Source organism: Pelobates fuscus, chromosome 10 (assembly GCF_036172605.1).
Source record: "Pelobates fuscus isolate aPelFus1 chromosome 10, aPelFus1.pri, whole genome shotgun sequence".
NCBI classification, from domain to species: Eukaryota; Metazoa; Chordata; class Amphibia; order Anura; family Pelobatidae; genus Pelobates; species Pelobates fuscus.
This window is the reverse complement of record NC_086326.1, coordinates 143,278,955-143,423,133: the sequence shown is the minus strand read 5'-3', so window position 1 is coordinate 143,423,133 and position 144,179 is coordinate 143,278,955. Positions and strand designations below refer to the sequence as shown.

Sequence of the window (144,179 nt, the reverse complement as noted above, 5' to 3'; positions counted from 1 at the left end):
TACTCCCCCCTTCCTACCTTGCCGTACGCACGCTGTTCACCCCACCCACCTCTCCCTCTTATACAATCCATTCGGGGGGCCCTCTTTTACAGGCCTACCCCCTACGTCGGTTCTGGCACATCACACCGACTTAATTCCAATCACAAGGTATTTCACAATACGATATTAACCGACCACAAATATATTTTCTAAATGGCTATCATTTAAATACCATTTGTTGAAACTGCATAAGCCCCAGATGTTCAGAAGAAAATCTAGTACTGTAACCAATGTAATTTATTTGGTGTTATTGTAGACGGATTATTAATTAGTAGGGGCATTGCTAGGTTCAAAAAACACCAGGATGTAAGCCCAAAAATAATTTATTGATCTCTTCCCCAAAGACCCACTCTTGGCCCCTCCTCAATTCCTACCCCATAACCCTTGCCAGATACACCTCTTGACACACTCACAGAGATACACACACACACACACACACACACACACACGCAAGATGGCCGCATTCAGGCAGGCACACACTGACACAACCAGGGAGTCATACAGACACAGAGATGTAGAAAGACATAAACACACAGTCATGAACAGGTACACAGACCGGTACACACAGGCATACATACACACCATTAAAAAGAATACTGGTACCCTTCCCAGTTGTCTTCATGAGTACCATTATATTGGGTAATAGTAACAAACCCTGGATTTTGGGCTAAGGTAACGTCCCCAGGACGTACTTGAAAACCAGAGTAATCTGAATGTACCTTTCCTTGCTAAATACTTTGTTATTATTATTAAGGGAGTGGCTGGTGCCCAGTTAACAATTGAAGGGCTGCCAACCGCAGGCCTCTCCATGTATAGCATGCAGAGCTGGCCCTGCTACCTCCCTGAACCTTGGGCTGACTGCTCTGTGCTCTCCCTGTCCATTCTCTTCAGTAATTCTCAGGAAGGAGCACACGCAGTGCAGTGATAGATGACCTGAGTACCTATAGCCACAGAATTCCCCCCATCCCTCCCTCAAAACTAAGAAAAAAATATCTTGTTACAAATTGTTGTATATACATTCATATAGAGTGAGAGTGTTTATGTGGCTGCAGTTCACCTCCTTGGACATATTAAATATTGTCCCGTTTTAAATAAATCTTTTCAAGCTGGATAAAGCAATCGCTACAAGCCAATTAGGACTGAGCTTCCAGTCTTTAATTGCCTTTTCTCTCCCCAAGAACACTGTTGATTTTGTTGCACTGCCGGTTACGGCTAATAGTTTCTCTATTTACGATCATTGACATTTTTGTTTATTTTGATCTCTATACATTCCTCTTTTTTCTCTTGCTCCCTCTATTTCTATATGTTGAAGAAGATAGGATATATCTTACAAACCCCAAGAGGCTGTCTACTTTTTTATGCATGCCCCATCCATCCTACCTTAGGAGTGTCAAGGTTGGAGAAGATCTTCAGCATGATATAGGTCTGTATCCCAACAAAGTGTACAGGAGGAATTATAGACATATTACTGGACCTTACCGTGACCAGGCTTAAAGGGTACCACTAGGACAATTTCAGTAACTAGAAGTAGTAATAGTGGTAGGAGTATGTATGTGCAATATTTTAGCTTGAAACAATCCACACAGTAATTTGCACTTGTGTGCCAGGGACTAGATGCACACTGGCAACAAAGATAGTGAGCTTCCCCTTGCTGCAGTGTCTACAAGAGGAGGTGAAACCCCCCCCCCAAAAAATTCCCATCTCCCTTCCTCCCCATTCCCCTTTCCGACTCAGATTGCCTGCATGCGCTCTGAGATGGCTAGGCGGTCCAATCACAGGCCCTGGCTGAAGTCAGCACCGGGAGCTTCGCCGGACTCTGGATTCCAAGTAAGCTAAAACCTTTTTTTTTTTAATTTTAGAAAAGTTTACTGAATTAATAGTTCCCAGTCGGGCATTTTTCAGAGAAAAGGTCCCTCCCAAAAAGGGTTGAAGTAACCCTTTAATGATCCAAAAGAATAAGGGAAAAGAATAGCAGTTTGCCCACTAAAATTCCGCTCCAGACTAACTAGCCAGGTCACAGAGCCAGAAAACACAGTAGTCAGGAACTAGCCAGATCAAGATACTGGAATGCAGTCGTTAGTAGCCACGGTCAAAATGCGAGGAAAAACAATGAGAATAAATCCAAGGTGCCTAATGGTCAAGGACCATAAAACAACAATGATCCTGTGCAATACAAGGCTTTAATAGCATCAGAACCCTGCATCATCTAGCTGTGCTAAATCGCTGTCATGCACATATGAGACATGGACATGATAGATGTGAATACTAGCATCAAAATAAAAAACATGGCTAGGAAGAGGCTGGTGTTGACTGTAATTGCGGGAAATATTACACTGTGAACACAAAACAAATAAAGTGTGTAGATACAGGCACTTAAAGGGACACTCCAGGCACCCAGACCACTTCTGCCCATTGGAGTGGTCTGGGTGCCAACTCTCACTACCCTTAACCCTGCAACTGTAATGATTGCAGTTTTTTTATAAACTGCAATAATTACCTTGCAGGGTTAACTCCTCCTCTAGTGGCTGTCTACCAGACAGCCACTAGAGGGCACTTCTGGGTTTATAGCACAGACTTTCTGTGCTATAGCGTCGCTGGACGTCCTCACACTATGTTAGGACGTCCAGCGTCGCTGAAATTCCCATAGGAAAGCATTGAAAGCATATGGGCCACGCATGTGCAATTGGTCTCCCCTGCTGTATGACGTCGGCGGGTGAGGAGTGTGGGCGGACCCTGAACCAGCATCGAGGGACATCGGCGCTGGATGCAGGTAAGTCACTGAAGGGGTTTTAACCCCTTCAGCAACCTGGGATCAGGGGACCTGCAGTGCCAGGGAAACTGTTTGTTTTCCTGGCACTGGAGTGTCCCTTTAAATATAAAACCAGTATGGTGTACAAATATAGTTGACTGCAGCTGTGAAAACACTCAGTGGATATCCCAATTTCCACTATAAATAGGGTAAAACAAACAAGCTAATTGTTTAGTTGATATACCCCACCACCTAAACACAAAAGTGAAAGTGCAGTGCTATATAATATCTTACTTACCCCCTCAATTTTATGTGGGGTAATTCACATGAAAAGGAGAAGAAAGATATTCAAATACTGTAGTACAATATTGTTTTATAGAATATAAAGTATAAGGTGAGTAGATCTCTATATGGTCACACTCACATTTATTATTGTCGATATAGGCTCTAAACACTGTGGACCTTAGGGCCTTTTTAGGTGGCTCCTAGACCTTCTTCTATGTTGGTTTTCTTATATTCCTCCACATATGGATATGAAAACAGGAACACACAATGATATAGGTGCAGATGGTTTAAACAAAATATGTGAGTATTTGCAAATAATAAGATAAATGCTCAACTTTTCAGGAGCCTGTTGTAATAACTGGCTCCCAAATATGCACACCGTGTCAAATTGTAGTGTGGGATTTCGATGTAATGAATAATAATAGAGAAATGGACTTAATAAAAGGAATTTATTCCAAAATACAAAGGGGTTTAAAACAGAGCATAAAAACACTCAAAGTAAAAACAAATATAAAAGAGTCCTTTCCTTCGGAGGATGTTTAAGACGTATTTCGCCGTTAGGGCTTTGTCAGTTGGTATGGATTCCAACGTTCCCGGTTCCATTTTAAATGTTCAGTAGCTCCTTCGTTTTCTGTCCTGCCTTTGGGTGAGGAGTACATCACCTGTAGTGAGTCGCTTGGGCGTCTGTATGCTTTACATCCAAACCGTAAGTGACGTTTGGTCGTATTGCTCCCAGCGACACATCCCGATATGTCACATCCGGTTTCTTGGATATTCCGAGGCGAAGGCTTTCAGTTCACATAATTAACTCTGAGATGTGTGTATACATTTATATGTATCGACATAAAAGAAAAAACATAAAAGCAATCAATTAGGAATATGTCTAAAGAGTGGGGACAGTTTTATTTATTATTATTTTCACAATGAAAACACTGTTAAATCTAAAAATATATACAATATTAACTAACTAGATATACAATGCTTATAAAACATATTCTTAAAACTTATTTTTTAAAACTAGTGCCTTTAATATATATACTCCATAAATACATAAACATAAATACCTTCTTTATGAAAAATGATACAATTCAAGATCTTCATTCAAGTCAAATGGACTTAAAGTGTTGAGATTGAAAATCCATTTCATCTCACACTTTCCCAATTGTTTTATATTGTTATCTCCTCGCCAGTTGTATTTCACTTTTTTTAATAGCCTTAAACTTAAAAAATTGGGGATCATTATTGTGTATTTCTTTAAAATATTTTGAAACACTACGCATAGTGTTTCACCTCCTTTTATGACGCGGCTAATGAGCGCCGACATCATGATGCTAAGAACGCCATTGCCCGCCAAGGTGTTCGAACGGGAAAATTTTGGGGGCGTGGTTACCTACCTAATTGAACACGGTATTTAAACAGAAACCAGGGAGAGATTCGCTGCCCTGTTGTGGTTCTTGATAGACCCAAGACCACGTATCTCATATTGGTATTCTTGTATTCTGACTTTGTTTGACTATCCCTCCTTCTGTGTTCCTTTGACCTCTATTGCATTTTCATTGATCCCGATTTTTGGTACCCCTGACCTCGGCTCGCTTTTGACTATTCTTTGTGTATGTAGTGTTAGTCTGGCCATCCTAAAGTCCGGTATACATTACTGGTATTTGCATTTTGTGTGTGTAGGATTCTCGATCGTTCCTGACAATAGGTGACATGTGCACGTTAAAAGGTATTTAACACTTTTTGAGAAAGAAGTGGTCATATCGTGAATTTTATAAATCTTCTTATTGTGTGGATTTTCGAATGTTGTTATGTGTCTCTTTTTACTTTTTGTATTCCTACACGCTAAACAGAGTCCACATCCAAAGAAACCTTTTTGGTGAAAAAAAATATTTGGTGGGTTGACTTTTATGTGTTTTTTTTTTTTTTTTACCAAACTATGTTTTAGGCTTTTTGCTCCTCTTAAAACAAGTTTAGGTTTCTCTTGAAGCATGGGATCCCTTAAAATTGACCAAAATTTGGCTATTATTTTCCTAATTTGCTTATCATTCCTTTCAAAGTTGCATATAAAGGGAACCTCCGACTTTGTCCTATTTTGTATCTTTGGTTTATAGCTTAGAAGGGATGTTCGATCCTTTTCCTTTATTTCTTGTATTGAATTCTCTAGTTGAACGGGATTGTATCCCTTTTATATAAACTGGTCCCTTATTTTGTTTGCTTGTATGACCTAATTGTTCGTACTTCAACTGTTTCTCTTTATTCTAAGGAACTGTGACTTTGGCACATTTTTCAACCAAGGTGAAAAGTGGCAACTTTTGAACTGAATATAGTTTTCATGTCAACTTTAAAAAACATCTTGGTATTGATTTGATAATTTTCTATAAAAATTGAGATTTCTAAAAAACTAACTTCTAAATCACTAAAAACACTTGTTGACACTATACCCAAATCAGTTTAGTCCTTTACCAAATAAAAAGATATCAGATTTGCACCCCAGCTATTGTTATGGTAAATAAAGAATGTTCCCAAAATGCCATAAAAACATTTGCATAGCTGGGTACAAATCTGATGTCACTAAAAGATAATCTGGTTTCCATTACATTTTTTTCTAAGATTTCTAAAATGTTGATTGTATCTTTTAAATGGCTTGTAGTTGTTTGTACAATGGGTTGGAGACACTTGTCAATGTATTCCGATAGTCTGCTGGATATTCCAGAGTCTATTCCAGAGACTATCGGTCTACCAGGTGAATTTTTTCCGTCTTTATGTAGCTTTGGCAAATTATAAAAAAAAATGGTATCTTAGGGGTTTGAATGTTTAAATAGTTATATTCGTGATTATTTAGGATCCATTTTTCTTTTCCAGTTTCAAAAACATCTTTGAATTTTTTGACCATCTCTTTGGTGGGGTCTCCTGGTAATTTGATATAGGTTTTTATATCATTGACCAATTTTTGACCTTCTGCAATATATTTTTGGAGTAGACGTACTACTATTCCTCCTCCCTTGTCTACTGGTTTTATTGTTCTTTCTTGATCTTCCTGTAATTTTGTAAGAGCTAGCCATTTTTCCTTGCTCAAATTCATTTGTTTCCGATTGTCTGGATTTTATTTATTTCCTGCATTACTGATTTTTCAAACGCAATCATTTCATCAGAGATAAGATTGTTAGGGTAAAAACAATTTATTTTTAAGATCTGTATGTATGTATTCTGGTAACGGTAGCCGATGGTCAAAAATATGTCTATCATTTTTATGGAAAAAAAAATGTAAGACATATATGTCACTTAAACTTGTTTATATCTATAAAAAAGTTACATTTGTTTATTGATCTGGTTGGTACAAATTCTAGAATTTTTGTTCTATGTTGGGTTGATCTGTAAGGTTAAAAATAATTGATGTTTCTAAAGTCTGTCCCTTTTTTCCCTTCAGAACCCTGAGGCCACCCATGTTTCCTCTTCTTTTAGACTCCTTCATCTTTTTCCTGGTGACCTTCTGTCTTGTAATACCTTTGGTAGGTGAGATACTTCTTTGTGCTTCTCCCTTTTCGATGTTTCCCGAAAAAAAACTCTCTTTTGGGCGTTCTGAGTGGACTTCAAACTAGGGATCGACCGATTATGGGTTTTACCGATAATATCGGCCGATATTCGGTATTTTCGGAAATATCGGTATCGGCCAATATAGATACCGATATCGCCGATAATACATCCTAGGAACGCGGGGCTCATTACAAGCCCGGCGTTCCTGGAGGGCCCGCAGCAAGATGTTACTTACCTTCTAGCAGCTCCCCAGTGTAAATTTCGTGAGTCCCGCGGCCGCAGAGCATTGCCACGGGTTACCATGGCAACACTCCACGCAGCACGCAGGCCGCGAGATTTACACTGGGGAGCTGCTAGAAGGTAAGTAACATCTTGCTGCGGGCCCTCCAGGAACGCCGGGCTTGTAATGAGCCCCGCGTTCCTAGGATGTATTATCGGCGATATCGGTATCTATATTGGCCGATACCGATATTTCCGAAAATACCGAATATCGCCCGATATTATCGGTAAAACCCATAATCGGTCGATCCCTAGTTTGAAGTCCACTCAGAACGCCCAAAAGAGAGTTTTTTTTCGGTTCACTGCTCATAAAATGCCACTGGACCACCATAGCCCCCCTTCCTGGCCAGGCAACAAGCAGGGAGTGGGGACTAAAAATAAATAAAACAAATAATTAAAAATAAAATTAAAAATGTCCCCCTCCCCATTTTACACAAATTACATCCCTTCAGAATCACACACTCTGCATTATATACACACTACACAAACACACACACACTCTGCATTATATACACACACACTACGCAAACACACACACTCTCCATTACATACACACACTACACAAACACACACACTCTCCATTATATACACACACTACACAAACACACTCTGCATTATATACACATACTACACACACACTGCATTATATACACACACTACACAAACACTGCATTCACTACACACAAACTGCATTCACTAAATATACACACACTACACAAACACTCACTGCATTCACTAAATATACACACACTACACAAACACTCACTGCATTCACTATACACACACTACACAAACACACCCTGCAATCATTATATACACACTACACAAATACACACTGCATCCACTACACAAACATACAGCTCCCCTGTCTAAACACACTGCATCCACTCTACAAACAAACACAGCTCCCCTGTCTAAACACACTTCATCCACTACATGTGGCATGTATATTTTGTGCATTTACCGTTAGAAATAGTTTATTTTTTCAAAATGATAAATGTACAGAATATCGGTCAGTTATCGGCTATCGGCCTGAAAGTTCACAGATTATCGGTATCGGCTCTAAAAAATCAATATCGTCGATCCCTACTTCAAACCTATTTTTATGAATATAGTGTTCCTCTGTTCTTGAGAAATTCTTTCTACTCCAGGGAGCATATCTTTCTTCTCATTATGGAAATTTTGTGGGATTCGTTTAGGGGTTAAAGGGTATTTATGGGGGGGGAGGGGGTCCCTTTTTTTCTTTGTACATGTCATTTCTGTATGATTTTCTCTAGGATAAATCTTATTTACCTGTTTCTCTGTTATATGTCTTGATCTATGGGGAGTCTTTGGTTGTTGGATTCTATCTGGGTGTGAATAATTGGTTTTATTTATATGGTATGATCTGATTTGATTGTTATCATAATCATATCTTTCCCTTTTGTCATTTTTCTTTTTAATCTCTATAGTGCCCTTTTCAATTGTATCAAATTGTATTCGGATATAATTTTTTATTTTTTTTTTTAAATTCTTTATTTTTGCATGTGCATATAGAGTACAGGCAAGCGTGCAGGGCCACGACAGCTACTGCAGGCATAATCATGGTAGTTCTATGAGTGGCATTCTGTTACAGCACATATTTTTCTTTTTGTCAAACATGAAACAGCAAATTAAGTTACATTTTAAACATGCATACACTTAAGTTAACACTTTCAGGTTTAAGGAAGGGTAACATGGTAGGTATGTCGGCGGGTCGTCAATATCGATTGTGGAAGATCATAATGTAAGTCAACAATAAGTGTAGGACAGCAGCGTGTATGCTGACATTCTAATGGAGCATTGGTATAAAAACAGTATTCATTAGCATGTCACAGAAATATAAACAGGTTGAAACTTTCCGATATGCAACATAAGTAAGAAAACAAGTGCTTTTCCATCTAAAACAGAGTGTGAGCTGAGGTTGGTCTCATGCGGGGTTAAGCATACTATTTAACAAGGTGTACGAATGTTAATATTAGGTTCCCTACATGTCTAAGTGTAGGCTCATGTTAGAAGCGTGGGTGCAAGGAGGATTAGTGGTTGTGGTATGTTACGTGTGGGATGTTATATTTTAATCGGGTAGTGAGACCTATTTTGTGTGAGGCGGTTTTGATGGTATATTACCCCTGACCAAGGGGGCGGCGGGGGGGGGGGGGGGGGGGGAGCATCAGTGTGTTGGTACCTCTCGCAGGCCCAGATCCTTGTCTCAGCTTGTACTTATCAGGGCTGGAGTTACATATATAAACTTTAAACCTAGGATTAAAGGAAAGAAAAAGCAGAAAAGAAATATAAAACGTTTAGTCCCATAGTCCATCGGCCATGTTACTGGTTAGAGCAGTGTGTGGGAGGGTTGAGAAGTACCCTGTTCCCGGCCAAGTCTGCCTAGTAGTGTAGGCCCTTGTGTTTGCTCCAGCTGTTGTTGTCAAGTGTGGGGACTCGGTGGTGTCCTGTCTCTCGGGGTGAACGGCATGCTGGTGGCCGGGTCTCCCATCTCGTGCTGTGACACTTGTGGTAAGACGGCAGGTAGGTCTGGTAGTCCAAGTTTCTTCAGGAGTGCTGGTGCCTCTTCGCTCGATGTTACCGTGTGAGTGAGTTCGTTGTGGGGGATTATCAGGGATCTTCGTGGTCCCCATCGGTATGGTACTCCTAGGGTGCGCAAATGAGTTGTAAAATGTGATAGTGTCCTGCGCCATTGTAACGTGGCCCTGGTGAGATCTTGGTAAAACGACAGCTGGGTCGTTTCAAAGGTAAGAGGGGTTTTACCTCTGGTTGCTGCCTGGAGCTGTGCTTTGTCGTGGGTGGAGGCGCATCGCAATATGACATCTCTGGTGGGCATGTTAGGCGTCCTGGAGGAAGCTGGGAGTCTGTATACGCCGTCCAGCCCGAATTCTCGATTAGCTGCCGGCGGTAAGATGGTGGCTAAGAGTCTTCGGATGTATTGTGGCAGTTCGGTGGCCTGGATCTCTGCAGGTATCCCCCTTATTTTTACATGATTTCGCCTGGCTCGGTCCTCCAGCGCGGACATTTGCAGCATTAAGTTATGCTGTGTGGCTTGCAGTTGGTGTACTGCGTCTTGCATGTTAGCCATGCCGGTTTGGAGGTGCGCAATGTCTTGTTCGGAGGTTTGGACTCGCACTGTGACATTGTGCATGTCGTTTTTCAGGCGTCCCACATCAACAGCCAACGTCTTCTGTATATCTTTGACCCAGTTTTGTAGGTCCTGTTTAGTGGCAAAATTAGAGTCTCCCATTGCAGTGTTCGTTGCCGGCATTGTGAGTGCTGCGTCTGTTTGGGTTGATGATGAGTGGGCCGGTGAGTGGGATTGAGTTTGGGCCATGGTGGTAGTTTTGGGCTGTGCTGGGCGCTGGAGCAGAGTTCCAATGTCCTGTGCTGTAGAGGAGCCCATGTGAGCCTTCTGTGTGCGTTTTCCCATGGGTGTGTGAGTCTCCGGCCCGTACGGGTCAAAGTCGTCTTCCGGATCGGAATCACCCTGTAGGTAGGTCCCGCTGAGTAGCTGCTCGAGTCCGTGTAAGCTCGGAGCGTGGTAGGCCTTAGGCCTGCGTTTTGCACTCTCTGACTTTGGAGTGTACCGGAAAGGCATCTGCCGGTTCGGTGTGTTGTCCTGGACCCTGTTCTGGTGTGCTCCGGGTTGGATGGTGGGTATTTTCCGAGATTTTGGCGGATTTTGATTTGCAAGGTGGGAGCTCGCTATAATGGCGTCCGCTCCACTTCAGGTCCCGGCCCCGCCCCCCGTATTCGGATATAATTTGTCATGAGTTAATATTCTTCCGATTTAGTATTTATTCAGTAGAAAATTCTGTTTATTGATCTCTATATGTAATTTTTCTAAAATCATTTTTCTCCTTTTAATAATCTTGTTCATAGTAGTGAAAGCAAAGGATTTTAACATATCTGACCACTCTTCCATGAATTCGCTATCCTCCTGCTCAAAAGATGGGAATTTGTTATATTGTAAGCCTCTAGGGGTGATTTTTTTCTCATAAATATTTTTATAGAGTCGCCACCTCCCACATAATCCGTATCCATTTTGTCAATGCTTTTTTACATTCAACTTTATAAGAATTAATATCTAGACCAGAGGGGATCGAGTACCTGGAAGCTGTGGACTCGATCCCCTCGGTTTTAAACCTCTTTTTATTTTGGAATAATTCCTTTTATTAAGTCCCTTTCTCTATTATCATTCATTACACCGAAATCCCAGGTTCCTACAAGGATGTGTCACCCTACAATTTGAAACTGTGCATATATTTGGGAGCCAGTTACTACAACAGGCTCCTGAAAAGGTGAGCATTTCTCTTATTATTTGCAAATACTTACATAGTTTGTCAATACCATCTGCAACCAGATCGTTGTGTGTTCCTGTTTTTATATCCATATGTGGAGGAATATAAGAAAACCAACATAGAAGAAGGTTTAGGAGCCACCTAAAAAGGCCCTAAGGTCTATAGTGTTTAGAGCCTATATCGACAAAAGGCTCTAATAAATGTGAGTGTGACCATATATACATCTACTTACCCTATACTTTATATTCTAGAAAACAATATTGTACTATTTGTATATTTTTCCTCTCCTTTTCATGTGAATTACCCCACACTAAATTAAGGGGGTAAGTAAAATATTACATTGTGCCTCTGAAACATCTCCTGCTGGGCGCTACGGAATAGTCTCAGGTAACCCTACATGGAGGACTGAAGGTGGAGTTTTCACTACGCCTATATGTCCAAGTCAGGAGACTTTCTTACTTCCTGACTCTTGTTTGTCTCTGTTTAGTTTTCTCGCATTTATTTTAGCTTATAATTGATCACCTACTAGCGCTGACATGTACAATACTATCGCAACCAAGCCTTGGTTCTTCATAGTACAATTCTTTTTCAAGCCCCAGTACTCTCAATCTTGGATGCCTAGTAAACATTCCCCACATGGTCTATGTTTAAAAAACAAACAAAACAAAAAAACGCAAGTGCTTGTTTGCCGGAAGCATTAGGGATGCTTAGACTACTGCTGTCACTCTTATCTTTGTAATTATCACATTTCTGCTGTACACAATGAATAAAAATTTTCCCTCTGGTCCATCTCTACTACTAAGTTGCTCAGTCCAACTCAGTCAACATATCTGCTTACCGGACCTCAGTCCTTCTCACTTTCTTTTTTCTTATAATTCTTTATTTTTACTCAATAGATATATCAAGTGCACATCAACTTTGGGGCTTACGCAGAAGCCAACTTGAGTATCAGTTTGGAATACATTATACAGTTCAACAAGAAAACAATATGTGCCCCATCCTTATCAGAGACCATTGGCACTTGCCATCTATCGAGGTGTTTTTTTAATTTTTGGATACCCCTTTCTAGTATATTCTTCGTTTTTCAATATACGCAACAAGTATGCAGTCTCTGTCGGGCATATAAAGAGGCCAATTAAATTACATAGCTTTGTAAGAGAACAAAAGTCAGCGTAAACATTGCAAGCCTAGATCGTATCTTAACCTTGGCACTCGCCGTTTGTTGAGGTGGCTTATGGTAGATAAAAATACAGGCTAATAAGCAAAAATAAGTAGCCATTATATGTATTAAACATCCTCCTAACTGTGCTACCTTGTTCCTCTGAACGCTCGATCTAGCCTGAGAAAATGGTACAAAACAAAGAAAGAGGGAAAAGGAGAGAAGGTAAGAAACAAAGAAATAAAGTAAGAAGAGCTTAATCAAGGCAGAAAGGGTAAAGGAGGGGTCGGGCGGGGGTTCCGCCATCACTACGTTGACAGCGAAGTCCCTTCTAGCGGTGGTGTAAATCATTTTGGTCCTTACTCGCAGGGGGTATGCCTTCAGTCGCCCTTCAAGTCAACTGCCCGATTGTCCCATGGATCCCAGGTTTTTTGGAATGTCGCGGTGGTCCCCCTCACCCTTGCCATTAGGTCATCCATAATTCTACATTCTTTGATTCTGGAGATAACCCCTGTGATTACTGGGCCCTCTGGAGAGAGCCATGCTGCCGCTATTGCTCTGCGCGCACACAGAGTAATCTTGTGTACTAATTTCTGTTCCCGTGTTGTCCACCCGTCCACCGATATGTTCAATAAGTATACCCATGGGTCCAGTCTCAATGGTCTACCAAATATCTGTTTCACCAGAGTCTCCACGGACCTCCAGAATCCGCGTAACTTCGAGCACTCCCACCACATGTGTATATACGTCCCTTGGGCTCCGCAATCTCTCCAGCAATCGTCAGTCTCTCGTTTGTGCATCCTATGCAATTTAACTGGGGTAGTATACCAACGGAACATAGTTTTCTAAGCCTGCTCCTGTAGGGTGACACACATTGAGACTTTAGCATTCGCCTCCCATATCTCCCGCCACTCGACCCCCTCAAGTGTCTCTCCGAGATCCTTCTCCCATTGATCAGGGTACGTTAATCTTCCCCAGTCTCCAGTTTCTTCGCTAAGATGAGCGTATAACATCGTGATCAGCCCTTTGGGGGGTACCCCTTCTGAACACATCCTCTCGTAGAAGGTGCGTGTCCCTAAGGCTGCCGTTTTAATGTGTTTTTTTGGGCGAAATCTCGTATTTGAACGTATCGGAAGAAATCCGCCGGGGTTAGATGGTTATCCGATTGAATATCTGCAAATTGGATGATCTCTCCGTTACGATATAGCTGATTCAACCGTTGTAGTCCAGCTCGTTCGATGTTGCGGAAATCTCTGGGGGTCATACCTGGTGGGAAGTCCCTGTTTCTAAGAAGCGGGGTCAGAGGGGAAGGGGATGATGCCAGCCTATATTTGGTGTTACACATGTCCCATATTCGGATCGAATTAAGTATCGCTTCAAGCCGCACGCGGCTCATCCGACGGCTGGAACTGGAGGGCGGGCAGTGACCGCGAGAAGCGGTCACGTGTCCCGCCTGACTCTAAGAGCGCACCGCGAGTCTCGGGCGCGCTCTTAAAGGGACAGTGGGAGCCTAAATTAGAAAAGGTCTCCCATTGGTCCCTGTCATGCCACACTCCCCATAAATTACCTTTTGGGGGTGTGGATATGACAGGGACCAATCAAAATAGATGTTTAGCTATTTATACTTACCTTTTTCCCTTAGTTCCTTGCCCTATCGTGGTTTCTGCTACAGTTCCCTTTAGCGCTTGTGGTGTTCAGTTGTGTTTCTTCGTTTTGACCTTGGCTTTGTATTCTGACTTCGTTTACTCTTTATCCTTATCTGTTCTGTTTGCCGGCTTGCTGTTTACTGTGTACCAGACCCCGGCTAGTCCTAGTTTACGCTGTCTCTTAGTGCCCTTGACCTCGGATCGTTCCTGACTCTGTACTTCTCCTATATACGTCGAGTCCGTCCACTCTAAGGACCGGTAGACGTATCTTCCCTCTGTGTTGTCTTCTGTTTAGCTGGATCCTGCGTGTTGGGGTATAATCTCGCTACAGTTATGTAATCTTTCATAGTAATCCTCAAAGATCTTCGCTATCTCCGCTGGTCTCGTTCTTGTCGTGCCATCAGGATGTTTGATTGCTGTTATGTGAGTCCTTTCTTGCCGTGGCCTAAGCGTCCTTGCTAATAGGGTGTCCATTTTGTTGGCCTTTTCAAAAAATGTCCGTTTCGACCAGGTCATGGATCTAGCCGTGTCATCTAGTAGTAAAGTGCGGCTGTCCCTCCTTACTGCTTCCAAGTGTGTGAAGGTGTCCGCCGATGGCTCAGTTTGGTGTTTATGTTCAAGGGTTCTCAGTTGTCCCAGCAAAGTTCCTTCTCACTTTCTAGTCAGTGTATCTATCACCCTAACCTTTTCTTTTCTGAGCAGTACCTTCACCCTTTCCACCAATTCTAAGAATTCACATGCCAGTAGAATATTCTGCCTTCTATGCCCTACCAAAAGGTTTTTAACATATTGTTATTCCAGCTCAGTTTGTTGTAAACATTTTCTTAAAGGAACACTCCAAGCACAATGACCACTAGTTAATTCTAATGCAAGGAGTGCCCTGCACTCCCTACCCCCCTTGAAAGGAGTCAGTTTTTGACTTCCTACCCAGGTTTGACTTGTGCTGCTTTCAGCCTCCGCTACCATCACAGAGCCAGAAGTTTCTAAGCAGGAACTTCCATTAGCTCTCCTGAGCTAAACCTTGCAGTGCTTAGCTCACTTGCTGAGAATGTCAACTGATCGTTCTCTGCCAATGAGCTAAGCCAATATCTCCCCACAGGTACGAATCTAGTCTTTTAACTTGGATTAAGAATTCTATTCACTAGATCTGTGGTCGGACTCCATACTTTACTCCAGTTTTTGAAGGAAAGATTTCCTACAAGTGTTGGGACAGGTTTCCTTTTTCTACAGGTCTGTTTCTTTCTTATTATTTTTGCTGTTCTGGACTATGCTAAGCTAAGCTCCCCTGCTTTTAGGTGGGAAAAACTTAGGGAGACATATTTACCTTAGCCTGGTTATCCTTGTGCTCCTACACTTATTTTGGCTCCTAATGACATCATCTGCCATGAGCTGTTGTCACTACTCTCACGTACAAAACACGCAGAAGAAAGGGTCTATGAGGGATCCTGTGGGATCTTTATAATTTTGCACATGCACTATAAGGTTCACTTGTGTTTTTTTTTTTTTTAATTCTTTATTTTTGTAGTGCGTAGGCAAATTACAATTGCTTGTGAGGTACCCCAAAGGCAGTCCTCTAGCACAATACGAACAGTTGAACATAGGGGTATAAGGTGGAACAGGCACATTTTTTATATATAACGAGAGAAACGGTATAGCTTTACTTTGGTTAGGCATTTGCGTAACATAACATAGAGTGATATCGCTTAACTTTCTAGGCATGTGATTATTTTGCAGTGGCAAGAGCTAGTGAAGCTGTGAGTAGGTTACCACATGCGTTAGAGTAAGGGTGAGTGATTCAGGCTTAGGTTTCACGCTTAGATGGGTGGGCAAATATGCTTAGACATTTGACTAGAGGATCAATAGCTGCGCACACTTAGAGAATATGTGAGTCGAAACACAGTTTTATATCTTAAAATAACATGCAAAGCTTCTGGCTTAATTAACTGGCTTTGTGCAGGCTATGTGGAGTGTGTGGCAAAATTAGACTGCAGGCTAGCTGTGATGCAATTGAGTAAGCTGCCAAAACTTGCCGGGCGCTTAACATAGCAATTAAATGATCAGTTATGTCTAGCTAAACATGATGGTCGTTGAGGTGAAGGTGCTGAGCTACCTGTGCTCACAGATATGAAAGCTATGCGTAGGGTTGAAGGAGCACGGTGTAGCACCTGTGAGACAAATCAAACATTTTATAAAGTTTAACAAGCTGGAACATATGAAGAGTAGTGTGGGAGCTGTCAGTGTGTGCCTTGGGTTTTGGTACGTGAGATAGCAAATTGACAGTGTCAATAGATAAATGAAACATTGTAAATCAAAACCACAGTGTCTCCTGGGGTCCCCCAGGCTTAAGTTCCGCTCCTGCCAAGTCGGCAGTTATGAGATGTGCCCCCAAGGTCGTGAGTCCCTGCTATTGCGTTGGGCGCTGTGTGGGGTCTCACGGCCAAGGAAGCTAGTGTCCCGATTCACCCTGGGTGGTTTACCCGATGCCTCGTTGGGGCTGCTGTTGCCCATGGTGTTGTGTTGCGGTGTAGCTATCGGTCGGGTCTGTGTGTGGTCGACTGGCTGGGCCGTGCCACTGGGGTAGGGTCATTCCTGCTGCTTTGGGTACTTGAGGTGGTCCTGAGCTTGGCTTCAACGGTCCCCCCTGCTTTGCTGTCTGGCGTTGGAGAGGTGAGTGCTTGACATTCCGCCATCTTCTGGTTTCTGCCTTCATGGGCCTTGCATCTCTTTTCTGCTCCTGCCACTTTGGGTGAGCTTCACCCGTTTGATGCAGCCGTCTCGTTGACACCCCCGGGGTCCTGGGGATCAGACGCCTCACACCACCTTTCGCCTTTAGTTCTCCGTTGCTTGGTCTCGAGTGGGACTGCAATGAAAGCTGGCTTCTCGTGGTGGTGCGGTGGGGGTGCATTACTGCTTGTCTCCATCTGGCCTCCCGCTGGGTACACTGTGGTGACGGCTGAGCCGGCTCCTCAGGCGCCGGGGGTCTCATGTGTGCTTCCAGCTTTGCCCAGAAAGCAGAGAAGATGCTGTTCAGCCGCATCTCCGTTTCTTGCCATGCGTTGGGTGAGTCAGCGGTATGGCAGGTTACCACCATTTGAGCGCCCGCAGAGCCAGTTGGCTTTGGGCTCCCCGGGTCCGGTGCTGGCCCGTTGCTTTGCCGGGGGGTCGGTTGTGGGTAGACCGGGATGACCCCCACCGGTCCAGAGGGGGGGGAACGGTGGCCCACTGCCAGGTGTCCAGCATGGTGTTGCGGTAGGGGAGCGGTCGTCTCCCCTGCACCTGCCATGCTTGTAGGCCTCACCGTGAGTTTTGCTCGTTCCTTCGCTTGAGAGGTATCGTTTTTCTCCCCTCGTTGCCCACTCTCGTGTGGTGCTCTTATAATCGCAATTGGGTGCCGGTGTGGCAGTGAAATTTTGCTTGAAATGTCGAGTTTTGCAGGAGCTGCTGAGAAAAGCATCTGCACAGCTCTGCTGTCAGGCCCCGCCCCCGTTCACTTGTGTTTTAGCTTAGCTATTTACTATTTAATTTTCTAAAATTTGAAATTTATTTTTAACCCTTCAAGTCAAAACATTGGGTTAATACACGCCTCTAGTGAATGTCACTACAGCCACTAGAATGGCTTCCTATGCAGCAAATGAGTATAACTCACCCACCAATTGCAGCGCACAGAAGAGCATTGAATCCGGTGCTTTCCTATGAGAAGTATTTAATTGGATGCATGCACAGCGCTCACTGAGTATGTGCATCACGTCCCCCATGGGTAGCATTGGACTGGGCAAACACCGGGGATACGACACCTCCACAATGATGTCGTAGGAGGCAGAGAGGCCAGCAGCACCGAGGTATTCTCGGCACGGGAAGAAAGGTAAATACAACCTTTTTACAAATATATTTTTACTAGTGGAGGGCAAACTAATCCAAACAGAGGCAGGGGCACTATAAGTTTGTATTGCTAAAGCTATAGTATTCCTATAAATAAATAAAAAATCCAATTTGATAAATCTCCCCCAATATATTTCTTTCTCTATAATGATTCTATGTATTCCAAATCTCATCTTCAACAGACCGGCCTCAGATGCAACTGTAGCCCATGCAGTGACATACTAGGCTGAATGGGCCCTGATAGTGCAAAGAGGCAGGCATAGGAAGCCAATAAGATGTGGATATGGGGTTAATAGGGGTGGGCTTAAGGGGTTAAGCCCACCCCATTTTAGGTAGTGGCCATTTTAATCTGCCTACTCTTACCTGTAGTTGTCCCTCCCTCCCTTTTTGGTTCTGTTGGCATTTTTCTCACTTAGTCACAGCAGCGGGATTAGGCATTGGCGGGGTAAAGTGAGTCTATTATGTGCAGGGTTAAGTTGAGTGGAAAATACTTACGGGGGTTACAGTGGTTTCGTAGGTTCGTGTTTGTCGGTGGCTCAGAACCTGGGGTTGTAGGGGTCTCACGGTATACCCCTACAGTTTGTTATATATTGGCAAGCATACCACTTGGTTGGTGTGTTATGTGATTATTATTCTTGTTATATTATGGTTTATACTCATGTTTGTGGGTCATTGCTAGGGTTATATTACCCTTGGGTGGGAGAGGGGTATTTTAGTATGTGTGTTAAGTGTTGGCAATGACCTTATATTATACGATGTGTTAATAAAGCCGTGGACAACATTTTTCCAATGTTAAAATGGTGGTCTGTATTTTATTGGGAATGGGTATTAAGGTTAAGCTGGATATCTTGAAAAGGCGACTATGCGCATATCATGTAATAACAAACCTTTAGTCAAATTTCAACAAGCTAACCATTCTCATTAAATAACACATAATCCTGTCAACTGGTAATGGGAAGTATCAGGAGGCCAGTGCCCTGATTAAAAAAATACAATATAAAAGAGAGAATATATTTCAATTACTATTTATTTTACGAATTTAGAAACAGACAGACAATATATAATTGAAACATAGGTACAGAAACATTACAGGGTTACTCCAACCTCCATATCCACTTCTGCATTTAGAAGTTGTCCGGGAGCAAGCAATCTGTATGTGCAGCATTTCTGCTTCAAGCGCTGCCTATACAGAGATATTTGTACATTTGTTCTGGGGTCCTGTTACACCTCTGGTCAGTCAATCAGAACTCTAGTTCATACGGACTAATGTGAGTTCTGGGCAAATACTGCGTCCGACGTCAGCATGCTTTGCACTTCCACTGGACCTAACTAGTTTCTGGAACTGTGCCCTCCTTCCCTACCTCCTTCCATTGCAAAGCCCACACTTTCTCTCCATGTCATCACCTTACATTTTAAGCCAAGACCTCCCCTTGTTCACCCTCCACCCTCTGTGCAGTTCCCCCTTTTCCCCCTCCTTCGTGAATAGGCTTGGGCAAGATTAGCCGTCACTAAGCTCAGCTGCCACTCTGTGACAATTGATTTTATTTATACAGAATCTCACAAAAGTGAGTACACCCCCTCACATTTTTGTAAATATTTTATTATATCTTTTCATGTGACAAAACTGAAGAAATGACACTCTGCTACAATGTAAAGTAGTAAGTGTACAGTCTGTACAACAGTGTAAATTTGCTGTCCCCTTAAAATAACTCCACACTCCGCTATTAATGTCTAAACCGTTGTCAACAAAAGTGAGTACACCTCTAAGTGTAAATGCCCAATCAGCCATTTTCCCTCCCTGGTGTCATGTGACTCGTTAGTGTTACAAGGTCTCAGGTGTGAATGGGGAGCAGGCGTGTTCAATTTGTTGTTGTTGCTCTCACACTCTCTCATACTGGTCACTGGAAGTTCAACATGGCACCTCATGGCAAAGAACTCTCTGAGGATCTGAAAAAAGAATTGTTGCTCTACATAAAGATGACTTTGGCTATAAAAAAGATTGCCAAGACAATGAAACTGAGCTGCAGCACGGTGGGCAAGACCATACAGCGGTTTCACTGGATAGGTTCCACTCAGGACAGGCCTCACTATGGTCGACCAAAGAAGTTGAGTGCACGTGCTCAGTGTCATATGCAGAGGTTGTATTTGGGAAATAGACATATGAGTGCTGCAGAGTTTGACGGGGGGTCAGCCTGTGAATGCTCAGACCATACGCTGCACACTGCATCAAATTGGTCTGCAAGACAAGCAGACTAAGGACATGGATTACTGGTCCGATAAACTTATTTGGTTCAGATGGTGTTAAGCGTGTGTGTGGCGGCAACCAGATGAGGAGTACAAAGACAAGTGTGTTTTGCCTACAGTCAAGCATTGTGGTGGGAGTGTCCTGGTCTAGGCCTGCATGAGTGCTGCCGGCACTGGGGAGCTACAGTTCATTGAAGGAACCATGAATGCCAACATGTACGGTGACATGCTGAAGCAGAGCATGAACCCCCTTCCCTTCAGAGACTGGGCCGCAGGGCAGTATTCCAAATTGATAACGACCCCAAACACACCTCCAAGACGACCACTGCCTTGCTAAAGAAGCTGAAGGTAAAGGTGATGGACTGGCCAAGGATGTCTCCAGATCTACACCCTATTGAGCATCTGTGGGACATCCTCAAACAGAAGGTAGGGGATCACAAGGTCTCTAACATCCACCAGGTTTGTGATGTCGTCATGGAGGAGTGGAAGAGGAATCCAGTAGCAACCTGTGAAGCTCTGGTGAACTCAATGCCCATGAGGGTTAAGGCAGTGCTGGAAAAAAATGGTGGGCACACAAAATATTGACACTTTGGGCCCAATTTGGACATTTCCATTTACGGGTGTACTCACTTTTGTGAGATACTGTATATAAATGCTGTGACGAGACCAATCTCGCCACATTGCATTGGAGGAGCCTGGTTGCCCGCCTGCTGCCTTTGGATTATGGACTGGCAGCTAAAGGGTTAATTTTACTGTGCAGAAAGATTTATTTTTCCCTTTCTGCACAGCCGTTCGGTAGATGCTATCTACCGAACAAACAGCCGTTTTTCAGACTCCCCAGAGCCGTGGGAAGCCGGCCGGCGCTGTTAATTGGCCTCCCAGAAGCTGGAGTGTGCCCTCCATTTACCTCCCTGAAGCTGCGGTTAACCGCAGCTTAATTGATTGTTACTGGGTGGCCACGGTTACACTTAGCGGCCACTAGATGGCGGTGTTCTGGAGCTCCCCGGGCAGCCAGCGCTTTTCTGCCCGGCTTTCATGCACCAAACCCGGACACTTTTACGTGCAGGCACCGCTGAACCTCCAGCCCCTGGTTCTAATTCGTATATATTTAACCAAATGCATGTAAATTCGGTAGTTTATTTTATGTGAATGTTAACCCAGATAGCTATGCCATGGAGCCAATTCGTGTAATTAAAGACTCTGGCTCCATGGCAATTAAACTGTATTCGTGTGGTCTGAGTGCCATTCACCTAATAATGTGCACTCAGACCTGAGCTATCTGTGGATATATTACATGTCTGTGTTTTATGTATAAAATGTGTCTTTATGTATTTTAACCCCTTAAGGACACATGACATGTCTGACATGTCACGATTCCCTTTTATTCCAGAAGTTTGGTCCTTAAGGGGTTAAAGTGGTAGTCTGTCTTTGTGTCCCCACATGTGTAATGGAGTTTTGCCTTTTGTCCTGGGAGATAATTGAATTACTTCTCCAGGGCAGAGAGGAGGAAGCCAGGATGCATTGTGGGGATGTTTTACTGCTGTATGTCTGTAATTGGTACTTGTCTGTCCGTTGTTACAGTCTTCCATCTGGTCCCCTAGGGGAGTGTCCACCAGGTGGGAGGCCTGCATAAATACAGGGGCAGGTAGCCCTCAATAAACAGACCACTGCTTGACCCTCAACACGGAGCCTTGTCTTGTTATTGGCAGTGGTGTATCCTGGTTTTGTGCTGCCCTAGGCAGGACAAAACTCAGGCGCCCCCCTCCCGTCCGCGCCACCCCCACCCAACCCTTCCCCCGACCTTCTAAATACACACACACATTCGCTGACAGATACGCATACACTAGCTAACAGACATACATACACACACACACACACACTAACAGACATACATACACACACACACACACACACACTAACAGACATACATACACACACACACACACACTAACAGACATACATACACACACACACACTAACAGACATACATACACACACACACACACTAACAGACATACATACACACACACACACACACACACACACTAACAGACATACATACACACACACACTAACAGACATACATACACACACTAACAGACATACATACACACACTGACATACATACACACTAGCAGACACACACACACACACTAACAGACACACACACTAACAGACACACACACTAACAGACATACACTCACATTTAAAAATTTTTTTTTAAATGTAACCCCCTAGCCTCCTTACCTTTGGAAATGATGGGGGGGGGGGGGGTCTCTTCCTCCCTGGTGGTCCAGTGGCTTCTGGGCGGGCAGCATTGGCGGGCGGCAGGCTGGCGGGGGAGCACTTCCCCTGAGCTGTCTGCTCAGCTCCCTCGCGCGCCGCAGAGTGAGGCTGGGAGGCGGAGCCGGAATATGACGTCATATTCCGGCTCCCAGCCTCACTCTGCAGCGCGCAGAGGGAGCTGAGCAGACAGCTCAGAGGAAGTGCTCCCTCGCCAGCCGCCCACCAGCGCCGCCCGCCCAGCCCAGCAGCCCGCCAGCATGTCTGTTAGCCGCAAGGCTAACAAGACATTTGCCTTGGGCATTTGGGGGCGGCTTTTTTTGCCGCCCCCTGGAAAATGCCGCCCAAGGCAAATGCCTTGTTTGCCTCGCGGCTAATACGCCCCTGGTTATTGGGGGGGATTCACTGTATGCTGTTGTAGACTGATTGCCAGGAGTGTAAGCTGATGTATGCTTTTCCTGTTCGTCTGCTAGCAGCTATTCGTGAGGTTCCAGTTTGGAGTGCTATTTTGTATCCAGTTCGGGAGTTTGGTGTTCTGCAGTAGCTGTACCTGTCTCTCAGAAAGGGGCATATTGCCTAAACGGATTTTAACCCCTTGTCTGCTGAAATGGTCCGTAACAAATGCCAATAATAACATTAACGCTCATGAATGCTCACACCGCATCGTTCACTGCTTCTGATAGAGAAACATTGGAATTAATGCCTCTCTAGCAGAAGAAGCTGATTGAAGCATGGGCCCAAAGTCCAACAATGCTCCTGTATGAGAAACATTTGATTGGATCGTGAACAATAAGAGGATGACAGCGTTACGACGGGCGTGCCGTAGAAAAGATGCTATGAAAATATTGTTTTTTATGTCCGTATGATTGGGTACAGTAAGAAAGGCAATATTCACAAAATTCCAAGGTAAATTGCTAGCTGAAAATTTGACATAAATAGCAGAAGAGTTATAACTCCCCCAAAACCCAATAACAACAGGACTTTTATAAATATAAAAAAGCCATTCAAACACAAGCTCAGATCCAGAAATTGTAAAAAGAAAAAATAGGGGTGGGGGGGGGGGGGTAGTACTGACGCTCATGTAATTCAGAATATTTCACGCAAACTAAAATGAAGCCATGAACCAATGTCACAAACAAAAAATGAGCGAATAAGAAAAAACAATTAAAATATATTCAATGGGGCGTGGCCGGACCGTGCATGGAGACTGACGGGTAAAACCTGATCTCCTCGCCCTGGGCCACTAGCGGCAATAATCCGCCGTCTCCTTTGCAGATCATGTTCAGGAATAAGAGACCCCAGCTTCTGGGCACGCCGCAGCAGCGCTCACCGCGCAGACCCACGGGCACCATGGACGATTTTGTGTCCACTCCGGCGGAGCTGCGAGATGTCGGGCTGGTGGACAAAATGGCGCCGACCTCCCCCAGCGCGGGAAGCGCGGGAGGGTCCCTGTAGGGAAGTGAGGGAGAAGATGCGCGGGCACTAATTAGGCAGGAGCTGGCTCAGATCTCTGCCCATATGCTCACTAAGGCAGACACCGGCAACCTGCTGCAGGAGTTCCGGACGGCAGTGAGGGAAGAAATCTCCACCCTGCGCACAGACCTGGCAGAAGTGGAGGTGAGGGTGGACGCGCTGGAGACTGAAGCACAGGCGAGCCGTAACCAGCATCGTGCTGCCGAACTCGCGACCACCCGCCAAGGTAACCTTCTCCTGACCCTACGCCGCCAGGTTGAAGATTTGGAAAACCGCAGCCACCGCCAAAATATACGGATCCGCGACCTACCGGAACCAGACAGTGCACCACTGCAGGAGACAGTGAGAGCTCTCTTCCGGCAGATTCTAGGTGAGAGCTACCCCACGGATCTCTAATTTGACAGGGTGCACAGAGCCCTGGGACCCCAGAGACAGGATGGGAAACAGAGGGACGTTCTCTGCTGCCTCCACGCCTATAGCCTTAAAGACCAGCTGATGACCGCTACCAGAGAAGTGGACGCAATCACGTTCCAGGGTGTGGAGGTAGCCCTATTTCAGGACCTGTCCAGCCTCTTCTTGGATGCAAGACGGCTCTCAGACCCATAACAGCGGTCCTCAGGGACAGGAACATTGCTTACAGGTGGGGATTCCCCTTTAGCCTCCAGGTGAGACATGGCGGCTCCTGGCTGCAGATCCGGTGGCCAGATGATGTACCACCACTGCTGAGAACCCTCCGTATCCCCCCTGTACGCGTCCGCAACTGGCTCTTGGAGACCCCGCTGGCACCAAGGGGAAGACCGGCTGATCGAGAGACCCAACCGACACCTCCTCAGGCACGAGAGCCCCCCGCGCAGATGTGGGGAGGACCTGCCGAGGCGGAAGAATAGCACGCCCAAATGCAGCAGCGATTGGTCGAGGCGCAAAGTACTGTGGGTTCCGCCTGGGCTGTGGGAGCACGCTAGCCATAGGGGTTTAGTTTTTGAGGTTGGGTGGGTGGCGGTGCATGGACTGGGGTCCCCCCTCCTCCACTCCCCCCGAGCCGATGGACGAAGCACAGATGCCCTGGGACTTGGCAACGTGGAGCGGGCTCGGCTCCTTCTTCTCCTCCTCCCCCGCCGCTTGCTGGCGTTGGCCCTCCCCCCCTCCTCTTGGGGCCCCATCTGCGGACCTGATAGGTGGGAGCTCGGGCGGGGAGACCCTTGGTGGCCTAGCCCAATGGCCAGGGAGCTGGGGGTGGTTGACTTGTAAATAGTTTATCCTGAACCTGGTTACTGCACGGACACAACAGGCATGGACATCGGGTTGCCCGGGGCGGGCGCTGGGTGACACAGAGACACGACACCTCGAACTCAATACACACGACGGGACTGACCGGTTCCCTGTGCGGATTCTGTGCACGACCCCTAGGACAGACTGTGGGAGGCAGTGAGGAGGGACCCTACACAAACCTACAACGGACACGGACGTAATTCCGATCTTGACCACAGACGACCTTTCCACCTGACCACCTCGACTTGACCCCCTCTTCCCCTCTACCCTCTCCACCAAGATGGGGCGGCCGGTGGTCACCCCGGGGGCTGGGGGTTTCCGCCCCGCGCCTCTGCATCTGTGGACTAACAACGTTAGAAGGCTTAATGCTCCTGAGAGGCGGTCGCACCTGCTGCGGTCCCTGTGGGTCAATAGGGCCTCAATTGCGTTTCTCCAGGAGACCGATTTTAGAGACTCGGACCACCCCTCACTGAGCGACTCCAGATTTCCGACTGGCTACTTTGCCAACCACCCAAGCATAAAAAAAGCAGGTGTGGCGATCTTATTCGCCAGACACATCCCGTTCCGCTGCTTGGAAACGAAGGTGGACCCAAATGGCCGCTATCTGTTCATCAAAGGCACGATTGCAGACAGGAGATATACGCTCACCTCCATCTACACTCGGACGTGTGTCGCTGGGTTACCCACGGCGCAAAGCACGCCGCCGGACTGGCAGACGCGTGGAGAGTCCTCCATCCGGAGGATAAAGACTTCACCCACTATTCACCAGTGGCACAGTCGCTTAGACTACATTTTGGTGGCCCAAGAATACCTGCATTTGCTCCAGACCTGCAATATTCGAACAGCGGTGTGGTCTAACCACTCCCCGGTACTCGCAACAATGAGCTCCCCCCTATTTAAACCAAGTAGTCGGCAATGGAGGCTCAATGAGCAGATACTGGGAGACGCGCTGGTTCTCACGGAAGCAGCGGAGGTACTGAAACGTTATTTTGAAACCAACAACACCCCCGAAGTGGCACCGCTGACGAGATGGGAAGCGCATAAATGCGTTATCCGTGGTCATTTAATTAAGACCTGTACCAAATGTAAAAAGAAACTCCATGGGCGCCTCGCGGACCTGTACACGCGGACGGCTCAACTCGAGCTTGACCATAAAACCACCCAGTCAGAGGACACCTACCGGACGCTCCTAGAGACTCGTCGAGACTTGAAGCGCCTATTATCCCAACAATTGACCCACACACTCCGCAAATCGTGCAGGTGTCTCTATGAACATTCTAACATATGCGGCAGAATGCTTGCGAGAATGCTGCAGAAAAAGAGTAGACTGGCCCAGATAACGACGCTACAGACGGCAGGATCAACACCCACGAGGAGACCGGACAAAATCGTGGCTGAATTCCACGACTTCTATACTAAACTATATAACCTGCCGACAAGTGAGAAACACAGGACAGCTCAGGAGAAGAGGGTCAAAACGCGGGAGTACCTGGAGACGCATGTACATCGGAAGTTGACTCAGGACCAAGCCGAGGACCTGGAGGCACCCATAACGCTGGAGGAACTCAGGGGCGTGCTCGAGCTACAGACCTATCTCTCTGCTCAACGCGGACCTCAAGTTGTTCACCAAGGTCCTAGCCCTCCGAATAGCACGGATCGCCACTGACCTAGTCCACCTGGATCAGACGGGGTTTATCCCTGGCCGCGAAGCCAAAGATAACACGGTGCGGGCGCTTAACATCATCCATGCCACACAGAAATCCGCATGGGGAGGCCTGCTTCTCTCCACAGATGCCGAGAAGGCCTTTGGCCGGGTGGACTGGCAGTTTATGAAGGAGACCCTGGGAGAGATGGGCTTCGGACCCCACTTCCAATCCATGGATTGCAGCAATATATGCGACCCTGAAGGCCCGCCTGCGGATTAATGGCGCCCTTTCCCCCCACCTCTCGATCAAAAAGGGGACTCGGCAGGGCTGCCCCCTTTCCCCCCTTCTGTTTGCCCTCACGCTAGAGCCTTTTCTGGCGGCGGTCAGACGGGACGGGGGCATAACGGGAATTAAAGTGCAAGGCACGACCCACAAAGTCGCCGCGTATGCAGATGATATGTTGTTTTTTATTGAAAATCCGGTGATCGCAATTCCGAACTTGCTGCGGGCATTTGAGGAATATGGATCTCTATCAAATCTTAACTTCATCTACGCTCAGACACGCTTGAACGGCTTAAGGCAAACTTCCCCTTCAAATGGTGTACGCACCGCATTAGATACCTTGGGATCTGGCTACCAAGTGACCTGAGCAGATTATACCAGGATAACTACTTACCCCTACTGGGTACCCTCCGCGCAGATATGCAGAGGTGGGGGGCTTCGTGTGTCTCATGGTTTGGCAGAATAAATGCCGTTAAAATGAATCTCCTCCCACGGCTTCTGTACCTTTTCCAGACGATACCCACATACGTACCACTGGCGTACTTTACAACCTTAAACACGACGAGCCAGCAGATCGTCTGGACCGCAGGTACAGCCAGACTTAAACACACGCAGCTCATTCTCCGTAAATGCCGCGGGGGAACAGGTCTACCCGCCCTACAATCCTACTACCATGCAACGCACCTCCTCCAGATTGTGGACTGGCACGTGCCGACGACCGACAAACACTGGGTCCATCTTGAACGAGCACAGGCACGGGGACGGATCCCATCGGTTGTCTGGCTCCTAAACCCCCTACAGATCGGGGACATTCGAGATCACCCACTCATCGGGGCAACAATGCGAATTTGGTCCACACTAGGGTATAAACTTGAACTCTCAACTAACCCGAATCCAATGATGCCGGTGATCTACAACCTGGAGATAGCGGGAGGCTTGGCGCCGCGGGATGTCACGGGTATGGGACATACCGGCAGACTTCGTCTGGGGGAGTGGTGCTCTGCTGGACAGCTGAAATCCCTTGAGGACCTGCTGACTCAGGAGTGGGCGACTGTGATGATACGTTTCCGATACCACCAAATACGACAATCGTACCTCACAATAACGGTAAAAACACCTCATACAAAGGAACTTAACCCAATTCGAAGCACTATGCACCGCAGAGACACACCTACCAAGGGGAATCTCGATGATTTACGCTATGATGCTCGCAGCCACGAAGACCCAACCGGCACCCTACCAGGCGAAATGGGAGCAGGCCACGGGGCAGGTACTGTCCGAGGCTGAATGGGAGAAGATCCACATACTGACACATCAAGGGACATTCAGCGCCAAGCTCCAGGAGCTTAATTACAAACTTATGACTTGCTGGTACAGGACGCCGGTACGTCTTTTCCGCATGGTGTTGCTCCGCGGAAGGCACGGATCTACACATATGGTGGTGACGGCAGACCTGCATGACGTAGTTAAATGCACTAGACTATGGGCCCCGTGGATAGACTATATGGCCCGTAGACCTCGCGACCCCGGAGACCGAGTAGAGGAGGCCGGCTCGTAGATGCATATTGCGGGACGAGGGCCTGAGGGGCGGGTCCCCCCCCCCTGCCTGGGGGCCCTCGGCTTTGCCCTCCCATCCCCCCCTTTTTTTTTCTCCTACCCCGGATGCTGACCTACTGGACTGATACTCTAGGACGGGACCCTGCCCGATTGGACGACAAGGCATATAGTTAGGTGTTAGGCCCCAGGGAGACGTAGCCTAGACTACTCCGCCTACACTTCACCGGCGACCGACACGTTAGTCAGGGCACTTAGGGGCCTATTCCGGTTACACGAGTTTTCATAGTTCACCTAGTTTCCCCACCACTGACACAGAGGACGCGTTGCCAGGGTGGCAAGGGTTATAGCGCATACAAAGCCAGAGTGCAATACAGGGGCGCATACACAACTCTACACCAAGCAGGCACCCTACAGGACATAGACATTTGAGTCCTGTTATGCCGACAATCGTAGAAGGGACCTCAATCCCAGCTCTCGGGACCTGTAGTACCAGGAGTAAAATACTGGGTACCCACATTGCATTCAGGGCCGGTGCAAGGATTTTTGCCGCCCTAGGCAAAAAAAATGTTGCCGCCCCCCCATATGTCCAGCCCACCATGTGACATCACAATGCCCGCCCATATGCTCTGCCATATGGGCCAACGCCAGTCTTCACAAACTGTCTTATCTGAAAAGACAGTGTGTTTACATTAAAAAGCCTACAGGCACAGGCTATAGACACCAGAACCACTACATTATGCCGTAGTGCTTCTGGTGACTATAGTATCCATTTAATGTGAGGTAAATTAGAGATTAGTGCCACTAATAATATATTGGATTGCCTACTTACCACCAGATGAGGACAAGAGGCTGATGATGGGCTCAGTCTGGCTCCACAGGTCTGGTGTAGAAGAGGCTCTCTGGAGACTGTTTTTAACAGTGCTCACAACAATTAACGAACAGGAAGCAGCTCCATTTTTTAGGGCCCCTTACACAGCTCAAGGTCTGGGCCCCCAGGGGGCATACGCCTACAATGCCCACCCATAAATCCACCTACATGGCCCATCCATGAGTTGGGGATGTTTTATGTGTGCAATTTGTGTAAGGGATGTAGTGTGTTTATAGGGGATGTAGTGTGTGTTTGCGTGTAAGGAATGCATTGTATGTTTCTGTGTGTGTGTGTGTGTGTGTGTGTGTGTAAGGGGTGCAAGGTTTGTTTCTGTGTCTGTAATTGAATGCAGTGTGTGTCTGTAAGGGGTGCATTAATTATGTAAGAACGTAAGGGATGAATTGTGTGTTTCGGGTGTGTGTGTGTGAGTAGGAATGCATTGTATGTTGTGTGTGTGTGTGGGGGGATGCATTGTGTATGTGTGTAGTGTAAAAGAGAGGGTTTGTGGGGTAGGATAGGGACTGAGATGGGAACAGCTTTCTTTTTTAAAAAAAAATCATAGTGCTCTCCCCTCAATTATTGATTTCCCCTTCCCTTCTGTCCCTCCGTGTTCTCCCCTTCTGTCACTTAGTGCTCTCCCTTGGCCCCCTGTACCTCTGCAGTCCCCCTTGGTGGTCTTCTCACTCCCCCCTTAGTGGTCCTCCCTCTCCCAAACCCCTTAGTGGTCCTCCCTCTCCCAAACACCTTAGTAGACCTTCCCCTACTCCCCCCACCCCCTTAGTGGTAATCACCCTCCTCCCCTCTCCTTAGTAGTCCTCACTCCTTACCCCCCTTAGGTGGTCCTTCCCCCCCTTAGTGGTCCTTATCCCCCCCAACCTCCCATAGTGGTCCTTACCCCCCCTCCCTCCCCTAGTGGTCCTTATCCCCCCTCCCTCCCATAGTGGTCCTTATCCCCCCTCCCTCCCATAGTGGTCCTTATCCCCCCTCCCTCCCATAGTGGTCCTTATCCCCCCTCCCTCCCATAGTGGTCCTTACCCCCCCTACCTCCCATAGTGGTCCTTATCCCCCCTCCCTCCCATAGTGGTCCTTATCCCCCCTCCCTCCCATAGTGGTCCTTATCCCCCCCTCCCTCCCATAGTGCTCCTTATCCCCCCCTCCCATAGTGCTCCTTATCCCCTCCATCCCTCCCATAGTGCTCCTTATCCCCCCTCCCATAGTGCTCCTTATCCCCCCCTCCCATAGTGCTCCTTATCCCCCCTCCCATAGTGCTCCTTATCCCCCCTCCCATAGTGCTCCTTATCCCCCCCTCCCATAGTGCTCCTTATCCCCCCTCCCCTAGTGGTCCTTATACCCCCCCCTCCCCTAGTGGTCCTTATACCCCCCTAGTGGTCCTTATACCCCCCCCAGTGGTCCTTATACCCCCCCCCTTAGTGGTCCTTATACCCCCCTCCCTTAGTGGTCCTTATACCCCCCTCCCTTAGTGGTCCTTATACCCCCTCCCTCCCTTAGTGGTCCTTATACCACCCCCCCCCTTTAGTGGTCCTTATACCCCCCCCTTAGTGGTCCTTAAACCCCCCCCCCATAGTGGTCCTTAAACCCCCCCCCCATAGTGGTCCTTAAACCCCCCCCCCCATAGTGGTCCTTAAACCCCCCCCCCATAGTGGTCCTTAAACCCCCCCCCCATAGTGGTCCTTAAACCCCCCCCCCATAGTGGTCCTTAAACCCCCCCCCCATAGTGGTCCTTAAACCCCCCCCCCATAGTGGTCCTTAAACCCCCCCCCCATAGTGGTCCTTAAACCCCCCCCCCATAGTGGTCCTTAACCCCCCCTCCCCTTAGTGGTCCTTAACCCCCCCCCCCTTAGTGGTCCTTACCCTCCCCTCCTGCCCATGTAGCGTGTTCGGGCGGCGCGGAACGCGGGACAGGAACCTTTGTTTCCTGTACCCGGCCGCCGGCGGAATGACAGGAAATGCTCACTGAGTGGGCATTTCCTGTCATTCCGCCGGCGGCCGGGTACAGGAAACAAAGGTTCCTGTCCCGCGTTCCGCGCCGCCCGGCCACGCTACATGGAGAGACCGGCAGGAGGGAGCGCTCTGCGCTTCCCTCCTGCCGGTCATAAACCCGGCCGCCCTCCATGCAGCAGTGCTGCGCCGCCTGGGGCTTGCTAAAGCGCTCAGGCGGCGCAGCATGAGGAGGCGCAGCGGGGACAGGGATCCGGCGCCCCCTGGTAAGTTGCGCCCTAGGCGGCTGCCTAGGTCGCCTTACAGGTGGCGCCGGCCCTGATTGCATTCTTGCTGGTGACAACTTCAGACGCAGCGGTGCCATGACTTAGGGACACTAGCAGGGAGCTCAAGGGATCACCAGGGGGTAAAGCAGTGAAGGAAGGGGTATCCGTACCTCGGGCACGAGCTAGGCGGCATTACAAAGGGTATCCACTAGGTTAATAGGCCCGGAGGGGCAACTCTGACTCCTAATGCTACCCACGCCAAACGTAGTTCAGCCATGAAAGCTGGGAGGGTGCAACCTAAAACGCTATACTCTGTTCCTCGACCTGACAAAATGTTTCTATACTGTTTGAAAAATCTTAAAATAAAGATTGTCAAAAAAAATAAATATATATATTCAACGTTTCATGAGTGTAAGGATGCTCCTAGCGTTTCCTGAGGACTCCAAGCACTCTGGCAGACACCACAATCACCGAATCTGAGAAGCATATAAATCCTCTCAAGCCTCTGAATGCTGTAGACAGTTGAATAGGAACCATACGAATAGGTTTGCACTCCTAGCAGTCAAACTGAAACAGCATGCAATAAATCCTCCCCCAAGAATGAGACGACACTTCACTTTGAGGGTTAAAACAGGAACTCCGGTGCTGGGACACCCAGCCTGGTTTTTATTACAGTTGTTGCAAATACAGGACCGATCACAGGGAGGGATAAAACAACCAATCATATCACAGTTACATCCCACATATCCCCTCCCCTTATCCTGAGAGGAAACTCAATTACACATACAGTTAAAACATACTTTCTACCCAACTTTCATAATTCTAAAACCATACATCCAATCTTCATAAAAATATTCAGACTCAGCATACTTTAAACATAAACATTCTCAAAAATCATACAAATCCCTCCAGTATATCAAAAGTTAGACGGAAGTTCTTTTATGACCAACCGCAAGCACATTTTCTTGCCCAAAACAGTTCCATGGATTTGGGCTGTGCGGTCGGTCAGTTTCCTGCATAAAAACGGCTAAGTCCCGTTCGAAGTGTTGCCTGTACTTCGACTTTATTCGAAGTGTCGAAGTGGAGGCGATGGTAAGGGTCGGCGGTGTTCGATGTTAAAATGGCCGCCGCCACGTGGTCCTTTGGACGATGCCGGTCACTTCGACAACTTCGGTAACTTCGGCAGCTTCGACTGTGTCCGAAGTGCCATATAAAAAGTACCAATCTTTCCCTAAAGTATTTAAAGGGCTAGGAACAGTATTATACAATCCATTATGCCCAACTACAGTTCTTAAAGGGTCAGCACAGTATAATAGCAGTCCATAAGCCCCAACTCAGTCCCTTAAAGGGCAATATCTCCCAGGGGCCATAATCACTGGGCAGGAGGCGAACAAGCAGTCCCCTCCAGGAAACTGGGGCAGACTCTGGTGCAGGGTCCAGTCCGCTACAATGAGTAAAGTCACATATAATAACAGATACTGTATCATGGTGAAACCTGCAAGTAGAACACAAAGATCTTACGGAAGGTAAACGAGAATAACCAAATCACAGAGGGTATATAAACCCCCTCTGCATGGAGTGATTACAGTCAGGACTGGACAGTTTCAATATGCATAATGGTGTTTAGGGATCATAAAATGTGTTTTTACCAATACCAGTGAATTAATGTGTAGAGTAGGTTTTAATGGAATTTTTATATATTTTTTCTATTTATATTTTCTATCAAATTTCAAAACATATACAAAGACATATATAAACATACAAAGTTTATACCAATGAATACTTATCTCAAACTATATCATAATATTCAGTAATAAATACTAGTGCAAAGGGCGTATATCCCCAGAGAAGTATTTAACACAGTAAGCAATAAATCAAGAATAAACTACAAAAATCACATCTAATCATTTAACTTAAGGATATGATAGCATTTAAGTTGAAAGCACATCTAGGAATGTATCAGGACAAAACGTATAACTGCTAGCTGCTATTGGTGGACTGATGGGCGAGGGGTAGAGTTCATAATGTGGGGTTCCTACACAAACTCAAAGGGTAGAATTAGATTACGGTACTGTTTCCAAGGGTCCTAAATATTATTATAAAGCTGTATTGACTTTATATCTCTTTAAAAAAAAAAAAAATTCTGTGTCACATTGCAAATTTATTTTAATTTGTATTTCTGCCCATGTTGGATTAGCTGTATTTCTCCAATAAGCTTATTTATAGATTTTTAAACAATAAAAGTGAAGAAGGGGTGAGAATCAAGTGGTAAATGTAAATAGGACATAATAAACCCAAAAGAAAAAAAAATTGAGAAGATGTTGGCGTAACCCTTGAAATGTTTGACAAGTGTCAGCCTTATTTGTTATATAAAGCACTTTACAGGTATTCTCTGAGAATGCATTATATGGATGTGTATCTTTTACTGGAGTCACAATGCCCGTTTATCTATCTTGTCCAAGCTCCAGCAAGAGGAATTAGTTGGTCACCTGACAAATCTGACCTTGACCTTGACCTCAGGTAGCTCTTTCAGAAAATGCAGAACAAGTTACGTCAATGTGCCTACACTGAATACCTAAACAAAGCAGCCGATACATATATAAGCACTTGGACAGTGCCAGAGATTTTGTCATTTTGACTCTATGCTCCAGCACATGGGATGTAAAATAAAACAATGACAATGGATAAAGTGCAGACTATCACTCTTTTTCTTTAAATCCATAAACAGAGAACTTCTATTGTCTCCCCATGCAGCAACAATCATTAGCTCCCACTTCTTCCTGGGGAATATTCCACGTAGTCTTTTCATTGGAATTAAGCACACTCTCATTTAGAGTTTGGTTAGAAGGCTGGCATTACGCAGTCAAGGACACATTTGTTAGAATATTTCAGCACCATACAGTCCTAGTAGCATACAACTTAATATATAAAGAATTTGGGTTTTTTTTGCACTCTTTCAGCTGCATGTTTGGAAGAATTGTCTTGTTGCAAGGTGACACGACTGGGATCTGAGCAGATAGTATGTTTCTGTACACTTATACGCCTTCCATCTGACAGTGCAGCTCTTGCTTAGGGACCATGCAAACTATTAAGCAGCAGATTACTTCTGGTCCTTTAAAACTGAACTTGTATGATATAAAGGTTTCAAACCCTTAAAGGAACAGGTCAAGGCCCATAACAACTAGAGCACACTATAGTTGTTCTGGTGCCAGGAGTGCCTTTAAGCACGTCATGGTTAATTGCTGTAAATAGCATCGTATTTAGCACTCTACCCCTTCTCTAAATTAAAACCCAAAATTAAAAACCTTCTCCAAAACCTTATTAATTGCATTGTATGACTAACAAAACACTGTGCCCTACACATTGTACATGCAAATGGATTTTACTCTGTTAGTACCGCAGTGTCTAATATTAGACTAGGTACCTGCAAAGCTTTCTCCATGTTCAGAAGAACGGCTCTAATAATCTGTGAATTCTTTAATGTCTAATCACAGATGTGGGCTGGGTAAAACATTTCCCACATTTAGAGTATTTAGATGGCCTCTATCTTGTATGAATCTTTTTATGTAACTTATGACTTGATAAGCGGGAAAAACCTTTCCCGCATTCAAGGCACCTATAGGGTTTCTCTCCTGTGTGAACCCTGTGATGTCTATTAAGATCGTGCTTTGAGTAAAACCGTTTCCTACATTCGGAGCATGAAAATGGTTTTTCTCCTGTGTGAATCAGTTTATGTGATGCAAGATTTGTGGCCCGGGTAAAACCTTTTCCACATTCAGAGCATTTAAATGGCCTTTCTCCTGTATGAGTCCTTTTATGTGAAACAAGACTTGTTAATCGGGTAAAACTTTCCCCACATTCAAGGCACCTGTAAGGTTTCTCTCCTGTGTGAACTCTTTGGTGCATTTTAAGAACATGCTTTAAGTTAAACCGTTGTCCACATTCAGAGCATGAAAATGGTTTTTCTCCAGTGTGAATTAATTTGTGTGTTGCAAGACTTGTGGCCCGGGAAAAACTTTTCCTGCATTCAGTGCAATTAAAAGACTTTTCTTTACTGTGAACCATTTGATGACTAATAAGATGATGCTTTAGGGTAAAACACTTGCCACATTCATTACACTTAAATCGTCTCTCGCCTGAATGAATCCACTTATGTGAAATCAGCTGTGAATTCAAAGTAAAACATTTCCCACATTCAGTGCATTTAAATGGCTTTTCTCCTGTGTGAATCTTCTGATGTCGAACAAGATATTTCTTTTTGTTAAAACTCTTCGAACATTCAGTACATTTGTAAAGTTTTTCCTTATTATGAACCATTTTATGTGATGCGAGATGTGCAGCCTGGGTAAAACTTTTCCCACATTCAGAGCATGAAAATGGTTTTTCTCCAGTGTGAATTAATTTGTGTGATGCAAGACTTGTGGCCCGAGTATAACCTTTCCCACATTCAGTGCATTTAAAAGGTTTTTCTCCACTGTGAACCATTTGATGACTAATAAGATGATGCTTTAGGATAAAACACTTGCCACATTCATAACACTTAAATCGTCTCTCGCCTGAATGAATCCATTTATGTGAAATCAGCTGCGAATTCGAAGTAAAACATTTCCCACACTCAGTGCATTTAAATGGTTTTTCTCCTGTGTGAATTTTACGATGATTAACAAGATGATGCTTTCTTTTAAAATTCTTCGAACATTCAGTACATTTGTATGGTCTTTCCTTACTATGAACCATTTTATGTGACGCAAGCTGTGCAGCCTGGGTAAAATATTTCCCACATTCAGAGCATATATATGGTTTATGTTCAGTCCAATCCATTTCCTGCTTGACAAGATTTGACATCTGAATAAAATCTGGCCTAGATTCAGGAGATGAAATCTGATTTTCTCCTTTAGGATTCATCTCATGTATAACAGGGTCTGGCGTGGATAATACGTATTTACCTGTATGAGTTGGCTGATGCTTAACATCCTGCGTGTCACTATTGACATCTTGTGGACAGTGAGAAAACAGGAATATTTCCTCTATGTTGTCTCTTCTAGGAACATTACCATTAATATAATATGTATTTAATTCAATACAAGGCTTGATAGAATTTATATTTGAACAAGTTCTATTATCTTCATTATCTGCAAGAGTAGAATTGTGACTGGATTTATAAATGTCGACTCCTGGGCGATTCCCTTCTTCATCCGAGGCAGATTCCTCCTTAATAAGAATAGATGAATATTCTGTCTGTGTATTATCTGTGCATGCATGGATGTCAAACCCTGTGAGATTTCCTTCTTCGTGTAATGCCAATTCCTTCTTAATATCAGTAGATGGATATTCTGTCTGTTTGTAAATGTCCATGTCTCTGTGATTTTCCTCTATACACAGTGGAGACTCTTCCCATATTTTTCTTATTTTGCTAGTTCGCAGATAGTGTGGTCCATCTTTAGGTTTAGCTACACTTTCCTCATTGTTTCCAAACTCAGGCACACAATCTGGAGTATGATATTCACCTGATAAAGGTTTATCTAAAGGAGAAAATGTTTTATTTATTATTAGTAGCCAAATTATTGCAAGAAAAGGTAAATCAAATATGAAGTTTAGCATCCTCTTACCTGGTGAGATTAGGGTCTGGTGATTCTCCATGATTACATCCTTGTAGAGATCCTTGTGTCTTTCTAGATACTCCCACTCATCCATGGAGAAATAAACTGTGAAATCCTCAAACCGTAGAGGAACCTGACACACACAATGATACAGTCATCATCCAGACACATTGTATAATATAGACACTGTATAATGTCCCATTCCCAGCAGCCTCACCTCTCCAGTCAGCAGGTGGACAATCTTATTGGTCAGTTCCAGGATCTTTTTGTCATTCTCTCTCGCATGTATCAGCGAGGAACGTGGAGTCACCGCACTGAGGCTCTCTGTTTTATAGGATCCTTCTGTTACATGGTGAGGGCGGTTGTGATCACACTCACAACATTTTTTCGCAACCACCTGGTCCTAAATAATAAGCATATGTTAAATACAGAGGTTTCAATCCCGGGACACAAGTATTTAAACTGTGTGGGTTCCATCCTATTCTCCTGGTTTCCTACAAGGCTGTTCTCGTCTCTTCTGTGGAATCCTATAATATAATTTACACATTTTTTTCCACTGTTGATTAAGCAAATCTACTTCTGACCTCCCATTGCCAAATGTCTCCACAGGGGTGTGAAAATGTAAAAAATATATGCTTATTCAAGGGATTCTAAGGCAGTAGCCCAATCTACTCAACCCAACACAAAATAATTTCAATTAGAAACACTGGATCCTTAGAGTGCTGCTTATTGACAGGATTATTCAATTAATTTTTCCAAATTAAATCCAAAGTATAAAATTGCTGCTAAAATAGATGGCCTGCAAAGATTTTCTCATTTAAATTGCAAAAATTATGAGCTAAGTAAATAACCCTACATGTCTCAAACTCTCCACCTCCCTTCTTCCCCCTCCCACCAATAGTGTTTGTGTGTATGATTTGTGTTGGTTGGATGAGGGTTAAACTTCCTGGTGGCCTAGCAGGAGTGCTCGATCCCTTGAAGTCCATCAGGGATTAATCTCCCTGGTAGTTCAGTGGGGGAGCAGGTGTAATGACCGCACCTTCTGATCTGCGCTCTGAATTATTAGTGAGTATAGGGACTGCAATGAAGGGATTATTGTGGTATTCACACATCAGAGGTGTAGACCATACACTTCCAGCCCTGGTCCTGACTCCTCACCCGGGTTCCTTTGTAGAAGCTCTGCCACTAGCCTAAAAATAAAAAAGAATGCCCAGGAGGTACATGTCCCAGGTGTCGTGAGATAGGAATTTTACATCTCTGCTCCCATATTAATCGTCATCAGGTTCCTGTGACACCAGGACTTGAACAAAACTAAATAAATGTTCTATTTTGATATATAATATAATTAAATTGCAATTGTTATTGAGCAGCTGTCACTTCCTCAATATTAGCAAAACCTAATAGCTAACTAAAAGTCAGAGATAGATCGTACTGATTGTTGTTTAATCTAATCTCATTTGGTGGACATATCCAGTAAAGTATGCAGCTGAGTTAACTTGTTACTAAGGTAAATGCATGGAGGGTATTTAATGGCTTGCAGTGGCAATAGCATGTAAGGCCTGGCTAGTAGAATAGGAGTCGGAAATGTAAGATGTTTATAAATACACCGGAGTACTAGAAGAGTGGTTAAAGAGGTATCTGGAGCTGAAGAGCAAACATGCAGCCAGCTACATTCTGGTCATTGAAGTTGGTTTGAGCTAGGAATCCTAGAACTCAGAATACACTTCTCCATTCTAGGTACACAAAATGTGCCGGGTTCCGTTTCTGGGTTATCTTGAATAACCTGTTGCCATGGATATGATAATGTTTGTTTTAAAATATATCTTGTTAGTGTGAAGTTCTACAATCTCTCACCTCTCCAGTAAGCAAACAGACGATCTCTATGGTGAGATCCAAGATCTTCTCACCAATCTGAATCCAGTCCATATTCATCAGCACAGGGTAACTAAAATGTTCTGATAAAGGGTTCCGGTCCTTGTGGAAGAGATGGGCGTTAATGACTGGCACATATATTCTGCTATGCTAAAACTGTGTGTGAAGATTAAAGTACATATATAAATATTATACATTTGTGAAGATTCCACAGTTAAATTAAAGGTGTAGTCTAGGCACCATAAGACTACTGAGCAGTATAGAGGTTATGGTGCGATGAGTACCCTGGGGCCATCCCACTTTAAATAGTCAAACTGGTTTTGAATAGACTGATAATTACCTGGGTTCCATGGTCTCAGTCTTATTATAAATTGGTGCCAGCGGTCTCATGGCACTAAACCACCACAATGGTAATTAGACTGTCCCTTTTATCCATAATGTGGTCATCGTAAACTGGAAAAGGGTTCTATATTCAAACCATATGTATTTAAATATGTCCTTTTAATAAACTATGACAGCACTGCTGGGCATTTTGAATCTAGTCAGGCTTTAACCTAAATCATATTCATATTGCATGCCATCTTAAATGTTTTATACAATATATACTGTTATATCAGACAAGTTTGATGAAACAATTTTTAATGTTTTATGCAGTTAATAGAACACATGATGTTCCAATGGCTTGGCTTATACTTTGCTTTTGGAGACCTAAGTAAGTAAAGAGCACTAAATAAGAAGAAATGTTAAAGGAGATATGCTCAATTAAAGGAACAAACATGTATTCCTTACCCTATAGTGTTAAAAATACCATCTAGCGGGGGCGGGGCCTGACTGCTGAGGGGAGCAGACGCATGTCGCTGCTGCTCCCGCTAACCAACTCGCCTAAAGCCGATTATCGATCACCGGAGGCAGTAAACTGGAGTCCCGGTGCTCCCAAACGATAGGGGACATCGAGACCGACATGATGACACCACGCAAGTGGTTCTGTGTTCCGGACCCGACCCGCGCAAGTTTGCGGCCTACAAGCATGGTAGCGGTGGGAGAGACGGCCGCTCCCCCACGGCAGACACACACGGCGAGGCAAAACTGGAAACCCCGTTCCCCCCCCTATGGACCGGCGGGGGTTATCCCGGTCCCCACCGAAGCGACACACAGGGCTATGCGGAAGGCACCTGCCCACTCGGGCCTGGGCTCCGGACGCACCGGGCCTAGCAACTCTGCCGAAGTCCCTAGCCTGATAATTCCTGAAACCGCACAAGCCACAAGCCTGGATTTAATATTCCAACAATTCATGGAAAAGCTGGACAGAATCTTTGCAGCACCCCAAGTACACAACGTAGGTACAGAATGTGGGTCGGGGAAACAGAGACGGAAAGGGCCTCCTACGGGCACCATATACCCTTCAGCGCCAATATCTAGTACCGACCGCCCTCCCGGGCCGGGGGTCATCAGGAGGCTACCTCCACGGCATCAACCACATCGCCGGAAGCCTAACCGCCGCTGGCGGCGACGAACCACCGGGGCTATCCGAAGCGCCCTCACAGGGAAGAACTCGGCCTCTTGTGGCACCCGAGTTCGTGGAACCAGGATGCAGACCCCACACGGAGCCTGGGGCCAAGGGGAGACCCGACCGCCCCCACACCCCCCCGCACTCAACGCACACAGCCCCTCACAGGCAGCGGACAGGGATGGCGGTTCTCGTCAGGAATTGCCGGAGAGGGCGACTCACTAAGGCATCATCCCGACCACGATACATGGCCCGTCCAGCCAGCACTCAGAGCCGGCATAGGCTGAGCATACCGAACTGTATGTACGATACTCCTGCTGACCTCACAGTGGAGGCAAGACTGGACTCTGTCGGACAATATATCATTTAACGACTTATTAGCAGTATAGTGCTTAAGCATGCAGTGTTTACCTTCTTTTGAATATTACTAACAGATACTCACTGCTCACAATACTAATGAGTCTTAAGCTCCCGTTTACCAGTATATAATACCTAGACTAGACCTCCAGCTAAGACTAACTAAATTTGTATACCGATAATACCTTTAGTATATAGCCTGTTCCATTTGTTAAACGATGCATGCAACCAAAACAGTTTTAGGTCACCTTTTCTATTTGTTCATCTTGATTGTCTAGGCCTCTCCTTCTACGCTGTTGATGTACATAAACTTGTGTAGCAATGTTCCATGCCTGATCAGCCTGACACCAGTTCAGAATACCTGTTTAGCCAGGACGTGGGCCCCATAGCCTGTTTACCTCTGTTGTTTCCTTGCCATACTACGCATAGATTGTATACCGTATGTTACTCATCAGTTATACGCTTGTTCCCTTTACTTTATCGTTGACGGTATCACCGTAAAGCCCTAAGCTACCTTTCTCATTACTATTTTACGCCGGATCTTAACTATTTGGAAAGCGTACTTAATAAAAAATAATGAGGCTCCCAAGCGTAGGAGATGTATTACTGTGCTACAATGATCCCACTATGTACTTTTGCTATGCATCCCCTCCTCTTCATTCTGTACCCCATTTAACCCTTGCCTCAATAAAAGAAAGATTGACAAAAAAAAAAAAAAAATACCATCTAGCCCCCGTTAATATAGTAAAATCTTTTTATTCCAGTCTGCTGCTGGGTCTGCCTGCTTGGCTGACATCATCAGGAGTGTTATTCAAAGCCAATCACAAAGTTATCCCATATGAAAGCATTGGATTGGCTGAGTCTGCTAAGTAGGCAGATCAGGGGCAGAGCCAGCACAAGCCAAACATAGCCCTGGCCAATCAGCATCTCCTAATAGAGATGCATTGAATCAATGCATCTCTATGAGGAAAGTTCAGTATCTCCATGCAGAGGATGGAGACACTGAATATCAGTCACACTGTGCAACACTGCCCCAGGAAGCACCTCTAGCAGCCATATGAGGAGTGGCCAGTGGAGGTATCCCTAGGCTGTAATGTAAACACTGCCTTTTTTCTATAAAGAAAGTATTTACTGCAAAAAGCCTTAAGGGAATTATTATACTCACCAGAACAAATACAATAAGCTGTAATTGCTCTGGTTACTATAGCGTCCCTTTAACCCCCTTAAGGACTGCGGGCGTGCTATGCCATCCTTGGGGACCAGCGCTAAACGCCGACGGGCGGCATAGCACGTTTCCGCCGTTCTATGTACTTACCCGCTCGCCGGCGATTTCACGCCGGCAATCGCTGTGGGGGAACTTACCTGGACCTCACGATCACATGGACGGAATAGTCGCCCACAGCAGGGGGAGTGCCTGGAATAACAGGCAGTCCCCCTGCTGCCTGTAAAAAGTAAAATAAAAAGGTAAAAACGGTTTAAAATAAATATATACTTAGATCATATATATATTATATATATATATATATGATCTAAGTAAGTATATATATATATATATATATATATATATACACACACACACATACATACACACACACACTTACATATACATACACTGTCTAAGTGTATTTTAATATGAATATATATATATTAATTTCAAAATACACATAGAATGATATTGATTATATATATATATATATATATATTATAGATAATATAAAATAAATATGTAAATACTATAAAAAAAAACCTACAGCTAATTACTTTTGTATGAACATTCTCAGCTTCATAATGAGCCCAATTACTAGTTTACCTATGTGTTCATCTCAATGTTTTATCGCTAGCAATGTGTTACTTAATTTTAATTTAACTCTTTGGATCCAGAGCTTGGACCCATAGATTAGCCTATACTGGAAACGTAAGAGCTTATTCCTAGTCAATGTCAGTACCTTACACAAATGATCGAGCTTGTTTATTATAGGCTAGTACTTCCAGTGTTTTCTCCGGTCCTATATCTGAGCCTGTTTAATTAAACCATAAAAATGTGCATCTCTTAACTAGCCAAGACACTGTAATCAACTGTGAACCTGAAATATACTTGTCACTCATACTGGTCAAAAATAGCGCATGATAACCAGATAAACCAGTGTCTAGTCGGAATGCACTATAAAAGCATATAACGCATTGCACCGCTAAGGTCTCGTTGGACCTGCGCAGCTAAACCAGGACCTCATGTTACATGTTACACGTATACTCAGCATAGAGCTTAAACGTGGACAATCTTGATATAAATAATAAATGTGCACAGATATATGAATAACCCCACTGTTAAAATGTTGATATTCAGCGTGAGGAATGCTATTGGGGCACCGCACGCCTACTGTTATAATTTTTGTTGCACTACAAAAATAAAGAATTAAAAAAAAAAAAAAAAATGGTGCCCGTGGCCCGGACTGAAGAGGAGGACTCAGAAGCATCCCAGGAGGAGAGAGACATATCCACCTCACCTGAACCGGGAGAAGACTACCCAGAAACGGACTCCGACGAGGACTCCTCCCCAGTGACTAAAGAAGACATTAAAAACCTCCTGCAAGACATAAGGCAAGTCTGGAAATCGGACTTGAAAGAGGCCCAAGCAGACATAGGAGACCTTCGCAAGAGGATCTCCGAAATAGAAAATAAAGAGCAGTCTCGGGAACACCAGATGCAGGACACCCACGACCAAATAGAGGACCTGGCCACAAAGGTGCAGAAACTCACCCGGTCGGTGACCACACTGGAATCCCGCCACAGGCGCAAGAATGTCCGCATGCGGGGAATCCCGGAAACTGTGAGTGAAGAAGCCCTTCTACCCTTCACCCAGAGACTAGTGGCCTCGATGGGTCTAAAGAGTAAAGATACCAAGGGGATGGTGGTCTTGGCGTTCAGAGTACGGAAAGAAGCAGCGGACAGTCAAGGGGCACCGAGAGACACAATAGTCATCACCAGAGATATTGCGGTGAGAACCGCTATCCTCAACAAATCCAGAGAGATCAAGATGTTCCGGCTCAAGGGCTGCTGAGTGACGATCTATGGGGATCTTCCCTTCGAGGCGCTAGTGGCGAGGAGACAACTGGCACCAGTAGCCAAGAAACTGAGAGAGGCAGAGGTCCGGTACCGCTGGGGAGAAGATGTAACGCTGAACATTCAAAGGGGATACGAAACACTTACCCTATCGGCTGGGGAAGACCCAACGGCATTCTGGAAGACCATGAATTTACCGGGCAAGGAACCAAAAAATACTGGGGCCTGCCAATAAAGGTCGACGGAGAGCCTGCGGGCAGAGCAGCCCTATAACAAGGACTGATCCACTACTTGCCTAACCCCATGCCATGCTACATGCCTTAAAGACCACACAAGACTCACATAGCCAGCGAGAGAGACAGCCCCACACTAGGACGAACTGGAAGGCAATCCATGACACTCAGTCCCTCAGACATATTACAAGACACACTACAAGACGCAGAACCACATAGCCCTGACGCCCATCACGACAACACAGACACAATAGCACCCACAGAGAATGTACCCCACGAGACTACACAAAATAGACAACACATAACTCACAGGAGACGAGAACACACACCAGACTATAACAAGACCCAATTGAAGGCAACCTGTGTGACGTGTATGTAAGAACAGCAGAACTCTAAAATATATGACTTATAGAAGAGGCAAAAGAATAATGCTTGCCTCCATGACATACTCTGTATCAGTTGTATTCTTTGATGCAAAATACTCAATAAAATACAAATTATAAAAAATAAAAATATATACATGTGTAATTTAGTTCTAACTGTATTATGATATTAATATACTGTATATACTCGAGTATAAGCCGACCCGAATATAAGCCGAGGCCCCTAATTTTACCCCAAAAAATTGGGAAAACTTATTGACTCGAGTATAAGACTAGGGTGGGAAATGCAGCAGCTACTGGTAAATTTCTAAATAAAATTAGATCCTAAAAAAATATATTAATTGAATATTTATTTACAGTGTGTGTATAATGAATGCAGTGTGTGTATAATGAATGCAGTGTGTGTATAATGAATGCAGTGTGTGTATAATGAATGCAGTGTGTGTATGAATGCAGTGTGTGTATGAGTGCAGCGTGTGTGTATGAATGCAGCGTGTGTGTGTAGGAGTGCAGCGTGTGTGTGTAGGAGTGCAGCGTGTGTGTGTAGGAGTGCAGCGTGTGTGTGTAGGAGTGCAGCGTGTGTGTGTAGGAGTGCAGCGTGTGTGTGTAGGAGTGCAGTGTGTGTGTACGAGTGCAGTGTGTGTGTGTACGAGTGCAGTGTGTGTGTGTGTGTACGAGTGCAGTGTGTGTGTGTACGAGTGCAGTGTGTGTGTGTACGAGTGCAGTGTGTGTGTGTGTGTGTGTACGAGTGCAGTGTGTGTGTGTATGAATGCAGTGTGTGTGTGTATGAATGCAGTGTGTGTGTGTATGAATGCAGTGTGTGTGTGTATGAATGCAGTGTGTGTATGAATGCAGTGTGTGTATGAATGCAGTGTGTGTATGAATGCAGTGTGTGTATGAATGCAGTGTGTGTATGAATGCAGTGTGTGTGTGTGTGTTGCAGAGCCTTGGTGGGAGGTGGGCATTTTTTTTTTATTATATATATTTTTTTAATTATTAATTATTATTTGTATTTAATTTCATTATTATTATTTTTTATTATTATTTAATTTCATTATTATTATTATTATTAACATATATTTTTCTTTTGTCCCCCCTCCCTGCTTGATAGATGGCAGGGAGGGGGGCTCTCCTTCCCTGGTGGTCCAGCATTGGCAGTTCAGTGGGGGCTGTGAGAGATCGTTACTTACCTCTCCTGCAGCTCCTGTCAGCTCCCTCTTCCTCCGTGCCGTCCGGTCAGCTCTTCTGTCAGCTCACACTGTAAGTCTTGCGAGGCCGCGGCTCTCGCGAGACTTACACTGGGAGCTGACCGAGGTGCTGAACGGATGGCGCGGAGGAGGAGGGAGCTGACAGGAGCTGCAGGAGAGGTAAGTAACGATCTCTCACAGCCCCCACAGCCCCTGTCTGTATTATGGCAATGCAAATTGCCATAATACAGACTATTGACTCGAGTATAAGCCGAGTTGGGGTTTTTCAGCACAAAAAATGTGCTGAAAAACTCGGCTTATACTCGAGTATATACGGTATATATATATTGATAACAAAATACATGTAGAACAAAATAATATATATAAGTATACACGTATTTATCACTATATATATACCTATATATAAATAAAAATAGTAAAATATATATATATATATATATATATATATATATAAAATTCTATGTATATATTTATGTAATATTTTTACATAATTACGGTAGGTCATTTTATTAATTACAATTAGCGGGACCTGCCTGACAATCCAAGCCTAAAGTCCAGGGAATTTAATTTGCTAGCACTATGTTTAACCCTGTAACTTTCCAAGACACCATAAAACCTGTACTTGGGGAGGGGGTGGAGGGGGGCGTTCAAATTAGTTTTTTTGCCCTTTTCACACACAAACAAATATTAACACTAACTTTGGCCAGTGTTTGTAACCAAGTGGGTACTAAAAAGACTGGACATACTCAATTTGCAATACCTTGGGTTGTCTACGTTTGCAAATGGTATTCCATCATGGGGGTAATTCTCATTCCTGGGCTACCATACGGTCTCAAAGGCAATGTAACCAAACTGCCAAATTTCAATGTGAAAAAAACTGAAAAATGTAACATGCTATATCTGACCCTGTAACTTTCCAAAACACCATAAAACCTTTACACAGGGGGTACTGTTTTACACGTGAGACATCGCTGAATACAAATATGTGTATTTTATATCAGTAAAAGCAAACAGTATTATGACATTCACAGTTAGAATGTCACGTAGAACTAAAAAAAAGTTTTTAATTCTTATTTTCTCCCATTTTTTTTATATTTTATTCATATTAAATTATGTTTCATACCTAAATATGTGATGTTAAATGAAAGCCCTGTTTCCCCTGAATACAATTGTATATAATAAGTGTGGGTGCACATAATATGAAAGAGGCAAATTACGCCTAAACAGACATATAGCGCAAATTCAAGTTTTTGTTTACGTTTTGTTTTGATCACAACGTGTACATTTGGATCAATCCTTAACCCCTTCAAGACGGGTGACGGACAAGGTCCATCATCCAGGGGAGATCCTTAACGACGGGTGACGGACCTTGTCCGTCACGCGCTAAAATGAAACCCAGATCGCCACGATGACTACAGTGATAAATTGGCAGGGTATACATTTAACTGTGATCTGCGTTTTTTTTTTTTAACCCCGGAGGGTCAACTTTTATATTTTTTGTAACCCTCAGGGGTTAATTATATTTTATGAATTAATTTAAATATATTAAAATAATATATTTAGCTAGCTGGGGTGGGTGGAAGTTAGTGGGGAATTTGGAATTAGGCTAGCTAGGGGTTAACATTAAAAAAAGTTTGATAAGTTTAAAAAAATGTTTTAATAATTTTTTTTTTTTAAAAGTACAAAAAAATCCCACCCTCCTTTACCCAGTCCTAATAAAAATTAACCCCTTCCCTGTCAGTTGATCACTACCTACAGTGATCAAAATACAGATCACAGTATTATACTGTGATCCGATTTTTTTTAACCCCTTAGGGGTTCAATTTATTTAATTAACTAATTTAAATATTTTAAAATTATATATTTTGCTAGCTGGGGTGGGAGTTATGGGAAATTGGGGAATTGGGGAATGCTTACTGCTAGTTAGGGGTTAAAGGTAAAAAAAAAAAAAAAAGCTTATAAAAATGTTAAATCTGTAAAAAAAAAAAAAAAAAGGTTTCAGAAAGTTTAACAAAATTAATAAGCAAAAAAAAAGTTTCAAAACTAGTTTGAAAAAGTTTTAAAAAAGTAAAAAAATACATTTAAAAATGTTCATTATGACTACACCTGGAACAAACTAGCGGAAAAATGATCCCACGCCAAGGTTCAAAATATGCCTTTTGAAATACCCTGGGATGTCTTCTTTAAGAAATGGTATGCCTTTATGGTGTAATTGGATTATATAGTCTGGTAAAATACTCTAAAATCGGACATGGGCATAGCGTAAAAATGTAAAGTTTGAAAAAAACTGGAATGGCTGTGTCCCAAATGTGCTCCTCTGATGTCCACATATACCTGGCAAAGGTACATACGGGAGTATTGCTGTACTCAGCCGACATAGTTAAGCAACATATGAAGTATTATACACTGGTAGCACACATTTGATTTGCAAAATATACTGTGCAAACTCACTTTGTGTGTCAAAAAGGCAAAAGATTATTACCACTGCACTTGGTACAAGATAGCAGAAAAATGATCCCACGCTAAGGTTCAAAATATGCCTTTTGAAATACCCTGGGATGTGTTCTTTAAGGTATGGTATGCCTTCATGGTGTAGTTGTGATATGTAGCCTGCTCAAGTGCTCCAAAGTGGGACACGGACGCATCAAAACCCTCCATGAAAATTCACACTTAAAAACCTGAATTTGTCACGTCTCTTTTACAGCACTGTAACTTCACAAAATAGTGTCTAGGTCATACATTGGGTATATTGTTTTACTCAGAAGACTTAGCTGAGCATAATTTGGGGGGTTTCAACTTAGTGGCACATATGAAATATACAAAATGCCCAGCAAAAATTTAATCTGTATGTAAAAAAAAAATGCCCCAAATTATTTTTTAACAGATACTTTGGCATATATTGGTGAAAAAATGGGGGGCATGTAAAGGCACAATATGCACCATACAAGATACCCTGGAGTGTCTACTTTTACAAATGGTAGGCAATTTGTGTTTTTTTTTTGAACGGTCAAACTGCTATTATACCCCAAATTGAAGCATAGGCCCATTAATTCCACCTCTCAAAATTCTACTGTAAATACTGAAAAGGACAGATCTCCTATATTATTATTATGATATTTATAGAGCACCGTCAAATTCTGCAGAGCTTTACAATGGGTGGACGAACAGACGTGTAGTTGTAACCAGACAAGTTGGACACACAGGAACAGAGGGGTTGAGGGCCTTGCTCAATGAGCTTACATGCTAGAGGGAGTGGGGTAAAATGACACAAAAGGTAAGAATAGTATTAGACTAGTGACAGTTGCAGAAGAGAAATCAGTTGGGAGCTATTAACAGTTTAATTGATACGCTTTTATGAAGAAGTGGGTTTTTAACGAGTGGAGACTGGGTGAGCATCTAACGGAGGAGGGAAGCGAGTTCCACAGGATCGGTGCAGCCCTCGAGAAGTCTTGAAGGCGAGCATCAGAGGTGGGAGTACGGACAGAAGATAGACGTAAGTCTTCAGCAGATCGTAAGGGCCTAGATGGGACATACTTGTGTATAAGGGAGGATAGATAGGTGGGAGCAGCATTATGTAGAGATTTGAAAGCAAGAACCAGAATTTTAAATTGAGCTCTATATTTTATAGGAAGCCAATGTAGGGACTGACAGAAGGGTGAGGCATGGGAGGTGCAGGCAGACAGGAAGATGAGCCTCGCCACCGCATTCATTATGGACTGTAATGTCGCAAGTTGGGAGCACGTAAGACCACTGAGAAGCGGATTACAGTAGTCAAGGCGAGAAAGGACACCTTAGTCGCATCTGGTGTTAAGTAGGGGCGGATGCGCGCAATGTTTTTGAGATGGAAATTACAGGATTTGGCGATAGATTGAACATGAGGCTTGAAGGAGAGGTCGGAGTCAAAGAGAACACCTAGGCAGCGAGCCTGCGTGGTGGAGCTGATGGTAGCACCGTTGACTTGGAGAGAGACAGACACAGGAGTAACAACACTTGAGGGAGGAAAGACCAGAATTTCAGTTTTGGTCAAGTTTAGATTAAGGAAGTGGGCAGCCATCCAGTTAGAAACAGCAGAGAGGCAGTCAGAGACACTAGTCAAGAGGGACGGGGAGAGATCAGGAGAGGACAGGTAGATTTGCGTGTCATCTGCATAGAAATGATATTGGAAGCCAAAGGAGCTAATGAGTTTACCAAGGGAGGCAGTATAGATGGAGAACAGTAGGGGACCAAGGACTGAACCTTGGGGGACACCAACAGAGAGTAGTTGGGGAGAAGAAGCAAATCCAGAGAAAGAAACACTGAAAGAGAGCTGGGAGAGGTAGGAGGAGCACCAGGAGAGAGCAATATCTTGTAGACCTATATGGCACTGTAGCTTCACGAAATAGTGCCAAAGACATACAATGGGGGTATCGTTGTACTCAGCAGATGTAGCTGAACACAAAATAAATAAATAAATAAATAAATTTTGTGCAGGAATAGCACACACCAACTTTACAAAACACACATGAGAAGTTCTTTGTTAAAAATGTGTGTGCCAAAAAAAAAAAAAATTTTACTCCAATATTTAGCAAAGATTGGCGGTGAAATGGCTACGTAGAAAGTGTCAAAACAACCTTAGGACAATAGCCTGTGATGTCTACTTTATATAAATATATACTTTTGTGTGGCAATTTCGTTTTCTTTTATGGCTATTAAAGGGACACTCCAGGCACCCAGACCACTTCTGCCCATTGGAGTGGTCTGGGTGCCAACTCCCACAACCCTTAACCCTGCATGTGTAATTATTGCAGTTTTTATAAACTGCAATAATTACCTTGCAGGGTTAACTCCTCCTCTAGTGGCTGTCTATTAGACAGCCACTAGAGGGCACTTCAGGATTATAGCACAGATCTGTGCTATAGCGTCGCTGGACGTCCTCACACAATGTGAGGACCTCCAGCGTCGCTAAAATCCCCACAGGAAAGCATTGAAAAGCATTTTCAATGTTTTCTAATGGGAGGTCTAATGCGCGTGCTGCGCATGCGCATTAGGTCTCCCTTGCCGGCGGGCTTGATCATTCTCCCCCGCAGGCTGACGTGATGAAGGGGAGGAGCGGCGGCGAACCAAGAAGCAGCGACGTGGGACATCGTCGCTGCCTCTGGTAAGTCACTGAAGGGGTTTTGAGCCCTTCACCAACCTGGGATGGGGGGTGAGAGGGAGAGGGGACTTGCAGTGCCAAGAAAACGGATTGTTTTCCTGGCACTGGAGAGTCCCTTTAAGCTTATAAGACAAACATACCAAATTCTAAAATCGCTTCACATTAAAAGTTTATTTTACTCCTTGTGCTTTGTGACCTGTAACTACCAAAAAAAAAACTTAAAATCCCAGACACATTATATATTCTGTAAATCAGAACAACTAAATGAATTTATTTGTAATTACTTTCTTTAACCTGCACTAACTAGGCACACATTATTATTGCAAAAACTGTAAAAAAACACAAAATGTTTCATTTTTTTGCATTTTTCTGTATTTCTTTTATAATAAATAAGCATTTATATATATATATATAAATGTTACATCAAATTAAAGCCCTTTCTGACCTTTAAAAACAGTATATAATATATGTCGGTGCAATAAACGAGAGAGATGCAAATTGCAGTTGAACGCATACAGCAAGAAATTGCAAAAATTGCTTGTGTCATTAAGCGTAAGACAAGCTTCTGAAGCTCTGTCCTTAAGGGATTAATTTACAATAAGAAGATGTTTACAATAAAGCTATTTATAATTAGGTAATATTTACAATAAGGAGATATTTACAATAAGGAGATATTTACAATAAGGAGATATTTACAATAAGGAGATATTTACAATAAGGAGATATTTACAATAAGGAGATATTTACAATAAGGAGCTATTTGCAATAAGGAGAAATTTACAATAAGGAGATATTTACAATAAGGAGATAATTACAATAAGGAGATATTTACAATAAGGAGATATTTACAATAAGGAGATATTTACAATAAGGAGAAATTTATAATTAAGAGATATTTACGATAAGGAGATATTTACAATAAAGAGATAGAGATATTTACAATAAGGAGATATTTACAATAAGGAGATATTTACAATAAGGAGATATTTACAATAAGGAGATATTTATCTCCTATCTGTTCCCACTGATTGACTGGCAGTGAGTAAATCATGGCAGACTGAGATCTTATGACCCAATAAAGCACAGAGCTGGATATATTCCATCCAGACACAGTGACGTCATGCAGTGATGACGTCAGAGCCATGTTATATTATTGTGTATTATACAAACACTGAGCTCTGACATCAAACACAAACTGACCTGGAACCAGACCGGAAGTGAAAACTAGCGTGGACCGAGTTTGCGTTCCAAAAGAATCACCACCAGCCGACAGCTTCCTGTTTACGTCACACGGAGGTGCAAAGCCTGTCGGGAGTTGTAGTTTCCGTTTGTTCTAGACCGGAAACGGAAGCAGCGTGTTGCTGGGAGATGGAGTGTGACTGTCAATAAAGCTGGTTACAGCTCATATCATGTATGGAGGGCAATGCTCTCTGTCAGTAGCAGGAAAATCCCATTTATAGCCTGAAACATAATGTGTCTCCAAACCAGGAGCCTGGGGCAGACATTTTATTTTATCAATAAACTTTATTATATTACCCAGCATTCCACTGGGTTTATTATTTGTTACTTCTCCTCCTGTGTTTTATATTTAGAACTTCAATCTCTTCCCAATAGAAATAGCTTTTTACAAAGTGGATATTGTTAATTATTAATACTGTGACACATTTTACCATTTTTCTCACTATTGTTAATCTATGTTTTGCATGTTATTCCTTATTTACTAATAAACATTTAATTAATGGAACATTTGGTGAACGTCGCCCTCATACACGCTTTATTAATAGCATATATTCCACTGGCCGGCCTGTGACATGATACGGACATTTTGTGCCAAGTTAAAGGAATACTCCATGCACACTGTAGTGGTTATGGTGTCAGGAGCACCCTAGTCTTTTAGAACAGTTTGACTACTTACTTCAGGTCTCCACCTCCACTACCTCAGACAGAGTTTCCGGCTCTCTGAGCTAAGCATGGTATTGCTGGACTTAGTTCCAGAGCGCTACCAGAAGCACCTGCTTAGAAGGCTCCAACTATCCGTCTGAAATAGTGGAGATGGGGAGCAGCGCTGGCAGACTCTATGGATAAAGTCACACCATTCAAATGTGTTGCCTACTTACAATGGGGGGAAGGAAGTCAGGGCAATTCTGGCACCATAACCACTCTAGCATGATGTATTGGATATGTTGCTTGGAGTGTTTCTCTAACTTCTGTTGGATAACATAATTATTTACATATGCCCTTACTTCAAACTAATGGGTGTGTTACCTAGATAAACTCTTAAATCAACAGTGTTTTTTGCATATTTGCATATTGCGGTAGATTTATTAAAGAACAATATAGCATTAGGAATACACACATTTATTGCTAACATTATAGAGTTACCATAACTATATGGATTTTTGGGCCTGTCAGAACAAAAAATAAAATGTATTCAGCTTTGCTCCACAGCATTCTTACCTTGCCACGGCCTCCCCAACTCCCCAGCAGATATGATCAATTGTAATGCTATCAGCCAATCCAATAGGCTAGTGCGCATGTGCAGCAATTTGCCGTGGTGTGCCAATCAGCATCTTCTCACAGAGATGCATTGAGTCTCCATGGAGAGCATCAAGATGCTGTACATTGGTTCTGCAATCTAAGAATGACCAAACCCAAGAGCCCCCTCTAATCGTTGTCAGAGTAACAGTCTCTAGAAGTTGCATTAAGCAAATTTCTCAAAAGGCAGTGTAAACAATGTTGATATGGCAGTGACAGTCTCTACTGTTGCGGCAATTAGGCTGCCCTCAGGGAGATCCCCAGGGTCTGAGAAAACAGTGACATTGTCTCCCTGCATGCCCCCTGTTGATAGTGATCAGTTCTGGGCTTTGCCAGCTGCCTAGCACGGATCACAGAGGCAGCATGCTAAAGCTTCAGCATTTCAGGTAGATCTCCCTGTCATGCTGAATATACTCAGTAGATCGTAGTCACATACCGATCTCTACTGTTTTAGCTAGGGAGTCCATCATCTGTTGATATTAGCAGAGGGGAACCAATAGGGTTAGGGTAAGATAAGGGTTAATGCTGGGTTAGGGCAAATGCAGTTTTAGGGTTAGGGACAGTGAAGGGCAAGGGTAGGCAATGTTCGCCACTCCAGATGATGTGAACTACATCTCCCAAAATGCTCTTACAGCTCTGATGCTGCCACAGCATCAAGGGAGATGTAGTCCGCAACATCTGGAGAACCAAAGGTAGCCTACCATGATGTATGGGGTGCAATTAGGCTAAGTGTACGGTTAGAATTAGAATAAGCATAGGGGTAGTGTTGGTATAAAGTTAGCTTTAACTACCAAAAAATAATTTAGATCCTAGACATATGAAGCATTAAAAAACCAGGACTGATAAATTAATCTATGTTGAGGTTGTCACGCCAAGGCTGCATAATTCTAATCGTGCACTATAGAATATTACTATTTAAGTTAATTTGTGTAGTGCATACATGAATTGGCCACTTGGTAGAGGTGGTAGGACCAATGTGATTATAGAGGAACATTAAGAAAGGGTTCATTTAAGTATATAGGAATGTGATCTGTCAGAGGGTTTACAACTCCTTTGGAGTTGTGACTCCAGAGCCCCTCTGCAAGGTGTGAAATGTTAAACATGGGTTGCCTCAGTCTCCTTCAATATAAACTAACTCTCTAATATACCATATGCCTCTATATCCTCTCTTAGATTGTGGGTTCTTTTGATAAGCGAATGGCAATTAGCATTCAAGAGAACCCTTCTGTCCTAGTATCTTATCCAAAAGAAACATTAATAATAACCCACAGATTAATAATCATGCCTCATTTTGTGCATATTTAGAATGGGACAAGCGCACTCTTTTAACCCCTTAAGGACCAAACTTCTGGAATAAAAGGGAATTGTGACGTGTCAGATATGTCATGTGTCCTTAAGGGGTTAAACAAGTATAGAAATTATTAGCGCAACATAAGCCGTTTGGAAGGAATTGTGATATCCATTATATTAGGTCTGAGTAGGGTGTGTGACATATCTATGAAATGGAAATATTGCAACAAATCAAACACTATATATACTACAAGAGTGCTATTGGAACTGCAGGTGGCTGCACGGATGAGCAGAAATAAAAGTATTTACTCTGGCCCTTAAAGGGACATTATAGAATCATTACCTTCAGACTTTTTGCTGTAAACACTGTCTTTTCAGAGAAAATGCAGTGTTTACATTACAGCCTAGTGATAACTTCACTGGCCCTAAATTGTAATAAGGAGGGGGACCTAGTGTCCTCCCCCCTGGCCCCCACCCCTCAGCGGCGGGTGGGGGCCCTAAAAACTAATAAGAGGGGGACCTAATGTCCTCCCCCCTGGCCCCCACCCCTGAGCGGTACGTGGAGGCCCTAAATACTAATAAGTGGGGGGACCTAATGTCCTCCCCCCTGGGTGGCGGGTGGGGCCCTAAATTGTAATAAGGGGGGACCTAGTGTCCTCCCCCTGGCCCCCACCCCTAAAATTTAATTAGGTCCCCCGGCTTATTCTAGTTTAGGGCCCACACCCGCCGCTCAGGGGTGGGGGCCAGGGGGGAGGACATTAGGTCCACCTGCTTATTAGTATTTAGGGCCCCCACCAGCCGCTGAGGGGTGGGGGCCAGGGGGGAGGACATAAAGTCACCCCTCATTCTAGTTTAGGGCCCCCACCCACCGCTCAGGGGGAGGACATTAGGTCCCTCCCCTTATTCTTGTTTAGGGCCCCCCACCCACCGCTCAGGGGTGGGGGCCAGGGGGGAGGACATTAGGTCCCCCCCCTTATTAGTATTTAGGGCCCCCACCCGCCGCTCAGGGGTGGGGGCCGGGGGGACCTTTTTGTTTTTTTTTTACAGTGAGCAGCCACACGTGGAATAGCGAGTAGGGGCATAATTTACTAATACTAAGTAATCTTTACTTGGTATTAGTAAATTTGTCTGAAAGACCAATTTAGGTCTTTCAGCCTTTTAGTAGATAGCTCCCAAATACCGTGGGAATTAGGGAGTTATCTACTTATTCATTCCTGTCATTACATGACTGGCTAAGTAACTTACATTTTATATGAATGTATGTTACTTGATTGTTGTAAGTGTTGCAAATGCTTACAGCTGAATCCTGGCTATGTTTGTATACTTTTTATTTAAAATTGATTACAATGTAACATTCTTCTTCTTTCACTGGGTAAGTATATTAGTACTTAGGCAATACTGTGCTTCGGCTACTTCGGCAACTTTGACCACTTCGGCAATTCGGAAGTACCCGAATGTCCGAATTGTCCGAAATTCGTCCGAATTCATATTCGGACCGAAATGAATTGCACATGTCTAAAAATTAAAGGGAAAAAACTTTTTTTTAAATCATTTGGGGAAAAAAGTCATTTTCGGTTACGGTTTTCGGCCAAGGGCATCCTGAATTTTGGGTTTCGAAACAGGATTTTCATTTCGGCACATCCCTATTAGGTAGACTTTTGGAAAGTGGTTGAACACTCCTTTCTTCGTGTCTATATCTAGTACATCATACTCTTTTATACAATCCTATGGGGAAGCACAGCAAGGGGCTGCTGAAAGTCTCAGACTTGGTTGCTCTGTGGAGGGAATTATTCCTTGTTGTGATAATTTCCTGTCCTAATGTGTTTTACACCCCACCTCCTATAGAATGTAAGCTCGTTTGAGCAGGGTCCTCTTCAACCTATTGTTCCTGTAAGTTTATTTGTAATTGTCCTATTTATAGTTAAATCCCCCTCTCATAATATTGTAAAGCGCTACGGAATCTGATGAAGCTATATAAATGGCAATAATAAATAAATAAATAAAATAATAATCAAGCTCTGGATGGGGGTTGACATTGTCAACAGTACAAATGTTCATGTGATGTGACAATAAACCATTCATCCAGGCACACCCAATAACAGACTGTAATATTGGCCACAGACACAAGTAATGTATGCGTTCAGGGATGGCAGACGGGTTGGAAATGGCACTCACTCAAGTAACTCACCCAGATTCAGTGTTGCATCATATATTCAGCTGGTGGCACTCACCTCACTGACTGCATCCAACCTTTTCCATTTAGGCAGCAGTGGGGTATAACGTCTGTGTTCTGCCTCCCCCCAACCCCACCCACTACCTGAAGATGTCACTTGTTAGAGCGTGGGACCAATGAGGCTGAAAGAAAATGGAGCAGAGCAACACAGGACCTGGTAGACAGTAAGACCAACTGAGGCAGAAGTGGGAGTTCTATATAGGGCCCCAACCAACCGAGAACTGACAGAAAAGAAGCCCTGGTAAATGGCAACCAGAAGTAAGACGATGCCTTTTACAGTTCACCATCAAGGTACTCATAAGTGTAAAATTGCCAGCATGCAGTGAGTGACGGTGAATGTGTTTGTGCCACTGAACTTGTCTGTAGTGGCACCTAGCCATAAGCACTAAACCACAGCTTACACTTTACTCCAGGAATAGATCTAGCCAATAAAATTCTATAGAGCACCCAGGTCTTTCACAGGTCTGTTATTGCTTATACGTTGGATTAGGGCTCTGTTTCAACATTTTATAAACTATACCACCATCCATTCCCTGAAGGCCACCAAAATAATTTGTGGATCCATGATGTACCTACATGGGAACTGTGGAAAGCACTCCCATGCCAAGACTCCAGGAGAAGCGAGAAGTCTAGCCTCCTACCTAAAGACTATTGACCTAACCTCAGAGATCCTTTCCTGCCTGAACTACACTAGTTTTCCCACCCAATCCCCTTGTCTGACTGTACCTGGCTCCACAACCCTCCACCTGCTCTGGCAAGAGCTGTATTCACTGATCTACCACCTTTTAGCGATGCCTCCTGTGACAAACGCTCTTTACCATGGACGTTTGCCAGGAACTCCTGGAGGAGTGTGGAAGATGACCTCCTGCCCACGACTTTGATCCAGGCAGGAGAACCCATATGGGAGTTATCCTCCCCATCCACCATTCGCAGCTTTCCTTGGGTGACAGTGGTTCGGCACTTTTCCTTCTCTGGCATTGAACCGAATGCTATCTTCCTTGCGGTTGTTCGTATGAAGAAACCCACAAATGGTCCTCAGCGGTATTTAGCCACAACCGCTATGGAACTAATTTCGTCATGAGGACTTCGTGGTTCCCGGTTATCTCAGCAGTACTTAGCCGTGAATGTTCTGGAACGGTTTCCAGCATGAGGTAACCTTGCGGTTCCCGGACAACTTGGTCCGGGGTTTTGAGCCACTTTGCGACCCACCAGGAGAGCGCTGGAGGGAAGGTGCCTAAGGCTAAGGGGAACAAACACTACCTGAGAGCCAGATGGAGCACCTTGAATTCTGGCCGCAGGAGCTCCCAAAAGTTAACCGGCAAAAGCACCAAGCGCTCTGGAACTATTATTGGGCTAGGACTACGTGTGCGGTCGGTCAGAGCTTTGACACAGTGGAGTTTCACCTACACTGCATGGATCTGAGCTTTGTTTGGAAAACTTGGGTGCTCAGATTAGGGCTGCTATGATGTATGACATGGGACCTGGGAGAATCATCGGAGGTACCACTCAGGGTACAGGCGGTCCGTTACACCTCTATTTCAGCACCCTGCCTTGCTGCCTCAGCACAGCAACCTCCAAACGCCCTGGGACCGCTCTCGGACCCAGTACCACCTGCAGGGTGCATTTTTGGAGTTGAGATACGTGAGGTGATGAGGCATCCAAAGATGCCCTGGACTTCGGGGAACTGGAAGAATTCAAGGAAAGCACTCCAGGTTTTCCACTTTGCAAGGGTACAAGGAGCTCCGTCACAGGAACCAACAATGTGGACCTGTAAAATTCCTTCTTAAACACCCAAGTTATTTTTTCTTATGGATCACCCTGGTCTAGGTCTTCATTTTTCATTTTCATCTTGGCCCGTACAGTATTCCTACACATATTGCTTTCTTCCATCATACAAGTCACACAGACAATTCTCCAAAATAGGAAAATATGTCCAAACCAAGAAGTCTTCACAAAAATCAGCCTAATCCTCTTCAACATCGCATTCCACTGCGGTAGATTCAGATGGCTCTTTATCACCGAAGAGTGACCCTGTAAATCCACCAGTTTTTCCCTCTCAGTAGCCCCTATCTAAGCACACATTTCGCCAATTGTGTCAGAAATTCTCACCTCACCATGGCACATGTTGGATCCAAACTTTCTGATATTAAGCAATCTAATCAGACTGTTGGACAATCTTGAACAATGACACAGTGACCAGAAGGATACGTTTGTTCAATTTCAAACACAAGTGTTGTCTCAACAGCTTCAAACTGACTCATTTACGTCTAGATTGGATTGCAGAAGAGTATTTGCAGGAATAACCTACACATCACTGGCATACCAGGCATACCTGTGATTCCAAATGCTCTACTTTCAGTTCTGCAAGAATGGTCCCCTAAAGCTTTACATCTACCACATGACTGTCACAAGCCCTTACTTATTGAGAGAGCTCATTGTATATAGCATCTCTCAATATAGACCCAGAGCAGTCATTATTTGCTTGTTTAACTTCGCTGATAAGTTAACTATCCTACAAACTTATTGTAAAATGGGCAACCTGCTCTATCAAGACCATAAAGTACTTCTGTTCAAGGATTATTTAGCCAAAGTACAACAAATAATTTGTTCCCATATTATTTTATTATTTATATAGCGCCAGCAAAATTCCGTAGCGCTGTACAATGGGTGGAGTAACAGGCACGTAATTGTAACCAGACAAATGAACACACAGGAACAGAGGGGTTGAGGGCCCTGCTCAATGAGCTTACATGCTAAAGGGAGTGGGGTATAGTGACACAAAAGGTAAGGTAAATATAGGGATGAAAGCTTATGGTGGAGAAACTAAATTTCAATATTCAGCCAAAATTTGCTTCACTCACCAGATTTAGACTTTCTGAGTCTACTCCCCTACAGCTGCTAAATCTAAACGTTGTTGGTTTTAATATAGTTCGTTTTTATTATTCTATGCTTAGCCTCTATAACCCTGGATGCTAATTCCTCTCATGGCTCACTCCATCCATTATTGGGTTTGTTACCCCCATATCTCCTAATCTGCTTGGACATGGGGAGATTGTTTTTGGCTATCAATCTGATTACAAATCACTTCATCTATTATATACAATATTAAGCTCTGCGCTCACCTCCCACTACTCCTGAACATCAAGCAATGACTATAGTACACATCAGCCCCAATACATACCATTAAAAAAAAAAAGTTACTTGGCCATTAAAGGGTAAACTCACTTGCCACGTCAAGACAAAACCTCTTAGGTGAGTCCTACACTAACAATTCACCTTGCTTCTTTAAAGCGGCACTGTCATGCCGAATTCCGTTTTTTTTTTAACCCCCCTCCCGCCTCAACTACATCCAATCGACCCCCTAGTCATCCCCAAATGCCCCTATGCCCCCCACATTACCTATTTTTTATTCTTTATCTTCTGCCCCGATCTTTATTCAGGGCGCCGCCATCTTTGTGTGGGTAGGTGAAGTCCCTGTGGGACACGTCATCTACCCACACTACACAGACTGTGAGATTCCCGCACATGCCCAGTGAAACACCTGGACATGCGAACGGGAATTTCACCTATTCATTCATTCATCAGACAGACGAATGAATGAATAGAAAAAATCAGACGAACAAACTAACACTTCAGTGTTAGTTTGTTCGTTCGGTTTATTACAAGGAGGGAGCTACCGGCGTGCAGCTCCCTCCTTGCATTATGTAAAGACAGAAGCGGCAGGGAGCAGTGCTCCCCACCACTTCATTAGCCCCCCAGGTCCTCCCCTCACTCTATGGGGGTCAATATGACCCCCATAATAGCACAAGGGAGATTCAAATCTCCCCAATGCCCCTACTCGCTATATCGCGAGTAGGGGCATGTCCACTAAACAGTGAGCAGCCTGTGGCTGCTCACTGTAAAAAAAAAAAAAAAAAAAAAAAAAAGGGTAATAAGGGGGGGACGGGGGACCTACTGTCCTCCCCCGCCGGCCCCCACCCCTGGACGGCGGGTGGGGGCCATAATGGGAATGAGGGGGGACCTACTGTCCTCCCCTCAGGCCCCCACCCCTGGGCGGCGGGTGGGGGCCATAATAGTAATAAGGGGGGGGGGGACCTACTGTCCTCCACCCCCCGGCCCCCACCCCTGGGCGGCGGGTGGGGGCCATAATAGTAATAAGGGGGGGGGGACCTACTGTCCTCCACCCCCCGGCCCCCACCCCTGGGCGGCGGGTGGGGGCCATAATAGTAATAAGGGGGGGGGACGGGACCTACTGTCCTCCCCCCCCCGGCCCCCACCCCTGGGCGGCGGGTGGGGGCCATAACAGTAACAAGGGGGGGGGGACCTACTGTCCTCCCCCCCGGCCCCCACCCCTGGCCGGCGGGTGGGGGCCATAATAGTAATAAGGGGGGGGGGGGGATCTACTGTCCACCCCCCCCCCCGGCCCCCACCCCTGGGCGGCGGGTGGGGGCCATAACGATAATGGGGGGGGACCTACTGTCCTCCCCCCGCCCCCACCCCTGGGCGGCGGGTGGGGGCACTAAGTAAATTCCCCCCCCCCCCCCCCCATCAAGGTGACTAGGGGTGCCCAAGCCCCTAGTCACCCACCCCCCACCCAAATAAAAAATGCCCCTACCTACCCCCCTCACCCTAAAAAATAGTGAGGGGGGAATAAAATTGCTAACCTGTAAAGTAAAATTAAACTTACCATTCGACGTCTTCTTTTTTCTAAAATCTTCATTTTTCAGCCCCAAAAAAGGCCAAATAAAAAACCATCATAGCCGTCGAACTAAAAATAAAATAAAAAACCCGAGCGCAAAAAAAAAAACCCGACGAAAAAGAAAAAACCCGAGCGCACAAAAAAATAATCCATCTTCACCCATGGAGGGCTCCGCGCAGACTGAGCTCCGCAGGGCGGGGCAAGGCTTATAAAGCCTTGCCCCGCCCTGCAATTAGCCTAAGAACACTCTGATTGGTGGGTTTAAGCCAATCAGAGTGCTCTTTGTCATTTTACAAGCGAGGGAAAGTTCTTTGGAATTTTCCCACGCTTGTAAAATGACACAGAGCACTGTGATTGGATGGCTTGAAATCCATCCAATCACAGTGCTCTGTGTCATTTTACAAGCGTGGGAAAGTTCTTTGGAACTTTCCCACGCTTGTAAAATGACACAGAGCACTGTGATTGGATGGATTTCAAGCCATCCAATCACAGTGCTCTGTGTCATTTTACAAGCGTGGGAAAATTCTTTGGAACTTTCCCACGCTTGTAAAATGACACAGAGCACTGTGATTGGATGGATTTCAAGCCATCCAATCACAGTGCTCTGTGTCATTTTACAAGCGTGGGAAAATTCTTTGGAACTTTCCCACGCTTGTAAAATGACACAGAGCACTGTGATTGGATGGATTTCAAGCCATCCAATCACAGTGCTCTGTGTCATTTTACAAGCGTGGGAAAATTCCAAAGAACTTTCCCACGCTTGTAAAATGACACAGAGCACTGTGATTGGATGGATTTCAAGCCATCCAATCACAGTGCTCTGTGTCATTTTACAAGCGTGGGAAAATTCCAAAGAACTTTCCCACGCTTGTAAAATGACACAGAGCACTGTGATTGGATGGATTTCAAGCCATCCAATCACAGTGCTCTGTGTCATTTTACAAGCGTGGGAAAATTCCAAAGAACTTTCCCACGCTTGTAAAATGACAAAGAGCACTCTGATTGGCTTAAACCCACCAATCAGAGTGTTCTTAGGCTAATTGCAGGGCGGGGCAAGGCTTTATAAGCCTTGCCCCGCCCTGCGGAGCTCAGTCTGCGCGGAGCCCTCCATGGGTGAAGATGGATTATTTTTTTGTGCGCTCGGGTTTTTTCTTTTTCGTCGGGTTTTTTTTTTTGCGCTCGGGTTTTTTATTTTATTTTTAGTTCGACGGCTATGATGGTTTTTTCTTTGGCCTTTTTTGGGGCTGAAAAATGAAGATTTTAGAAAAAAGAAGACGTCGAATGGTAAGTTTAATTTTACTTTACAGGTTAGCAATTTTATTCCCCCCTCACTATTTTTTAGGGTGAGGGGGGTAGGTAGGGGCATTTTTTATTTGGGTGGGGGGTGGGTGACTAGGGGCTTGGGCACCCCTAGTCACCTTGATGGGGGGGGGGGATTTACTTAGTGCCCCCACCCGCCGCCCAGGGGTGGGGGCCGGGGGGGGGCAGTAGGTCCCCCCCCCCCCTTATTACTATGATGGCCCCCACCCGCCGCCCAGGGGTGGGGGCCGGGGGGGGGAGGACAGTAGGTCCCCCCCCCCTATTACTATTATGGCCCCCACCCGCCGGCCAGGGGTGGGAGGACAGTAGGTCCCCCCCCCTTGTTACTGTTATGGCCCCCACCCGCCGCCCAGGGGTGGGGGCCTGGGGGGGGGGAGGACAGTAGGTCCCCCCCCCCTATTACTATTATGGCCCCCACCCGCCGGCCAGGGGTGGGGGCCGGGGGGGAGGACAGTAGGTCCCCCCCCCTACTACTATTATGGCCCCCACCCGCCGCCCAGGGGTGGGGGCCGGGGGGTGGAGGACAGTAGGTCCCCCCCCCTCTTATTACCATTATGGCCCCCACCCGCCGGCCAGGGGTGGGGGCCGGGGGGGAGGACAGTAGGTCCCCCCCCCCTACTACTATTATGGCCCCCACCCGCCGCCCAGGGGTGGGGGCCGGGGGGGAGGACAGTAGGTCCCCCCCCCCCCTTTATTAACATTATGGCCCCCACCCGCCGCCCAGGGGTGGGGGCCGGGGGGGGAGGACAGTAGGTCCCCCCACCCTCATTATCTTTATGGCCCCCACCCACCGCTCAGGGGTGGGGGCCGGGGGGGGGGACAATAGGTCTCCCTCCCTTATTTTACTTAACGGCCCCCACCCGTCATTTAGGGGTGGGGGGCAATATTTATTTATTTTTTTTTCTACAGTGAGCAGCCACAGGCTGCTCACTGCTTACTAGACATGCCCCTACTCGCGGTATAGCGAGTAGGGGCATATTATTTACTAATACCAAGTCATTTTTACTTGGTGTTAGTAAATTTGGCTGAAAGACCAGTTTAGGTCTTTCAGCCTTTTAGTAGATAGCTCCCTGATACCGTGGGAATTAGGGAGTTATCTACTAAGCGGCTGCAAGATGCAGCCACAGCAATGAATAGGATCGGAGTTTCATTCATTTGAATGAAATTCCGATCCGAACAAAGTACCGAATTGCATCCTAACACCAATGGAGAAACAGTGCTCATTCTGTTAGGATGCAATTCGGCAGTTTTGCCGGCGTTCTGTCTAAGTGACAGGACTTTCGGCAATACTGACAGGAAGCATTGTGGGAACTGGGAGGAAAGCTAGGGATCATGGGAAAATTGCTCTGACCAGCGGAAATGAAGCACACTTTGCTCCTCCGCTGGTCAGAGCTGGTCAAGCGGAGGAATCCCATAAGACAAAGAGTCCCTACTTTGTCTTATGGTTTTAAAGAAAACTAAAGAAGAATGGAAGAAATGAATAACAGATCCCGAGAGAGGGTGAGAAGAGGAAGAGATTGAGGAAAGGTAAGTTCGGCATGACAGTGCCGCTTTAAGATAAAAGGAAAAATCTCGAATGAGTCCGAGATGGGTAGTTTTCTAAATCCCTACACACTTATTAGCCCTCAATAGGGAAAACATGGGGTGGGTGGCAGCACTGTAACATGGTTGTGTAACAAAAGCAAATACAAACATACAAAATTAAGCCCTGCACTCAAACTCCCACTACTCCTGGTTGGCAGCAATGACTATAGTACACATCAACCCCAATACAAACTTACACAATTGTATTGCAGGGGTCACATCATTTCCTATTTAGCAAAACACTAACAGGAATGGTTGAAAGAAAAAATCCCAGTCTTAAACGATTCCGTTTGCCAGACCATTATTCCCATTTAACATCCCAAACTGACTCAAGCCAGAGGGCCAATTTGGATGCCAAACACCTAGACACCTTTTTAATGGCCATGGCTCTAAGTAACAAAAACTACAGAAAGTGCAAACTCAACATGTGGTAAACACACCAAACCTCAATTCAGGAGGGCAAAATCACCCAGAATCCTACAGAAATCAACTCATTATTTGCAGACTATTTTAGCACACTTTGACTTGCCTGATGATCCCGATCATGGCTGCCATCAGGAATTTTGACAAAGCGCAAGGTTCCCCCCCCCTCCTCCGCCCACCCACAGGACTCCTACCTAGTCCGCTGTCAATGATGCACGACTGAATGTGGTGTGTATAGTGGAAGTATATTAGAATGTGTGTAATGGATGTAGTCAGGGGCGGACTGAGAACCCTCAGGGCCCCCGGGCAAAATAAATCAAGGGCCCCCTTACAGGTCCCACCCATACTCCGCAGCAAGCGCCACCCATGTCCCGCCTCCATGCACCGCCTCCAGCCACACCCTACACAATCTTTAGACACAAGGAACAAAAGTGCAATAATCCCTTCAAGGCCCCAGTAGAGACTACAATTGAGGGCTAATGGGCCATGGAGGGGGGTCTTTCTATCAGAGGCTATCTCAGTGTCCTTTAGAGAGTGTGTTAGAAAGAATCCCCTCCAGGCCCTATTAGAGACTACAATGGAGTCTAACCGGCTTGGAAGGGGGTCTTTCTAACAGAGGCCATCTCAGTGTCCCTGCTGGAAACAGTCGCCTCCAGGCCCCAGTAGAGACTACAATTGAGGGCTAATGGGCCATGGAGGGGGGGAGCATTCTAGCAGAGGCTATCTCAGTGTCCTTTAGAGAGTGTGTTAGAAAGAATTTCCTCCAGGTCCCATTAGAGACTACAATGGAGTCTAATGGGGCCTGGAGGGGGGTCTCTCCAACACTCTGGTTCCTTTTCACAATATAGCAACACAACATAGCTGATACCTAGGCCAAGTTGGCTCCTCTTACCTTAATTACTGTTGCTGGCTGGCAGTCTGTGGGCTTACTGGCTGCGGCTGGCAGGCTGTGGGCTTGCTGGCTACTGCCGGCAGGCTGTGGGCTTGCTGGCTACTGCCGGCAGGCTGTGGGCTTGCTGGCTGCGGCCGGCAGGCTGTGGGCTTGCTGGAAGGCTGTGGGCTTGCTGGCTGCGGCTGGCAGGCTGTGGGCTTGCTGGAAGGCTGTGGGCTTGCTGGCTGCGGCTGGCAGGCTGTGGGCTTGCTGGCTGCGGCTGGCAGGCTGTGGGCTTGCTGGCTGCGGCTGGCAGGCTGTGGGCTTGCTGGCTGCGGCTGGCAGGCTGTGGGCTTGCTGGCTGCGGCTGGCAGGCTGTGGGCTTGCTGGCTGCGGCTGGCAGGCTGTGGGCTTGCTGGCTGCGGCTGGCAGGCTGTGGGCTTGCTGGCTGCGGCTGGCAGGCTGTGGGCTTGCTGGCTGCGGCTGGCAGGCTGTGGGCTTGCTGGCTGCGGCTGGCAGGCTGTGGGCTTGCTGGCTGCGGCTGGCAGGCTGTGGGCTTGCTGGCTGCGGCTGGCAGGCTGTGGGCTTGCTGGCTGCGGCTGGCAGGCTGTGGGCTTGCTGGCTGCGGCTGGCAGGCTGTGGGCTTGCTGGCTGCGGCTGGCAGGCTGTGGGCTTGCTGGCTGCGGCTGGCAGGCTGTGGCTTGCTGGCTGGCAGGCTGTGGCTTGCTGGCTGCGGTTGGCAGGCTGTGGGTTTGCTGGCTTTAAGCCTAACTGGTGGCCTGTAGGCTGGCTGGCTGTCTACTGGCCAGCCTGTGGGCTCGCTGGCCTGTGGGTTGGCTGGCTTGCTGGCTACTGGGGCACTCGTAGATTATTTAACCCCTTAAGGACCAAACTTCTGGAATAAAAGGGAATCATGACATGTCACACATGTCATGTGTCCTTAAGGGGTTAAAGAAATAATCCATGCACAATAACCACTACTACTCTGTGTAGTCGTTATGGTGCCAGGAGGGCCGGGCCCCCCTCCCAGAGTAAATAGTCAAACCGTTTAAGAACAGTTTGACAACTTACCTGGGGTCTGCTGGGATATGAGGCTGTAGTAGGGTATAGGAGCAGTGGTGCAATGTGTAAGGGGTGCAGTGTGTGTGAAAGGTTCAGTGTGTGTGAGGGGGTGTAGTGTGTGAATGTGTAGGGTGTGTGGGGCAATGTGTGTACGAGGGGGCTGTGTATGTGTGTGGCAATGTTAGTATGGGGGCTGTGTGTGTATGGGTGGGCAGTGTATGTGTGTGTGTGTGAGGCAATGTGTGTAAATGTGTATGGTGTGTGTGTGTATGGGGGGCAGTGTGTGAATGTGGTGTGTTTATGGGGCTAGAGTTCACTCTCACCACTGCGACCACCAGGAATCCCTGGTGGTCGCAGTGTTGAGAGTGAACTCTAGCCCATAGCTCCAGGGCTAGAGTTTACTCTTGCAAGAGCCGTAACGTTGCCGTGGTAACCGCGGCAACGATCTGTGCTCGCGCAAGAAGGACCCAGAGGAGCTGCAGGCTGAGCTCCCGGGTCCTCTCTTCCTCCCTCCCCTGCCGGCTGCCCGCACGGTGCCTGCGGACAGGGGAGGGGGCAATTGCCCTCCTCTTACTCCCCCCTCCCCCTCTTCTTACCCCCCCTCCCCTCTTCTTACTCCCTTCTTACTCCCACTCTCTTCTTGCCCCCTTCTTACTCCCCCCTCCCCCTCTTCTTACTCCCCCCTTCCCCTCTTCTTACTCCCACCTCTTCTTACTCCTCCCTCTTCTTACCCCCTCCGCCCTCTTCTTACCCCCTCCCCGCTCTTGTTACCCCCCTCCCCCCTCTTCTTACCCCCCCTTCCTCTTTTTACTCCCCCCTCCCCTCTTCTTACCCCCTTTACTCCCCCCCTCTTCTTACTCCCACCTCTTCTTACTCCTCCCTCTTCTTACCCCCTCCGCCCTCTTCTTACCCCCTCCCCGCTCTTGTTACCCCCCTCCCCCCTCTTCTTACCCCCCTCCCCCCTCTTCTTACCCCCCCTTCCTCTTTTTACTCCCCCCTCCCCTCTTCTTACCCCCTTTACTCCCCCCCTCTTCTTACTCTCCCCTCTTCTTACCCCCTCCACCCTCTTCTTATTCCCCCCTTCCTCTTTTACTCCCCCTCCCCCTCTTCTTACCCCTTCTTACTCCCCCTCCCTTCTTACCCCCCTCCCTCTTCTTACCCCCTCCCTCTCTCTTTTTACCCCCTACTCCCCTCTCTCTTTTTACCCCCCCTACTCCCCTCTCTCTTTTAACCCCCCTCCCTCTCTCTTTTAACCCCCCTCCCTCTCTCTTTTAACCCCCCTCCCTCTCTCTTTTAACCTCCCCTCCCTCTCTCTTTTAACAACCCCCCTCTTTCTTTTAACAACCCCCCCTCCCTCTTTTAAACCCCCTCCCTCTTTTAAACCCCCCTCCCTCTTTTAAACCCCCCTCCCTCTCTCTTTTAACCCATCTCTTTTAACAACCCCCCCTCTCTCTTTTAACCCCCCCTCTCTCTTTTAATCCCCCCCCTCCCTCTCTCTTTTACCTCCTCCCTCTCTCTTTTAACTCCCCCCCTCCCCTCCCTCTCTCTTTTACCTCCTCCCTCTCTCTTTTAACTCCCCCCCTCCCCTCCCTCTCTCTTTTTACCCCCTCCCCGTAGCGTGGCCGAGCTGCTCTGCGTCCGCGGTGCCGGCCGGAGTGATAGGAAGGTGCACACACACTGAGTGTGCACCTTCCTGTCAGTCCGGCCGGGTACAGGAAACAGAAACTCCGCGCGGAACAGGAACAGGAGTTTCTGTTTCCTGTACCCGGCCGGACTGACAGGAAGGTGCACACTCAGTGTGTGTGCACCTTCCTATCACTCCGGCCGGCACCGCGGACGCAGAGCAGCTCGGCCACGCTACGGGGAGGGGAGGTGAGAAGCCGCAGCCGCCTGAGCGCTCTTAAGAGAGCGCTAAGGCGGCTGCAGCATTTAAAGGGGCGCATTTAAAGGGGCGGCCGGGCCCCCTGATGGCGGGCCCCCCTCCCGGCCGGGCCCTCGGACCATGTCCAAAGTGCACGACCGGTCAGTCCGCCCCTGGATGTAGTGTTTGTGTGTATTAGATACTGTTTGTGCAGTGAATGCATAGTGTGTGTTTGTGTAACGGATGCAGTGTGTATAGTGAACGCAGAGTGTGTTTGAGTAGTGGATGTAGTGTGTGTGTGTGTGTAGTGGATGTAGTGTTTGTGTATACTAGATGTAATGTGTATAGTGGATGCAGTGTCTGTAGTAGTGTGTGTATTAGACGCAGTGTCTCTGTATAGTGAATGCAGAGTGTTTGAATGTGTGGTGGTTGTAGTGTGTGTACTGTGAATACAGGATGTTTGTGTAGTGGATGCAGTGTGTGTCAGTGTAGTGAATGCAGAGTGTGTGTCAGTGTAGTGAATGTAGAGTGTGTGTCAGTGTAGTGAATGCAGAGTGTGTGTTAGTGTAGTGAATGCAGAGTGTGTGTTAGTGTAATGAATGCAGAGTGTGTGTTAGTGTAATGAATGCAGAGTGTGTTTACTAGTGTATGCATGTTGTGTAAACTGAACATTCCCCCCCATGCCCCCCCCTCCCCCCCCCAAAATGTAATAAAAGCTATTCCCCCCTCCCTGCTTCTTACCTGGTTCAGGGAGGGGGGAGATTCAATTCCCAGGTGGTCTGGTGGCATTGTGGGGCTCCCTGTATTTGCAAGGGGGGCCCAGCAGACTGCAGCAGAACTTTACAGCTCTTCCCTCTCTCAAACTCCCCGCGAGCACGATGTGTGTGCCACGCGGAGCGTTGCCATGGTAACCCATGGCAATGGTCTGACGGCCGCGGATCTCGTGGGAGTTAGAGAGAGGGAAGAGCTGTAAAGTTCTGCTGCAGACTGCTGGGCCCCCTGCAAATACAGGTAGCCGGGGGCCCGCAGCTGCAGATATATATAGCGATCATCGCTATATATATATATATATATATATATATATATATATATATATATATATATATATATATATATGTGCAGAGAGGGAATGTGGGGCCCGGGACTGCCAAAGTAGTTCGGGCCCCCCAGGACCGCAAGGCCCGTGACAACCGTCATGGTTGTCACCCCCTGATGGCAGCCCTGATCCCGATGTCTGTAAGCCCCCAGAGAGTCAGGGCTTTCTGGCTCTCTAATGTACGATGGGTCATTCTAAATGCTCCAATTTGTGAACTAGGTCCAGATGGTTTTAGCTATGAATATTAAACATCGTAAAAATACCACATTAACCCCACCTTTGACTGCCACATTCAATAAAATTTATATTGACAGTATTCCCTTCCACTCTATGACACAAGCTTGGGCAGTTCTTTTCCCAAACCAGATAGAGATGCAACACTGGTACAGTCATATTGGCCCATTACGGTTTTAAACCAGGATCTGAATAATCTGACTGAGATTGTAGCCAACCGCCTTCAAACTTTCTTCCCAGACATTGTGCAGCACCTACGTTCAGCATCTTCACACTTTGCATGGAGGCACTGAACGTTCTCCATAGAGATGCAGTCTTTCAATGCATCTCTAGGAGGAGATGCTGATTGGCACAGCGTGGAATTTTGCCATGCATGTGCAATAGCCTCTTAATTAGCCATGAAACTAGCCCTGGCGAGACAGGCACGGCGTGGGAAAAAAGGTAAGTAAAAACCTCATACCAATGTGATTGGCGGGCGTTGGCGGTCAACTAAACAGATACACTCACTGACAGACAGACAGACATTTTGTTATACACTCACAAACTATATTTTCATTTAGGTCCACCCAGCCTCCCTTTGAGATAGCTGGTGTGGATCCTTTTCCCTGGGGTTCAGTGCAGCTGTGTGATCCTGTCATCTTCAAGCTCTGCTCACTCACGTGCTGTATTGTGATGCAGGGCTAGAATTATGTCCTATTCCTGCCATCACTGGAGGGCGCATGAGGGAGCACAGCAGTAAATAGGAAATGACTGCACCCTTGCGCGCCCGTCTCCATTCTCCTTGGACCAGCTGTCCGGCATCCTGCCTGCTTCATGGGCCGACCACATTGAGTGAACGGGTTGACAAATCCATGAAAATTTGTCGAGCCCTGATTTAGATAAAAGATTCTCTCAACTCTTTTCTTTCTCTCCGTGGAACAGAAAGCGTCCCTGTTTGCATAGAAGAAACTGGTAAAACCCAAATCTAACATGGCTCTCAGCCTTCCTGACCTCCTGGACTACAGCCTGCAGGCTCAATAATGCCATGATGTGAATGGATTTCATGGAGCAAGCAATACACTCTACACAATATGGAGTAACAATGTTTACCAGATATTAATCTCTCCAAGTTTTATATATACACACATTCTCTTGTGTCAAAACCAACCCTTTTTTATGCACTACAATCAAAGCATGGAACAAGATTTTACAAAATCAGTTCTCTTGTTTATGCCTTTTGTGTCCAACCCTCTAATCCAGAAGAGACTAGCAGGTAACTCTTACATACAATGGGTGGGAGGGGAATACAGTATATCAATGACTGTCTCAACTGTTCTAATAATTCATTACTCTCTTGTACATACCCTTATTAAGTCATTCCTTTCTTCAAATCCAGTTTTTTCACTCAGTAAGGTCACAATTTTCTGATTTAGACAGGACAGCTCTCTGGATGAGTGCACACTTCTCTCTTCAATTATACAGTACTTGTTGAGTTCCTTCTACAAATGTCTCAAAGAACACCTGGAATTGAACCCACAAACCTCCGATCCTGGTAGATGGATTCCTCAATTTACTGATCTTGACCTAGACACCTCACAAGCAGCCTGGTACTCTATTTTAAAACGGTTACCAGATTCGACATACCAAGAGATTATTTTTAGCATTTATATAGCGCCAACATATTCCACAGCGGTTTATAGTTATAGAATAGGTGCTTCTGAAAATGAGTTAAAGAAAACGCAGAGTGCCTATGGGCAGGAGCGTCGCTGACTCTACAGCGGTCAGCTGATGCTCTAAGCCAATCAGAAACTCCCCATTCATATTTTTTTTACCTCATATACAGGGAGTGCAGAATTATTAGGCAAGTTGTATTTTTGAGGATTAATTTTATTATTGAACAACAACCATGTTCTCAATGAACCCAAAAAACTCATTAATATCAAAGCTGAATATATTTGGAAGTAGTTTTTAGTTTGTTTTCAGCTATAGCTATTTTAGGGGGATATCTGTGTGTGCAGGTGAATATTACTGTGCATAATTATTAGGCAACTTAACAAAAAACAAATATATACCCATTAAAATTATTTATTTTTACCAGTGAAACCAATATAACATCTCAACATTCACAAATATACATTTCTGACATTCAAAAACATAACAAAAACAAATCAGTGACCAATATAGCCACCTTTCTTTGCAAGGACACTCAAAAGCCTGCCATCCATGGATTCTGTCAGTGTTTTGATCTGTTCACCATCAACATTGCGTGCAGCAGCAACCACAGCCTCCCAGACACTGTTCAGAGAGGTGTACTGTTTTCCCTCCTTGTAAATCTCACATTTGATGATGGACCACAGGTTCTCAATGGGGTTCAGATCAGGTGAACAAGGAGGCCATGTCATTAGATTTTCTTCTTTTATACCCTTTCTTGCCAGCCACGCTGTGGAGTACTTGGACGCGTGTGATGGAGCATTGTCCTGCATGAAAATCATGTTTTTCTTGAAGGATGCAGACTTCTTCCTGTACCACTGCTTGAAGAAGGTGTCTTCCAGAAACTGGCAGTAGGACTGGGAGTTGAGCTTGACTCCATCCTCAACCCGAAAAGGCCCATCTTTGATGATACCAGCCCAAACCAGTACTCCACCTCCACCTTGCTGGCATCTGAGTCGGACTGGAGCTCTCTGCCCTTTACCAATCCATCCATCTGGCCCATCAAGACTCACTCTCATTTCATCAGTCCATAAAACCTTAGAAAAATCAGTCTTGAGATATTTCTTGGCCCAGTCTTGACGTTTCAGCTTGTGTGTCTTGTTCAGTGGTGGTCGTCTTTCAGCCTTTCTTACATTGGCCATGTCTCTGAGTATTGCACACCTTGTGCTTTTGGGCACTCCAGTGATGTTGCAGCTCTAAAATATGGCCAAACTGGTGGCAAGTGGCATCTTGGCAGCTGCACGCTTGACTTTTCTCAGTTCATGGGCAGTTATTTTGCGCCTTGGTTTCTCTCAACGCTTCTTGCGACCCTGTTGACTATTTTGAATGAAACGCTTGATTGTTCGATGATCACGCTTCAGAAGCTTTGCAATTTTAAGAGTGCTGCATCCCTCTGCAAGATATCTCACTATTTTTGACTTTTCTGAGCCTGTCAAGTCCTTCTTTTGACCCATTTTGCCAAAGGAAAGGAGGTTGCCTAATAATTATGCACACCTGATATAGGGTGTTGATGTCATTAGACCACACCCCTTCTCATTACAGAGATGCACATCACCTGATATGCTTAATTGGTAGTAGGCTTTCGAGCCTATACAGCTTGGAGTAAGACAACATGCATAAAGAGGATGATGTGGTCAAAATACTCATTTGCCTAATAATTCTGCACGCAGTGTATATCACGTTATCCCACTCAATTTAAACCCAAAAAGCAGATGCACAGGGACAAAAAAAAAAATTCAAATCTTCTTCATTGCATTGTATGTGTAATAAAACACTGGTAACAAATAATGTGCCCTACACATTGTACATGCAAATAGCTTTAATCTATATTACCGAAGTGTCTAATATTAGAAAAGTGACCTGCAAAGCCTTCTCCACATTAAGAACAGAAGAATGGCTCTAATCATCTGTGAATTCTTTCATGTCTGATGACAGATGTGCGCCGGGTAAAACATTTCCCACATTCAGTGCATTTAAATGGTTTTTCTCCTGTGTGAATTTTCCAATGATTAACAAGATCATGCTTTCTTTTAAAACTCTTTAAACATTCAGTACATTTGTATGGTCTTTCCTTATTATGAACCATTTTATGTGACGCGAGCTGTGCAGCGTGGGTAAAACATTTTCCACATTCAGAGCATTTAAATGGTTTTTCTCCTGTGTGAATTTTCCGATGATTAACAAGATGATACTTATTTTTAAAACTCTTCAAACACTCAGTACATTTGTAAGGTCTTTCCTTAGTATGAAACATTTTATGTGACATGAGCTGTGCAGCCTGGGTAAAATATTTCCCACATTCAGAGCACATATATGGTGTCTGTTCATTCCAATCCATTTCGTGCTTGACAAGATTGGACACCTGAATAAAATCTGACCCAGATTCAGAAGATGATATCTGATTTTCTCCTGTGTGATTCATCTCATGTATAACAAAGTCTGGTGTGGATAATAAGTATTTACCTGTATGAGTTGGCTGATGTTTAACATCCTGCGTGTCACTACTGAAGCCTTGTGGACAATCAGAAATCGGGAATATTTCCTCTATGTTGTCTTTGCTCAGAGTAGCATTACCATCAATATGATATGGTGTATTTAATTCAATACAAGGCTTGATAGAATGTATGTTTGAACAAGTTCTATTATCTTCACTATCTGCAAGAGTAGAATTGTGACTGGATTTATAAATGTCGACTCCTGGGCGATTCCCTTCTTCATCCGAGGCTGATTCCTCCTTAATAAGAATAGATGAATATTCTGTCTGTGTATTATCTGTGCATGCATGGATGTCAAGCCCTGTGAGATTCCCTTCTTCATGTAATGTAGATTCCTTCTTAATATCAGTAGATGGATATTCTGTCTCTTTGTAAATGTCCATGTCTCTGTGATTTTCATCTGTACACGGTGGAGACTCTTCCCACATGTACGGTGTATTATTTTTCAGTCTTTTTCTTACTTTGCTAGTTTGCAGATAGTGCGGTCCATCTTTAGGTTTAGCTACACTTTCCTCATTGTTTCCAAACTCAGGAACACAATCTGGAGTATGATATTCACCTGATAAAGGTTTATCTAAAGGAGAAAATGTTTTATTTATTATTAGTAGACAGATTATTGCAAGAAAAGGTAAATCAAACATTATGGTTTATGTACATTTTTGGAAATCATCTGTGATATGCACAAAGATTATAGAAGTTTAGCATCCTCTTACCCAGTGAGCTGAGGATCTGGTGATTCTCCTTTATCAGGTCCTTGTAGAGATCCTTGTGTCCTTCTAGATACTCCCACTCCTCCATGGAGAAATAGACAGTGACATCCTCACACCTTATAGGAACCTGACACACACAATGACACAGTCACCATCCAGACACATCCCTTGGTTTTACTGTATAATGTCCCATTCCCAGCAGCCTCACCTCTCCAGTCAGCAGCTGGATGATCTGATTGGTCAGTTCCAGGATCTTGTCTTTCTCTCTCTCATGTATTTCCAAGGAACGTGAAGTCACTGCACTGAGGCTCTCTGTTTTATAGGATCCTTCTGTTACACGGTGAGGGCGGTTGTGCTCAACACACTCACAAAACTTTTTTGCAACCACCTGATCCTAAATAATAAGCATAAGTTAAATACAGAGGTTTCAAACGCGGGACACAAGTATTTAAACTCTGAGGCTTTCGGACTATTCTACTCAGTTCCTACTTTCCTGTTCTAGTCTCTTCCGTGGGATCCTACAATCTAATTTACACATTTTTTTCCCCACTGTTGATTAAGCAAATCTACTACTGATCTCCCATTGCTACTCCCAAATGCCTCCACAAGGGTGTGGAAATTTGAAAAATATGTACTTATCCAAGGGAATCTAAAGCAGTAGCCCAATCTACTCAACTCAACACAAAATAATTTCAGCGACCGGGCCCGTCACTCCAGGGGGCGAGGCCGCCCTGCAGACCCCTGCGACCGGGTACCAGATGCCATGCTTTGTGGCCCCCGCCGTGGACGCACATTCAAGGGGCCCATCGAGTGGTCCATGCTGTTATGGATTTCCAGGGGGCCCGATCAGCACTACAGCGCTTTAACAGCGCGATCTATTCCAAAAGCATTGGGTCACATCACAATAATGTCAAAAAAGTATTAACCAGTTTGTTACAGAATGGTTTATACTGTGAATTGGAGAAAGGCTTTTTCGGCCAAAAGCAAATCAGTTTCTTGGGTTATGTTATATCTAAAAAAGGCTTTTCGATAGATCCTAAGAAATTAGAATCCATATTACATTGGCCACTGCCTAGTGGGCTTAAAGCCGTACAAAGGTTTTTTGGTTTCTCTAACTATTATAGGAGGTTTATCAAAGGTTTTTCTTCTATAATAATATAAATAGAACTTTAAGAGATCAGAAGACAGGAGAGAAAACCTCAACTCTGTCACTGACTCAAAAGGTAAAAAGTGGTCACCTGGACTGGGTGGAGAGGGGATAACCCTCGGGAAGACTTGAAATATAAAGAGAGAATCTCCTTAGGTTGTCTAGCTAAAGAACAGCCATATGGAGAGGTTCCCAGTCCAGTTCCGTAAGTATAGTAAGGAAAAATAATAAATAACTTTATTAAATAGAATTAGTATATAAAAGCACAAATCTAAGTAGATAGAGAATTACCCATCATCAGGACATAGAGAACGTGGCTAATGAGTAGCCTACTCTGGCTATATATTTATAGACCTTCTAACTAGAAGGACAAAGTGCTGAATACTATTAAAGGTACTCCTAGAAAAACCCACAGGGGTATATAACTCAGGACTCTATCTAACATAGGAAATGGCACACAAAATTAAAATATAATACCTAATGGAAAAACGATCTCAATTAAAGGAGCCAAAGGGAAAAGCAATGAGAGGGAAGGGGATATAGAAGGGGAGAGGTAATGTCACAGTGATGAATGACTAAAAAGAGCAATCATAAGACATATATACCTCCCACTCCAACTAGCCAAATCCCACAAAACCCACTCTGAGCTAAAGCCCTATCCTCCTCAGATGACACCTTCGAGGGTATCCTAGTCATAGCCTAAAGCTACAGGGATAATGGAGAAACCAAGCAATAAAAAAGGCAGTGGTTAGACCGCCTACTAGAAAAGCCACTACCTTTCAAAACAAGAAAGGAGATTAACTCACTACTGCTATGGTATAGGGTATATATAGAGAGGTAGGGGAGAGTAATCGGAGAAATGAGGGAGAGAGGTAAAACAGCCAAATAACCTCTCCCACCACTCGCAAGCTCCCAGCAAAACAATCTCACGCTATACTAGACCCTATGCTCCTATAATTAACACCTTCGAGGGTGTTCTAGTCTTAGCTGCAAGCTAATAATAGAGATGGTCCATTAGGTAAAAAATAGTGTCAAATCATATCATTCGTGCAGGGTGCTCAAACGTGAATAAAGTGGAAGCTAAAAAACCCGACGCGCGTTTCAGCGTGTGAACCACGCCGTCATCAGGGGTAACGCTAGTGCGGCCTGCCCGGCCGTCTGTTATATACCCTGCTAATTGTGCCTATATCGGAGTCCGCCAATCACCGATCGTCTGTTAGTGACGTAAACGGGGCGTGTCCAGCTGCTCCGTTGCGTAACTTTTACGACGATCAAGGAGGCTGAGAGCATTGGTGAATGAACCCGTAGAGTGCCTAATGATCCTCCAGGGTTAGATTCAGAATGGTAAAAATGCAGCATCAGAGGTGTATAGACACACTGTATGTCCGCAGGCGTTACACTTAGCTGGTAGTCGAACGGCTATATAAAGCCTGTTTGATAACAAAGTGTAATGTCTGTAACAGTGTAGAGTAGCCAATTTAATTTCATTGCCTGTGTAATATGAGATAAAAAGTGGCAATCTTTATCCATCAGCAGGCAAGTATACCTTATATATTTAATATGCACTTTTGCCAGTAATGCACATCTATAAGGGAAATATACAGTAACTACCTCTGTTCCCCATGGCTTGTCTACTGTATAGTGACATTCATACAGGAGATATATTCATGGTATGCATGCATTGATAACTATGTAACTAATGTGTAATACAAGTTGTGCCTACATATAAACCACAATAGAAATGTATCTATTCCAAATATAGTATGGTACAAATCTATCTGTGTATGCAGACTAAACACATTAATGCTCATACGAAAATTAGGCTCAAAAAATAAAAATAAATGAAAGGAAATTTTTAAACTTGTGTGAAGTGATATATACATTTGTGTTTTAACTTAACTAGAATATCATTAAAGATCAGTCTGTCAAATAAATGGGGAATAAGAGAAACCTTCATTTAGCCCTGCTGGTGACAGGGTTTTCAATTGGTAAATCCAGAAGGCTTCTCTCTGTCTCAGTTTCAAATCCCAGTTCCCTTTGCGTGGCGGTTGTGGAATATGTTCCAGGCCCATAAACCTAATTCCTGCAGAGGAGTGGTTATGGTGTACGTGTAAATGTCTCGACACTGGTGTCTCCAAGTGTCTCTTGACGGAATTCACATGTTCACGTATCCTAAATTTTAGAGGACGAAAGGTCTTGCCTACGTATTTTAAACCGCAGGAGCAGATTAGTAAATAGATCACTCCCGTGGTTAGGCAGTTAAAGAAGGACCGAGGTTTGAATTGCCCCATACCACTACTATCGGTGGTTAGTTTAGAATGTCTCTTAATAAAGGGGCAAGCACTGCAACGGCCACATTTAAATGTGCCTATTGGTAAGTACTTCTGGAAGTAACCAGAAGGTGCAGTGGTCTGAAGATGACTCGGTGCTAACATATCCCTTAAATTTCTCCCCCTCCGTGCTGTAATGGAGGGAGAGGGAGGCAATACTTCCTTGAGATGTTTATCAGAGTATAGAATGGGCCAGAATTTTTGAAAGGTTTTTTGCACGGCCTCCCAACCTGTGTCGAAAGTGCCGATACAGCGTATTTTTGTATCATCGGTCTTAGTGGTCCTATCTGTGATAAGATTTTCACGTTCAGAGAGTATTGCCCTCAGGTATGCCCTCTTAAGGACCCTATTGGGGTAACCCTTATTTTTGAACATGTGACGCAAATCATTGGCCTTTATTTTGAACTCCTCCAAAGTTGAGCAGTTACGGCGAAGTCTCAGGTACTGACCAATTGGAATACCCGACTTAAGTGACACGGGATGATGACTCTTCCAGCATAGTAGATTATTGGTGGCAGTCTTTTTTCTATACAGTGTGGTTTCAATTCTACCATCCTCAGAAATCAATAGAGTTAGGTCCAGAAAACAGAGGTTTTTGCCCCCTACTTCACTAGTGAAGTGGAGTTTGAAATCATTATTATTCAGCAGGTCTACAAATTCATGAAATCTATCACTTGTATCCAGCCACACTAACAACACGTCGTCAATATATCTCTTCCAATAGTAAATTTGATCAATGTATGATTTGAGTCTAGGATCAGACTTAATGCATCGTTCCCACCATCCTAGATGTAGATTCGCATATGAGGGCGCGCAAGACGTCCCCATAGCTGTACCAGTGGTCTGGTGGTAGATCTTACCATTGAAGAGAAAGATGTTATGGGTTAGAATGAAATCTAGTAGTTCCATCACGAAATCAATAACCTTTTTGGATAGAGTACTTTCGAGCTTAAGAAGTTCGCCGACGTGTTGAATGCCCAGATGATGCGGAATGGAGCTATAAAGAGCTTCCACATCCAAGCTACATAGTGTGGCATTTTGTGGCAATTTAAGAGTGGTCAAGAGCTGCAGTAGTTGTTTGGTGTCTCTAAGAAATGAGGGTAATTTTTGTACCACTGGAGACAAGATTTTATCAACGTAGATGCTCGCATTTTGCGTTAAGTTGCCACATCCCGATACAATTGGCCTACCGGTGGGATCAGTCAATGATTTATGTACTTTGGGTAAGCAATAAAATGTGGATAAGCATGGTTGTTTAATGTACATGAAATCAAACTCATCTTTATTGATCAGTTGATCATTGAATGCCTTAATGAGCAGATTTTTCAGTTCTTCCTGGAATTGTTTTGTAGGGTCCCTTGCTATTATGCGATAGGTGTTACCGTCAGATAGCAATTTCTCTGCTATGCGGATGTAGTGAGTTCTATCCAATACCACTACATTACCCCCTTTATCAGACGGTTTAAAAATCAAATCCGTATAGCTTTGTAGCTTTTTAAGGGACTCTAGTTCCTGTTTGTTAAGGTTACCGTTAGGAAATAAATGAAAATCATTCTCATTCAGGTTTTCTATTTCTCTGGTAACCATTTCAAGGAAAACTTCCAAATTCTTATAGTCTGAAAAATGTGGGGTAAATCTGCTCTTAGGTTTAAGGTTAGTATGCGGGATATCGTTTTGTATAGCTTCATCACCTAAATTCAGTAATTCAACCAGAGTATCCAAACAGTCAAGGTCTTTTGGTAGTAAACCTAAGCTTTGTGCCCTGATTTCTTTGCGTATTGCATGATACTTAAAAAGGGCCAATTTTCTCACAAATAAATTCACATCTTTAGTCCAATTGAATTTACTGAATGTTGGTGTGGGCACAAACGAAAAACCTTTATCCAGCACCATAAGTTCAGTCGGGCTAAGAGTGGTACCTGAAAGGTTAATGACGCGCAGGGAAGATTCATTCATTCTCTGCGCCGTCTCTGGCTTCTGCCCCTGCCTCTGTACCTGGTATGCGGTCCCTGAGATAGGTCCGCTTGCTTTAGGCCTAAAAAATCCACCCCTTTTTTAAGAATACTTTTGGATGGACTTTTTGGAGTTATGGTTGTGGTACTCTCGATTTCAGTATCAGTGGATTCATATTCAGACGTGCTGAATTGATCCGAGTCTACTTTAGTCCTCTTTTTAAATGGATGGTAAACTCTACCTTGCTCAAAGTCTTTTATGTCCCTCATGTATTTCTGATGTTTTCTCAATTTGATAATATGTGAAAACTTGTCTAGATTGGATTTGAGTTTGATCTCTAAAGTCTCAAATAATGGTTCTACTTTGAAACCTTGAACCAATTCAATCTCTTTATCCAATTCTAGTTGGACGTTGGTCAGTTTGATCGACTCATATTTACAAATGATGTTCATAAAGGTGGTGGAGCATTTTGTTGCTGCCTCATCCCATTCTTTGTGGAATTCATCAAGGTCTACTTGTCGTGTTGGGGAGATTTGCACTCTTAGTCCCCTAGGTATGATATTTTTTGAGATGTATTTTTGTAAGGTAGAGACCTCCCAGCTTATCTTAATTTGTTGTTTAAATAGTTTAGTTAATTTACTAAAACTCGTATGGATATTTGGGGGAGACAGAGTTTCTATTGTCGTTTCTGTACTGAAAACTGAGTCAGCGTCTGCACACCAGGTGCTTGCGTTAGGTTTATTAGACAGAAACCCCGCCATTTTATATTATAAAGTGACAGTCTGATAAGTAAATAATGATGGTGACCTTGTGGTGAATAACACCTGTTAAATATTAATATAAATAGAACTTTAAGAGATCAGAAGACAGGAGAGAAAACCTCAACTCTGTCACTGACTCAAAAGGTAAAAAGTGGTCACCTGGACTGGGTGGAGAGGGGATAACCCTCGGGAAGACTTGAAATATAAAGAGAGAATCTCCTTAGGTTGTCTAGCTAAAGAACAGCCATATGGAGAGGTTCCCAGTCCAGTTCCGTAAGTATAGTAAGGAAAAATAATAAATAACTTTATTAAATAGAATTAGTATATAAAAGCACAAATCTAAGTAGATAGAGAATTACCCATCATCAGGACATAGAGAACGTGGCTAATGAGTAGCCTACTCTGGCTATATATTTATAGACCTTCTAACTAGAAGGACAAAGTGCTGAATACTATTAAAGGTACTCCTAGAAAAACCCACAGGGGTATATAACTCAGGACTCTATCTAACATAGGAAATGGCACACAAAATTAAAATATAATACCTAATGGAAAACGATCTCAATTAAAGGAGCCAAAGGGAAAAGCAATGAGAGGGAAGGGGATATAGAAGGGGAGAGGTAATGTCACAGTGATGAATGACTAAAAAGAGCAATCATAAGACATATATACCTCCCACTCCAACTAGCCAAATCCCACAAAACCCACTCTGAGCTAAAGCCCTATCCTCCTCAGATGACACCTTCGAGGGTATCCTAGTCATAGCCTAAAGCTACAGGGATAATGGAGAAACCAAGCAATAAAAAAGGCAGTGGTTAGACCGCCTACTAGAAAAGCCACTACCTTTCAAAACAAGAAAGGAGATTAACTCACTACTGCTATGGTATAGGGTATATATAGAGAGGTAGGGGAGAGTAATCGGAGAAATGAGGGAGAGAGGTAAAACAGCCAAATAACCTCTCCCACCACTCGCAAGCTCCCAGCAAAACAATCTCACACTATACTAGACCCTATGCTCCTATAATTAACACCTTCGAGGGTGTTCTAGTCTTAGCTGCAAGCTAATAATAGAGATGGTCCATTAGGTAAAAAATAGTGTCAAATCATATCATTCGTGCAGGGTGCTCAAACGTGAATAAAGTGGAAGCTAAAAAACCCGACGCGCGTTTCAGCGTGTGAACCACGCCGTCATCAGGGGTAACGCTAGTGCGGCCTGCCCGGCCGTCTGTTATATACCCTGCTAATTGTGCCTATATCGGAGTCCGCCAATCACCGATCGTCTGTTAGTGACGTAAACGGGGCGTGTCCAGCTGCTCCGTTGCGTAACTTTTACGACGATCAAGGAGGCTGAGAGCATTGGTGAATGAACCCGTAGAGTGCCTAATGATCCTCCAGGGTTAGATTCAGAATGGTAAAAATGCAGCATCAGAGGTGTATAGACACACTGTATGTCCGCAGGCGTTACACTTAGCTGGTAGTCGAACGGCTATATAAAGCCTGTTTGATAACAAAGTGTAATGTCTGTAACAGTGTAGAGTAGCCAATTTAATTTCATTGCCTGTGTAATATGAGATAAAAAGTGGCAATCTTTATCCATCAGCAGGCAAGTATACCTTATATATTTAATATGCACTTTTGCCAGTAATGCACATCTATAAGGGAAATATACAGTAACTACCTCTGTTCCCCATGGCTTGTCTACTGTATAGTGACATTCATACAGGAGATATATTCATGGTATGCATGCATTGATAACTATGTAACTAATGTGTAATACAAGTTGTGCCTACATATAAACCACAATAGAAATGTATCTATTCCAAATATAGTATGGTACAAATCTATCTGTGTATGCAGACTAAACACATTAATGCTCATACGAAAATTAGGCTCAGAAAATAAAAATAAATGAAAGGAAATTTTTAAACTTGTGTGAAGTGATATATACATTTGTGTTTTAACTTAACTAGAATATCATTAAAGATCAGTCTGTCAAATAAATGGGGAATAAGAGAAACCTTCATTTAGCCCTGCTGGTGACAGGGTTTTCAATTGGTAAATCCAGAAGGCTTCTCTCTGTCTCAGTTTCAAATCCCAGTTCCCTTTGCGTGGCGGTTGTGGAATATGTTCCAGGCCCATAAACCTAATTCCTGCAGAGGAGTGGTTATGGTGTACGTGTAAATGTCTCGACACTGGTGTCTCCAAGTGTCTCTTGACGGAATTCACATGTTCACGTATCCTAAATTTTAGAGGACGAAAGGTCTTGCCTACGTATTTTAAACCGCAGGAGCAGATTAGTAAATAGATCACTCCCGTGGTTAGGCAGTTAAAGAAGGACCGAGGTTTGAATTGCCCCATACCACTACTATCGGTGGTTAGTTTAGAATGTCTCTTAATAAAGGGGCAAGCACTGCAACGGCCACATTTAAATGTGCCTATTGGTAAGTACTTCTGGAAGTAACCAGAAGGTGCAGTGGTCTGAAGATGACTCGGTGCTAACATATCCCTTAAATTTCTCCCCCTCCGTGCTGTAATGGAGGGAGAGGGAGGCAATACTTCCTTGAGATGTTTATCAGAGTATAGAATGGGCCAGAATTTTTGAAAGGTTTTTTGCACGGCCTCCCAACCTGTGTCGAAAGTGCCGATACAGCGTATTTTTGTATCATCGGTCTTAGTGGTCCTATCTGTGATAAGACATCTCAAGGAAGTATTGCCTCCCTCTCCCTCCATTACAGCACGGAGGGGGAGAAATTTAAGGGATATGTTAGCACCGAGTCATCTTCAGACCACTGCACCTTCTGGTTACTTCCAGAAGTACTTACCAATAGGCACATTTAAATGTGGCCGTTGCAGTGCTTGCCCCTTTATTAAGAGACATTCTAAACTAACCACCGATAGTAGTGGTATGGGGCAATTCAAACCTCGGTCCTTCTTTAACTGCCTAACCACGGGAGTGATCTATTTACTAATCTGCTCCTGCGGTTTAAAATACGTAGGCAAGACCTTTCGTCCTCTAAAATTTAGGATACGTGAACATGTGAATTCCGTCAAGAGACACTTGGAGACACCAGTGTCGAGACATTTACACGTACACCATAACCACTCCTCTGCAGGAATTAGGTTTATGGGCCTGGAACATATTCCACAACCGCCACGCAAAGGGAACTGGGATTTGAAACTGAGACAGAGAGAAGCCTTCTGGATTTACCAATTGAAAACCCTGTCACCAGCAGGGCTAAATGAAGGTTTCTCTTATTCCCCATTTATTTGACAGACTGATCTTTAATGATATTCTAGTTAAGTTAAAACACAAATGTATATATCACTTCACACAAGTTTAAAAATTTCCTTTCATTTATTTTTATTTTTTGAGCCTAATTTTCGTATGAGTATTAATGTGTTTAGTCTGCATACACAGATAGATTTGTACCATACTATATTTGGAATAGATACATTTCTATTGTGGTTTATATGTAGGCACAACTTGTATTACACATTAGTTACATAGTTATCAATGCATGCATACCATGAATATATCTCCTGTATGAATGTCACTATACAGTAGACAAGCCATGGGGAACAGAGGTAGTTACTGTATATTTCCCTTATAGATGTGCATTACTGGCAAAAGTGCATATTAAATATATAAGGTATACTTGCCTGCTGATGGATAAAGATTGCCACTTTTTATCTCATATTACACAGGCAATGAAATTAAATTGGCTACTCTACACTGTTACAGACATTACACTTTGTTATCAAACAGGCTTTATATAGCCGTTCGACTACCAGCTAAGTGTAACGCCTGCGGACATACAGTGTGTCTATACACCTCTGATGCTGCATTTTTACCATTCTGAATCTAACCCTGGAGGATCATTAGGCACTCTACGGGTTCATTCACCAATGCTCTCAGCCTCCTTGATCGTCGTAAAAGTTACGCAACGGAGCAGCTGGACACGCCCCGTTTACGTCACTAACAGACGATCGGTGATTGGCGGACTCCGATATAGGCACAATTAGCAGGGTATATAACAGACGGCCGGGCAGGCCGCACTAGCGTTACCCCTGATGACGGCGTGGTTCACACGCTGAAACGCGCGTCGGGTTTTTTAGCTTCCACTTTATTCACGTTTGAGCACCCTGCACGAATGATATGATTTGACACTATTTTTTACCTAATGGACCATCTCTATTATTAGCTTGCAGCTAAGACTAGAACACCCTCGAAGGTGTTAATTATAGGAGCATAGGGTCTAGTATAGTGTGAGATTGTTTTGCTGGGAGCTTGCGAGTGGTGGGAGAGGTTATTTGGCTGTTTTACCTCTCTCCCTCATTTCTCCGATTACTCTCCCCTACCTCTCTATATATACCCTATACCATAGCAGTAGTGAGTTAATCTCCTTTCTTGTTTTGAAAGGTAGTGGCTTTTCTAGTAGGCGGTCTAACCACTGCCTTTTTTATTGCTTGGTTTCTCCATTATCCCTGTAGCTTTAGGCTATGACTAGGATACCCTCGAAGGTGTCATCTGAGGAGGATAGGGCTTTAGCTCAGAGTGGGTTTTGTGGGATTTGGCTAGTTGGAGTGGGAGGTATATATGTCTTATGATTGCTCTTTTTAGTCATTCATCACTGTGACATTACCTCTCCCCTTCTATATCCCCTTCCCTCTCATTGCTTTTCCCTTTGGCTCCTTTAATTGAGATCGTTTTCCATTAGGTATTATATTTTAATTTTGTGTGCCATTTCCTATGTTAGATAGAGTCCTGAGTTATATACCCCTGTGGGTTTTTCTAGGAGTACCTTTAATAGTATTCAGCACTTTGTCCTTCTAGTTAGAAGGTCTATAAATATATAGCCAGAGTAGGCTACTCATTAGCCACGTTCTCTATGTCCTGATGATGGGTAATTCTCTATCTACTTAGATTTGTGCTTTTATATACTAATTCTATTTAATAAAGTTATTTATTATTTTTCCTTACTATACTTACGGAACTGGACTGGGAACCTCTCCATATGGCTGTTCTTTAGCTAGACAACCTAAGGAGATTCTCTCTTTATATTTCAAGTCTTCCCGAGGGTTATCCCCTCTCCACCCAGTCCAGGTGACCACTTTTTACCTTTTGAGTCAGTGACAGAGTTGAGGTTTTCTCTCCTGTCTTCTGATCTCTTAAAGTTCTATTTATATTAATATTTAACAGGTGTTATTCACCACAAGGTCACCATCATTATTTACTTATCAGACTGTCACTTTATAATATAAAATGGCGGGGTTTCTGTCTAATAAACCTAACGCAAGCACCTGGTGTGCAGACGCTGACTCAGTTTTCAGTACAGAAACGACAATAGAAACTCTGTCTCCCCCAAATATCCATACGAGTTTTAGTAAATTAACTAAACTATTTAAACAACAAATTAAGATAAGCTGGGAGGTCTCTACCTTACAAAAATACATCTCAAAAAATATCATACCTAGGGGACTAAGAGTGCAAATCTCCCCAACACGACAAGTAGACCTTGATGAATTCCACAAAGAATGGGATGAGGCAGCAACAAAATGCTCCACCACCTTTATGAACATCATTTGTAAATATGAGTCGATCAAACTGACCAACGTCCAACTAGAATTGGATAAAGAGATTGAATTGGTTCAAGGTTTCAAAGTAGAACCATTATTTGAGACTTTAGAGATCAAACTCAAATCCAATCTAGACAAGTTTTCACATATTATCAAATTGAGAAAACATCAGAAATACATGAGGGACATAAAAGACTTTGAGCAAGGTAGAGTTTACCATCCATTTAAAAAGAGGACTAAAGTAGACTCGGATCAATTCAGCACGTCTGAATATGAATCCACTGATACTGAAATCGAGAGTACCACAACCATAACTCCAAAAAGTCCATCCAAAAGTATTCTTAAAAAAAGGGGTGGATTTTTTAGGCCTAAAGCAAGCGGACCTATCTCAGGGACCGCATACCAGGTACAGAGGCAGGGGCAGAAGCCAGAGACGGCGCAGAGAATGAATGAATCTTCCCTGCGCGTCATTAACCTTTCAGGTACCACTCTTAGCCCGACTGAACTTATGGTGCTGGATAAAGGTTTTTCGTTTGTGCCCACACCAACATTCAGTAAATTCAATTGGACTAAAGATGTGAATTTATTTGTGAGAAAATTGGCCCTTTTTAAGTATCATGCAATACGCAAAGAAATCAGGGCACAAAGCTTAGGTTTACTACCAAAAGACCTTGACTGTTTGGATACTCTGGTTGAATTACTGAATTTAGGTGATGAAGCTATACAAAACGATATCCCGCATACTAACCTTAAACCTAAGAGCAGATTTACCCCACATTTTTCAGACTATAAGAATTTGGAAGTTTTCCTTGAAATGGTTACCAGAGAAATAGAAAACCTGAATGAGAATGATTTTCATTTATTTCCTAACGGTAACCTTAACAAACAGGAACTAGAGTCCCTTAAAAAGCTACAAAGCTATACGGATTTGATTTTTAAACCGTCTGATAAAGGGGGTAATGTAGTGGTATTGGATAGAACTCACTACATCCGCATAGCAGAGAAATTGCTATCTGACGGTAACACCTATCGCATAATAGCAAGGGACCCTACAAAACAATTCCAGGAAGAACTGAAAAATCTGCTCATTAAGGCATTCAATGATCAACTGATCAATAAAGATGAGTTTGATTTCATGTACATTAAACAACCATGCTTATCCACATTTTATTGCTTACCCAAAGTACATAAATCATTGACTGATCCCACCGGTAGGCCAATTGTATCGGGATGTGGCAACTTAACGCAAAATGCGAGCATCTACGTTGATAAAATCTTGTCTCCAGTGGTACAAAAATTACCCTCATTTCTTAGAGACACCAAACAACTACTGCAGCTCTTGACCACTCTTAAATTGCCACAAAATGCCACACTATGTAGCTTGGATGTGGAAGCTCTTTATAGCTCCATTCCGCATCATCTGGGCATTCAACACGTCGGCGAACTTCTTAAGCTCGAAAGTACTCTATCCAAAAAGGTTATTGATTTCGTGATGGAACTACTAGATTTCATTCTAACCCATAACATCTTTCTCTTCAATGGTAAGATCTACCACCAGACCACTGGTACAGCTATGGGGACGTCTTGCGCGCCCTCATATGCGAATCTACATCTAGGATGGTGGGAACGATGCATTAAGTCTGATCCTAGACTCAAATCATACATTGATCAAATTTACTATTGGAAGAGATATATTGACGACGTGTTGTTAGTGTGGCTGGATACAAGTGATAGATTTCATGAATTTGTAGACCTGCTGAATAATAATGATTTCAAACTCCACTTCACTAGTGAAGTAGGGGGCAAAAACCTCTGTTTTCTGGACCTAACTCTATTGATTTCTGAGGATGGTAGAATTGAAACCACACTGTATAGAAAAAAGACTGCCACCAATAATCTACTATGCTGGAAGAGTCATCATCCCGTGTCACTTAAGTCGGGTATTCCAATTGGTCAGTACCTGAGACTTCGCCGTAACTGCTCAACTTTGGAGGAGTTCAAAATAAAGGCCAATGATTTGCGTCACATGTTCAAAAATAAGGGTTACCCCAATAGGGTCCTTAAGAGGGCATACCTGAGGGCAATACTCTCTGAACGTGAAAATCTTATCACAGATAGGACCACTAAGACCGATGATACAAAAATACGCTGTATCGGCACTTTCGACACAGGTTGGGAGGCCGTGCAAAAAACCTTTCAAAAATTCTGGCCCATTCTATACTCTGATAAACATCTCAAGGAAGTATTGCCTCCCTCTCCCTCCATTACAGCACGGAGGGGGAGAAATTTAAGGGATATGTTAGCACCGAGTCATCTTCAGACCACTGCACCTTCTGGTTACTTCCAGAAGTACTTACCAATAGGCACATTTAAATGTGGCCGTTGCAGTGCTTGCCCCTTTATTAAGAGACATTCTAAACTAACCACCGATAGTAGTGGTATGGGGCAATTCAAACCTCGGTCCTTCTTTAACTGCCTAACCACGGGAGTGATCTATTTACTAATCTGCTCCTGCGGTTTAAAATACGTAGGCAAGACCTTTCGTCCTCTAAAATTTAGGATACGTGAACATGTGAATTCCGTCAAGAGACACTTGGAGACACCAGTGTCGAGACATTTACACGTACACCATAACCACTCCTCTGCAGGAATTAGGTTTATGGGCCTGGAACATATTCCACAACCGCCACGCAAAGGGAACTGGGATTTGAAACTGAGACAGAGAGAAGCCTTCTGGATTTACCAATTGAAAACCCTGTCACCAGCAGGGCTAAATGAAGGTTTCTCTTATTCCCCATTTATTTGACAGACTGATCTTTAATGATATTCTAGTTAAGTTAAAACACAAATGTATATATCACTTCACACAAGTTTAAAAATTTCCTTTCATTTATTTTTATTTTTTGAGCCTAATTTTCGTATGAGCATTAATGTGTTTAGTCTGCATACACAGATAGATTTGTACCATACTATATTTGGAATAGATACATTTCTATTGTGGTTTATATGTAGGCACAACTTGTATTACACATTAGTTACATAGTTATCAATGCATGCATACCATGAATATATCTCCTGTATGAATGTCACTATACAGTAGACAAGCCATGGGGAACAGAGGTAGTTACTGTATATTTCCCTTATAGATGTGCATTACTGGCAAAAGTGCATATTAAATATATAAGGTATACTTGCCTGCTGATGGATAAAGATTGCCACTTTTTATCTCATATTACACAGGCAATGAAATTAAATTGGCTACTCTACACTGTTACAGACATTACACTTTGTTATCAAACAGGCTTTATATAGCCGTTCGACTACCAGCTAAGTGTAACGCCTGCGGACATACAGTGTGTCTATACACCTCTGATGCTGCATTTTTACCATTCTGAATCTAACCCTGGAGGATCATTAGGCACTCTACGGGTTCATTCACCAATGCTCTCAGCCTCCTTGATCGTCGTAAAAGTTACGCAACGGAGCAGCTGGACACGCCCCGTTTACGTCACTAACAGACGATCGGTGATTGGCGGACTCCGATATAGGCACAATTAGCAGGGTATATAACAGACGGCCGGGCAGGCCGCACTAGCGTTACCCCTGATGACGGCGTGGTTCACACGCTGAAACGCGCGTCGGGTTTTTTAGCTTCCACTTTATTCACGTTTGAGCACCCTGCACGAATGATATGATTTGACACTATTTTTTACCTAATGGACCATCTCTATTATTAGCTTGCAGCTAAGACTAGAACACCCTCGAAGGTGTTAATTATAGGAGCATAGGGTCTAGTATAGTGTGAGATTGTTTTGCTGGGAGCTTGCGAGTGGTGGGAGAGGTTATTTGGCTGTTTTACCTCTCTCCCTCATTTCTCCGATTACTCTCCCCTACCTCTCTATATATACCCTATACCATAGCAGTAGTGAGTTAATCTCCTTTCTTGTTTTGAAAGGTAGTGGCTTTTCTAGTAGGCGGTCTAACCACTGCCTTTTTTATTGCTTGGTTTCTCCATTATCCCTGTAGCTTTAGGCTATGACTAGGATACCCTCGAAGGTGTCATCTGAGGAGGATAGGGCTTTAGCTCAGAGTGGGTTTTGTGGGATTTGGCTAGTTGGAGTGGGAGGTATATATGTCTTATGATTGCTCTTTTTAGTCATTCATCACTGTGACATTACCTCTCCCCTTCTATATCCCCTTCCCTCTCATTGCTTTTCCCTTTGGCTCCTTTAATTGAGATCGTTTTTCCATTAGGTATTATATTTTAATTTTGTGTGCCATTTCCTATGTTAGATAGAGTCCTGAGTTATATACCCCTGTGGGTTTTTCTAGGAGTACCTTTAATAGTATTCAGCACTTTGTCCTTCTAGTTAGAAGGTCTATAAATATATAGCCAGAGTAGGCTACTCATTAGCCACGTTCTCTATGTCCTGATGATGGGTAATTCTCTATCTACTTAGATTTGTGCTTTTATATACTAATTCTATTTAATAAAGTTATTTATTATTTTTCCTTACTATACTTACGGAACTGGACTGGGAACCTCTCCATATGGCTGTTCTTTAGCTAGACAACCTAAGGAGATTCTCTCTTTTCTTCTATAATAGTCCCAATAATGTCTATGACTAAAAAAAGGAGATTCCAAAAACTGGAAACCTGAAGCCATTAAGGCCTTTGAATCCTTGAAATTGTCCTTTTCCTCTGCCCCAATTATAGTCCATCCTGATCCTACCCTACCCTATTTGCTCGAAGTTGATGCTTCTGAAACAGGTGTAGGAGCAGTATTATCTCAGAGGAAGAGTCCAGACCAACCTTTACATCCCTGTGGTTTCTATTATAAGAAACTAACAGAAACTGAAAGAAGGTATGAAATAGGCGATAGGGAACGGTTGGCCATCATACAAGCATTGAAAGAATGGAGGCATTTGTGATAAGGTACTCCCATCCCTATTACGATACTTACCGATCAAAAAAATCTGGCTTACTTGGGAGAAGCCAAGAGGTTAATCGCTAGACATGCACGCTGGTCTCTTTTCTTGGCGAGATTCAACTAGATCTTAACTTATAGATTAGGCCCGCCTAAGCGGCGGGAAAACAAAATACTCAGACCACGACGGCGAAGACTGAACAGGTCGCAACGGACCGCTCAGCGCTCAATACCTCCTGCACTGGACACTGATGCGACCCCAATTGCGAGAAGGTTCGGTCGCATGCACCGACGACCACACAAGCCTGGAAAATCTGTCACGACTGCTTGCCGCTCTCGCTCCGGGCCGCGGCCTACTCCACAACAGACCCCTCAAGTCTCTCCCCTTTCCAGAAAGCCCGGCACACAGCCAGCCAACGGACCCACCAAGAAGCCCCGAGCTGAGCCACAGACCAGATACGCGACTTACGCTTCAAACGACTCGGAGGGTGGTAAAGCCTGGGACTGGTGGGGGGCTACCTTGCAGAATTTCAGCCACAAGCTTAGACTCAGGGTGGGATGACACACCCGACCTCAAATAAAACCCTAGCAGAAGCAAACCACTTCTCACCCACCTCTTACTCAACAGGGATAAAATCTCACTAACAACCCCTAGGGTCACTAGCCTGTTATCCCTCTACCATGAGTGCTTCAGTTTATTTTACACACATACTCACCATGTCTGATACAGCATAACACAACACTTCCCTCTTACTATAAAGCCTAGACATGTTAGATCTCACCTGGACTCTAAACCATACTATAAAAAATGTGCTGTATATTCAAACGCCATACATATGTCACGCTATGTTCAATTTAATGTTTGTCACTGCTGTTGTGGCATTGACAGAATGTTTGTAAACCACAAGCATGCAAAAATAAAGAATATATAAAAAAAAAAAAAAACGTATAGACCAGGGACTTAAAAACACAAAGGCTCTATCACGCAAACATGAACCTCAAACATGTTGTATAACAGATTTGTCTACTATTATACCAAACTCTCATATTATAGCACAAACCAATCTCACTATACATTCTAAACTTGTTAACGACATAATATCCAAACAGAATCAGGCCCCCAACTCGACTCCACTTGATAAATTATACGTTCCTTTGGAACATCAACAGGAAATACTTGCATATCATCATGACAGTAAAACTGGTGGTCATCCTGGTATGAAGAAAACATTCTCTCTGATAGCCACAAAGTATTGGTGGCCCTCCTTGCGGAAAGACGTTAGAGACTATATACTGGCATGTGATACCTGTTCTAGGAATAAACAACCCGACATACTTCTGTGTGGATTGTTACAACCTTTACAGATACCAACTAAACCTTGGATTAGCATAGCGATAAATTTAATTGTAGAATTACCCCTATCTAATAAAAAAAACTGTTATATTGACTGTAATAGACAGATTTTCCAAAATGGCACGATGTCTTCACCTGAATTAGCCAAAATGTTCGCAAAAGAGGTCTTTAGATTGCATGGCAACCCGAAGGAAATAGCTGATAGGGGTTGCCAATTCTTCTCCTTCTGTGCTCAACTGGGAATTAAGCTCGTATTTTCATGCCTTAACGCTGCTTATCACCCTCAGTCCAATGGAGCGGCTAAACATACCAACCAGATACTTGAACAATATTTGAGGTGCTTTGTATCAGAGCATCAAGATAATCTGGATGAATTGATCCCGTGGGCAGAATTCGCCCATAACAATCTCATATGTGAAGCCACTAGTTTCAGTCCGTTCTTCCTTAATTATGGTTTTAATGCTCTTGTTCTACCTTCTAAATTCCCTTCAAGAGGATTGCAGTTGGTTGACTAACATGTCAATAATCTGAGGGTGACTTGGGAACAGGCTCACCGGATCCTTACTCGCAAGACCGACAAGTTCAAAACCTATACTGATAAGCGTAGACGAGCTGCCCCCTGTGTATCAACCTGGAGACAAGATCTGGTTGACTACCAAACATATACGTTTAAAGGTGCCTTCCATGAAGTTTACTCCTAGATATGTGGGGCCTTACAAGGTTTTGAAACGTGTCAACCCTGTTGCGTACAGTCTTGCTCTTCCTTTGTCTTAAAGCATTCCAAACACTTTTCATGTGTCTCTACTCAAACCATTGACATGTAACCGGTTTACCAGGTATGTTGTGCCTCCTTCCTCTTTACAGGTGGATGGTCAGGAGGAGTACGAATTGAGTTCCATCCTAGACTCTCATATTTCTCGTGGGAGGTTGCAGTATTTGGTGGACTGGAAGGGCTATGGTCCTGAGAAACAGTCTTGGATTGATTCCTCTGACGTTTACGCTCCCAGTCTTCTGCGGTCCATGCCCGTTTTCCTTCTCGCCCTGGCTCTTTCCGCCCGGTGGGCGGGTTCAGTGATGCTTACCTTGGTTGGGGAAGCCTTTCAGACATATATTTCTTATATGTTTTCCACCATGGTATGTAAATTTTGTTTTGTGCGGCATACATATATTTCAGACCGCACTGGGCATCCATTAAGTATATCACATTTGTTAAATAACATGTAAAAGTTTTTTATAGTAAATTCTTCGTCTTGCTTTGAATTAATGAACTTAGTTATATGTCTCTTTTTATTATTTGAGCTTCTGCACGCTAGGCACATGCCACATCCAAAAAAAACATTTCTTGTATCTATCGGTTTTATATGACATTCTTTTTTAATATGATTTTTTTTTTTTACTAATAATTGTTTCATATTAGGAGCTCCTCTAAAAATCACTCTCGTTTTTTTCTGATAAAATGCTTGATAAGATAGGGTCTTCTTTTAAAATAGGCCAGTGTTCATTTATGATTTTACTAAGTTGTCTATTACCATTACTATAGTTAGAAATAAGAGGTATGTCATTTCACATTGTTGTGACTAAGTGGCTACTAAAAAGACTGGGCATACCCCATATTAACCCCTTAAGACCGCAGCCAAATGTACAAGTTGTGATCCAAAAAAACGTAAACAAAACCTGGCATTTGCGCTATATGTCTGTCCAACCATAATTCACCTCTTTCATATTAAATGCACCCCCCATTATTATATATCATTTTATTCAGGGGAAACGGGGCTTTCATTTAACATCAAATATTTAGGTATGGAACATAATTTAATATGAAAAAAATATTTAAAAAATGGGAGAAAATAAGAATTTTTTACATTTTTTTAGTTCTACGTGACATTCTAACTGTGAATGTCATAATACTGTTTGCTTTTACTGCAATACAATACACATATTTGTATTCAGCGATGTCTCGCGTGTAAAACAGTACCCCCTATGTACAGGTTTTATGGTGTTTTGGGAAGTTACAGGGTCAAATATAGCGTGTTACATATTTCAGTTTTTTTACATTGAAATTCGCCAGATTGGTTACGTTGCCTTTGAGACCATATGGTAGCCCAGAAATAAGAATTACCCCCATGATGGCATACCATTTGCAAAAGTAGACAACCTAAGGTATTGCAAATTGAGTATGTCCAGTCTTTTTTAGTAGCCACTTGGTCACAAACACTGGCCAAAGTTAGTGTTAATATTTGAAAATGCAAAAAACTAATTTGAACGCAAATTTTGGCCAGTGTTTGTGACTAAGTGGCTACTAAAAAAACTGAACATACCCTATTTGCAATACCCTGGGTTGTCTACTATTGCAAATGGTATGCCATCATGGGGATAATTTTCATTCCTGGGCTACCATACGGTCTCAAAGGCAACCTGGCGAATTTTAATGTGAAAAAACTGAAACGCAAACCTTATATTTGACTCTGTAACTTTTGAAAACACCATAAAACCTGTACATGAGGGGTACTGTTATACTCAGGAGACTTCGCTGAACACAAATATTAGTGTTTCAAAACAGTAAAACGTATCACAACAATTATATCGTCGGTGTAAGTGCCATTTGTGTGTGAAAAATGCAAAAAATGTCACTGTCACTGACGATATCGTCGTTGTAATATATTTTACTGTTTTGAAACACTAATATTTGTGTTCAGCGAAGTCTTCCGAGTAAAACAGTACCCCCCATGTACAGGTTTCATGGTGTCTTGGAAAGTTACAGAGTTAAATATAGTGCTAGACAATGTAATTCCCTGAACTTTTGGCCTGGGTTGGCAGGCAGGTCCTGCAAATTGTAATTAATAAAATGACCTAATTATGTAAAATTATTACATAAATATATGCGTAGAATTATTATATATATATGTGTGTATATATATATGTGTGTATATATATGTATATAATTTTTTTTAATTATTTTTATTTATATATAGGTATATACATAGTGATATATACGTATATACTTATGTATATAGATATATATATTATTTCGTTCTACATGTATTTTGATATCAATATATATATATATTAATTTTAAAATACAGTTAGAACGAAATTACGCATGTTTATATATTTTTTATCTATTTTTTTTTCATTATTTTTTTATTATTTTTTTATTTATTTTTTTAACGTATTTATATATTTATTTATTTTTTATTATATATAAATATATATATAATGAAAATTATATATATTTAATCAATATCATTGTACGTGTATTTTGATATTAATATATATATATAATTATGTATATATTAATATTAAAATACACGTAGACAGTGTATGCATATTTATGTGTATGTGTGTATATGTGTGTATATATATATACTTAGATCATATATATAATAAATATATATATGATCTAAGTATATATAATTTATTTTTACACTGTTTTAACATTTTTTATTTGTATTTCAGACAGCAGGGGGAGTACCTGTCATTACAGGCACTCCCCCTGCTGGCAATGCCTTGGACGGCTATGCCGCCCATGTGATCGCGGGGTCCTCGCAAGGACCTCGCGATCACATGGCCCTGGGCGGCTGAAGAGGACGCAGGGGGACTCCCTGGGCTCCCGGGTAAGTCCCCCATACCGCGATCGCCGGCGTGGGATCGCCGGCGACCGGGTAAGTACATAAGATCGCAGGACGTACTATGCCGTCCTGCGGCTTTTAGAGCCACCAAAATAAGGACGGCATAGTACGTCCTGCGGTCTTAAGGGGTTAAATACACTGTGTTCTCTACTTTTGCAAATGGTATGACATCATGGAGGTAATTCTCATTCCTGGACTACGATACGGTCTCAAAGGCAACATTACTAATCATCAAATTTCAATGTGTATAAACTGACAAATGGAACGTGCTAAATTTGACTCTGTAACTTTCCAAAACACCATAAAACCTGTACATGGTGGCTACTGTTGTACTCCTGAGACATCACTGAATACAAATATGTGTATTTTATGGCAGTAAAAGCTAGCAGTATTATGACATTGACAGTTAAAATGCCACGCAGAACTAAGCACATTTTTGAAAAATCTTAATATCTGACACTTTATTCGATGTTATTCATGATAAATATTTTATATATGAAGAGTTAATGTGAAATTAAAGCCCTGTTTCTTCTGAATAAAATGATGTATAATAAGTGTGGGTGCACTTAATATGAAAGACGTGAATTACGGTTGAACAGACATATAGCGCAAATGCCAGTTTTTGTTTACATTTTGTTTTGATCATAACGTGTACAACTGCCTTAGTTCTTAAGGGGTTAAAGAGATAGAAACGGGGTCCTATTAGATGAATTTAGATAGTATGCCCCCTAATTTATTTAAAGTAAATCTTACCCAATATAAGACTAGATGTGAAAAAAAAAAAAAAGATTACTAGGCGTAATACTAAGAGACCCCTTTATAGAATCTGCAACCACATTATTTGATTAACAAATACTCCAAATGTAGGCAGAAGTAAGAGGGACTAAAAAGTTGTTTGGTTGGTCTGCCCCAGCAAGTTCCATTCACCCATTCTCTCAGTAATGGGGTGATTATTAATAGGGGTGACCCTCAAACCTCCCTTAATTTTATCAAGGAATTATCCCCATCAGCAACGAATCTAGTGAATCAAAAAAGTGCTCAAATTATAACTGAAATAAATGTGAAGCAAATGACCCCAACGCGTGTTTCAATTTAACCCCTTAGTGACCAGACCGTTTTTCAATTTTCTTACCGTTAAGGACCAGGGCTGTTTTACATTTCTGCGGTGTTTGTGTTTAGCTGTAGTTTTCCTGTTACACATTTACTGTACCCACACATTTTATATAAAGTTTTTGTTCACATTTTGTTTTGATCAGTCCTTAAGGGGTACAAATATTTTATTCCAGATAGACACCGCATTGTTTTTAATGGCGCTTCAAATTTTAGATCAATTCTTCCCAAAAACTATACCAAAGATCGTGCTAACAACAATGCATCCTTTTTATCTAAATCAAAAGGTTTTTTTCTAATGTAATAGATGCATAGTATGCAAAAGCACAAACCAAAGCACACAATCCAAAACTACGCACTTTACTTCAAACAATACTAATAAATCTTATCCCATTATCCCATTTCACTAATTTATTATAATATATTTACATATTTTAATTGTTTCTCATTTATTTGTATGAGCAGATTAAAATTTGCACTTTATGTATAAGACACACTACTGTGCACAGTTAAGTAGATAATCCTTACTAATATGCACATTCTAGGAATAGATTTCACACAGCCCTGGTATATTAACATATAAATAAATGTGTTCCCCCTTTGTTTATGTTTCTTTGTACATTTCCCTTCCCAGAAAATCAGCCCGGCTGCGATCAGGTTACCATGGTGACGTGTAAATAGGAAGTCCGTGGCAATGATGTATTTTGAGCCTTGACAGCACCAGTACACGGGGGATTAACCAATGAGGTAATATGCCCATGGTTGCCCAGGAAACGTGATGTGCTCGGCGAATCGGAACTCCTTATGGTGGTCACATGACCATACCCGGAAGTACATGCACAGGCAACCTGAGCAATCGGGCGGGAATGGGAAATGACAATCAGCTGTAAAAGTGAGTACTTACCTTGATTTTAGCTCCCTATATAAGTCTGTTTATGTTTTAGAATTTTGTATATGTCCTGATGAAAGCTCTGAGGGAGAGCTGAAACGTCGATATTTTACTTTGGAATAAAAGGAAAACTTCATTTGAAAATCCTAGGAGTGCTGGTATATTTTTTCTATTGCTGTGCATGAGCTACCAGAGCACCAGGTACTTTACAAATAGTGAAGAGTGCAAGAGCTGCCTGCATTTATTTTATTTTATTATATATATATATATATATATATATATATATATATATATATATATATATATATATATATATATATATATATATATAGGCCGTTTGGCCTGTATTTGTGGGAGGGGCTTAAATTAATTCACTCCCCTATATAAGGGACACCCCTTATCTGACTCATATCGCTTGAGGTCAGCATCAGAATGATTTCCACTTCTGGGTCATCCAGACGCCATTTTACCCGATTACTCCATGAGGTTTTCTAAGCTGAGCTGTGTCAGGAATCCAGCCACAGGCTTTTCCGGCCTACCACCTTCTTTCTTCAATCCATCGCCGTGGATGGTGTCCAAGTGACTCACAAACCGTAAGTCGACCTACCCGTTACGCCAGGCATCAGTCCCACGGTACCATGCACGGGTCAGGTCCTCACTTTACGGCTGCATTTTGTCTAAGTCTGTTCTAAAACCATTGCATGTTCATGCATATCATTCGTTTAAACCCCCTACCGGTCATTCGGTGTACTACAGGCTTCTTAGACATTATCGCATTTCATGTACAAACCAACGAACCACTGCATTTGCGCCTACACACTGACCCTTACCGGTCATTCGGTGTACTACAGGCTTCTCAGACATTATTGCATTTCATGTACAAACCAACAAACCACTGCATTTTTCACCTACACACTGGCCCCTATCAGTCATTCGGTGTACTACAGGCTTCTCAGACATTATTGCATTTCATGTACAAACCAACAAACCACTGCATTTTTCACCTACACACTGACCCCTACCAGTCATTCGGTGTACTACAGGCTTCTCAGACATTATTGCATTTCATGTACAAACCACTGCATTTTTCACCTACACACTGGCCCCTATCAGTCATTCGGTGTACTACAGGCTTCTCAGACATTATTGCATTTCATGTACAAACCAACGAACCACTGCATTTTTCACCTACACACTGACCCCTATCAGTCAATCGGTATACTACAGGCTTCTCAGACTTTATTACACTTCATAAGCAAACAAACTAACTATCGCATTTTCGCTTTTATACTGACTCCTATCTGTCAAATGGTAGGAATAACCCCTTAAGGACATGTAGTGATCCCCTTTTATTCCAGAAGTTTGGTCCTTAAGGGGTTAAAGGGTATTTTTAACATACAATCAGCATTTCTGACCCCTACTGGTCAACAGCAAAACTGTCTTCACATGTCATATACAATTTACCAGCCAATATAAATTACACATAAGATTGTTTTAAACATAACCATAAACCATAAATTAAACTCCAGCACGGGCTCAACTTCAGGTTTAATTCACAATAATTTACACTTCACATCAAGACCAACAGTGGTTCTATCAACACTGCCACCTACAGGTCTGTCAAGTACATTGACAATTTTCATGGGGTTTTACAAACACCAAAACACTGACACCTATAGGGCAACAGACAAACAACATTTCACATACCAATCAGTATCTAACTACACTGCCACCTATAGGGCACTCGGCAGATCTCCAGTGCACTGGCATTTTGCAACACCATGTTCACTGACCCCTACCATTCAATAAGACATCCAACAATTCACATAGCAAGTACTAGATCAACATCTGGTATAAATACATATATTATTACACAGTACCAGACACATCTGTATATACGTAACTGGTAATATAGTTCACATACCTTTTTCACAGCACGCTGCTCACACAACAGACTTTCCCCTAGCAAGGGGACATACAACATACAAGGTAAAGAGACTACATTTTCACTTGTACATACAGCACCTAATGGGTTAAGATTGATACATATTTAACCAGTATGGCTACGATGTTTAACAAAGTATACAAAGTAGCTAACTTTTACAGTGCATGCATGTACACTCTCCATTGGAGAACAGCAGAATATAGCCCTGGTAGGCAGAAATTCACCTCTGCAGAGTATACTATGGCTTGCAGTGGCAATAACATGTAAGACCTGGCTAATAGGATAGCTGTTGGAATTCTGAGATATGTACAAATACACAGGAGTACTAGAAGAGAGGTTACAGATGTCTCCGGAGTTGAGGCACAAACAAGCAGCCAGCTCCGTTCTGGTCAGGAAAGTTATTTTCATCCAGGAATCCTAAAACTCAGAACATACTTCTCTATTCTAGGGAGACAAAAGATGCCGGATTCTATTTCTGGGTTATTTCTAGGATAATATTTGTTTTCTAATATATATTGATAGTGTGAAATTCTACAATCACTCACCTCTCCAGTAAGCAGAGAGATGATCTCCAGGGTGAGATCCAAGATCTTCTCATCAATCTGAGTCCAGTCCATGTTCATCAGCACAGGGTAACTACAATCTTCTGACAATGGGGTCTGGTCCTTGTGGAAGAGATAGATATTAATGACAATGATATATATTCTGGTCTGGTAGAACTGTGTTTGAAGATTAATATACATATATAAATAATTTGCTAACACCCCACAGTTAAATTAAAGGTTTAGTCTAGGCACCATAATACTACAGACTACCACTATAGAGGTTATGTCACGATGAGTATCCTAAACGCCGCAGGGCATAATAGTACGCCCTCTGTTTTTTCTTACTTACCCGGTCGCCGGTGATCCCACGCCGGCGATCGCAGTTGGGGAGACGCACCAGCGATCTCAGGGAGTCCCCCGCGGCGGATCCTGCCTCCTCCAGCCATGTGAGAGTGAGGTCATTGCGAGGACCTCACAATCACATGTCCGGGTTAGCTGCCTGCTGCATTGCCAGCAGGGGGACTGTCTGTAATGAGTTATTCCCCCTGCTGGCTGGAAATAAAATAAAATTAAATTAAAATAAGTGTAAAAAAAAAAAAAAATGATGTACTTAGATCATATAAATATATATATGATCTAAGTATATACACATATACATACACACACATACACTGTCTAGGTGTATTTTACTATTATATATATATATATATATATTAATATCAAATTACACGTAGACTGATACTGATTAAATATATATAATTATTGTTTTTTATATATATATTTATATATAATATAAAAAAATGTAAATACGTTAATAAAAATAAAATTAAAAAAATAATTAAAATAATTAAAAAATATATAGATGTGTTTTATTTCGTTCTAACTGTATTGTGATAATATATATTTATATCAAAATACACGTAGAACGAATATAAATATACACACACACACACATATATTAATTCTACACATATATTTATGTACTATTTTTACATAATTAGGTATTTTAATTAATTACAATTAGCGGGACCTGCCTGACAACCCAATGCCGAAAGTATAAGGAATTTAATTTGCTAGCACTATATTTAACCCTATAACTTTCCAAGACACCATAAAACCTGTACATGGGGGGTACTGTTTTACTCGGGAGACTTCGCTGAACACAAATATTAGTGTTTTAAAACAGTAAAATGTATTACGATGATGATATCGCCAGTAAAAGTGAAGTTTTTTGCATTTTTCACACACAAACAGCACTTACACGGACGATATAATTGTTGTGATACGTTTTACTGTTTTGAAACACAAGTATTTGTGTTCAGCGAAGTCTCCCGAGTACAACAGTACCACTCATATACAGGGTTTATGGTGTTTTCAAAAGTTACAGCGTCAAATATAAGGCTTGTGTTGCATTTTTTTCCCATTAAAATTCACCAGATTGGTTACATTGCCTTTGAGACCCTATGGTAGCCCAAGAATGAAAATTACCCCTACGATGGCATACCATTTGGAATAGTAGACAACCCAAGGTATTGCAAATGGGGTATGTCCAGTCTTTTTTAGTAGCCAATTAGTCACAAACACTGTCCAAAATTGGCGTTTTTTGCATTTTTCACACACAAACAAATATTAACGCAAACTTTGGCCAGTGTTTGTGACCAAATGGCTACTAAAAAAGACTGGACATACCCCATTTGCAATACCTTGGGTTGTCTACTATTGCAAATGGTATGCCATTATAGGTGTAAATTTCATTCCTGGGCTACTATACAGTCTCCAAGGCAACGTAACCAATCTGGCAAATTTAAATTTCAAATGTAACGTGCTATATTTGACCCTGTAACTTACCAAAACACCATAAAACCTGTACATAGGGGGTACTGTTTTACACGTGAGACTTTGCTGTATACAAATGTGTGTATTTTTTTGCAGTAAAAGCAAACAGTATTGTGAAATTGACAGTTAAATGTCATGTAGAACTAAAAAAAATTACAAAATTTCTTATTTTCTCCCATTTTTTTCATATTAAATTATGTTTCATAGCTAAATATTTGATATTAAATGAAAGTTTCCCCTGAAAAAAATGATATATAATAAGGGGAAGTGCATTTAATATGAAAGAGGTGAATTACGGTTGGACAGACATGTAGTGCAAATGCCAGGTTTTGTTTAAGTTTTTTTTTTTTGTTCACAACGTGTACATTCGGCTCAGTCCTTAAGGGGTTAAATTAATATAATCTTATTTATTTATTTTTCGATATCTAAAGAATCAAGTTAATACAATCAAACATTCAACAAAAATCAAATGGTTTCAAATACTACAATTAAGGAAATTACTTTGCAAAACATATGATAAAATGATGCTTCCTTATTAGTGCAATCTAAAGATTGGTGACACTTTGAATTACATAGCAATTGTTTTTTGCGACAAGCACACCTATTTGTGGTACATTTAGATTGGCTGTCACATTTTCTGAAACCCTGCCCAGTACCAAGGGATTGTTTTATTGCTGTTTGACCTAAAGATATTTCTACAGCAGGCACATCTTCTTTCGTTAAAAATCTCTCTTTGCAAACATGGAATTCGGATTTTGCATACAATTGTTTTAAAATACCCGTTTTAGTACCAAGTTTATAAAAGCCATCCTAAGAACCACATCTAAAAATCGAGCGGGCATCAGTTTGGGTGCTTGGAATTGGAAACTGCTAACATTTTCGTTGCTTGCTTTTCTAAACCTTTCTTGGATTGATCACGCTGTCTATTTCACCACAAATTACGTTAACAAACATATCACACGATTTACACTTGTAAGCACCTGATGTTGCTTTTGAGAAAACAATACAGACCATGTCTTGTATAGTCCTCTTTACAGGCTCTGTACGAAACTGTGATGGCGATTCTGCTGAAGTTGAGGGTAACTCAGTGATGACTTCTTCAACATGCAGAGGTGATTCCTTGGAGGTGCAGGGTAACTGAATATTCTTCATAACTGTATCCTCAATCAACGGTGTAGAAGGCAGTTTAAGATTACTATCAATATATTCTTGTATTTCTATAGGTGATTCTGTAGAAGCAGGGGATAACGGAATGTCCTCTTGGGTAAGATTTGACTGTGATCCCATAATCAAGGTCTCTTGTGAATCTTCTAATTTTTCAAGGTCTTCTTCAGTATTTATCGAATGTAATACACTTTGTGGTATAATAGAAGACAATCCCACTTTTGCGGGACAACCGAACATGGCTTCGTATGGACTTCTTTTAATTGCAGAATGATAGGCACGATTCTTCATGAATTGTACAAATCTTACGCCCTCACTCCACTTGTTAGTTTGGTTATCAGCCATCCAAGTAGTGAGCATGTTTTCAATGTCTTGATTCGCTCGTTCTACACTTCCTTGACTTTGGCTGTGTCTAGGTTTGCCATTAACCATTTTGATTTCTGGCCACAACTGTGTTACACTTTCTAAGATTTTATTACAAAATTCGCGTCCGTTATCAGAATGCAAAATACTTGGAGCGCCAAAAAGGAGAAAAATGTCAAGCAAGTTATAGGCTACTTCATCCGCCTGTTTTGATGTGAGCGGCTTCAATACAACAAATTTTGTTAAGTGGTCTTGGTATACGAGAAGAAACTTAAACTTTCCATCTGGTTGAGATTGGAAATCGATGAGATCCACCTGGCATCTGCAATTGAAATGTGATGAAATAATCGGCTTTACAACAATCCCTTTTTTCGCACTTTTTTGTTTTTGTTGACAAGGTTCGCATAAATCCAAAAACATTTTTATTTGGGCTTGGGTTATGTTTGTATAAAGTGTATTTAATTGCTTGATCATTCTGTCTCTTCCACCGTGGCCAATTGACAAATGAGTAGAATACAATATGTCAAACAATTCTTCGGCATGGACAAACTTTTTCACACTTTCTCGCACATCTGACAACGGCGCAATGAGTTTTTCGCAGCCTTGTACAGTCAACACATCATACCTTTGAATTATTCGATAATCTCGAGATGATTCTTTCTTTTTGGAAACTTTGATTCGCTTTACATCTTCAATTATGGAGTCATACTTTCGTTTTGTCATTAAAACACTATTATATTTTGAATCTTTGCTAAAGAGGTTTGCGAAGAATCTTTTCTTCATTTTAGTCACCAATTCAGTGCTTGCTTGCATACTACGAGTTAAATTTATCTGCTTTAAAAATAAAATAAATAAAAAATAAAAAATCACGACACAAATAGTTACATTTATCGGCTTTAACCCCTTAAGGACCAAACTTCTGGAATAAAAGGGAATCATGACATGTCACACATGTCATATGTCCTTAAGGAGTTAAAAAAAATCACGACACAAATTCGCGCGCTAACAGGCAGAAACGAAACGAATTAGGAAATGAGAGAAACAGGCGAAACCAAACAAAAATTGGAGGGAACAAACTTTTGAACTTTAACGATACGGAAGCCGTTAATGTGCACATTTACCTAGGTAAAATGCGGAAAACTTTATTCCGCACGTTAACGGAGCAAATCAGTTAATCTGCAGATTAGCTAGGTAAAGGAGATATTTACAATAAGGAGATATTTACAATAAGGAGATATTTACAATAAGGAGATATTTACAATAAGGAGATATTTACAATAAAGAGATATTTACAATAGGGAGATATTTACAATAAGGAGATATTTATAATAAGGAGATATTTACAATAAGGAGATATTTACAATAAAGAGATATTTACAATAAGGAGATATTTACAATAAGGAGATATTTACAATAAGGAGATATTTACAATAAAGAGATATTTACAATAAAGAGATATTTACAATAAGGAGATAATTACAATAAGGAGATATTTATCTCCTATCTGTTCCCACTGATTGACTGACAGTGAGTAAATCATGGCAGACTGAGATCTTATGACCCAATAAAGCACAGAGCTGGATATATTCCATCCAGACACAGTGACGTCATGCAGTGATGACGTCAGAGCCATGTTATATTATTGTGTATTATACAAACACTGAGCTCTGACATCAAACACAAACTGACCTGGAACCAGACCGGAAGTGAAAACTAGCGTGGACCGAGTTTGCGTTCCAAAAGAATCACCACCAGCCGACAGCTTCCTGTTTACGTCACACGGAGGTGCAAAGCCTGTCGGGAGTTGTAGTTTCCGTTTGTGCGTTGTGTTCTAGACCGGAAACGGAAGCAGCGTGTTGCTGGGAGATGGAGTGTAACTGTCAATAAAGCTGGTTACAGCTCATATCATGTATGGAGGGCAATGCTCTCTGTCAGTAGCAGGAAAATCCCGTTTATAGCCTGAAACATAATGTGTCTCCAAACCAGGAGCCTGGGGGCAGACATTTTATTTTATCAATAAACTTTATTATATTACCCAGCATTCCACTGGGTTTATTATTGATCACTTCTCCTCCTGTGTTTTATATTTAGAACTTCAATCTCTTCCCAATAGAAATTGCTTTTTACAAAGTGGATATTGTTAATTATTAATACTGTGACACATTTTACCATTTTTCTCACTATTGTTAATCTATGTTTTGCATGTTATTCCTTATTTACTCATAAACATTTAATTAATGGAACATTTGGTGAACGTCGCCCTCATACACTCTATATCAAAAGCATATATTCCACTGGTCGGCCTGTGACATGATACGGACATTGTGTGCCAAGTTAAGGAACACTCCAAGTACACTGTAGTGGTTATGGTGTCAGGAGCACCCAAGCCTTTTAGAACAGTTTGACTACTTACTTCGGGTCTACCAGGTGCCGGTCTCCACCTCCACTACCTTAGACAGAGAGTTTCCGGCTCTCTGAGCTAAGCATGGTGGTGCTGGACTTCGTTCCAGAGCGCTACCAGAAGCACCTGCTTAGAAGGCTCCAACTATCCGTCTGAAATAGTGGAGATGGGGAGCAGCGCTGGCAGACTCTATGGATAAAGTCACACCATTCAAATGTGTTGCCTACTTACAATGGGGGGAAGGAAGTCAGGGCAATTCTGGCACCATAACCACTCTGGCATGATGTATTGGATATGTTGCTTGGAGTGTTTCTCTAACTTCTGTTGGATAACATAATTATTAACATATCCACTTACTTCAAACTAATGGGTGTGTTACCTAGATAAACTCTTAAATCAACAGTGTTTTTTTGCATATTGCGGTAGATTTATTAAAGAACAATATAGCGTTAGGCATACACACATTTATTGCTAACATTATAGAGTTACCATGACTATATGGATTTTTGGGCCTGTCAGAACAAAAAAGAAAATGTATTCAGCTTTGCTCCACAGCATTCTTACCTTGCCACGGCCTCCCCAACTCCCCAGCAGATATGATCAATTGTAATGCTATCAGCCAATCCACAAATCTGGGCTTTGCCAGCTGCCTAGCACAGATCACAGAGGCAGCATGCTAAAGCTTCAGCATTTCAGGTAGATCTCCCTGTCATGCTGAATATACTCAGTAGAGCGTGGTCACATACCGATCTCTACTGTTTTAGCTAGGGAGTCCATCATCTGTTGATATTAGCAGAGGGGAACCAATAGGGTTAGGGTAAGGTAAGGGTTAATGCTGGGTTAGGGCGAATGCAGTTTTATGGTTAGGGACAGTGAAGGGCAAGGGTAGGCAATGTTCGCCATTCTAGATGTTGTGAACTACATCTCCCAAAATGCTCTTACAGCTCTGATGCTGGCACAGCATCAAGGGAGATGTAGTCCGCAACATCTGGAGAACCAAAGATAGTCTACCATGATGTATGGGGTGCAATTAGGCTAAGTGTATGGTTAGAATTAGAATAAGCATATGGGTAGTGTTGGTATAAAGTTAGCTTTAACTACCAAAAATTAATTTAGATCCTAGGCATATAAAGCATTAAAAAACCAGGACTGGGGGGCGGGGCGGCCGAGCTGAGCGGTCTCAGGACAGCTCAGCTCCTGCAAACAGAGGCACATATAGCCTATAAAATCGAGATTCTGAGAGAAATGACCTGCCAACAGCTGCGACCCTCGAAGTAATCAGGCTACCTGAGCTGAGGAGAGGCTTGCTCCCGGAGTTCTAGTCCCTCGGAGGATGGGGCCCGCTGCTTCAGACGGGACCTATGCTGGCGGTGAGTGGAGCGGACGGCCGCCGCAACACTATCCTGCCCGACGGAGCCCGACACACGTGGACTACCCGCGGATCCTGCCCTGTTTCCCCCCCCTCTGGACCGGGGGGGTGATCCCGGTCCAAGCCATAAAGCTACACTTGGATGCACTGACGCGCCATCGTGCAGACCCAAGACCCGCGTTTAAGATGGCGGAGACCACGTGCGCAGGACCTGCAACACAGAGCACAAGGCGGATTGCAGCCACCGCCTGGCCTGGCACACGGGGCACTATGCGACAACGGACCATTACCAGGCAACGGTCCCCAAACCCAGAGACTCCCCGGGCGCATGGCTCTCATCAATCACCATGCACGTGGATACCACTACCGAGAGGCTCGCTCATTCTTCATCTGAGCTGGGCGCTCACAGGGAGGAACTCCTCCACAGCCTGCCATACCCCCAGGGAGAAGTTCAAGAGCCGGCGGAACCCTGGGATCAATGGCAAAAGGGCGCGAGCACCTATTAAGGCCTCAGGCCGAAGACAAACGGCCCTCGGTCGCAGAGGAGCCACGACAATGGATATACCGCTGAAACCCGCGCCAACAGCGCCCGCTGGTAGAACCGGGGGACACGGGAGCGGTGCAAACCAGGTCGGAAGGGAAGGCGCATGAAAAAGCGGACTGGCACTGCATAGCCATGCGATGGACCATATGGGTAACAGACACCCACCTATGCCATGCCCCACTAGGACAGACTGGTGTTTACACAGCTTCTGTGATGAACTGATGTGATCTGATTCCATACTATTGTTGTGACTGTCCATGCTATGCATGGCGTGGACACTAACCAGCATGGCTTCATTTTATGGGTACCTTCCTTAACTTAAAGAATTGTGTATTTTATTTTATGATTTATAGTCTGAACGCTAACTGTATACCTACACGATCAAGCAGACATCGCTAGTGTTAGCCACACGGAGGTATACTCTGCTGAGTCCTTATCAGGTATCCTGAAGTAGTTAACCAGACTATATATATGCTTTGCATGCCAGCCACTGACTTAGAATACACATAACAGAACACACCACACCAGCTCAGTTCACACAGCCCAGCGCACTCAACTCAACCCAGCTGCTCCTAGGGTCTGACAACGACGGACCTACAGCAGAGACATAACTCGACCAACCCGTCCGTACTTATACCTATTCAATATTGCTGAAGCGCTGACCGCTGCCTGACTTACCAACCATGTGCCTGACGCGGGCCTGTGACCCTCTATAGTCTTGCATTATCTTTTAGAACACTTAACCAGACAGGCAATACATTCGAGTAAACACACAGTATTTGTACCAACTTGCCAACATCACACAAGCCGAGCCAACAAGACATAGCAATTACACTATAAAATGAAGCAGACATTCATGTGAATATGTATCGATGTTGAAAGCTATCGCAAATGTATGCATACTTGCTGATATATTATTCATTCTTGCCTTATCTTCTGTAACGAAAATCTATTGCTTCAATAAAATAAAGATTTACAAAAAAAAAACAGGACTGAAATTAATCTATGTTGAGGTTGTCACGCCAAGGCTGCATAATTCTAATCGTGCACTATAGAATATTACTATTTAAGTTAATTTGTGTGGTGCATACATGAATTGGCCACTTGGTAGAGGTGGTAGGACCAATGTGATTATAGAGGACAATTAAGAAAGGGTTCATTTAAGTATATAGGAATGTGATCTGTCAGAAGGTTTACAACTCCTTTGGAGTTGTGACTCCAGAGCCCTTCTGCAAGGTGTGAAATGTTACACATGGGTTGCCTCTGAGTCTCCTTCAATATAAACTAACTCTCTAATATACCATATGCCTCTATATCCTCTCTTAGATTGTGGGTTCTTTTGATAAGCGAATGGCAATTAGCATTCAAGAGAACCGTTCTGTCCTAGTATCTTATCCAAAAGAAACATTAATAATAACCCACAGATTAATAATCATGCCTCATTTTGTGCATATTTAGAATGGGACAAGCGCAATCTTTTAAACAAGTATAGAAATTATTAGTGCAACATAAGCCGTTTGGAAGGAATTGTGATATCCATTATATTAGGTCTGAGTAGGGTGTGTGACATATCTATGAAATGGAAATATTGCAACAAATCAAACACTATATATACTACAAGAGTGCTATTGGAACTGCGAGTGGCTGCACGGATCAGCACAAATAAAAGTATTTACTCTGGCCCTTAAAGGGACATTATAGAAACATTACCTTCAGACTTTTTGCTGTAAACACTGTCTTTTCAGAGAAAATGCAGTGTTTACATTACATCCTAGTGATAACTTCACTGGCCACTCCTCAGATGGCTGTTAGAGATCCTTCCTGGGTCATGGCTGCCTAAAATGTATCCAAACATTCAGTGTCTCCCCCCTCTGCATGCAGACACTGAACTTTCCTTATACAGATACATTGATTCAATGAATCTCTATGAGGAGATGCTGATTGGCCAGGGCTGTGTTTGACTTGATTTTGCTCTGCCCCTGATCTGCCTGCTTCACAGTCTCAGCCAATCTCATGTGGAACCAATACAAACAGATATACACCCCAACCTTGAATTCAATTGTTATATTTTTAAACAATATCACACTATCTGCACTTTTTTGTCCTTTTTGAAGATCTGTCTTGCCTAGAAGATTTCTTCCATCTTCATATACCCCGGAGGGGAGACAAGCACATACTATTCACCATCTAGTTGTATCTCTATTGTACATTTTTATGTATCACCACCCTCTATCTTATACTTCCCCTTTCAGGTGTAAATCTGTTTTGGACGGGGGGGAGAAAAGAACACTATGGTAAAGGGGAGGGGGGGAAAGAACAATATGGGACAGGGGTGGGGGGAAAGAACACTGAGACAGAGGAGGGGGAGAAAATAACACTATGGGGCAGAGATGGGGGGAACACTATAGGACTGGGGAGTAGGGGGAAAAACATTATGGGACTAGGGAGGAAAGAACACTAAAAAAGAGGGAGGGGGAGGAACACTAGAGGGGGGAGAGAGGACAACTAAAAGAGAAGGGACGTTTTTCAAATTAGATTAAATTCATTAAAACGTCTAATATTAATAAAATTATTAGGCATGTGCATGGGGAAAATTTTCGGTTCAGTTCGGCATTCTGAAATTCGGGATTTTCGCACTTCAAGACTTCGGCTATACCGCGAGTAGGGGCATGTCTAGTAAACAGTGAGCAGCCTGTGACTAATCACTGTTTAAAAAACACGGAGCGGTGGGTAGGGGCCCTAAAGTAAAATGATGGGGGGGGGACCTATTGTCCTCCTCCGTGGCCCCCACCCCTGAGCGGTGGCCCTAAATACTAATAAGGGGGGACCTAATGTTCTCCCACCTGGCCCCCACTCCTGAGCGGTGGGTGGGGGCCCTAAACTAGAATAAGGGGAGGTCCTTATGTCCTCCTCCTGGCCCCCACCCCTGAGCGGTGGGTGGGGGCCCTAAACAAGATTATTATAATTTAGGGCCCCCACCCACCTCTCAGGGGTGGCGGCCGGGGGGAGAACAATAGGTCTTCCCCCCTTATTTTACATTAGGTCCCCCCCCCCTTATTCTGATTTAGGGCCCCCACCCGCCGCTCAGGGGTGGGGGCCGGGGGAAGGACAATAGGTCCCCCCCCATTATTTTACATTAGGGCCCCCCCACCCGCCACTCAGAGGTGGGGGATGGGGGGACCTTATTTTTATTTTTTTACAGTGAGCTGTTTAATAGACATGCCCCTAATCGCGGTGTAGCGAGTAGGGGCATAATTTACTAATACTAAGTCATCTTTACTTAGTATTAGTAAATTTGGCTGAAAGACCAATTTAGGTCTTTCAGCCTTTTAGTAGATAGCTCCCTAATACCGTGGGAATTAGGGAGTTATCTACTTATTCATTCCTGTCATTACATTGACTGGCCAAGTAACTTACATTTTATATGAATGTATGTTACTTGATTGTTGCAAGTGTTGCAAATGCTTACAGCTGAATCCTGGCTATGTTTGTATACTTTTTATTTCAAATTGTTTACAATGTAACATTTTTCTTCTTTCACTGGGTAAGTATATTAATACTTAGGCAATAGTGTACTTCGACAATTTCGGAACTTCGGGACCTCGGCAATTCGGAAGTACCCGAATGTCCGAATTGTCCGAAATTCGGGGAAATTCATATTCGGACCAAAACGAATTGCACGTCTAAAAATTAGGGAAAAAACTTTTTTTTAAATCATTTGGGGGAAAAAAGTCATACCATTTTGGTTAGGGTTCTCGGCCAAGAGCATCCTGATTTTTGGGTTTCGAAACAGGATTTTCATTTCGGCGCATCCCTATTAGGTAGACTTTTGGAAAGTGGTTGAACACTCCTTTCTTCGTGTCTATATCTAGTACCTGCTCTTTTACACAATCCTATGGGGAAGCATTGTGATTGGCTCAGAACAACAATTGGCAGAGCCAGCAGCTTCAGGCTTGAACACAAGTAAGATTTTACTATATTTATGGAGGCAAGAGAGGGGCAGATGGTGGTTTTAACACTACAGGGTCAGAAATATACGTTTTTTATCCTGACCCTACAGTGCTCCTTTAACTTCACTTAGGAGGCCCACAGCCAGAGCCATGCCAGTTTCCCAACAGCCCTTTAAAGATCTGGCTCAAGACATGGAGAAGCATGGCTGTCGTTTAACTGAATCACATTGACAGTCAAGCCTTTAACTGCATGCTATAAGTGTGCTATTTGGACTGGGGGTGCCAAGGGGATCAACTATCTGGGGATATATTGATTGCGGGGATACCAAATTGGGAAAGGGGTTTCGTGGCTGTATTCCCCCACATTAACTGGCAATAGCAGAGCAAGGGGCTGCTGATAGTCTCAGACTTGGTGGCTCTGTGGAGGGAATTATTCCTTGTTGTGATAATCAAGCTCTGGATGGGGGTTGACATTGTCAACAGTACAAATGTTCATGTGATGTGACAAACCATTCATCCAGGCACACCCAATAACAGACTGTAATATTGGCCACAGACACAAGTAACGTATGCGTTCCGGGATGGCAGACGGGTTGGAAATGGCACTCACTCAAGTAACTCACCCAGATTCAGTGTTGCATCATATTCAGCTGGTGGCACCCACCTCACTGACTGCATCCAACCTTTTCCATTTAGGCAGCAGTGGGGTATAACATCTGTGTTCTGCCTCCCCCCAACCACTACCTGAAGACGTCACTTGTTAGAGCGTGGGACCAATGAGGCTGAAAGAAAATGAAGCAGGGGCGGAGCCTAACTGCCGAGCAGGAAAGCCGCACAATGAAAGGGCTCCTGCATAAAAGCGACTTATCTGGGGACAAATACCCCGAAAATCTGTGTAAATACCGGCGAAAAGGCGCATTGCAGGCAGGAGAAACTCGGGGGTATCCAAAGACCCCAAACAAGCGACGAACACCCCTCGGGAACCCTCCAAAGCCACTGGGGCCTACTCGAGACCGAACCGAGGTGAGGCGGCCGCTCACCCCGACAGCAACGACGCAAGTAGCTCCTCGTTCACACCTGCATCCAACCCCCCCCCCCCCCCATGGACCGGCGGGGGATATCCCGGTCCCCCCTGGGTAACAGGGGCAGCCCTGCACAGCCCCACCGCAACACTGAAACTGAGCCTGTACAAGAGAGGGGCAATCCGACACACGAGGCCCTCAAAATGGCGGTGACTGGGGACGCTTACCATATCGCAGCGGACACGGAGCTCCGACTGGCCGCAATATTCAACTCCTTCTGGGAGAAACTGGCAGCCTGTATGAGACCACCTCACCTGACGACCCAAACAAAGGGCAAGCTACCTAGCCCAGTCCGGGTGACCGCGCGGCGGAACTCCGACACTCTCACAGGCTCCAGGCGCCCGAAAGGCCAGCGCCGCAAGAGCGCCATCTTGAATAAACCCTCCGGGAGACCTAATACCTACAGGGGTGGCATGACATTGACCCACGGAGCCAAGAGAATGCCCAGGATGGAGCACCCACGCCCTGAACACCGGCAAGACGCGACAAGCAATAGACCCGGCAGGAAAAACACGACACTCGACCGGCAGGGGAAAAGGCGGGAAGCGAGACCACAAATGGCGGCAACAATAAGCCAGACCAACGACAGCTCCCAGACGCGAAAGGAGGCACCTCCCGAGCACCACGACTTTGGGATAAACGCTGCCCACCTGAACCCCTATTCCCAGGGCCTCAGTTTCCCAGACGAGGGAATCGGCTGACTATGCCCAGGTCTCTGACGGGTAAAGCTCCTACTGACCTGGAGTCCACGCAAAGCGAACTCATAATGCATATCTTTCCTTTTTGGACACTAAAGTTTTCTTAGGTTTAATGCAAGCGAGCGTTATCTTGTTTTAACCAGCATTATCTGTGACATGTATATAGCATTTATCATAACTAAGTCCCAACATTAATATATTCAAACTCGTTATACTTAGGACACATTGCACATTACCAGTCACCACTGACCTAACACTAATGTGCCCAGCTAACCCACATAGAACACAGGATCTATAGTGCTGCTTAGTCGGACAAGTGTAATTAGCTTGAGACCCGGCTATTCAATTAAAAACGTGTGTAACTACAATATATGCCTTAGACCACTCACCGCAGACATTAACAGCTCTAGTAACCGCATAAAGCAACAGTTCATTCTAGGTTCAATCATTAAACTCCGTTCACTGTTAGCATTGTTTATATTGGATTATGTAGCACAGGTTTCTCCTTCTTTGTCACTCTTTTGAAAATTCCTCTCTGACCTGTGCATTGTACTAACTCACTTAACTAAACAAGATCACACACTGATACAATCTAGACCTCATTAACTAAAAATTTGTGCTGTTTTACTTGTGCCATGAAGATGTCTTTATCCACGTTTATTATTGCACTTGCCCATGCTGTCGTGGCTGCGCAAGCTATATTGTTATAACATGCAAAACAAAAATAAAGAATTAAAAAAAAAAAAAAAAAGAAAGAAAATGGAGCAGAGCAACACAGGACCTGGTAGACAGTAAGACCAACTGAGGCAGAAGTGGGAGTTCTATATAGGGCCCGAACCAACTTGTCTGTAGTGGCACCTAGCCATCAGCACTAAACCATAGCTTACACATTACTCCAGGAATAGATCTAGCCAATCAAATTCTATAGACCACCCAGGTCTTTCACAGGTCTGTTATTGCTTATACGTTGGATTAGGGCTCTGTTTCAACATTTTATAAACTATACCACCATCCATTCCTTGAAGGCCACCAAAATAATTTGTGGATCCATGATGTACCTACATGGGAACTGTGGAAAGCACTCCCATGCCAAGACTCCAGGAGAAGCGAGAAGTCTAGCCTCCTACCTAAAGACTATTGACCTAACCTCAGAGATCCTTTCCTGCCTGAACTACACTAGTTTTCCCACCCAATCCCCTTGTCTGACTGTACCTGGCTCCACAACCCTCCACCTGCTCTGGCAAGAGCTGTATTCACTGGTCTACCCCCTTTTAGCGATGCCTCCTGTGACAAACGGTCTTTACCATGGACGTTTGCCAGGAACTCCTGGAGGAGTGTGGAAGATGACCTCTTGCCCACCGACTATGATCCAGGCATTTAGGAGTTATCCTCCCCAGCCACCATTATCAGCTTTCCTTGGGTGCCCCTGGTTCGGCACTTTCCCTTCTCTGGCATTGAACCGAATGCTAGCTTCCTTGCGGTTGTTCGTATGAAGAAACCCACAAATGGTCCTCAGCGGTATTTAGCCACAACCGCTATGGAACTAATTTCATCATGAGGACTTCGTGGTTCCCGGTCATCTCAGCAGTACTTAGCCGTGAATGTTCTGGAACGGTTTCCAGCATGAGGTAACCTTGCGGTTCCCGGACAACTTTGTCCGGGGTTTTAAACCACTTTGCGACCCACCAGGAGAGCGCTTTTTGGAGGGAAGGTGCCTAAGGCTAAGGGGAACAAACACTACCTGAGAGCCAGATGGAGCACCTTGAATTCTGGCCGCAGGAGCTCCCAAAAGTTGACCGGCAAAAGCACCAAGCGCTCTGGAACTATTTTGGGCTAGGACTACGTGTGCGGTCGGTCAGAGCTTTGACACAGTGGAGTTTCACCTACACTGCATGGATCTGAGCGTTGTTTGGAAAACTTGGGTGCTCAGATTAGGGCTGCAATGATGTATGACATGGGACCTGGGAGAATCTACATTGGAGGTACCACTCAGGGTACAGGCGGTCCGTTACACCTCTATTTCAGCACCCTGCCTTGCTGCCTCAGCACAGCAACCTCCAAACGCCCTGGGACCGCTCTCGGACCCAGTACCACCTGCAGGGTGCATTTTTGGAGTTGAGATATGTGAGGTGATGAGGCATCCAAAGATGCCCTGGACTTCGGGGAACTGGAAGAATTCAAGGAAAGCACTCCAGGTGTTCCCCTTTGCAAGGGTACAAGGAGCTCCGTCACAGGAACCAACAATGTGGACCTGTAAAATTCCTTCTTAAACACCCAAGTTATTTTCTCTTATGGATCACCCTGGCCTAGGTCTTCATTTTTCATTTTCAACTTGGCCCGTACAGTATTCCTACACATATTGCTTCCTTCCATCATACAAGTCACACAGACAATTCTCCAAAATAGGAAAATATGTCCAAACCAAGAAGTCTTCACAAAAATCAGCCTAATCCTCTTCAACATCGCATTCCACTGCGGTAGATTCAGATGGCTCTTTATCACCGAAGAGTGACCCTGTAAATCCACCAGTTTTTCCCTCTCAGTAGCCCCTATCTAAGCACACATTTCGCCAATTGTGTCAGAAATTCTCACCTCACCATGGCACATGTTGGATCCAAACTTTCTGATATTAAGCAATCTAATCAGACTGTTGGACAATCTTGAACAACGACACAGTGACCAGAAGGATACGTTTGTTCAATTTCAAACACAAGTGTTGTCTAAACAGCTTCAAACTGACTCATTTACGTCTAGATTGGATTGCAGAACAGTATTTGCAGGAATAACCTACACATCACTGGCATACCAGGCCTACCTGTGATTCCAAATGCTCTACTTTCAGTTCTGCAAGAATGGTCCCCTAAAGCTTTACATCTACCACATGACTGTCACAAGCCCTTACTTATTGAGAGAGCTCATTGTATATAGCATATCTCCATATAGACCCAGAGTAGTCATTATTTGCTTGTTTAACTTCGCTGATAAGTTAACTATCCTACAAACTTATTGTAAAGTGGGCAACCTGCTCTATCAAGACCATAAAGTACTTCTGTTCAAGGATTACTCAGCCAAAGTCAAAGCACATACAAATACAAAAAGAGAAGTCCTGCGCTTAAGCAGCAAGGACTACAACACACATCAGCCCCAATATATAGTAAAAACCAAAGAAAAGAAAATGTTACTTGCGCTTTCTCCTTAATCCCTATGTATATTTAGACAAATGGAGGTCATTTAGTTGCTCCAATGGCCATTGGAGGGATGCCCGCCTGCCAACGTCAAGGCAGACCCCCCTAAGCGGGTCCTAACACTGACCCTTCAGCCTGCTTCCTTGAGCTTCTGGCAAAGATATCTCTAATGAGACAGAAAGGGGTATTTTTTATATACACCCCTATACTTATTAACCCTTAATAGGGAACACATGGGATGGGTAGCAGCATTGTAACCAGGCTGTGTGATGCAAAGTAAATACAAATACAAAAAGAGAAGTCCTGCGCTTAAGCAGCAAGGACTACAACACACATCAGCCCCAATATATAGTAAAAACCAAAGAAAAGGTTACTTGCGCTTTCTCCTTAATCCCTATGTATATTTAGACAAATGGAGGTCATTTAGTTGCTCCAATGGCCATTGGAGGGAATGCCCGCCTGCCAACGTCAAGGCAGACCCCCCTAAGCGGGTCCTAACACTGACCCTTCAGCCTGCTTCCTTGAGCTTCTGGCAAAGATATCTCTAATGAGACAGAAAGGGGTATTTTTTATATACACCCCTATACTTATTAACCCTTAATAGGGAACACATGGGATGGGTAGCAGCATTGTAACCAGGCTGTGTGATGCAAAGTAAATACAAATACAAAAAGAGAAGTCCTGCACTTAAGCAGCAAGGACTACAACACACATCAGCCCCAATATATAGTAAAAACCAAAGAAAAGAAAATGTTACTTGCGCTTTCTCCTTAATCCCTATGTATATTTAGACAAATGGAGGTCATTTAGTTGCTCCAATGGCCATTGGAGGGAATGCCCGCCTGCCAACGTCAAAGCAGACTTTGTAATCAATCTATCAATCTAATATTATATACAATATTAAGCTCTGCGCTCACCTCCCACTACTCCTGAACATCAGGCAATGACTATAGTACACATCAGCCCCAATACGTACCATTAAAAAAAAAAAAGTTACTTGGCCATTAAAGGGTAAACTCACTTTGCCACGTGAAGACAAAACCTCTTAGGTGAGTCCTGCACTGTAACATGGTTGTGTAACAAAATACAAACATACAAAATTAAGCCCTGCACTCAAACTCCCACTACTCCTGGTTGGCAGCAATGACTATAGTACACATCAACTCCAATACAAACTTACACAATTGTATTGCAGGGGTCACATCATTTCCTATTTAGCAAAACACTAACAGGAATGGTTGAAAGAAAAAAATCCCAGCCTTAAACGATTCCGTTTGCCAGACCATTATTCCCATTTAACATCCCAAACTGACTCAAGCCAGAGGGCCAATTTGGATGCCAAACACCTAGACACCTTTTTAATGGCCATGGCTCTAAGTAACAAAAACTACAGAAAGTGCAAACTCAACATGTGGTAAACACACCAATCCTCAATTCACACATATCAGGACTCAGAAGGGCAAAATCACCCAGAATCCTACAGAAATCAACTCATTATTTGCAGACTATTTTAGCACACTTTGACTTGCCTGATGATCCCGATCAGGGCTGTCATCAGGAATTTTGACAAAGCACAAGGTTCCCCACCCTCCCCCGCCCACCCACAGGACTCCTACCTAGTCCGCTGTCAATGATGCACGACTGAATGTGGTGTGTATAGTGGAAGTATATTAGAATGTGTGTAATGGATGTAGTGTTTGTGTGTATTAGATACTGTTTGTGCAGTGAATGCATAGTGTGTGTCAGTGTAGTGAATGCAAAAATACAGGGGCAGGTAGCCCTGAATAAACAGACCACTGCTTGACCTTCAACACGGAGCCTTGTCTCGTTCTTGGGGGAATTCACTGTATGCTGTTGGAGATTGATTGCTAGGAGTGTAAGCTGATGTCTGCTTTTCCTGTTCGTCTGCTAGCAGCTATTCGTGAGGTTCCAGTTTGGAGTGCTATCTTATTCCCTGGTATACAGTTCGGGAGTTTGATGTATTCGCCTATATCCAATTCGTGAGTTTTGATGTTCTGCAGTAGCTGTGCCTTTTCTGTAAAAAGGGGATTATCGCCTAAACGGATTATCGCCTAAACGGATTTTAACGGTCCGTTACAGCGTCCAACCCTCTAATCCAGAAGAGACTAGCAGGTAACTCTTACATACAATGGGTGGGAGGGGGAATACAGTATATCAATGACTGTCTAGACTGTTCTCATAATTCATTACTCTCTTGTACATACCCTTATTAAGTCATTCCTTTCTTCAAATCCATTTTTTTCACTCAGTAAGGTCACAATTTTCTGATTTAGACAGGACAGCTCTCTGGATGAGTGCACACTTCTCTCTTCAATTATACAGTACTTGTTCAGTTCCTACTACAAATGTCTCAATGAACACCTGGAATTGAACCCACAAACCTCCGATCCTGGTAGATGGATTCCTCAATTTACTGATCTTGACCAAGACACCTCACAAGCAGCCTGGTACTCTATTTTAAAACGGTTACCAGATTCGACATACCAAGAGATTATTTTTAGCATTTATATAGCGCCAACATATTCCACAGCGGTTTATAGTTATAGAATATGTGCTTCTGAAAATGAGTTAAAGAAAACGCAGAGTGTTGATGGGCAGGAGCGCCGCTGACTCTACAGCGGTCAGCTGATGCTCTAAGCCAATCAGAAATTCCCCATTCATAAAAAAATTTACCTCATATATATCACGTTATCCCACTCTTAATTTAAACCCAAAAAGCAGGAGCGCAGGGACAAAAAAAAATAAAAAATTCAAATCTTCAAATAAAAAAATCAAAACACTGGTAACAAATAATGTGCCCTACACATTGTACATGCAAATGGGCTTTAATCTATATTACCGAAGTGTCTAATATTAGAAAAGTGACCTGCAAAGCCTTCTCCACATTAAGAACAGAAGAATGGCTCTAATCATCTGTGAATTCTTTCATGTCTGATGACAGATGTTCGCCAGGTAAAACATTTCCCACATTCAGTGCATTTAAATGGTTTTTCTCCTGTGTGAATTTTCCAATGACTAACAAGATCATGCTTTCTTTTAAAACCCTTTAAGCATTCAGTACATTTGTATGGTCTTTCCTTATTATGAACCATTTTATGTGACGCAAGCTGTACAGCATGGGTAAAACATTTTCCACATTCAGAGCATTTAAATGGTTTTTCTCCTGTGTGAATTTTCCGATGATTAACAAGATGATACTTATTTTTAAAACTCTTCAAACACTCAGTACATTTGTAAGGTCTTTCCTTAGTATGAAACATTTTATGTGACATGAGCTCTGCAGCCTGCGTAAAATATTTCCCACATTCAGAGCACATATATGGTGTCTGTTCATTCCAATCCATTTCCTGCTTGACAAGATTGGACACCTGAATAAAATCTGACCCAGATTGAGAAGATGAAATCTGATTTTCTCCTTTAGGATTCATCTCATGTATAACAAAGTCTGGCGTGGATAATAGGGATTTACCTGTATGAGTTGGCTGATGTTTAACATCCTGCGTGTCACTACTGAAGCCTTGTGGACAATCAGAAATCGGGAATATTTCCTCTATGTTGTCTTTGCTCTGAGTAGCATTACCATCAATATGATATGGTGTATTTAATTCAATACAAGGATTGATAGAATGTATGTTTGAACAAGTTCTATTATCTTCATTAACTGCAAGAGTAGAATTGTGACTGGATTTATAAATGTCGACTCCTGGGGGGCGATTCCCTTCTTCATACGAGGCTGATTCCTCCTTAATAAGAATAGATGAATATTCTGTCTGTGTATTATCTGTGCATGCATGGATGTCAAACCCTGTGAGATTCCCTTCTTCATGTAATGCCGATTCCTTCTTAATATCAGTAGATGGATATTCTGTCTCTTTGTAAATGTCCATGTCTCTGTGATTTTCCTCTGTACACGGTGGAGACTCTTCCCATATATACGGCATATATTTTTTCAGTCTTTTTCTTACTTTGCTAGTTTGCAGATAGGGCGGTCCATCTTTAGGTTTAGCTACACTTTCCTCATTGTTTCCAAACTCAGGAACACAATCTGGAGTATGATATTCACCTGATAAAGGTTTATCTAAAGGAGAAAATGTTTTATTTATTATTAGTAGACAAATTATTGCAAGAAAAGTTAAATCAAACATTATGGTTTATGAACATTTTTGGAAATCATCTCTGATATGCACAAATATTATAGAAGTTTAGCATCCTCTCACCCAGTGAGCTGAGGGTCTGGTGATTCTCCTTCATTACGTCCTTGTATAGATTCTTGTGTCCTTCTAGATACTCCCACTCCTCCATGGAGAAATGGACAGTGACATCCTCACACCTTATAGGAACCTGACACACACAATGATACAGTCACCATCCAGACACATCCCTTGGGTTTACTGTATAATGTCCCATTCCCAGCAGCCTCACCTCTCCAGTCAGCAGCTGGATGATCTGATTGGTCAGTTCCAGGATCTTCTTGTCTTTCTCTCTCTCATGAATTTCCAAGGAACGTGAAGTCACTGCACTGAGGCTCTCTGTTTTATAGGATCCTTCTGTTACATGGTGAGGGCGGTTGTGCTCAACACACTCACAAAACTTTTTTGCAACCACCTGATCCTAAATAATAAGCATAAGTTAAATACAGAGGTTTCAATCGCGGGACACAAGTATTTAAACTGAGGCTTTCGGACTATTCTACTCAGTTCCTACTTTCCTGTTCTAGTCTCTTCCGTGGGATCCTACAATCTAATTTACACATTTTTTTCCACTGTTGATTAAGCAAATCTACTACTGATCTCCCATTGCTACTCCCGAATGCCTCCACAAGGGTGTGGAAATGTAAAAAAATATGTACTTATCCAAGGGAATCTAAAGCAGTAGCCCAATCTACTCAACCCAACCGGAAACAATTTCAGCTAGAAACCGTGGTGTACATATAGGGGTCGCAGCTGCGACCGGGCCCATCACTCCAGGGAGCCAGGCCAGACCAACCTTTACATCCCTGTGGTTTCTATTATAAGAAACTAACAGAAACTGAAAGAAGGTATGAAATAGGCGTTAGGGAACGGTTGGCCATCATACAAGCATTGAAAGAATGGAGGCATTTGTGATACGGTACTCCCAATCCCTATTACGATACTTACTGATCAGAAAAATCTGGCTTACTTGGGAGAAGCCAAGAAGTTAACCGCTAGACATGCACGCACGCTGGTCTCTTTTCTTGGCGAGATTCAACTAGATCTTAACTTATAGACCAGGGACTAAAAACACAAAGGCTCTATCACGCAAACATGAAGCTCAAACAGGTCGTATAACAGATTTGTCTATTATTATACCAAACTCTCATAGCACAAACCAATCTCACTATACATTCTAAAACTTGTTAACGACATAATATCCAAACATAATCAGGCCCCCAACTCGACTACACTTAATAAATTATACGTTCCTTTGGAACATCAACAGGAAATACTTGCATATCATCATGACAGTAAAACCGGTGGTCATCCTGGTATGAAGAAAACATTCTCTCTGATAGCCACAAAGTATTGGTGGCCCTCCTTGCGGAAAGACATTAGAGACTATATACTGGCATGTGATACCTGTTCTAGGAATAAACAACCCGACATACTTCTGTGTGGATTGTTACAACCTTTACAGATACCAACTAAACCTTGGATTAGCATAGCGATAAATTTAATTGTAGAATTAACCCTATATAATTAAAAAAAACTGTTATATTGACTGTAATAGACAGATTTTCCAAAATGGCACGCTGTCTTCACCTGAATTAGCCAAAATGTTCGCAAAAGAGATCTTTAGATTGCATGGCAACCCGAAGGAAATAGCTGATAGGGGTTGCCAATTCTTCTCCTTCTGTGCTCAACTGGGAATTAAGCTCGGTTTTTCATGCCTTAACGCTGCTTATTACCCTCAGTCCAATGGAGCGGCTGAACATACCCGCCAGATACTTGAACAATATTTGAGGTGCTTTGTATCAGAGCATCAAGATAATCTGGATGAATTGATCCCGTGGGCAGAATTCGCCCATAACAATCTCATATGTGAAGCCACTAGTTTCAGTCCGTTCTTCCTTAATTATGGTTTTAATGCTCTTGTTCTACCTTCTAAATTAGTTTCAAGGGGATTGCCATTGGTTGACTAACATGTCGATAACCTGAGGGTGACTTGGGAACAGGCTCACCGGATCCTTACTCGCAAGATCGACAAGTTTAAAACCTATGCTGATAAGCGTAGACGAGCTGCCCCCTGTGTATCAACCTGGAGACAAGATCTGTTTGAGTACCAAACATATACGTTTAAAGGTGCTTTCCATGAAGTTTACTCCTAGATACGTGGGGCCTTACAAAGTTTTGAAATGTGTCAACCCTGTTGCGTACAGTCTTGCTCTTCCTTTGTCTTGACGCATCCCAAACACTTTTCATGTGTCTCTGATCAAACCATTGACATGTAACCGGTTTACCAGGTATGTTGTGCCTCCTTCCTCTTTACAGGTGGATGGTCAGGAGGAGTACGAATTGAGTTCCATCCTAGACTCTCATATTTCTCGTGGGAGGTTGCAGTATTTGGTGGACTGGAAGGGCTATGGTCCTTAGGAACAGTCTTGGATTGATTCCTCTGACGTTTACGCTCCCAGTCTTCTGCGGTCCATGCCCGTTTTCTTTCTCGCCCTGGCTCTTTCCGCCCGGTGGGCGGTTCTTGAGAGGGGGGGTTCAGTGATGCTTACCTTGGTTGGGGAACCCTTACAGACGAAGAGGGAAACTCTCCACACTCCTGGGCTTACCTACAGCAGTTCCAATGCAGACCGCTTAAGCTCCGCCCCCTACAATGCAACACATGCGCGCCAACGTCCACACGCTGATGACGTCACCGAGGCGTGTGCGTGCAGACGTCATGGCCCCCCAAAATGGTCAAACTCTGACGTTTTGGGGCCATGGTTTCAAACTTAAAGTTCCAGCCTATGAAAGGCATATTCAACCATAGTTCTTAGCCCTGTTGTGGTTCAACTCTCAGTTCCCAATAGTGCATCTTGTGTTTTGACCTCGGCTTTCTGACTACTCTCATTTCTGTATTCCTGACCCGGCTTTGGTATCTCTCTTCTGTGATTTCTGGTTCCCTTGACTCAGCTTGTATTTCTCGATTCTGTGACTTCTGGCTCCGTTGACCTTGGCTTGTCCCCGACCATTCTTTATCTGTCTAACGTTAAGTCTGTCTATTCTAAGGCCCGGTATACGTTCTTCTATTGCATCCTGCGTGTTGGGTCTCTAAGGAATCCTGACAGTTACCCACTATTTTAACTCTTACAAATCCTCTAATAAGCGTATTTCAGGGTTTATATTTCACACATTAACCACAACTGATTATAAAAATATAACTTATTGTGACAAATCATTAATAAAATATGTAACATGCATGACAATATCAGTGAATATTTATGTATAACAATCAATATACGACATGGCAACAGTTTTGACACAATTAAAGATAGCTTAAACACATATCCAGCAACATAAGTTAAATTAACTTCTAAAAGAGTTACATGCAAAATTACAAATAATTATTTCAGAATTTAATTATGGGTTATATCCAAATAGATGCATTTTTAGCGAGACTACAGGAATCTCTCAGCTTTGGAATTATTTTATACAGAATGCATTAAGCACGGCATCACAGCTTCAAGTCGTAAAAATCTAATGCAGTCAGTCTAACTCACTCACGGCTGGCTACAATTCTCACAGGCAACACACTTGAATATTGCAACTATAAATATACAATATTACTCACGCAAATAGTAAATTTAACCATATACTTTTTCCATCCAGTGACAAAAGAAAAAAAAAAGAATAATTTTAACCACATTTTACACAGCAGATGATTAACTTTTCTGATTAAAGATTAACTATTCATAAATTCAGATAAGTCAATATCTCTGGATAATAGCTTGATATGCTAAACTTTGGTTTTATGCACGATTCTTATTCAACTGCAGATTGAACTTGTATGGTACACAAACGCCTTCGCTAATTATGCACCATTAGCAGGTGCAAAAGGCCCTGTCTATGACATCACTTGCTGCTCCAGCCTGGCACAGGTCAGAATATTTTGGCGGTTGCCATCTTCAAACGGTCGTATTTTAAAAACGATGAATCCTACAGCGAAGAGCTTTATATTGTGAGAATCACAAGACCCAGACCTACATTGTGATTTATAGTATGTCTCTGAGATATTAACAATGAAGGCACAGTCGCAGTTTAGAAATTGCCCTTCAAATGTGAGCTTTGCAGAGTGGAGTTTCAATGAAAGTCAATGGACAGCGTGAGTTGCAAACAAATGGTCATATTGTGAAAACTATCAGGACTATGGCTTAGCTGTGGACATTTTTAGTGGCAGCAGGGATAGCTGAACGTTTTGATATAAGATTTGTGTAGGTGGGCCTGAAAATGATGGGGTGGTGGCAGTTTAGAAATCATGTCCTGATTTTTCAGCTTTTGCCAGCTCCCACTCTAGCTTTGCCATTCATTCCTATGGGACAAATTTCGCCACAAGAACGACGATATTCCGTGAACCATTGGGCGAAACGTTCCACAAAGTAATAGCAATCCGATCGGGAACAATCTGCATGTTTTGGTATATTTTTGTCTATGTAGTGTAAAAACTGTGGGAGGAGTTAAGGTGGCAAATTTGGCTATAATAAGAATAATAACTAGAAAAGCTACAATTTCTGGGGAAATTGTGTGAAGTGTTCTTGCCTCCACCAGTAGTCTACAACTGGAGTGGGCGGAGTAACTGTTATCATTTATATAGCACATTTAATTGCAACGTTGTTGCACAGTTACATTAAAACATACATTTATAAAAACATTAGCAGGTGTGAAAAAGGCTTTGTCTATGACATCACTTGCTGCTGCATCCTGGCACAGGTCAGAGTATTTTGGCGGTTGCCATCTTCAAACAGTCGTATTTTAAAAACTATAAATCCTACAGTGAAGAGCTTTATATTGTGAGAATCACAAGACCCAGACCTACATTTTGATGTATAGTATGTCTCTGAGATATTAACAATGAAGGCACAGTCGCAGTTTAGAAATTGCCCTTCAAATGTGAGCTTTGCAGAGTGGAGTTTCAATGAATGTCAATGGACTGCGTGAGTTGCAAACAAATGGTCATATTGTGAAAACTATAAGGACTATGGCTTAGCTGTGGACATTTTTAGTGGCAGCAGAGATAGCTGAACGTTTTGATATTATATTTGTGTAGGTGGGCCTGAAAATGAGGGAGTGGTGGCAGTTTAGAAATCATGTCCTGATTTTTCAGCTTTTGCCAGCTCCCACTCTAGCTTTGCCATTCATTCCTATGGGACAAATTTCGCCACAAGAACGACGATATTCCGTGAACCATTCAGCGAAACTTTCCACAAAGTAATAGCAATCCGATCGGGAACAATCCGCACGTTTCGGTATATTTCTGTCTATGTAGTGTAAAAACTGTGGGAGGAGTTAGGGTGGCAAATTTGGCTATAATAATAATAATAATATATATGTGAGATAACATTAAGTGGTCTTGCTATGCAAGAACACTTAACTAGAAAAGCTACAATTTCTGGGGAAATTGTGAAGTGTTCTTGCTTCCACCAGTAGTCTACAACTGGAGTGGGCGGAGTAACTGTTATTATTTATTTATATAGCACATTTAATTGCAATGTTGTTGCCCAAAGTGCTTCACAGTTACATTAAAACATACAGTTATAAAAACATTAGCAGGTGTAAAAGGCTTTGTCTATGACATCACTTGCTGCTGCAGCCTGGCACAGGTCAGAGTATTTTTGCGGTTGCCATCTTCAAACGGTCATATTTGTAAAACTATGAATCCTACAGCGAAGAGCTTTATATTGTGAGAATCACAAGACCCAGACCTACATTTTGATGTATATTATGTCTCTGGGATATTAACAATGAAGGCACAGTCGCAGTTTAGAAATTGCCCTTCAAATGTGAGCTTTGCAGAGTGGAGTTTCAATGAATGTCAATGGAAGGCGTGAGTTGCAAACAAATGGTCATATTGTGAAAACTATCAGGACTATGGCTTAGCCGTGGGCATTTCTAGTGGCAGCAGAGATAGCTGAACGTTTTGATATTATATTTGTGTAGGTGGCAGGGGCGTACCTAGAGCATTTGGCACCCGGGGCGTAAAAAAACACCCAATTTTGTTTTACAATGAATGTAGCACTGAGCAGTGTTTGTGCATCTAAATGTAAATGTAAGCATGGGTTTTTGTATGGAAAATGTGTGAGTGAATGTAGGGGTGTGTAGTGTTGGCGTTTGAATGCAGGCATGCATTTGTGTGTAATGTTGGCAGTATAGGGCAGTGGTGTGGTTATATCAAAAACATGGTGATATTTTAAAGGTGTGTTTGTAGTGTTGTTTGAATGCAGTGGTGTGCTTTTGTGTAGTGTTGGCAAAATGCTAAGATGTATGCACATATACACATACACAAATATATACACACACAATCAGACAACACATTTGCATATAATTCATACTAGCCACCCAGATTTCCTGTTCTGCGCTGGCTGACACCTCTAAACTTCGATCTTTGTTTAGCAGATAACTCCTCTATTTGATATCCCTATGTGAGATTGCCATATTTAGATCTAAAGAGCACCCTAATTTAGCATATTTAAATATGGAAATCTCACATAAGAGCATTAATTTAGGGAAATATCTACTAAACTGCTAAAAGATCAAAATGTAAAAGCCTTTTACTTACATTTAATCTTTCAGTTGTTTAGTAGATAACTCCCGTATTTGTTATGCTTATGTGGGATTAACATATTTAAGGACACAAAATAAGGGAGCTATCTACTAAACACATACACATTTATATACACACAGACTTGTACATCTGTGGTTGTGTGTGTATATAAATACACACACAATCCCAGACATACAATCACAATAAACACACACTTAACGACAGAGATACACACAATCACAGACACACACAAAAATCACATTCTTACACACATTTAGTAATTAAGATGTCCACCCAGCTTCCCTACCTTGCTCTTGGATCTTCCCCATGGGGATTAACGGTTGCTGCTGGGCGCTCTTCCTGCACATCTCACTTGTGCTCCCAGTAGTGATGACGATGCCATCTTATCCCAGCTGCCGGTTCACTGCAGGGCACGCACTAACCTCACTGCCTCCCAGAATATATCTGTCCTTGTCCCTTGTGTAAAAAAATGTGTTTGTGACAGCGTATGTATGTGCATTGTGTGTGACTGCATATGTAATTTGTGAATGTGAGCCTGTGTGTAATGTGTCTATGTGACAGTAGGGGAACAGTTGTATGTGCCTGGGTGGGTCGGAGTAGATTGGGGTCTGGGACTTCGTGTGTGATATTGCATGGGGGAATAGGGCAGGGAGGGTGAGGGTATAATGGCACGGAGGGTGGGGGATATAGGGCAGGGGGGTGGGGTTATAATGGCAGGGGGATTATAGGGCAGGGGGGTATAGTAGTACCTTACCATTTAGGAGGGTGCAGGATCAGCAGGGTCTGTTTCACCATTTGGTGGCTGCTCTGGGGTTATAATGGCAGTGAGGTGGGGTATAGGGCAGGAGGGGTTGGAGTATAATGGCATGGGGGTTATAATGGCAGTGAGGTGGGAGTATAGGGCAGGCGGTGTGGGGGTAAAGGCAGTGGTGTATCTTGGTTTTGTGCTGCCCTAGGCAGGACAAAACTCAGACACCCCCACTCCCCCCGCGCGCGCGCGCCACCCCCACCCAACCCTTCCCCCCTGCCCCGCCTTCTAAATACACACACATTCACTGAGAGATACGCATACACTAGCTAACACACACACAGTCAGACACACACAGTCGGACACACACACTAACAAACACACACAGTCGGACACACACACACTAACAGACACACACAGTGAGACACACACACACTAACAGACACACACAGTGAGACACACACACTAACAAACACACACAGTCGGACACACACACACTAACAAACACACAGTCGGACACACACACACTAACAAACACACACAGTCGGACACACACACACTAACAAACACACACAGTCGGACACACACACACTAACACACACACACTAACAGACACACACACTAACAAACACACACAGTCGGACACACACACACTAACAGACACACACACTAACAAACACACACAGTCTGACACACACACACAGTCTGACACACACACTAACAAACACACACAGTCTGACACACACACACAGTCTGACACACACACTAACAAACACACACAGTCGGACACACACACACACTAACAGACACACACACTAACAGACACACACTGTCGGACACACACACACTAACAGACACACACACACACACTAACAGACACACACACACACACACACACTAACAGACACACACACACACACACACACTATCAGACACACACACTATCAGACACACACAGTCAGAGACACACACACTCACATTAACACATTTTTTTTTTATTTACTCCCCCCCCCCCCCCCGCCTCCCTACCTTTGGGAATGCTGGGGGTGGGGGGGTTCTCCCATTCCCTGGTGGTCCAGTGGCTGCAGGACGGCACTGGTGGGCAGGCTGGGCGGCCGGCGAGGGAGCTCTTCCCCTGAGCTCTCTGCTCAGCTCCCTCGCGCGCCGCCCGCAGAGTGAGGCTGGGAGGCGGAGCCGGAATATGACGTCATATTCCGGCTCCCAGTCTCGCTCTGCGGGCGGCGCGCGAGGGAGCTGAGCAGAGAGCTCAGGGGAAGAGCTCCCTCGCCGGCCGCCCAGCAACCAGCAACCAGCCCGGCATGTCTGTTAGCCGCAAGGCTAACAAGACATTTGCCTTGGGCATTTGGGGGCGGCGTGCGAGGGAGCTGAGCAGAGAGCTCAGGGGAAGAGCTCCCTCGCCGGCCGCCCAGCAACCAGCAACCAGCCCGGCATGTCTGTTAGCCGCAAGGCTAACAAGACATTTGCCTTGGGCATTTGGGGGCGGCGTTTTTTGCCGCCCCCTGGAAAACGCCGCCCAAGGCAAATGCCTTGTTTGCCTCGCGGCTAATACGCCCCTGGGTAAAGGGGTGGGAGTATAATGGCGGGGGGGTATAGGGAGGGGGGTGTTATAATGGCAGGGAGGTGGGGGTATAGGGCAGGGGGATTATTATGGCAGGGGGGATTATAATGGCAGGGAGGGTGGGGGTATAATGGCCGTGTGGGGTATAGGGCAGGGAGGGTGGTGGTATAATGGCAGGGGGTATAGGGCAGGGGGGTGGTGATATAATGTAAGGGGGGTATAGGGCGGGGGTGATATAATGGCAGGGGGTATAGGGCAGGGAGGGTGGTGGTATAATGGCAGGGGGGTACAGGGCAGGGAGGGTCGTGGTATAATGGCAGGGGGGTACAGGGCAGGGAGGGTGGCGGTATAATGGCAGGGGGGTATAGGGCAGGGGGGGTGGTGATATAATGGCAGGGGGGTATAGGGCAGGTGGGGTGATATAATGGCAGGGGGTACAGGGCAGGGAGGGGGGTTATAATGGCAGGGGGTGGTGATATAATGGCAGGGGGTACAGGGCAGGGAGGGGGGTTATAATTGCAGGGGGTGGTGATATAATGGCAGGGGGGTACAGGGCAGGGAGGGGGGTTATAATGGCAGGGGGGTGATTTAATGGCAGGGGGTATAGGGCAAGGGGGGTGGTGATATAATGGCAGGGGGTGATTTAATGGCAGGGGGGGTATAGGGCGGGGTGGTGGTGATATAATGGCAGGGGGGTGATTTAATGGCAGGGGGGTGATATAATGGCAGGGGGGGTGGTGGTATAATGGCAGGGGGGGTGGTGGTATAATGGCAGGGGGGTACAGGGCAGGGAGGGTGGCGGTATAATGGCAGGGGGGTATAGGGCGGGGGGGTGGTGATATGGCAGGGGGGTATAGGGCAGGTGGGGTGATATAATGGCAGGGGGTATAGGGCAGGGAGGGGGGTTATAATGGCAGGGGGTGGTGATATAATGGCAGGGGGTACAGGGCAGGGAGGGGGGTTATAATGGCAGGGGGTGGTGATATAATGGCAGGGGGTACAGGGCAGGGAGGGGGGTTATAATGGCAGAGGGGTGATTTAATGGCAGGGGGTATAGGGCAGGGGGGGTGGTGATATAATGGCAGTGGGTGATTTAATGGCAGGGGGGGTATAGGGCGGGTGGTGGTGATATAATGGCATGGGGGTGGTGATATAATGGCAGGGGGGTGATATAATGGCATGGGGGGTGATTTAATGGCAGGGGGGGTATAGGGCAGGGGTGGGGGTGATTTATTGGCAGGGGGGGTATAGGGCAGGGGTGGGGGTGATTTAATGGCAGGGGGGTTATAATGGCAATGGGGTATAGGGCAGGGGGGGTATAATAGTTACTTACCATTTAGAAGGGTGCAGGGGCAGCAGCTCCTTCCCAGGCAGGCAGCAGGTGCAGGGGATCTGTACAGAGTGACCGCGGGGGAGCAACCTGGTTCTGCGCCCCCTGCTGGTACACTCCGAAATAGCCTCCCTGCAGCTCAGTGTGTGAGTCAGAACACAGGCTGGGAATCCCCTCCTTGTGCTCTGACTCACTGACTGAGCGCCGGTCTGCCGGAACTGCGGGAGAGCAGGGGGTACAGAGCCTGGCACCCCCCTGCTGAGTGGCACCCGGGGCGGACCGCCCCCCCCGCCCCCCCCCTTAGTACGCCACTGGTAGGTGGGCCTGAAAATGAGGGAGTGGTGGCAGTTTAGAAATCATGTCCTGATTTTTCAGCTTTTGCCAGCTCCCACTCTAGCTTTGCCATTCATTCCTATGGGACAAATTTCGCCACAAGAACGACGATATTCCGTGAACCATTCAGCGAAACTTTCCACAAAGTAATAGCAATCCGATCGGGAACAATCCGCACGTTTCGGTATATTTCTGTCTATGTAGTGTAAAAACTGTGGGAGGAGTTAGGGTGGCAAATTTGGCTATAATAATAATAATAATATATATGTGAGATAACATTAAGTGGTCTTGCTATGCAAGAACACTTAATAACTAGAAAAGCTACAATTTCTGGGGAAATTGTGAAGTGTTCTTGCTTCCACCAGTAGTCTACAACTGGAGTGGGCGGAGTAACTTATTATTTATTTATATAGCACATTTAATTGCAATGTTGTTGCCCAAAGTGCTTCACAGTTACATTAAAACATACAGTTATAAAAACATTAGCAGGTGTAAAAGGCTTTGTCTATGACATCACTTGCTGCTGCAGCCTGGCACAGGTCAGAGTATTTTTGCGGTTGCCATCTTCAAACGGTCATATTTGTAAAACTATGAATCCTACAGCGAAGAGCTTTATATTGTGAGAATCACAAGACCCAGACCTACATTTTGATGTATATTATGTCTCTGGGATATTAACAATGAAGGCACAGTCGCAGTTTAGAAATTGCCCTTCAAATGTGAGCTTTGCAGAGTGGAGTTTCAATGAATGTCAATGGAAGGCGTGAGTTGCAAACAAATGGTCATATTGTGAAAACTATCAGGACTATGGCTTAGCCGTGGGCATTTCTAGTGGCAGCAGGGGTAGCTGAACGATTTGATATAAGAGTTGTGTAGGTGGGCCTGAAAATGAGGGAGTGGTGGCAGTTTAGAAATCATGTCCTGATTTTTCAGCTTTTGCCAGCTCCCACTCTAGCTTTGCCATTCATTCCTATGGGACCAATTTCGCCACAAGAACGACGATATTCCGAGAACCATTCGCCGAAACGTTCCACAAAGTAATAGCAATCCGATCGGGAACAATCTGCACGTTTTGGTATATTTTTGTCTATGTAGTGTAAAAACTGTGGGAGGAGTTAGGGTGGCAAATTTGGCTATAATAAGAATAATATATATGTGAGATAACATTAAGTGGTCTTGCTATGCAAGAACACTTAATAATAATATATATGTGAGATAACATTAAGTGGTCTTGCTATGCAAGAACACTTAATAATAATAATAATATATTAATATAATAATATATAAACAGACTCAAAAGTCTGTTTATATGTTTTACCTCTCACCTTGCAATCACCATATTAGCGACAGCATCATGCATTGGTACAGAAACACAGACCTCCCTAAAATCTAACGCCCATCCTGTTAGGCCTCGGCATGACCTGAGACGTATATATCTGCCTTACGCAATGGGCTGATAAATAGGCCACACAAGTTGCAAGGCCAAAAGTTAGTGCAGCAGCGCTACATAGATGGCGAGAGAGGGACACAAGCCAGGAATTGAGTGGCGTACACACGAGGGTAACAGTTGTCGAGATACACCCAGTCCCCGTTAACGATTGCCGGGGCCGAGTTAGCTCCACTTGCTTACAGCCGTTTAATTTCTATGGTTAACCTATCATTATTTTATACTCCTGGCATCTATTATACTGTGAGCACTATTGTTGTTTCTTTTAACCTTTTAAGGTCTTCATATTGAGGAAACATCTGCCTTTCAACATTTTCTCACGTATCCTATAAGTGGGGATTACACCACCGTATGCTATTCATACTAAAGCTGGTTTTAAGCTCTAAAAAAAACGTGAGTATGACTATACAAGACTTTTTTTTTATTGATATTGTCTACTTCTGAGATATACTGCACTATTAGTCCTTTTCTTTCTCTGGTTTTATATATGGCTTTTAAGAATATCTTGATCTGGCACTTTATCGAATTATTTCCATGACAGAACTGAGGCTATAACTTCTGGCAAGTTGTTATTGTGACATTTTATTATTAATATTTATTATACCTATTCTGTTGTTTTTTTATCCTTTGTTTTTTTTTATCCTCCTGTTCTTATCGTCATTCATACACTGGTTTTCAATTTTTTTGGCGCAACCTCAATTTCCCTTTTGTTTATAAAAATATGCATGTATTCATTGGGAGTATATGTACTAAACGGTGTTTTTTTTTGTGGTGTGGACCTTTAATATGATGAACAATTCCAGGCAAAGTATACAAAGTAGCTAACTTTTACAGTGCATGCATGTACACTCTCCATTGGAGAACAGCAGAATATAGCCCTGGTAGGCAGAAATTCACCTCTGCAGAGTATACTATGGCTTGCAGTGGCAATAACATGTAAGACCCGGCTAATAGGATAGCTGTTGGAATTCTAAGATGTATAAATACACGGGAGTACTAGAAGAGAGGTTACAGATGTCTCCGGAGTTGAGGCGCACACACAGGCAGCCAGCTCCGTTCTGGTAATGGAAGTTATTTTCATCCAGGAATCCTAAAACTCAGAACACACTTCTCTATTCTAGGGAGACAAAAGATGCCGGGTTCCATTTATTGGTTATTTCTAGGATAATGTTTGTTTTCTAATATATATTGATAGTGTGAAATTCTACAATCACTCACCTCTCCAGTAAGCAGAGAGATGATCTCCAAGGTGAGATCCAAGATCTTCTCATCAATCCGAGTCCAGTCCATGTTCATCAGCACAGGGTAACTGCAATGATCTGACAATGAGTTCTGGTCCTTGTGGAAGAGAGAGACGTTAATGGCCGAGACATATATTCTGGTCTGGTAGAACTGTGTCTGAAGATTAATATACATATATAAATAATTTGCTAACACCACACAGTTAAATTAAAGGTTTAGTCTAGACACCATAACACTACAGACTACCACTATAGAGGTTATGGCACGATGAGTACCCTAGGGCCATCCTGATGTGAACAGTCAGATTTTGAACAGTTTGATAATTACCTGGGTTCCATGGTCCTAGTCCTATTATGAATTGGTGCCATGTATGTATGGCACTAAAACCACCACAATGCGCTGTAGTGATTATGGTGATTAGACTGCCCTTTTTATCCATAATATGGTCAAGATAAACTGAAAAAAGGTTCTAGATTCAAAAAAAATCTATATTTAACTATGTCCTTTTAATAAACTATAACAGCACTGCTGAGCAATTTGAATCCAGTCAGACTTTAACCTAAATCATATTAATTTTGCATATGTAATCTTTAAGGTTTCATTACGATATATACTGTTATATCAGACAGGTAGACGCTACTTTGTCATTTATGTATACAGGAACATTCTCACACAGACATGCCTACAGACAGGATATATATTTTCCCTCACATACACAAACACATGCACATACTCTCCCTAACATACACATTTTCCCTTTCACTTACAAACCTTCTCTCTTATAAATAAACCCACTCTCTTACAGATAAACATTCTCTCTCACTAATACAAGTGATTTACACTCCTGCATTACCAATGTCAGTTCCATCCAGCCTGGACAGTAATGATTGGCTGTGAGCAGTTTATCCCAGCATTATCTGTCTACCAATACTGTCCAGGTAGTATGAAATGGACACTAATAATGCAGGAATGTAAATTCTACATTATGAATGCAGTCTAGGGGGTGTCTCAGGGTGCTGGGAAGAGACCAGGATTTGTTAGCAGTAAACACAACTCCATCCACACAATGATACAGCCCCCAGCCCTCCCTCTGGATCTGTAATCTGCTGATCTTAACTCTGTCACCATAACCGTGTATGGAGCGGAGCATGGTGGCTGATCTAAGACCTGTCTGTAACCACTCACAGGACGTCCCATTTAAATAGATATGTGACTGTGTATGGAGCTGCTGGGAGCATGGTGGCAGATCTAGGACCTGTCTGTAAGCACTCACAGGACGTCCCATTTAAATAGATATGTGACCGTGTATGGAGCTGCTGGGAGCATGGTGGCAGATCTAGTACCTGTCTGTAACCACTCACAGGATGTCCCATTTAAATAGATATGTGACCGTGTATGGAGCTGCTGGGAGCATGGTGGCAGATCTAGGACCTGTCTGTAACCACTCACAGGACGTCCCATTTAAATAGATATGTGACCGTGTATGGAGCTGCTGGGAGCATGGTGGCAGATCTAGGACCTGTCTGTAACCACTCACAGGACGTCCCATTTAAATAGATATGTGACCGTGTATGGAGCTGCTGGGAGCATGGTGGCAGATCTAGGACCTGTCAGTAATCACTCACAGGACGTCCCAATTAAATAGATATGTGACCGTGTATGGAGCCTGGTGTTCTGTTCACATTGCTGTACTGGGGACTTTGCTGACTCCAGGCTTACACTTACCTGTATGTACCATTTACATAGAGTGACAGCCTGCGGCATACAGCCTGCAGCCATGTGATGTGGCCCCCAGTATAATTGCCGGGGCCGCAGGTGAACAGGCCCACCGGGTGACCAATGCCGTTAGGGCCACCCAATGGAAACGAATATCATCGTAACAGCGTGACCGGGCCCCCTCTGATGATTTCAGACGCTGGGAGGAAGTGACTGCCCTGGTCACTCCTCCCAGCAACCACCAGGAGCCGCGCAGGAGGATGCAGAGGGAGTCAGAGTGGGAACTCTGACTCCAATCAACCTGAGCCACTGGACCCCAGGGAAGTCACCCTCCTGCACCTAAAAGGTAGGTAATAGGAGGGTGACTTAAATATTTTGCATGTGTGTATGTGTCTCTATGTGTCTGTATGTATGTGTGTCTGTGTCTATGTATGTCTGTATGTGTGTGTGTCTCTGTATGTGTGTCTATGTATCTGTTTGTATGTATGTGTGTGTGTCTGTATGAGGTGGCGAAGGGGTGACTGTGGGAGGGGATGGGGGCCCCCCATGGATTGTGTGTATGCCACTGGTGACAGCTGACTCTCACAGTAACCAGTACTCACTACCTCCTTAGAGACAGCTTTGCTCCCAGAACAGGGAGGAAGGGGGCACTGGCAACCCCAATCTCATATTATTAAACCTCCATTCTATCCATAGCAGAGAAACACTGAGTATTTCATACAACACCACATACTGCAATCTCTGCACACTAATCAGCATTCTGAGTAATTTAACTTACAATAAAGAGATATTTTACAATAAGGAGATATTTTACAATAAGCAGATATTTACAATAAAGAGATATTTATCAAACACAAACTGACCTGGAACCAGACCGGAAGTGAAAACCAGCGTGGACCGAGTTTGCGTTCCAAAAGAATCACCAACATCCGACAGCTTCCTGTTTACGTCACACGGAGGTGCAAAGCCTGTCGGGAGTTGTAGTTTCCGTTTGTTCGTTGTGTTCTAGACCGGAAACGGAAGCAGCGTGTTGCTGGGAGATGGAGTGTAACTGTCAATAAAGCTGGTTACAGCTCATATCATGTATGGAGGGCAATGCTCTCTGTCAGTAGCAGGAAAATCCCATTTATAGCCTGAAACATAATGTGTCTCCAAACCAGGAGCCTGGGGGCAGACATTTTATTTTATCAATAAACCTTATTATATTACCCAGCATTCCACTGGGTTTATTATTTATCACTTCTCCTCCTGTGTTTTATATTTAGAACTTCAATCTCTTCCCAATAGAAATAGCTTTTTACAAAGTGGATATTGTTAATTATTAATACTGGGACACATTTGACCATTTTTCTCACTATTGTTAATCTATGTTTTGCATGTTATTCCTTATTTACTAATAAACATTTAATTAACGGAACATTTGGTGAAAGTCTCCCTCATACACTCTATCAATAGCATATATTCCACTGGCCGGCCTGTGACATGATACGGACATTTTGTGCCAAGTTAAAGGAACACTCCAAGCAGGGCCGGCCTTTGGTGTTCAGGCGCCCTGTGCGAAACAATCTTGTGGCGCCCCCCCCCCCCTCACCCGTCTCTGTTTGGACCCCTTCAAACTATTTTAGGAGCATTCACAATCTGTCGCCTCCACCCCCTTCTACAAAACCCCTGCACCTCTTAACCAAAACCCCTGGCCAGATCTTCACCAAGCCCCTGGCCACCACTTCATCAAACTCCTGGCCACCCCTTCCCCTTCATCAATGCCCTGGCCATCCCTTCATCAAACTCCTAGCCATCCCTTGCCCTTCATCAATCCCATCCCAACCTATAAATTCCTGCCACCCCTTCATCAGTCCCCTGCCCCTCTCATCAATTCCCTCCCACCCATTTATCACCCACCTGCCCCCTTTTAATCAGTCCCATGCCCCCCTTTGCAATCCCCTGCTCCCCTTCATAAGCCCCCTTAATACATCCCCTGCCAATTAATCCAACCCCTGGCAACCCCTTCATCAGTCCTGTGACCTCCTCATCAATCTCCTCCCACCTTTAATCAGCCCCATGCCCCCCTTTTCAATTTCCTGCCGCCCTTTATAAATCCCCTGCCAATTAATCCAATCCATGCCACCCCTTCATCAATCCCCTGCCCCGCTTAATTAAATTCCTGCACCCCTTCAACAAAACCTATTTAATACAAAAGAAAAAAAAAAGAATAGTCACTCACAGTAAAGGCTGCTGCTCCCTGGACTGAGCTGTCTCCGCCGATTGAAGAGCACCGGGCGCCGCCTTCACTCACTGAATTGGATCCTTCCGCGGCTCCCTCTGATGACAGAGCACGTCAACGTCACGCAAGTATGCGGCATCACGCCCCCACGCTCCTCCTCCACACTCCACACAGAAGTGGTGTGGTGGAATCTCCGTAAAAATAAATTTACTAGGACAAGATTGCCACGTGATATGTGCACTTGCATATGTTGATGTATCGGTCAGTTCGTTGCACGTAGCTAAGATACAATCAGTAGCGTAAGGAGCAAGTGTAGGAATACAGGATATACGAGTATTTCCCCTCCTCCATTGTGCTGGGCAAGCCATGTGGTCAAACAGGAATTTAGTCTCTATTCAGTTGATTAGATAAGAGTATGTGTAGGTTGAACTGATTATGGGAGGAGCTACATGTATGATCAGGACTCAGACTTTGCTGTTTTTTGGTGACATTAGTCCCTCTGAGTCCCGGTCGGTGAATCGAATAAAGAATCTCTTCCTTCCTGAAGAAACCTGTGTCCATCTCTCTGTGCTTGGCTTCCGTCAGTTTCTCCGGTATCATTTGGTGCATTGGGCAGGGAAGCTCATCGTTCAACGGTAGCTGAGAAGCAGAGGCGTGAGACGGTCTATCTTTGCCCACGTTCTCTACGGCTGCACCCCTGAACTTCTGTGTGGACCTCCCTTCATCTCGGCGCCACTGGTCTGTTGTCCAGGAGATCATCGGCCTCTACGTAGTAAGTGCTGGGGTGCCCCCGTCGATGAGTGTGAACCCAGGTTCAGGAACGAGGAGGTAAGACGACCACTGTTTTAGACGGTGGACCCACTAGGGGTATTGGATACCGATTGTGCGGTAGGCCCATAAGGGGTTATTTGTGTATGGAATCTGCCCCCTCCAGTGGAGGGAAGGAGAGAAGGTGCACCGCTCAATTAAACGCCCTGTAGTCAGCCCGTTTAATTTTGGTTTGGAGTGAGGCTGGGTTCTGTGTAGATAGCCCAAGCCGGACACCGGTGTCTTGTCTAGACTAGCGTTCTAGGGTGTATATTACGTTCGCTAGGTTGGAGGGACCGGGAGACTAAGCGGCGTCTGTGTAAATTCGGTCCGCTAGATCTCAACCTAACTTGGCTAAGTGGGAAGGCGTGTAAATTTGGAACCCACTAGATTTTTGATAGAGTAAATAGACTAAAAGGGTGCTGTTGTAAATTCCGCCCTCTAGTTCGCTATATGTGGGGCTTGGGCAGCGTGGCTAACCAAAACGGATGTAAATAGTTTTAGGTAGTCCATCGAGGTACTGGCCAATAGATTAGTTGGGAATTGTAAATGTGTTAAAGATTGTTGTAGTAGCGTGTATATCTTGCTAGATAGCGTGAGCTCTGCCGTCTAGCGAGAGTGTGAATAGTGTGTAACTGTATTATAGCGCACGGTACCATAACCATGTATAATTACTGATACTGTAAATAACTACTAATAACTGTCGTCTATGTTGTATGTTTAACACCATAACCACTACTAATTGAACTGTGACTTTAAATTGTACTCTAACCAATGCTAACCGTACTATAACTACTGTTTGTAAAGACGATGTTACTGGGGTATGTTATAGACGGGTAATTCAGATATAGGGAATTATAGCGTGGGTGACTGTATAGTTTCGCCAAAAGGCACAGTAATAGTTATTTAGTGACTGGTGTAACAGCTGTGTGTGTATGGGAATTCCCTGTATGTTTTGTTGTGTGCGTTTGGCCTAGTAACTGTACCACGTGGTGCTGTTGCCAAGGGAACAGGTGTGATCGTTGGAAGTGTGGCTGTTTGCTTCTATTGGAGACGACGCTCCGTTGTTAAGTATGGGTGCGTCGGATTCAAAGATTAATGATCCCTTAGGATGTATGTTGTAAAACTTTAAAAAGGGATACACTGTGTATGATTTTGGGGTAAAGATGTCTCCAACACGCCTGACTACTTTATGTAGTAGGGAATGGCCTACTTTGGTGGCTGCAAAAAGTAATCTGGTACAGCGTGTACACGTGGCTGTATCAGGTAGGCCTGAACTTTACGGGCAGTTTCCGTATATTGATTGTTGGAAGCAGGCCGTAAATGACTTGCCAAAATGGATCGGGGTATGCCACGAGGAACAATGTCGCCTCATGGTGGCCAGAACTCGCTTGTCCACTAAGGCCGTAATTACGCCCATTTTGGACACGCCTCCTGAATCCGAGATCCCCATGCCGCCCCCTTACTCCTCCTCCACAGGAAGAGGAAGAGGAGGTGCTGTTGGTAACGCTACTCCCCTTGCCCCGTTGTCCCCACCTACCCCCTCCTCTAGCTCAGAGCCCAGCCCTCTTGTTTTAAACCCTCCCCTTCCGGTACCTACCTCCGTTAACCCCACCTATCCAGATTTGACGTCATATCTAGTTCCTGGTCAGGCTCCTCCTAGCCCGGCCCGGAATATTTTACTCACTGATCTCCCCCTCAGTAAAGCGTCCCCTTCCCCTCGTCTTACTACCCCTCGACCGGAACCCTAACTGACGTTTCTAAACGAAGCCCCATACTAACCCAACAACTGACCGGTACCCTCCAACCCCGACATTATCAAATGCCTCTCCGACTGACACCAGGCCCGACACACATTAACGGTGATGGCCAGTTACAACACGCTGATCCTGTATTCGTCTATGTTCCCTTCACTACTACTGATCTATTTAACTGGAAGACCCATAACTCCTCATACACCGATAAACCTCAAGCCATGACGGATTTGTTTACCTCCATAGTCCAGACACATAATCCCACTTGGGCTGATTGCCAGCAACTGCTTATGACATTGTTTAACAACGAGGAAAGGATAAACCAAGCGGCAATTAAAGCGCTGGAAGAAGTGGCCCGTACACAAAATCAGGTCAACCCAGCAGCATGGGCCGCAGCACATTATCCAAATACTGATCCGGAGTGGAATGTCAATGGCGCAGATATGGCCCATTTAAAAGCATACAGGGACGCTATTATTGTTGGCATGAAAGCCGGAGGAAAAAAGGCGATTAATATGTCTAAGACGGCTGAGGTATTGCAGAAATGTGATGAATCGCCCAGTGCCTTTTATGACCGATTATTGGAGGCATACCGTTTGTATACCCCCTTTAATCCAGAGGCTCCTGAGAATTCCCGAATGGTTAACTCTGCCTTTGTCAGCCAAGCCTACGGAGATATAAAGCGCAAGCTACAGAAGTTAGAAGGGTTTGTAGGGATGTCCATAACCCAACTAATGGAAATAGCAAATAAGGTCTATATGAATAGGGAGACAGAGACGAAGAAGGAGGAAGAGTGAAAGATGCGAAGGAAAGCAGATATGTTAGCAGTAGCTATCGCAGGCGTAGATAGAAGGGAAAAGGAAGTATATAGGGGAACGGATAAAGGTGAGAATACGTGGAATGGGGAACCTTTGAGTAGGAACCAATGCGCGTACTGTAGGGAAGAAGGGCATTGGAGAAGTGAGTGTCCATGAAGGGAACAGTATGAGAGAGACAGACCTAGGGCAGGATATAGCAGTAATTATAGAGGTAGAGCGAGAGGTAGAGGAGGTCCTGGAGGAAATAGTGGGAATAATAGAGGAAGTGTTAGTGGAGATAGATATTACCCAGCAGCGCAGAGACCCCGCGAGAGAGAGGATAACGACTTTGTGGGTTTGGCTGACACAGTCATGGAGGACTATTGATACCGACCGGGCTCCATCCCCCTTGGCCGAGCGGAGCCTATGGTCAATGTAGCAATAGGGGGGAAAAGGAGTTCTTTCATGATTGACACTGGTGCTGAACATTCGGTGGTGACTGACCTAGTCGCTCCTCCTTCAGGAAGAACTATCACCGTAATAGTAGCAACTGGAAGGAGTGCCGCTAAACCGGTTCTTAAAAATCGACTCTGTACATTGGAAGGCCACATAGTGAAACACCAGTTCCTTTATATGCCTGAATGTCCAGTCCAACTGCTAGGACGTGATTTGTTGTCGAAATTACAGGCACAGATAACATTTCTACCTAACGAACAACATCTTTGAAGTTCAATGGACCCTCAGGTATAATGACTATATCTGTACCAAAGGAAGAAGAGTGGCGACTTTATACAGTGTTGACTAGCCAAAACCCTAAGAGTGATGAATCCTTGTTCAATATACCAGGAGTGTGGGCAGAGAATAACCCACCAGGACTTGCTCGTAATATCCCACCAATTCGTATCGAACTAAAGCTTGGGGTTTATCCAGTAAGCCTGAGACAATATCACATTCCACAAAAGGCCAAGAAGAACATACAATCTTATTTGGATAAGTTCATAAGGTATGGTATCCTAAAATTCTGTACTTCCCCCTGCAACACCCCATTGTTGCCTGTTCTAAAGCCCGGTACAGATGAGTATCGCCCTGTGCAGGACTTGAGAGCAGTCAATGATGCGGTAGTAAGTATACATCCAGTTGTGCCCAATCCATATAACCTGCTTGCTTTAATTCCGGGCGGGGCTACCTATTTCACTGTTTTGGATCTCAAAGATGCCTTCTTTTGCCTACGAATTGCTGCAGAAAGCCAGTGTATCTTTGCATTCCAATTGGAAAATGCTGTAACGGGCTCGAAACGCCAGATGACTTGGACAAGATTGCCCCAAGGGTTTAAGAATTCACCTACCCTATTTGGATCAGCTTTAAGTCAAAACTTACTGGATTTCAAGTCCATCCCAGGAGAATGTGTACTATTACAATACGTAGATGATTTGTTGATA

At 43.7% G+C, this 144,179-nt stretch overlaps 2 protein-coding genes across 2 annotated transcripts; both read right to left on the bottom strand.

The window, feature by feature from the left end:
- Window positions 1–35,101: 35,101 nt before the first annotated feature.
- Window positions 35,102–105,562, bottom strand: LOC134575152 (zinc finger protein 420-like). The gene is made up of 6 exons (XM_063434370.1): window positions 104,213–105,562; window positions 101,366–101,485; window positions 75,407–75,592; window positions 75,202–75,325; window positions 74,557–75,062; window positions 35,102–36,776 (listed from the first exon to the last, which is right to left on the bottom strand). Exons 1-6 carry the CDS (start codon window positions 105,539–105,541, stop codon window positions 35,286–35,288), a joined length of 3,756 nt encoding a protein of 1,251 aa, XP_063290440.1. The 5' UTR covers window positions 105,542–105,562; the 3' UTR covers window positions 35,102–35,285.
- An 11,656-nt stretch (window positions 105,563–117,218) lies between these two features.
- On the bottom strand, window positions 117,219–135,493 carry LOC134574836 (oocyte zinc finger protein XlCOF8.4-like). The gene is made up of 4 exons (XM_063433896.1): window positions 135,422–135,493; window positions 122,196–122,319; window positions 121,208–122,056; window positions 117,219–117,286 (listed from the first exon to the last, which is right to left on the bottom strand). Exons 1-4 carry the CDS (start codon window positions 135,491–135,493, stop codon window positions 117,219–117,221), a joined length of 1,113 nt encoding a protein of 370 aa, XP_063289966.1.
- Between the last annotated feature and the right edge of the window lie 8,686 nt (window positions 135,494–144,179).

Excerpts from the sequence above, each read along its gene's own strand:
- LOC134575152 (XM_063434370.1), bottom strand. The coding sequence starts at position 105,541 with ATGCAAGCAAGCACTGAATTGGTGACTAAAATGAAGAAAAGATTCTTC. Across the intron at positions 101,486-104,212 it reads AGAGGACTATACAAGACATG|GACCAGACCCCATTGTCAGA; the intron begins GTCTGTATTGTT and ends CTCTTCCACAAG. Across the intron at positions 36,777-74,556 it reads ATATTGATGGTAATGCTACT|AACATAGAGGAAATATTCCT; the intron begins CTGAGCAAAGAC and ends CCTAGAAGAGAC.
- LOC134574836 (XM_063433896.1), bottom strand. The coding sequence starts at position 135,493 with ATGGACTGGACTCGGATTGATGAGAAGATCTTGGATCTCACCTTGGAG. Across the intron at positions 122,320-135,421 it reads TCTCTCTGCTTACTGGAGAG|GTTCCTATAAGGTGTGAGGA; the intron begins GTGAGTGATTGT and ends TGTGTGTGTCAG. Across the intron at positions 117,287-121,207 it reads TAAGGAAAGACCTTACAAAT|GGTCACTCTTCGGTGATAAA; the intron begins GTACTGAGTGTT and ends GTGGATTTACAG.